Source organism: Lygodium microphyllum, chromosome 12 (genome assembly GCF_053477565.2).
Source record: "Lygodium microphyllum isolate KBCC chromosome 12, Lygodium_microphyllum_v1.1.10, whole genome shotgun sequence".
Classification (NCBI taxonomy): Eukaryota; Viridiplantae; Streptophyta; class Polypodiopsida; order Schizaeales; family Lygodiaceae; genus Lygodium; species Lygodium microphyllum.
In genome coordinates, this window is record NC_141146.1 from 62,437,816 (window position 1) to 62,581,994 (window position 144,179).

Below are 144,179 nucleotides of genomic sequence, written 5' to 3' on the forward strand. Positions count from 1 at the left end.
GCCAAAAAAACTCAAAATACAAAGAAATAGAAGAACCCTATATATGGGTCTCAAACCAAACTCAACTAACTAAGGTGGCATACTAACTGAGCCACGAACTAGACTAGATAAGGATAGCTATCATGTAGCTATTATTCATGGGCGGTGTACCAACCGCATCTGCAACTAACAAGTCAGTGACATAAATGCACAACGGTCACCCTGGCATATCACGAGTGGAGCTCAATATCTCAACACTTCCCCTCGAGCTCAATCCCAATTCCTGCACACCAAGCAGGTCTCTGAACTTGCGCAGCTTCTCTGCACCCAATGCCTTCGTAAATATGTTAGCTACCTGATCCTCTGTGCTGACATAAACTAGATCAATAAGACCTAGTAAAACCCTCTCCCGCACATAGTGATAATGCACCTCAATGTGCTTTGTTCTAGCATGATAGACTGGGTTATTTGCCAAGTGTATACTACTCATGTTGTCACAATAAATGACAACTGGCCCATCTGTAGTCTGATGCATATCATAAAGTAGCTTATGCAACCAAGCTACCTCACATGCAGCCATTGCTGCACCCCTGTACTCAGCTTCTGTGCTCGACAAGGCAACTGTAGGTTGTTTCTTGCTGCTCCAAGTGACTGCAGTACTCCCAAAAGAGAACACATATCCACTGGTAGATCGTCTATCAGAAATGCTACCAGCCCAATCAGCATCAGTGTATCCATGCAACTGTATCTGAACCCCAGTCTCATAAAATAGTCCATACTGCAATGTGGACTTCACATACCTGAGTATGCGTCTAGCCGCATCCAAATGCGATTTCCTTGGAGCCTGCATAAACTGACTTACCAATCCAACAGCATAGCTCAAATCTGGCCTGGTAATAGTCATATAAATCAAACTTCCTACTATGCGTCTGTACATAGTAGGGTCTTCCAAAAGCTCACCTGCATCTGCACTCAGCTTCACATTCTGCTCCAAAGGAACTGAAATAGGCTTATAGCCTGTCATCCCATATTTGGACAGCATGTCCAATCCATACTGCCTCTGCAAGAGCTGTATCTCACTTGGTGATCCAATCACCTCAATGCCCAAGAAATAACGCAGCTCTCCCAAATCCTTCATCTCAAACTTCTGCTTCAATAGCATTTTCACATGAAGGATATCTTCATCACTGTCACCTGTCATAATCAAATCATCAACATAAATGACAAGTAGCATAATACCTTTCTCTATTTTTCTCACATAAAGTGAGAAATCTGCCTTGGAAATCTGAAAGCCAATAGTGACAAGATACTGTCCTATCTTGTCAGACCATGCTCTAGGTGCTTGCTTCAAGCCATACAATGCTTTCTTCAACCTGCAAACAAACTCAGGATGAACAGCATGCACATAACCTGGTGGCTGCTCCATATATACCTCTTCTTGCAAATCACCATGCAAGAAGGCATTCTTTACATCCATCTGATGTAAAGACCATTCCTTTGATGCAGCCATAGCAATGACTACTCTTACGATTGCCATCCTTGCAACCGGACTGAATGTTTCTTCATAATCAATGCCATATGTTTGTGCATACCCCTTGACTACTAATCTTGCCTTGTATCTGTTCACAGAACCATCTGCATTGTGCTTCACCTTATAAACCCACTTACAGCCAATTGCATTCTTACCTTTGGGCAAAGGTACCAATTCCCATGTAGCATTTGCCTCCAAGGCATCCATTTCTTCATCCATGGCTTTCTCCCATTTTTCTTTTCCCATGGCTTGCCCAAAAGAAGTGGGTTCTGGTTCTTGTATCACTTTGATCATATATGCATAGTGAATGGCTGTAAATCCATCATATTTCAGCCTATCCACAGGATACCTAGCTCTGGTAGACCTGTGCAAAGTAGGTTCACTCCCAGGTGCTCTTAAAACATCCCTGGTCTTCCTTACTCCAGGTGTAACAATAGAAGGAATACCCAACTCATCATCAATGCTCTGTTCTGAGCCACTGGATTCACCATCCACATAAGAGTGACCTGCATTCACATCAAACATGGGCTGATCTACCTTCTCTTTTCCTTTTCGTGATACCTGAATACCACTATCTGCATTGCTTTGAGAAGATTCTCCTGATCTCAATCTGCCTGTCCATGGTGAAGAATGTGAACCACTGCTAGAGGACGCTCCAGGTCCACTAATATTTTGTGACTGCTGCTGTGAATTATGTGCAGCATTACCATTTTGTGCATCTACATCATCAATCACATTTACTGGTTTATACCAGCTACTCATCTCATCAAAAACAACATCTCTGCTCACTGTAAACTTACGAGTAGAAGGGTTATAGCATCTATACCCTTTTTGCCTGCAGAGAGTAACCAATAAAGATGCACTTCTCAGCTTTTGGATCCAACTTGGATCTCAACTCATCTGGCACATGTACATAGGCAATGCAACCAAAAATTTTCAAATGAGAAATATCTGGTTTCCTACCAGTATACCTCTCCTCTGGAGTCATCCCATGTATTGCTGCAGTGGGAGTCCTGTTCATTATGTAGACTGCTGTAGCAACTGCTTCAGCCCAATAAAAATCTGGCAGGTCTTTTTCATTAAGCATGGCACGAGATACCTCTCCAATATGCCTGTTTTTCCTTTCTGCAATTCCATTTTTCTGTGGGGTATGACTACATGAATATTGCTGCTTTATGCCATGCTCTTGCAGGAACCTTGCAAACTCATTTGAGAGATACTCTCCCCCTCCATTTGACCTTAGGCATTTTATTTGCAGGCCTGTTTCTTTTTCAACCATAGCTTTAAGAGTTTTGAAATGCCCAAAAACTTCACTTTTCTTTTTCATAAAATACACCCAAACTTTTCTGCTATAGTCATCAATAAAAGTGACAAAATAATGACAACCTCCAAGAGGTGCAGCTTTAGTAGTCCACACATCAGAGTGGATTAATTCCAATGGCTTTTTACTTTCTTGAACATGTCTAGGAAATGGTTTCCTTGCCTGTTTTCCAAACTGACAGGCTTCACATACCTTATGTATTTCTGCAATCTTGAATTTTGGCAATCCTGCAACAATATTTTGGGCCTGCATTGATTTAAGTCGATGTACATTAACCTGACCAATGCATTTATGCCAGATATCAATATCTGCAACTACACCGGTCCCATGTGCAAACATTGCTGCACTCAATTCAGACATGTCTGCATCCAACGTAAACATTCTGCCCTTCTTCTTTCCTTTTGCTATCAAGCGACCTTTATTTTTCATATCCTCAACAAAGCATCCATGAGGATTAAATCTGACCTGCAAGCCCTGCTCAACCATTTGAGCAACAGAAACCAGATTCTTAGTGATATTCGAGACATGAAATACATCGGACAGGTATTTCTTTTTCCCATCCTGCATAGACAAATGAATTTTTCCAATCTGCACAATAGGATGTGCAGTATTATCACCAGTCTCCACAAATCCTGGTTTTTCCATTTTCCTTGCATCCTCCATCCATTCTGCATGACCTGTCATGTGGTTTGATGCACCTAAGTCAACATACCACACATCGTTGCTTTCTTTTGCACTTGTCATAGAATTGTTCATGTGCTGCACCATAAACAAATGCTCATTTCTGTGATCACCCTGTCTACTAGAAGATGCATAATTTCCTTGTTGCAGTTTTCCATTCATGATGTCATTCTGCTTTTTATAGCAGTCTTTAGCCATATGACCCATTTTACCACAGTAGTAGCATTCAACATTACTGTTTGCATTTTGGCCTCTTTGCCATTCACCACGACCTCTTTGGCTCCCCCTGCCTCTAGAGTTACCACGTCCTCCTCCATAAGACTGGTTTTCTTGAGTCTGCTGCATATTCTGATTTGTACCACGGCCTCCAAATTGGCCTCCTCTACCTCTGCCTCTACCTGTTCCAGCATTTGAGTAGAAGACAGTTTCTTTTGAAGTTCCTCCTGAAGAAGATGCACCACCATTTCTTTGCTCCTCAGAAATTAGAAGAGCAATCAACTCCTCAAAATCAGAAAATCTTTCACGAACTGAAATGGATGTCCGAAACTGTGCATAATCCTTTCCTAGACCATTCAAGGTCACAGAAACTAAATCATCATCTTCCACTGGCGACCCAATGGAAGCAAGTGCATCTGCAATCTTCTTCACCTTCATGTGGTAGTCATTGATGCTCATACTTTCTCTTTGCACATTATGCAACTCTTGCTTGAGCTGCATTTTCCTGGCTTGCGTATTTGTGCTATACATTTTTGACAAAGTATCCCATGCCTCCTTTGGCATACTTGCATCCTGAATATGCACAATCATAGAGTCTGAAATGCTGATAGACAGCCAATACATAACTTTCCTAGCTCTCTCATGCCATGCTTTAAATGCCTGCATTTGCTGTTGATTGGGAACATCAGGAAGAACTGGTTCTTCTTCATTTCCTGCAACAAATTCCCAATATCCTTTCCCATAAGGAAATTCATCATTCTAAACTTCCATGCTTGGAAGTTGTTCTTATCAAGCTTTTCAGTGACAATCTGTGAAAGAGAATTAGACACCATTACAGAAAACTGCAAAAAATTATGTCACTGCAAAAAACACAGCTTCAGCCTCACAAGGGCAAATCTGCAAAACTGGTGAAAGTGGTATTTGACCACACAGTCACTTCCTAGTGACGATTTTGCATAAACAGGAACCAAGGATGATTTTGTAACTCCCAATGTCTCTGCACACAAGCATACGATGCAATCTCTGTGGTAACTTTTCACCAACCTGTAGAACAGTGGTCGCACAGCATAAAACAGGGCCCTTTCCTGAGTGCGTGCAGAAAACTTCCGCCTTCAAAACAAGGCCCGAAATGGCCTCAAATAAAAAAAATAGGGTCGCCGAGGGCTAAAGCCCCACCCGCAGCATATACTGCCCTCTTGCTTCACCGCGAAGAGCGTCTCAACCTGAGACAATGCACTCTTGCAATTTCCAGCTGTGCTACCTATAGAGATCTGCTCCCAAAACAGAAAATGAAAGCAACACTGCTCCTCTTACCAGAACACCGCGAGCTTGGCTTGCTTTCTTGAGCTCCTTACCACGAACAAGGCTCTGATACCATGTCAAGATTGTGGGAGAGAAGGAAGGAGTCTCACTTGTAGCTTTCTTGCTTGTACAATGGGGGAATACGCACAAAGGTGGAGGCTGAAAACAGTTTTCATCTTCTTAGTTGTGTAAGCCAAAAAAACTCAAATACAAAGAAATAGAAGAACCCTATATATGGGTCTCAAACCAAACTCAACTAACTAAGGTGGCATACTAACTGAGCCACGAACTAGAGTAGATAAGGATAGCTATCATGTAGCTATTATTCATGGGCGGTGTACCAACCGCATCTGCAACTGACAAGTCGGTGACATAAATGCACAACGGTCACCCTGGCATATCACGAGTGGAGCTCGATATCTCAACATACACACACATATATAATTATGTATAAGATATGTATATAATTATATGTGTGAGTGAATACATTATATCTAATTATATAATAATGCTATATATACTTATATATACATTACATAATCGTGTTATATGTAGCATTATATAATTATGTATATATATGTAATTACATGTATATAAACACACATACATGCATGTATATATAAATATAATTGAAGTTATATAATTATATATATATTATCACACTATATATAAGTATATATTTATATTTAATTATGTTATATTACATAGTTAAATATATAAATAATTGCACTATATATATTGTTGTCTATAATTATATAATTACATATTTGTCATGTTAAATTGTATAATTATGTTTTATATAATAACATTTGTATATGCTTTGTCTCAAGGGCATTTTGTAATAGAAAAGTTTTATTTCCCTTGAAAAGAATGTTTAATTGGTTTTATGAGGAGGTCACACATAGATGTGCATGCATGCACACATGTGGAATTTGTGCTACATTAAAGTTGAATGGAATGTATAATAGGCCTTTTAGCCCATGTGCAAGACCCAAACCCCCATGTGAAAAATGCTTGCGTGGTTTCAAATTCTCTATCTTATCTTTACATCATAAGGATGATTTTAGTGGTTAATATTGATCAAGTGCTATGACTTTTTTTTTCCAAATTGAACTTAGGAATTCAAAGTTTAGTAGGCTCAATAAAATATTTTTGGAAAGAAGAGTCCCACAATTTGAAGCTATTCTAGAAAGTCCACATAGGATTTCTCACATATTCAATGCATGGCTCTAGGTCACATATAGTAAAGATTCTTTAGGTTCCTTCTAAAAGCTATATTTGATAGCTTACAAACTATAAAGTATAGCTCTAGGTCTCATTTTCTAGGTGAGTCCTTTTGTGTAATGGTATCCATTTCTATAACTTTCTTAAATAGGTCAAAGTTCAAAATAGCAAATGTATCTTTCATAACTAACAATCAAATTCAAGGAATATATTTACATAAGAGGCAAAACTTTCATGGCCAACAAATGATATAGGAGGTTGGTAGATTTGTTCCTTTCTCAATGCTTCTTTGTGATACCTTCATGATTTAAGCTACCATGAAGTGGTCTTAAGTTCCTTACTAAGAAAAAAGGGAAAAGAAAACTATAATGCATGGAAAAGAAGTGAGGAAAGTAAAGTTTATTTAAGGGAAAGGGTTAGCATCTTGGGAGAGTAGCTATAGACCTTGGTTTGAGTTTCTTAAGGGCAAGGATTAGCATCAGTTATTAATGTACGGGAGTTATAGCATGGGAGTTATTAATGTACGGGGGTATATGAAACGATGATTCTATAGTCTATAGCACGGGAGTTATTAATGTAAGGATATCATGTGAGTGTGTGTGTGTGTGTCAGTGTATGTGCATGTGTGTGTGTCAGTGTATGTGCATGTGTGTGTGAGTGCAAGTGCGTGCGTGTGTGTTGTGTGCATGCTATTGTGAAGAATGAGAGAGGGGGATGTGTGTAGGCATGTTAATAATTAATGTGCATTATTACATTGCCAATGTTTATGATGCACTTTAATATATTTGACGTTACTCTCTAACATCATTTCCATTTTTCCATGCAGTTTTTGTACTTTTGCTTTCGTCATCAACTCTACTCTTTCATCATCGTCAATACTTCTCAAGTGCATCTCTCTCTCTCTCTCTCTCTCTCTCTCTCTCTCTCTCTCTCTCTCTCTCTCTCTAAACACACACACACACACACACTCTCTCTCTCTCTCTCTCTCTCTAAACACACACACACACACACACACTCTCTCTCTCTCTCTCTCTCTCTCTCTAAACACACACACACATACACACACACACACACACACACACACACACACACACTCTCTCTCTCTCTCTCTCTCTCTCTCTCTCTCTCTCTCTCTCTCTCTCTCTCTCTCTCTCTCTCTCTCTCTCTCTCTCTCTCTCTCTCTCTCTCTCTCTCTCTCTCTCTCTCTCTCTCTCTCTCTCTCTCTCTCTCTCTCTCTCTCTCTCTCTCTCTCTCTCTCTCTCTCTCTCGATAAAGAGCTTCGAACTCCTTCTGTCAAAACTTTGGTGATCGCCTTCAAAGGATCGAAAAAATCCTGGCAGAAAAATATGAAGGAGGCTTGGCTGATGGGATAATGTTGCAAGACGAGATAGATGAAATAAAGGGCTATATAGGAGAAATCTATGAGTTGGTTCGCAAGCACTGGCCAGGGTGTGCTTTGGAAGACCAAGCAAAAAAGTTGCGAGACCTTGCTAAGAGCAATAATCGTATAGAGGATGGAGTGTGTGAATTACTGGCTCAAAAGAATGCAAGCGTGCTTGCACCTGAGAGCATTTGCCTCGATGTGCATGTCACATCTCTAAAATTTTGCCTCGATTTCAATAACTTTTTGTCGGATCCTCCGATAGATATGTCATTCTATTGTTGGGTTTGAGAATTTTCATGTGATTTGGACTTTTGTATGCCCCATGATAATGACATAATATGCTCTTTCAATTTATATTCTTGCACATGTAAGATTATATTGTTGCTTATGTGATGTTATAATCTTCAAATTTTATATTGAAATAGTGTTTAGAACAAATTTATCTTGAGGTATATCTTTGCTAAAGTTTTCCCTAAGAGATAGGAAGAAATTGTAGTACGCCTAGGTCATAAAAGTATGCAATTACTAATATCAAAGTACCTTTTTCTTTTTATCTCAAGTTTTTCTCGACAATGGTACTTCCAACACATTCTGTGCCTAGAGATCGTGTATTACGTGCACGTAGGGAAATGCTCAAATTTACTAGACATAAACGTAGGCACATTGCAAGAGTTAGGACTGAATTACATGTTCGTGACCATGCAAGAGATATGCATGAACAACATCATGCAAATGGAAACTATATGGATGTTCAAATCCCAAATCAGCTATATCAAACCAATCAATTTCGCGCTGCATCTTACTCTGCTACTCATGATTTGGTATCCTTTGAGGTTCAGATGTCTACCACAACTCAACAATACAATCCTAATGGTGGCTTGAGTGTGCGTAGGCAAATGCTTAATGTTACGAGAGCTGAACGTATGCACATGGCAATAGTTAGAACAGAATTGCAACAACTGCATCATGCTACCATAGATAGAGATAGATATAATGGCATCCAAGCTACAAGTGTCCAAATGCCAGCTCCACCATTGTTGCCGTTGGAAGTTCAACCACCTCCTATTCGTCAAGGAGACAATGCAACTATCCACAATATAGATGTTGAGATGTTGGATAACCATGAATTGCTACCCTTCGAAGTGGGGGTACGTAGCACAAGTCGACAAATAAATGGAAGCACAAATAATCCAGATGGTGGATTAAGAAATTGTAGGCAAATGCTTGATGCTACTAGAGCTGAACGTAGACACAAGGCAAGAGCAAGAACGCAATTACAACAATTGCATCGCACTACAACAAATACAATTATATAAGTGCTCAAATGCCTGGTGCACCATTACTATCCTTAGATGTTCAATTGCCTCGCATTATTCAAGAAGAGAATGAAGCTATCCATAATGCAGGTGCAAGTACTGAGATGGTACATGACCAGTACAGTATTCAAGCTCCTATATTTCTACCTCAAAATGGTGGATTTTGTTCAATTCTCCATGACATGCCACCTAATTTGGATATTCATCCATCAGTAACAATTTTGCTCTTCCAAAAACCAAATTTTCATGCAATTGGTACCCTTTGCAAGGTTTGTCACCATTGCATGACTAAGTTGTGGCACGATGAAACTAAAACAATGCATACAACTTCGATTGGAAAGCATTGTTGTAGGGAAGGGAAAGTAATTTTGCCACCTCTACAGCAGCCACCACAACCTCTATGTAATTTGCTTGATGGCACACATCCACAAAGCAGAGAGTTCAAAAAAAATATACGTGCTTATAATAGCGCATTGGCTTTTGTTTCAATGGGTGCAAAAATTGATGAGCTTTTGCCTCAAATGGAAATGGTTATACTTTTCGAGTTCATGGATCAATATATCACCGGATGGGTTCCCTATTGCCAAGTGAGGATGGACAACAAATACCAAAGTTTGCACAACTTTATATTTATGACACTGATCATGAGTTATTGAATCGCATGGGGGTTTTACATGGGCTTTTGCCAGACTTACTACAAGAGCTTCAACAAATGATGCATGATCACAATGCTTACGCATAGGCCTTTATAGCAGTTGGTGCAAGCTTGCAACGCAATCCATCAGTAGAAATAAGAATGTCCATTTTTCAAAATCGATCCACCTCTAGACGATATTCAGTTCCCACTGCAAGTGAGGTTGCTGCAATCATGCCTGGACAAGGTGATGATGATACACTTGATCATCGTAGCATTCAAGTTCGCACACGACAAGGCCATTTGATTTATATTTCTAACTTACACAAGGCATATATGCCACTGTTATATGTTCTTCTTTTTCCAAATGGAGAGGATGGATGGCATACTAAAGTTCCATATGCATTTATGGATGCTCATATTAATGCCAATAATCTTGCAAATAAAGATTGTGTCACTCAAATGCAGTATTATGCTTTTCGACTTCAGTTTCGAGATGATACTAATGCATGTCTTTTGCGTGGTGGTCACTTGCTACAAGAATACATTGTCGATGCTTATTGCAGCATTGAACAATGTAGATTGGCTTGGTGTTGTCGAAATCAAGCAACATTGCGAGTTGAAATGTATAGGGGATTGGCTGATATGGTCAATGGTTCAGATGCAATTGATACTAATATCGCTGGGATTGGTGTGGGCAGGAGAATAGTATTGCCATCTAGCTTTACAGGTGGACCAAGATTCATGTACCAATTATATCAAGATGCTATGGCAATTGTGCGTAGCAAAGGTATCGTTTGCACCCTGATGCTAACATAGTTCTCTATCAAGACTTTCCAATGTTTTGGGTTTGGAATGCATGCAAAAAAATGTGGACAAAGAGAAAGCAAGGAAACACATGTGTTCGAATATACTTTGTTTCACCTACGTGTGGAGAAAAATACTATTTGCGCCTACTACTCACTGTATGCAAGGGGGGCACATCCTTTGAGGCATTGCATACGGTTGATAATGTGGTATATTTAACTTTTAAGGAGGCTTGCATTGCAAAAGGAATGTTGGAAACAGATGATGAATGGCAAATGTGTTTGTGTGAAGCTGCATTGATGCAAACCGGTGCTCAATTAAGAAATTTGTTTGCATCCATCTTGGTATTTCGTTCGCCTACCCTTTCTGGGTCTCTATGGGAATAGTTCTTAGGTCTGCTACAAAGGATATAAAACATCGACTCTCCTTGCAAAATAGGTGAAATGTTGATATGCAAGATGAGGCCAATGATCATGCATTGATGCATATTCAAAAACTTTTAGATCAACATGGACACAATTTGGCAGAGTATCATGGATTGCTTGAGGTGACAATGCAAGAGTACACAAATCCTTTGATCCTTGATGAACAACTATATGATAAGGTAGAACAAGACAAATACCTTCTTAACAATGCAAGCTTTGTTGAATGATGGACAAAGAAATTGTTTTATGGCAATAATGAATGCTATTGATAGTGGTTTGGGTAAACCATTTTTCTTAGATGGCCTAGGCGGTTCTGGAAAAACATTCCTATACAAATGTTTGCTTGCAAAGCTTCGCAGTCAAGGTCGCATTGCAATAGCTACAGCATCCTCTGGTATTGCTGCATTGCTTTTGCCACATGGTCATACTGCCCATTCAAAGTTCAAAATTCCATTGCAGGCAGATAATAATTCTACATGCAATATACCTGTTCAAAGTCACCTTGCAACACTGTTAAAAGAGGCAAGTCTTATTTTGTGGGATGAAGCTCCTACAGTGCTGATTCTATGGATAGAACCGAGGAGAACTCATTCCTCTATTCTGTGGAAAATCTAAATTCCCTTGACCTCAGTGGAGGTATTCCTCCTCATATCTTGCTAGTCAAAGTAAATGCTCCAATAATATTGCTCAGGAACTTGAATCCTTCTAAAGGTTTATGCAATGGTACTAGGCTGGTATGCAAGGCTTTCAATAATAAGGTCATTGATGCAGAGATAATTACGGGGACCAATATTGGTGACAGATTTTTTATCCCGATGATAACTTTCATCCCAACTACACTAGAACGTCCTTTCTCAATGAAACGCTTGCAATTCCCAATCCATTTGGCGTTTGCAATGACAATCAACAAATCTCAAGGCCAAACGTTATCATGTTTGGGGATATATCTAAAAACCCCAGTCTTTACTCATGGTCAACTCTATGTTGCTTTCTCAAGAGTAAAGTATCCGGACACATTGAAAGTCTTGATTAATGAGAAAGAGGACATGGTAAATGGTACCATCAATATTGTATATAATAAAGTTTTACAGAAAGTATTGTAACCTCTATTTTTTCAAAAGAGTAATGTTTGTTTGTAAGAAGTTGGGAATAGTTAAAAATGTTGATAATATGCCATGTCACACTGACATTGGTATATAAGGAGAGAAGTTGTAATTTTTCACATCTTTTGGACAAATTAATACAATTACAGTCTTTCTCTCCCTTCTTGCTCACAGCTTCTATGGCTTCCTCATCTTTCTTGTCTTTCTCTCTCTAAATCTAGTCTTTCTCTCTCCTCGTCACTCTTATTCTCTCTCTTCCTGCAGTCTTTCTCTCTCCTCTGCAGTCTTTCTCTCTCCCTGGTTCTCTCTCTGACAAGTGGTATCAGAGCTTCAATCTTTGATCCATTATTTTCTTCCATTTTCAATCCTATTTTCCTATTTCAAAACCAATTTTAGACAAAAATGGTACAACACAGTGACTAGTGGAGTGCTGCAGGACACCTACAGTTAGCAAGAGACTACATCTGGAGATATCCAAGGTCAGATATAGCAGGTAAAGGCTTAAATGGCTAGACGTCATCAAATTTTATGCAAAATTGAAGGTAACTAGGGTAAATGATGGTTAACCGGGCCTAGTTTGGGAACAAACTGTGGTTACTTTGAAAAGAGGGGTTTCTCTTTCCCCTTTCCTGGAATTTCCTGCAGGTTCCATGGAAGTTCAACACCAAGATTTGTTCATCTCTCTCATATCTCTGATCTTCTTGACCAAAAACTACCTGGAATAGATCCTTCTCTTCAAGAGCTTCAGGTTGAGCACAAGATTGCTCAAGTTTGGCTCAGCATTGAGGCCAGAAACAGCCCCAAAAATTGCGGCGCAATTTTCGGGCTGATTCCAGCCTACACCCTGCTCAGGTTGCTTCCTCTCCAGCCCTTGACACTCTTCCTGATCCTTGGCAAGTAAAATCTTCAGTGAGAAGGGAAGATTCAGCTCCATTCATGGTTCATCAACCTCTTCATAAACCCTAGGCGAACAGTCTATGGGCAGCCATGAAAGCTTCAGCCCAAGCTTTCATTTCTTGACAATTTCTTGAAGATTCTTCATCCTTTTGGCCCGTGGAATTATCTCAGCAAGGATTCTTCAACAAATTGCAAGGATTAAGCACGGGATGGTTAAAGATTGAAGATCAAGAGCTTCTATGGAGCAAAAATTTGGGGGAAACGGGTTTAATGCTTCAATTTCAAGCATTTGAAGCTTCAAGATTGGTCTCAACCACCAGACAAGCAAGCCTTATGGATTATATTACTAACATTGGACAACCGGGGGCCCTATCAAGCATTTGACAAGTCATCTTCAACCATGTCAAGGTATTTCTCTTCAATTTTTAATCTCTCTCATTAATCCAATTGCTGAGCTTAATCCATTTGATTGAGAGATTAAAGAATTAAACATTTTCATCAAATTCTCAGCCAACCTTTGCTTGAATCCATCTATTCATGAATGCAATGCTTGCCTAATGCATATTAGCTCCAATCAGTGAATTAGAGGCTTCAATCTGAGATTTCAGCATAACACTTGAATCTTATTGACTGAATACATTGATTGATGCCTTTGTTTACTCTAATCCAATTGATTGGCTGAATTTCTTTTGCCTAAATTGAAATATTGTAAAAGGGTAAGTACTAGCAATCAGTGAGTCACTGAATTGCAGCGGTAAGACCCTTCTCCTATCCCAAATTTTCTTATCTCAATCAATTGCATCTCATGGAAGGCTGAATGAATATTTCTGAATTGCATATCATGTTGATTGCTTAGCACACTAGCCTCTGCCATATTGATATTCCCACCGAGGAAAAAGGTGGATGGCGGGGGAGATAATGGGACAAAAGAGAGGTGACCCTCCCTCACTATCGAAGATCCCGAAGGGGTGCAACCAACCGACTCGGGGGGAACTTTGCCCACCTCCCAGTGATTCAGAGCCCGTGTAGGGAGCCTGTCATGCCGTTTTATCCCTCACACAGGTACAGCGAGTGGAGGATTGAAGATTGAAGACTTTCCAAGGACTCAAGTACCTACAGGACCAAAACAGGGTAAAACAGAAAATTTACAGGTCACTTACAGGGTATTTACAGGTGGATACAGGTACACCCTTCACTGCTGAAGCACAGGTGCAAGTACTACAGGGTACACACAGGTCCTATATACCCCTTTGCAGGGTTTGGTAGCCATTTGAGGTTATTCTCTTGCATTACAAGGTCAAAACAGGGTACTTACAGGTCTAGACAGGGTGCAGGACTGGACAGTTCAGACTCTGAAATCCAGCTACAGAATTTTTTGTCCTAAACCTATTATAGCATGCTATAGCTCATCTTAAAGAGGGAATTGTTAGCTTCGATTCGCACAAAAAAGTTCAGAAATCGGAGTTTTCTAGCCAAAGTTATAGCTGTTTTACTGACAGGGGGTACTGCAAGACTGCACTAGTATGGCAGGACATAAAGTCAAAAATAAGGTCCAGGAGGATTATGCACAGCAAATCAGGGATTCCATGATGGATAGCACACTTCAAGAGAACCCTGAAGAGCTTCAACAACAAGGAGAAATCAGTATACTCACTGATACTTTGTGTGCCCATGAACTAAGACATAGAGAGTGACATGAGGCCATCTTGTCAAGAATGGATCAGATGGTTCAATCTACTGATCAGACCAAGGCTTCTATTGATAAGTTGGTAATATCCAACGACCTACTCATGGCACAAATATCTAAACTCATACAATTGCAAGCGGCATCAAAAGAAGTTAATGAGAAGGCTTGTTCAAACAGTGACCCTTCAGTCCCACTTCAGCCATCCAACCAAAATGGTCATGGAGATGGGATCATTGGAAGAAGAGGCATTCCAAATAGTCAGTATGAAGTAGGAGAAGCTTCACAAAGGCATGATGACTATTTGGGCAGTTTGAATGGAGCTAATAATCAAGCTTTTGGACTGCATACTCAGAATTTCAGGGGTACTTTACCAATAGGAAGATTACATGGTAATTCTCAGCCACCTGTTGGAAGATTTCAGTCTCAATTTGGAGGTTATGTACTTGGAAATCCTGATCAGCCAATTTTGGGACAGCAACCCTTTCATGATAGAGAATTCAAGGACAAAATTGTTTTAGCCAAATTCAATGGCCAGCCATCTTCACCATCAGAATTAGAGGAATGGACCTCTAAGATGGAGTCCTACTTTGACATATTTCCTAAAACTGATGATATGAAGATACACTTTGCTTCCTTGCACTTAGAAGGACTTGCACACACTTGGTGGAGGTATATCAAGAAAGAGAATGTACTTATTGAGAATTGGGAAGCTTTCAAGGCACTTATGGCTGAAGTCTTTGTTTCGCCTCTTGAAAAAGAGAAGCTAGCACGAAGATGGTATGGTTTGTAACAAAGGGGCCTAAGTGTAAGAGAATATACAAACCAATTCCTTAACTTGACCATGTATGTGGAAAGCATCAGTGAGATGAGGCCAAGTTACACAAGTTTATGTATAGTTTAGAACCATCCTTGTCAGCTGATGTTATGGCGCAAAATCCTACTTCACTTTTCAAGGCTATTGAGCTTGCAGAGCACTATGGAAGAAAGTATAGGAAAGAGTCTTCATTTCAGCCAAGTTATGGACAGCCAAGGACTGTTTTAAAGCAAGGACAAGTTGGTAACATTTATGGCAGCAATCATGTGCCTAGTGGGAGCTTACGGGTACCAACTTATCCTCCATTCAATGCTTCTAGGTTGCAAAGTAATTTCAGGACAGCAAACAGTCCAAAGGTTGAATTTAAACAGGGTGACAACAAGCCTAAGTCCACTTCAGCTAATACAAATCCCAAATCTATTCCCATGGATCTTTATAGGGAAAGGAAGGACAAGGGTTTATGCTTCAAGTGTGGAGAAAAGTATACTCCTGACCATGCTTCAAAGTGTGTATATAAAAATGCTAAGCCAAAGTTTCAGAGTATGCTAGTTCTTGAAGACTTTGAAAATGACATAGATGAAGCTAATGCAGTGACAATCAATGCTGAAAATGAAGATTTTGAGGATGATGGTGGACACGAGTACTTTTATGATCCATCTGACTCTTTTCCTTTTGATCCAGGCGGGGATGTTCCATTTGATCCTGGTGGATTTTGTGATGAGTTACTTGCTGCCACTAATTGTTCTATCTCTATGGATGCTTGGACGGGATCTAAGAGCCCTAATACACTTCGTATGAAGGGAAGCATATGTGGAAAGCCAGTGTTCATCCTAATAGATAGTGGCAATACTCACAGTTTTGTCAATAAGTCCATTATGTACAAGTTGAATTGTGTTCCCACAGATTTACAGCAGCCCATTAGAGTACAAGTGGCTAATGGTGAAGAGGAAATCAGCACACAGATTTGCCCATAGGTTTCTTTGCAGTTGGCTGAAAATTTTGAAGTCAAAGTAAACTTGATCACTTTGGAAATGGGGCCCATAGATATTGTACTTGGTTGTGATTGGTTGATGACACTAGGCAGGATCACTATGGATTTCTCACAGTTATATATGGAGTTTTTCTTCAATGGACAGCTCATCCATTTACAGGGAATTCCTAGTAGATCTGATTTTCAGCTTATCACCATTCAACAACTCAAGAGAGAGTACAAGAAGCGCTCACAGATATTTGTTTTGCATTTGAACAAAGAAACACAAGATCAACCCAATAATTCAGCAAACCATCCAGCCTTGACAGCTCTTCCTGAGGAGTATAGAGATTTGTTTGAAGTACCTACTTCATTGCCTCCTAAGAGAGCGGTGGATCACCCCATTGATTTGGAGCCCAACTCAAAGACAATCAATAAGCCTCCTTACAGACTATCAAAATGTGAACGAGAGGAAGTAGCCAAGCAAATCAAAGAGCTTCTTGAAATGGGATTCATTGAACCAAGTTCTTCACCTTATGCATCTCCAGTCCTGTTAGTCAAAAAGAAAGATGGATCTTTCAGAATGTGCATTGACTACAGGGATCTCAATAAGATAACAGTGAAGAACAGGTATCCTATACCCAGGATTCATGATTTGCTTGATGAGCTTAAGGGGGCTCAATTCTTCACGAAGATTGATTTGAGATCAGGGTATCATCAGATTCGCATGAGAGAGGGTGATGAAGTCAAGACTGCTTTTAGGACTGATCGTGGGCTCTACCATTTCTTGGTGATGCCATTTGGGCTTACAAACGCTCCAGCTACCTTTCAAAGTCTGATGAATAAGATTTTGCAACCTTTCCTCTTTCAGTTTGTCTTGGTGTTCTTTGACGACATTTTGATCTACAGCAAGACTTTACAGGATCATTTGTCACATATGAGGAAGGTTTTTGATGTGTTGAGACATCATAGGCTTTTTGCTAAGGAGAAGAAGTGTTCTTTTATGCAGACTGAACTGGAATACTTGGGGCATATAGTCAGTGAAAAAGGAATACAGGCTGATCCCAAGAAGGTGCAATGCATAAGAGATTGGCCAACACCTACTACTACTACCTCTCTTAGAGGATTTCTTGGTCTATCTTCATTCTATCGCCGATTTATAAAGCATTATGCGGCAATTGCAGCTCCTTTGACTGACAGGTTGAAGAAAGAGGCTTTCTTTTGGGATGCTCTTTGCAGATAGCAGCTTCAACCAGTTAAAGGAATTACTTACTTCTGCTCCTATCCTAGTATGCCCGGATTTCTCCAAAGAGTTTACTATACAGTGTGATGCTAGTGGCCGTGGCATTGGGGCTGTTTTGCTTCAGGAGCATGGAGTAATTGCATTTGAGAGCCGTAAGCTTACAGATAAGGAGATGGCCATGAATGTTTATGACCAGGAAATGTTGGCTATCCTGCATGCAATCAAGAAATGGCACCATTACTTATATGGCAACCGATTTAGAGTACATAGTGATCATCGGGTACTCAAGTATTTCCTTAATCAGTCAAATCTCACTCCAAAGCAACGACGATGGGTAGCTACATTACAGAATTATGACTTTGACATCACTCATACAAGGGGCAAAGATAACATAATGGCTGATTCTCTTTCTCGTATGTGGGCCTGCAAAGTGTCAGCCATGACAGAACTTCATAATGATTGGATTGAAGAGCTACAGGAGGCCTATCTTCTAGATGAGGAATTGAGCCAAATCTTTCAGAAATTACAGCAAGGTCTTATGGAAGAAAACTCACATTACCAACTTAAAAATGGTCTTATTTGGTGGAAAGGCAAGATTGTTATTCCCTCTACTTCTTCTTTCAAGCGGAAAATTATGGAGGAGTTACATTCTTTGCCTTTAGCTGGGCACTTGGGAGTTTTCAAGACTTATGACAGGATCAGCAAGAGCTTTTATTGGAAAGGACTGTGGAAACATGTCAAGGACTTCGTTATGAAGTGTATGCCTTGTCAGCAAAATAAGGATAGCACACATAAGCCAGGGGGTTTGTTACAGCCATTGCCTATTCCTACGGGTAAATGGACTCATATTACTATGGACTTTATCACTGGCTTACCTACTACCAAGAAGGGGTGGAATAGTATTTATGTGGTGGTTGACAGACTCACCAAAGCAGCTCATTTTATCCCAACAAAAATTCAGTTTACTGCTTCTCAAGTGACCAATCAGTTTATGGAGCATATTTTTAGACTACATGGATTACCGCAGGTGATTGTCCATGATAGGGACTCAAAGTTTATGAGTAACTTCTGGCAAGCGGTATTTACATCTATGGGCACTAAGTTAGCTCCATCTACGGCTTATCATCCCCAAACTGATAGACAGACAGAGAGAGTTAATAAATGGTTGGAGACTTATCTTCGCCATTTTTGCTATGATGTCCAAACCTCATGGGATTCTTGGTTACACCTGGCTAAGTTTGCTTATAACAATTCCACTCATGCGAGCATAGGAGTTTCACCCTTTGAGGCTTTGTATGGTTACAAGGTGCCCTTACCCGCAATCATCTTTAATGAAAATATCAATCCTCATGGGAAGGAAGAGTTGGAAAGAATGCAGACCCTTCTTCAGCAATGCAAGGTGAATCTAAGGAAGGCTCAAGATCAAAAGAAGATGTATGCTGATGAGAAGAGGAGGCCTTTAGAGTTTCAAGAAGGAGAGCTGGTTTTATTGAAGGTGCCCAAATCCAAGTACTCTACATTGAAAGATGGATCCAGTAATAAGCTTGCCCACAGATTTTATGGCCCTTACAGGATCCTTAAGCGGATTGGAGATTTGGCATACAAACTAGAGCTTCCCTCTTCTACAAAGATTCATAACGTCTTCCATGTTAGTCAGCTCAAGCCCTATTATGGTGATCCAGTGGATATAGTTGATGAGCTGCCACCTATTGATGAAGATGGTCTTGTTCAGTACATCCCAGAGGCTATTATAGGTCAGCGCGAAAAGAAGCTTCGATCACGTTCTATTGTGGAATATTTGATTAAATGGAGAGGTTTACCCTCTAAAGAGGCTGCTTGGAGACCTGATTCAATATTGGATGAGTATCCATACTTGAGGGAGACATTGGTGGTGGCTGAAGCCTATTGCTTATGGAGCTAGTATTGATGCAGACTGGTTCAGGACAGCACACTGTTTTAGAATAGTTTTTATCGTACCTAATTTTCAGAATTAAGCTATCTACATGGGCTTAAAGTACTCTTCAAGAGCTTCATTTTGATATGTGGTACATCTCATTTGGACTCTTCTATCAAAAGTTATGGCAGATTTGGTCCAGCAGCAGGGACTGTTTATTCAGCAAGCTGTCTACTTTCTTCTGGAACTATTTGTTGAAGACTTTATGGCTCCATTTGCTTCTGAAGTACTTCAAGTCATGTATATAGTTAGGCCTTACTTCCGTTCTTCAAATTCAGCCCTTGTAATGGTCATTCTTCATTCATTTCCCATTTGTAAAGCTGTAAAACAGAGTAGTACTCTGTTTTATCCATCTCCTCTCTAGCTCTTTCTAGGTTTGTTTTTTAGGACAAAAACTTTTGGGAAGGGATGGATTGTAAGAAGTTGGGAATAGTCATGTATAAAGTCCTTTTATACAATATGCATTACAAACTCTTTTTCTCTTCTAAATTGGTCTTCTAATTTCAATATTGTAAAGTCATTTTTTTCCTTTTTTAAAATTTTTATCAATATTACTAATTTTTATGTTTTCTAAATTTTATTGACAGATGGCCCAAACCGTATTTGAATATTATCGTGCCTCTCCTTATCAAATGAGACCTCAAGAAGCATTGCGAACTATTGCTACGGATGATATTATCCATAGAACTTTGGCTAGAGTAATCGAAAGATTACCCAATGATGGATTTACTAATGGAAACACTCCTTTATATGTAGAAATTTTATATTTTGGATGGATCCAATGCTACTATGTTAGACAAACAGATGTTGAGTACTTCACATCTCGGTCCCATACTAGACACATACCAAATGACTGGAGTAAATGGGAGTTTCAAGATTTATCATGTTTTGTAACTTTGCATCAGTTTCATCCAAATTCCGCCGACTGCTCTACTAATGTTAGAGCCAATCATATCACATCCCCAGGTAATACTTACTCACCATTTTCATTAATGTTTTGCTTTATAAATTTAATATTTTTATTTCTAAAGTCTTTTTTTTCCGTTGAATATCTTGCAGCACAATCTGTGGTGGGGCATGTCATAGCTTCGCCCACACGTTCCCCGTGCTAGATCGATTGCAAATAATTCATCTAAGAAGAGAAAGCTTTCTTTTTTATAGTTGATTTTCGACAGTACAACTATCTTTTTGAAAACATTATTTACTTTCTTTTCCATTTACTAGTTGTTATAGTTCGAATTCTTTCAGCGATATTTAAAAATCACTTTTGCTTCAGTTATGTTTTCCAATTATTATGGTTGAGATAATCAATGTTATTGTATTGAATTGTTAGATTTTATAATGAAGTTTAAAAATTGCAAGACTATTTTATTCATTACTAAGTGGAAGAATGTGTGAACAAATTAAAACATTTGTGCTTCACATCCCGGTGCTTCGCGCCGGGAGAAAGCTGGTGCGTAGCGCCGGCCCCGGCACGAAGCGCCGAGCTGAGTCTAGGCGCGGAGCGCCTAGTAAGCTATTATAGAGATTTAACTTCCCTTTTTTCTACCTCCCTAGTGACCAACAAACTTTACATTGTTGACCAATGCATGGGCCACATCAAAGGCCCTTATCTTCAACTTTGACTCTTTTAGTAAAAAAGAAAACATCCTATTACTTGTGAATGCCCTCATCTTGCTATTTGGGAGCAATGAGGACGCCACCAACTTTCTCATGATTACTCTCCAAGTTGGTGACCTTCCAATATTTTGAAGAAATTGAAATATAATTTGCTAGCCTTTTGTTGCAAGGACTCCAAATTATTTGGTTCCTCCTTCACTTTTGGAAGGTATCAATTGTTCCCATGATATTTTTGGGGTAAATGCCAATGGTCAAAGCCACACCTTTATATGAACACACTATACATTCATATACATGTGAAGGTAATGATGAATAAGGGCAATAAAATATCCAAGAAAAACTTTTGATATGCTCTCTCTCTCTCTCTCTCTCTCTCTCTCTCTCTCTCTCTCCATCTTGATCTCTCAAGCTTGTGACTCTACATCCCATCACTTCATCTCAACTTGTATTAACGCATATTTGTTGGGAGCTCTTGTAGTTATAGTGTGGAGTGCAAGGAGTCATGCCTATTGTGAAATCGATGCCCGCTATGCAAATCAAAAAGAGGTACAAATCCTACCATCAAGTTTTCTAATTTAAACAAAATAGGTGCCTCAAGCAGGGGTAACATTGAGTCTTAATTCAAGAGTTTCCATAGCCCAAATTTGAATTTTTTTGGATAGCCATTCGTGTCTCAAATCTAAGGCCAATCAATTTGGTTTTTAGATCGTTTGAGAAGAGATTTGGTTGGCATATTGATATATGCAAACACGGGGGTTGTTTAAGCACAAGGGTAGCTCGTTCTTAGGAAGAAGGGGCCAACTTTCTAAAAAAGCACAAGGGCACTTGCTGATAAGTACAAGGCCTACTTTAGTTTGTTACAAACAAATAGAAAAAGAAGAGACTTAAAGTTTCTTTGTGTGACTCATTGATATATCCTACAAAGGCTCACATCTCATCGTTTGTAGCAACAATATGTTCTTACTCAATTTGAATGCCATGAGTGCCTGATGCAAGCCCACGCTAATTCTTATTGGTTGAAAATGACACTCCTTTCCCCACATTAAGACTTATGTATATGCTTATTAAGCCTTTTTTAGCAAGGATTGAACCTTTGGGAAATTTTGCCATTTTTGCACTTAAGGATCTAAACTAGTTCAAACTAAACTAGCTCAACAAAGTTGGATTCATATAATAGATTCAATTGGATCCACATTACAAACCTACAAACTAGATATTTTAAGATGATTTTCACACCTTGGATGCATTTGAATTGGTATAGAACCTCTTTGGCAAGATAGCTATATTCACACTTTAGGCAATTGAACTGGTTGTGTGCTTAAGCCACATGTAGCAAACTACATTCACATTGTGAAGGATCTAAGTTTATTATTTCAATAAACTGGTATAGTTACTCTTCACACTACGAATACGAAGATCAGTTGTTTAGAAGGCCAAAAAAGATAGTTTTAATGCAAGTTTTTTGTGGCCATCTTTATTGGTTAAAAATTGTTTAAAAATATAGAAAAAATAGCAGGTATGGAGGGGTGCTTTGGCCACTTTTTGGGCATCAAATTGGGACGTTTGAACATTGTGTTTGCCATTGTTGGTTGTTGGTATGAGCACTCAGTTTAAAACCTTATTGGTCTTATTGGTGATGGAATTGATATTATTTTGGTTGCTTCTTGATTTGCATTTATTATAGTAGTTATGGTTTCATCATCTACTTCTAAAAATTACACTATTTAACATTAAGAAGCTTGATGGCACTAATTTCTTCTATTGGAAGGAACATATCTATAATGCTTTAATGTAAAAGAAACAAGTTAATCCCATTAAATGTGAACATGTAAGCCTTGAAGGCATGGATAGAGATGTTTGGGATGGCATGTATGAGCTTGCATGCACTACAATTATGTTGACCCTCTCTAAGTCAATTTACATTAATGTAAATGATACAAACGGTGTTGCGTGTGGCATATGGACAAAACTTGTTAACTTCGATGAAAAACAAAGGTCTATTGGTTGAAAAAGCTCATTGATTTTGTATGGAAGAGGGGACATCCATGTCTAAATACTTAAATGAGTTCAATACTATTTTAAGCTAGTTGTTAGATCAAAATATTGCTTGTAAAGTCTCCATCAAAGCCATGTTTTTGCTTGTGATATTGCTTGAAAGTTGGGATACTTTTAGGTCTACTATTAGAAACTCAACTTTTGTTAGAGCTTGTTGACTAACACAAATGTTAAGAGTGGTTTGGTCATTGAAGAGGTCAATAGAAAGAATAATGCACAAAGGTTCTAGAGGCACTTATTGTGAGAGGGAAGTCTAATGCAAGGGGAAAGCTCACAAAAGAGGAAACTCTAGAAGCAAGTCTCGCACAAGAAAGGATATAGCATGCTTCTACTACCTTAGTAAGGGCCACTTTAAAAGGTTGTATTAGCAATCACTCATGGAATATTTGTGAAGGATCTCTTGTTGTTGCATGAGCATAAAAGTTTGAAACTTTATACTCTTTGCATGTGTATAGTGTAAAAAATCACATTATAGCTGTGATTTGAGCAACTATCTATATCTCTTTTGCATCATTGTTTGCGTCACATGTTTGTGATAATAATGCAAAGTCTTCTTGTTTGCAATATTTCTTTTAACTTTTCTAACTTTGGGATGTGTCTACATTGTATGTATGGGAAGTAGACTAAAGTGTCACGTAAGAAGGATCTTGATACAAAGAGATATGAACAATTGAAATTAGCTTGCATTGATGTGCCTAGGCCTATGTCAATGCCATTGGGGGGAGCATCATACTTTGTCATTGTTATCAATGATGATACCCAAAAAATATGGGTATATCCTATTTACAAAAATAAAAATTCCTTTGATGAATTTTAGAAGTTATTGGCTTATGTAGAGAATCACTCAAGTACAAAACTCAAATGCTTACATAATACTGATAGTAGGAAGTACACTTCTCACTTCTTTTAGAATTTGTATGGAATGTGAGTATAAAAAAGGAGTCTATCACTTATTTTAAAAAATCAAAATGGGGTTTACCAAAAGATGAATAGGACCATAAAGGAAAAAAATTAGAGTGTGATGTATAATGCATGTGTTAGAGCATGGGATCTAATGCATGTCTCACATATTGTTTTTGGGTTAAAGCTTTTAAAATAGTGGTTTACTCAATCAAATATCACCTAACATGCCATTGGATGAAAAAATTCCTAAAGAGGTGTGGTCTGGAAGAAAACCCCTTATGAGCACTTATCTATGTCTAGATGTGGGGCCTATATACATATTTCCAAGGAAAATAAGAAAAATCTTGATGCAAAGCCACAAAAATGCATTATTTTGCATATGATCAATTATGGGATCCAAAGGCTAAAAGGATAATGTGCATCCAGATGTGATATGCCAATGAAAAGATGCATAGCCACCATATGAGTAGCATGGATGACTTGTTATACATGATGCATGGCTAGGATAGCCACGAAATGTTGTGGGTAGATGTACCACAACTGGGTGTATAGCCTTAACATTTAGTTGGATGAGTAGGTATTGAGATGAATTACAATAGTCTCTGGACCTTTATAGAGATATAATCCATCTTTATTATGTCATGGTGACACATTTATAGATAGCCCTCATGTTATGAGGGTTCTATGTCCAAGGATGAGAGTTGTAAGTGGAAAAAGGATATGCAATCAGGGATGTGTTCTTTGATTAAGAATGCAAGTTGAGAGTTGGTTCCATTTCCTAAAGCTTAGCATGTTACCATGCAAATGTATTTATAAGCCCTCAAATGCACTACCTAAGTACAAGAAAAGATTAGCAGCCAAGGGCTATAAGTAAGAAAGAGGTATAGACTTTGATGAGATCTTCTCACCATGTAATCAAGATGACCACTCTTCTATAGTGTTTGCATTACTTTGCCAATCAAGGAAGTCATAGAGCTTGTCCATGTAAAGATATCTCTCTTGCATGGGGACTTTCATGACGAAATCTACATGCAAAAGATAGAGGCATTTATTATTGTGCAAAGCAAGGAAAAATTGGTATATAAGATTCACAAAATTTTGTATAGAATAAAGAAAGCTCTAAGGGAGTGGTTCCATTAATTAAATGTTTTCATGAGGTCTCAAGCATACACAAGAGTGCAATAGATTATTGTCCCTACACATCACAAGCTATGGTGGACGATAGCCTTATGATCTTGATCCTTTATATGGATGATATGATTATTGCTAAGAAGTCTCTATTAGATGTGGATGAATTGAAGAAAAAGTTGCATAAAATCTTCACATGAAGGATTTAGGGAATGGATGATATGACTATTGCTAAGAAGTCTCTATTAGATATAGATTAATTGAAGCAAAAGTTGCATAAAACCTTCACATGAAGGATTTAGGGAATGCACGCCATATTCTTGGCATGAATATTATGAGGAAAAAGACATAGTAAAGTTCTCCATCTATCTCAAATGGAGTACATTAGGAAAGTACTCGAGTGTTTCAATATGGAGAGGGGGAAGGCTATTGCACTGCCACTATGCTTAAAACTCAACCAAGGGGAAAACCCTAAGTTCGATGAGTAAAAGGTTGAATGGAAAAGATACCTTATGTATCTGTAGTTGGTGGCTTTATCTATGCTATGGTAGTACACATCCATACACTACTTATGTAGTGTATTGGTTAGTAGGCTTATGGTAAACCCTAGCTACAAACATTGGGAAGCAATGAAAAGTATCATAAGATACTTGAATGGCACAATAGCTATTTGCATTTGCTTTGAAAGGAAGAATGCACTTGTGCTTGGTTATGTAGATGAATATGTTGTGTTGCAAGAATGTAGACTCTAAAAAGTATATGATAAGGTTTATTTTCACATTCACAAGAAGTGTAGTTTCATGGGGCTTTCAGTTTTACAGCCATGTATGGACTTTTCTACCACTAAAATTGAATGTGTTGCTATCACTAGTATGCAAAGAAGCCATATGTCTTATGTCTAGTGGGAGATTTTGACATTACAAGAGAGGTGCCCATTTTGTATAGTGATAATTAGAGTGCCATCATCTAGTTGGAACATCCACTTGGGATAAAATCCTATATTTTGTGCAAAAATTATGCATATTGTGGTGAAACGTTAGTCCATTAGGGAGGTGATTGAGGGAAAATGGATTGAACTCATCAAGATAGACACAAATGACAACCCTATTGATCTTTTTAAAAGAGTTCATCTTTTGATCACTTTGCACAAAACACGATGCTGAAGGGAATTGACTAGTATCTTCACTATTTATACTTTATCAAAGTCACATTGCCATTTAAGTGGGAGGTTGCTCGGAGCACCAACAAGGCCAAGTGGGCACTCCTTGTATATGTACACATTGTACTCATATATATGTGGAAATAATAAATGATGAGGATGATGATGTACAAAAAAGCTTTTTTGTGTTCTCTCTCTCTCTCTCTCTCTCTCTCTCTCTCTCTCTCTCTCTCTCTCTCTCTCTCTCTCTCTCTCTCTCTCTCTCTCTCTCTCTCTCTCTCTCTCTAAAATGACAACCCTACTAATATTCTTACAAAGAGTTTATATTTTGAGCACATTGCACACAACAGGGTCCTAAAGGACATTGAATTATATCTTCACTGCTTATACTTCATTAAAGGCACAATAGCATTTAACTAGGAGGTTGTCGGGGTAAAGGCTAATGGCCAAAGGCTAACTGGTCACCCCTTGTATATGTACACATTGTATGCATATATATGTGAAGACAACAAATAATGAGGATGATGTACCAAATAAAGCTTTTCACTCACTCACACACACACACACACACACACAAGCTTGTAACTCCATATCCCATCAAATCCTCTTTGAAATTGCATGCCAAAGTCTCGTATCAATAGAGGACCACAATGACCTTCTAAAAAAATTTTCAACTTAACCAATTAGACTTAGTGAATGGAAATCAAGATGTAGAAAAGGTCATCATTGGAGTGAGCATTCCTTTAGTGACCCATTAGGCCCCATTAGATGCTATGCAACTTTCTATTGGAGTCCAACCCTTCACTTTAGTTTTGCTCAAACCACTCATAGTACCATAAATATCTTTGGTGCATGATTACTATAAGATCTATTGGACATCCCATGTATCTAAATAGTGAAGCTTTCTTAATTTCTCTAAAGCCATACCAAAGCACCCATTCTACTACGATCCCCAAACCAATTAAAAGGACCTTAGATTTGTGGGAACTTTTGTTTGAACTTGATAGATAATCAAATATCATAAATTTCCAATAAGCTTTGTGGTGATGCTTGTCCTCAACATCCAATATATTAAAGTTGTCATTTGCAAACATCCAAGCATATAAGACCTTTCTCGATAAGCTTTGTAGTGATGCTTTTCCTCAACACCCAAGGCATTAAAGTTATCATTTGCAAAAATATGAGCATAGAATGCATTTTTTTAAAGAAGAAAGAGTGCATTGGTCAAGCTAATGTACTTTTTTCTCAATCTCACCAATAAAATATTGAGTTACAAGGGCAAAACAACAAGGGTGCCATTTAACACCCTACCTCACATGTCTGCTTTAGCTCAAAGGATTTGTGAAATATACATGAATAAAAATCATTATTAAAGCTTATGAGAAGAATGATGTTATCATTCTGCAAAACAAGGATCCAAACCTAAAGAACTAGAGCACACTAATAATAACTTACCACTCTATCTTATCATAAGCTTGTTTGAGATTTTTATTTCCAAGTAAGTAGTTCTCTCTTATCTCTGATGCATAATACATAGCCAACAAAATATTCAACATAGAAACCTAAATCTTGCTTTTGATAATAACAAATCCACACAATTAGATTAGTTGTGGTCAAATGAGCTTGATCCTCAAGGCAAGTATCTTTGCTAGTACTTTGGTAAGGTATAATTAACATGATAAGAGGATGGCATTGATGATTATGTTTGTTCCTCTCTTGGCTCGTTGGTATTAGTTTGGCACTCAATAAAGAAAGCTAGACATCATGCCACTTTCATGAAAATTATTAAGCATATTACAAAGCATACTCCACTTCTTCTAAATTCAAAGGCATATCCGTGAGTAGAGCTAGATCTTTATCCATGTGCCAAAAATATCTTTTTAGAAATTGCATAATAATAGCATGCTAGCCTTCATGAATTTCAAACTCCTTTCTAAAAATATAGGAGAGATTTTATAAAACATCTTTGAGCATTCCCTCTTTATCACATATTTGGGAAGATCCCCCCCAAATTTGCATGGCCTCTACAACACCAATCCAATTGTGTATCTCTTCATGTGTTATGCATATGATTGCTATGGTAGAGGTACATAACATTATTCCTTTTGCTTGCAAGGTTAGGCACATCAAATAATTGTTGTTGTAGGCTCTCTCTCTCTCTCTCTCTCTCTCTCTCTCTCTCTCTCTCTCTCTCTCTCTCTCTCTCTCTCTCTCTCTCTCTCTCTCTCTCTCTCTCTCTCTCTCTCTCTCTCTCTCTCTCTCTCTCTAAAACCATAAAATCTATCATCTTGATTCTCTATCCTATTCTAGATCCCAATTAGTAGGATAATCCCTAATGGACTTGGGTGTTAAGATAATGCCATTTCTTTTTCCTCTCCTTGAAACATCTAAGGCATATCTTTTCACCACCAACTTCAATCTAAACTCCCAAAATCGAGCTGTAATTATCTTTAAGGGGAAGTGGTGGATATAGAGACTCATTAATTAGAATATAATTTTCACCGCAACCTTTTACCAAAGATTCAAAAAAGCACTTGTATCCTACATAGAAGGCCACTTCATTAGAACTATATTTCTTGTCCTTAAATTTAGTATTTTTCTCCATTTTCTCTTTTGTAACATGTCCGCTTGTAGGACACGTCTTAGCAGCCCATCGAGAGATCAATCTAGAAGACGCTGCCCGACACTCCCAAGGAATGACACAGGGTTTACCAACTAGGGTCTCTCGAGTCTGCCCCGTAATGGAACTTATCTGCCCGTTCCCACTAGGATCGACCTGAAGTCCGGGTTCCTAGCAGTAGAGTCTTCCTAACAGCCTTCTAGTGTCGGTCTACAGCCGCACCACTTTGCGTAGATACAACTGGACCCAAGCAGACTCATACCGCACTTGGTTCAAAGAGAATGGGAAACGAGAGGGATGCATCGCTCGACCTCTCTACCCGTAGGGCATAGTCCCATTCCTGTCCCCTAAAACGGTATGAATCAGGATTCTAACCAACATTGTCTAAGGTCATCATCCGTCCTTCCCTAACATTCCTCGTTAACATTTCCTTTTGAGGAAAGCTCTCGGCTAACCAAGACCACCCTTCCATAGGATAGACCCATTGGTCACATCCACCACGCTTCCCTCGGGGGTTGTTTTAGTTATCTAATTACCTACCACGTTATGTTTGACACATAAAAGCAGCTTCGTTAATTAACATGTTAGTCACAGGTTCCTTTACATAATTTAGGACACTGACACGAAGACAAGATAAAACAAGATCCAACACTTCCTTAACTTATCTTAAGATTTATGTTTGCCTCTTGCCCATACAGGAGAATTAAGTGTTCCTTTCTGCCTCCGCAAAAAAATCCTTCCGTCTCCTGGCAATAAAACCCGAAGGTTTATCCTCCCAAGATTCCGCCTTGTAACTAGTATCAAGGCCTCGAGATCCCATCTCCAATCACGTAGAACACTTGTGTAGGGCCTAGAGGCATTGGGATTTACGGCCAGAGCCCCCACTGGCACCCAAGCATCCTCCTATGCCAAGTAATTTCCACGGAGAGACCTCTCGTGGCGGGTTCGGTCCACATTCCCGGTGCGGAATCACAACCCCCTTGGTTAGGGTTTGGCGGTTCGCAGGGGGGTAGCTAGCACCATCTTTCCTTAATTATTCCTTTAGGGAATCAATCACAGTTGAAGCACCCAACTTACAAACAATTACTAAGGAAACATCCCGTTCATTTCCAAGCAAGAAAATATCATTTTCTACATCAAGCAATCACTTTGCTTATTATAAACTACTTGTCCTTAGTAGGATCTCCTCTTACCAAGGCAACCAATCAATTCATTTAGAAATATCCTTTTCAAAACAACCAAGCATAAGCCTTGATCAACATTCCATTTAGAGTCAGCTTACTAGCCTAGCTTAAACCTGGAGGATATCCACTTCCAATAATCTAAGACAAGATCCTTAAAAACAACCAACAAGCACGTGTGTTCTTTTGCATCCCTCTTCCCCTTGGGTTTTATCCTAGGGTTCCAAGTTGTGAATTCTCGATTCCTTGCACATCTTTTAACATACTTGGTAATCTTTAAAACACATTAAATATATTGTAAGACTTGTCATACATTTTTTTCATCCTTTCTTAGTGCAATGCTATGCAGAATTTTGCCATCAAACTCATCTTCCACACACAAGGGTCGTTTAATAAACTGACACAATCTACGATCCTTAACTCCCTTCACATTTAGTCGATGACTTTTTTTAATCTTAATATGCACATATTTGTGTGGCTTAAGTACATGAAGCCTAAATTTCCATGCATTTGTGCATTTGCATGCTACGAACGGGAGCTATCATTTCATGTGTTTATTGTAATCGCAGGCATGAACCATGAATCCTAGATAACTGTTCATGTACTAGATTGGGTGGAAGCCTATTATTTTATGTGAAATATTGAAAAAAAACTATCATTTCATGTATGTAAACCTGGCCTTGATTCGTGTGCGCTGCGTTGGTCATTCCACTCGTCCCACCAGCATTATCGGTGGCCTGGATGCACGCTTCCTGCAACTTTCTTCTTGGGAGCCATTCGCCTCGTGGAGATTGGGTAGTCTGCCTTGACGGGTTTCGGGTAGATATGTTTGGTTGGGAAAGACCGCTAGATGGGGTTCGTTGGGTGACTTGTGGCGGTTACTCTCTTTCTCTCTCTTCTTCTTCTTTTTCTCCTCTCCTTCTTTCTTTCTCTCTCTCTTCTTCTTCTTCTTCTCCTGCTCTCTTCTTCTTCTTCTCCTACTCCCCTATTCTCTCTCCTTCTCCTTCTCTTCTTCTCCTTTCCTCTACTCTCTCTCTCCCCTTCTCTTATTCTACTACTCTCTCTTTCCCACTTCTCTCCCTTCTTTCTCTTCTCTCTCTTCTCTCTCTCTCCTTCCTCTCCTCTCTCTTCCCTCTTCTCTTCTCTCTCACCCTTCTTTTCCTTCTCTTCTCCTCCTCTTCTCTCTCTTCTCTCTCTCCCTTCTTCTTCTCCTTCTCTCCTTCTCCTTCTCTCACTCTTCTTCCCTTCTCTTCCTTCTCTTCTCCTCCTCTTGTCTCTCTTCTCTCTCTCCCTTCCTCTTCCCTTCTCTTCCTTCTCTTCTCCTCCTCTTCTCTCTTCTCTCTCACCCTTTTTCTTCTCCTCTTCTCCCTCCTCTTCTCCCTCTTCTTTTCCTCTCTCTTCCTACCTTCTCTTCTCACGGGCAGTTGCCTAGCGGAATGGGGGGGGGGGGGGGGGGGGGGGGGCGGTGTTTCCCTGCTAGGCTTCCACGTGGGCAGTCGTTTTGCTGCCACCAGGGGGTGTTTTGCCGTAGAGCCATAGGGGGGGGGAACGCTTCGTAGCAACAGGGGGGGCACTACTACGCTAGTCAGAGGAGGCCGTGACCTGCAACGGGGGGGAAAGGTTTATAGGTGGAGGGGGGAGGTGGCACGGCGGTGCCACCCGCCACCTGGGGGGCTGCATGCCCCCCATCTCCCACACATCACACACACACTCTCTCTCTCTCTCTCTCTCTCCCCACCATGCACACGGTAGGGGGGAGAGAGAGGGAGAGATTAAAAAAATTGTCAAAAATTAAAAAGGGGGGGTTCCTATGGGGAGCACAGGGACATTACATCTTTCTTAAATTTCTTATGTGATTCCTTGGACAAATGGCCCAACTCTTGATGCTAATAGAATCCATCGACAAATGGTGAAAAACATACCTCACAATTATGTAATTATCATTGCTATATAGAATCTCTAGGTTTTTGGAGGCTCCATCCTCTTATTGTAATGTCCCTATTACTTAGTTTATTTTAATAAACAATTTGCGTATACATTCCAAAAAATTGATTTATGTTGAAAACAAAATTGCACATATTTAAAGCTAGCTCTAACTATGAAGATAATTGTTATTATTAATGAGGTATTATATGCCAGTTCATGGGAGAAAGGCTTGGGAAACCCTCCCAAGATAAGCTTATTAAAACTATGTTTGTAGTATAGAACAACAAAAAGAACTAGCCTAGTAGATAGTCTCTTGGCAATTAAGTGCACTTGGGTGACGACACTGTCGGGATGGGTGACCTCCCAGGAAGATTTTCTACAAGCTAGTGGGAGCTTGTCAAGCGCAGCCAACTGTGCCAATGAAGCCTTCATGGCTCGTTGCCAAGTATGCCAAGGACAAGATGCCAAGGTCTATGCCTTGGTCATTACCTTATTGGCCACCTTAGTCGTGAGCCTTGGAGTGACGCCCGCTCGATGACACAATGTGGGATGCTCACCCATTTATTCATAAGTTTTTATCTTTGCACTCCAAAAACAAAGCCCCCTCTCTAACGTCATCGATGATGTCATCGAAGAAGCTAAAAGAAAGCATTCTCTCTTTAACATCGATGACATCATCAAAAACGCTAAAAAGCAAGCATTCTCTCTTTGCCTCCCCTCCCCTCCCCCCCAAATTACTATATGAACAGGGGAGTCTCACATCAAAAACACAACAACATATGTAGAAGTCTCTCTGCTATTGATGCGATGGAACTCTGTTGTAATCAGTCAAGGCTTTCTCTTTCCACACCTATGCGGAAGCACTGCTCAATTACATCAATCTTCTTCCATGGCTCCCAAGAGACGTCAAGATGCTGAGGGAGGTCATGCTTGGAGAGCTTCCCAATGCGAGGAAGTAGCTGCTGCTGTGGAACTCAACACAAAACTGAAGTGCAAGTAGAAGTTACCCTTGAATCCGGAAGGACCAGTTATTCCACAATAAACCAAGGTTGCGGCCATAAACCGTAATCACGATGGATGGTCGAACGGAGATAATCAGGCTTAGTATATAAGAAAAGAATTACTTTTAAGCTCTTAACTCTACAACTTCCTAATGAGGGATAAGTTAGTTCGTTACATAGATTATGATAAGTTAGAACACACTTAAACGTACAAAAAATATGTTAGTATTATCAATTGCTTTGTAGGAAGGAACATGGGAATTGATGGAGGGGATAGATTCTATGCATCCCATACATTGATAAGTGTGTTAAAAATATCTTATGGTTATGACTGCTTTTGGATTTGTGAATGATAAATTATGGCTCTTATGATATTGTGCTTACACAAACAGACAAGTTGTGGATTGTGGTGTTCGGGATGTTGGGGTCCCCAACCCAATGCTCCCTAGCACTCTGCAGAGTGTGGAAAAACTCACCTGTGGGTGGGGGTCCTATGCTCCTGAGGGAGGTAGGTGTTTTTGGTTTTTGATCACTCGAGCACCTGAGAGGGAAAAGGGCCAAGTGATAAGTGCCCCTATTATGTAGGACGGCTCTTGAGGCTACCCAGGGAAGCTTAGAGTGGCTCTGAGCCAGTAAATTCCCTATTGACGGTAGGCGGAGTGTGATCACATGCAGCCCACCAATCCCAAGGGATTGGAAGGTCATATCCTAGGCTAGACAGTGTCTTTTTGTAGAAAGACGGATTTTGTACTACTCTGCGGAGTGATGGTTCTGGAATGTTACTATGAAATAAAGTATTTGATTTTCGAATTGTTTGTTATGTGCTAAAGATTGAGTTTAATAAACCCAATTTAACGGAGTAATACAAGGAAGATGATTTTATATATCCAAATAGCATGGTAGTATGCTTTCCTAATTAGAAAACTAAGCAAACCCAATAGAGGAAAGTGGGAGGCTTCGATCCTGACAATCGAACGCCTATGGCTGGGTGGACCCGACAAGTCAAGAGCTGATTAAATCATGACCCTCCCAATATTGGTAGGATTAGTCACAAGGTTTAACACCATTTTAGGGGGCCAGAGTTGAGATTTTACCTTATGGGTAGGGGGATCAAGTTACACTCTCCCTCGTCTCTTACTCTCTTTGAACCAAGTGCGGTGTTAACCTCACTCTTGCCTTTGATTGATTACAAAGTGGTCTTTCTTAGGTGGGTGTTAGATTGCTGTTAGGGGTAACTTGTCCATGCTTCCCCTGTGAAGTAGAACCAAGATTCCCATGTTCGACTAAGTCCTAGGTTTCCCATGGGGAGACTGGATGGTGATGTGCATGGATATGAATTTCAGTCAATTACTAAGAGGACTCATACGGGTCTGTTGGAGGAGGCACCTCACACATATCACATAATACATAGGCTCTTTAGTCCCCCTTGGGGTTAAAGGGAAGAAGAGATATGTACAAAACCTTGTAAAGTGCACTAGCCAAAAATTTGCCTTAAAAATGGAATGAAGGTTTAGAAAAGATACCCAAATTGGGCACTCACACTACAAAACCTTGTTGGGGCTAGAGCTTACTTTGCATGACAACACTATATTTTTTTAAAAAATTCTAGTCTAGTATGCATGATAGGATTCATTTTCTTTCAATATTTGATCCCACCAATGCTTAGTTTAGTATGAGCCTTTTCTAATAAAATTATAATGTTTGTAAGTTTTAGTGTGGCTTTCCAAGAACCATTTCAAAAACTCCTCATGTGTAGATGCTCACTCCATAAAGAACAATAAGTCTCTAGAGGTTATAATGCCGTAATACCTATTACACAAAGGCTCAGTGAGGAGACCTGTAAAAACTTTGTGAATCCTCTTGCTACCTTTTTCCATCATTAACCATGAGTCTCTACGCATAGCATGGCTTGGAAGATAGCTCACAAATTAAACTTACTGCATTTCACATGGTCTTTATAGGTGTCTAAGTCCATGTTCGTGTTAGACCTCTACACATTGCAATTGTTACTTCCCTTTACACCTTGTACCTTTCTTTGCCTCTTCCTTGGGTGCATGAAAGAGGGGTAGGATGCAAGATAGGAGGTGTTCACACTAACATGTTGAGCCTTCCAATGGGATTGTAATATTTCCTATGCTTCCAAAATATTTAGGTCTAATGAAATCTCATACATGAGCTTTTCTTTAAGGGGAAAAATGTATACTTGAGGGAAAATGCAGTCCAAGGAATTGAACATGGCCAATTCTTTATCTACCATGCTCTACCTAGTATGCTATCATCATGGCAAACAAACAAGGTGGGACCTTTTATCATATTCACTTGTGCCATATCATGTCCTAGCATTTTTTCTCTCAAATTGGAACCCAGAGAAAGGCATTGGGACTTGAGACTATTGCTTATTAAAAATAAGACATCCTCCAATAAATGTGGTGATCTCATTCTCATTTACTATGATAACCCCAATGCCATCTATTAGGCAATAATATCCCTTTGTCAATAATAAAGGACATGAAGAGTCTAATTGAAAAGCTTATTATGTGGAGGAAGTCATAAAAAATCAACCTTGCCATAGCATATCAATGATCCATGGCCTTCTTGGAGATGTCTATATGAAGTTGTTCCTTCAATAAGTATCCCTCCCTTTTACATCAATACATATTTGAACCTCCTAATGGTATTTTACATTTTAACCCACCTAAGGGTGCTTTACAATGTACTTCTTTTTATGTCATCCATGCAAGCTCATCATTGTCATGCAAAGATATGCTCTAGTTATTATAACAACCAAAATCCCAATAGCTTCTACTCAAAAAAATGGAATCAAGTTAATTGAAAATAAGAAAACTTTTGCTTTTAGTATAATGTGTTGAAAATGTTTGAGATTTAGATTGCATTGGTTGTGTGCTTTGCAGGAAACCATAACGATGATGTCAAAATAGCATGTTTACACATCTGCACACTACACAAGTTTGATATATGAACAAGCTACACTAGTCAATGCACTATGAATTACTAGACTAAGATGTTGAGTGCCTAAGAAGAAAGGAGTTTTCATGTCATATGGGTGCTAAATGAGACTACCCATCATTGTAAAAACTTTGATAGACTTATACAAGATCTCATAAAGGAAACTAATTAGTGGTATTTCAGCTAGGGGGAACTTGGACTGATAATGGTTTTCATAAGAGAAACATTAATTTAGTGGTATCTGAGTTAAGGGCTTCAACCAAATTCATTGTGGATTATGAGAGGAGGGTCTAAGGAAAAAGGGGACCCTTTTCCCCCAATATTCCCTTCCTTTTACATTTTTGGATGGTGATTATTGTGGTAGGTGAATGGCCAAAACTAACACTGTTGTTATGAATTTTCAAAATGGAAGATCCCATATTATTGACTTTTTGAGTTTTCAAAATTCATTGACTTTCATATTTTCCTCCAGTTTAACTCTCCAAAATTGTATCATCATAAGATACACTTTAAATCTTAATTTTTGACTATAGCCTAAAGTTTCAATTTGCCCTCTTTAGACACCATCATTCACCATTGTTGCTTCTTACCTTGATGACTCCATTGATGAAACTACCAACACCTTGAATAAGAATGTGTACCTACACAATCATATACTTGACAAGAGTAAGGATTTATCAAAGAAATCATGATGGAGCTATTGGTTCTTTGACTTTCCAACAACCATGCCAAGAGGGAAGAAGATTCACTTAGCTTGTAGAAGACAACATACTCTTTAACATGATCCCCCCTTGTTTTTCACAATATGTTAATATTTATGTTGTGCTTTTAAGATGGCTTCTAAATTCACTCTTGAAAACATCAATTTGAAGGATTTAATGGATCCTTCATGCATGTGATATGGTGGGAGGAAGCTGAGAAGCATGTGAAAACATATTTTGACTTGTTCAATCAATGTGCTTGAAGGAAAAATGCATAACCATGCCCATTCTTTCTAGGCCAAAAGATAAGTAGGTCAGCAAAATATGAAAATAATGAAGATGTGAAGGCATTAGTTGGGGAATGCACCTATGATAGAAGAAAATATGCTTTACCCAACAACCAAGGACATTTTTTAAAAAGTGATTTGTTATCACCTTTGTTGATTTAGTTCATTTCTAGGTGCATTTCCCATTTGATGTATCACTTGAACTTAGTATATAGCTCCTTCAAGTTGCAATGATGTATAGCTATACAATAGCTAAGGTCTATAATAGTTTGAAGATGCTTATACACTACCAACTTCATATACTAAACCTTGATGAGTGTGGGGTAGTTAAAGGTCAAAAGCTAGAATGGGTGTGCTTAGGTTGGGTATCACCATTATCTTCAATGGGATAGTAGAATATATGGAGGATCCAATCATTAGGGAAACCTTTAATTCCACTTGAAGAAGGAAATATAATGGTTAGATGTATTTGAGATCACCATCAAAATCCATGATACTCTAAAGTGGGTACTTGATAATACATAAATTCAAATAGTGATAGAAGAGAGGCAATTACGTAGGAATCTAAAGACAATTAAATGTCATTTTGGTTGTAGGCATTATTTAAATCCCTTACTACTTGTGAGCTCCTTGTCCAATGTGCAAAAGGGAGAAAGAATCCTTGACATTCTTATTCCAATTGTAGTAATGATACTAAACTAAAGTATTAGTGCCAACAAAGGAAAAATCTCCCAATCCACCTATGTGGGATCAAGAAAGAAGGCACTAGGCATTGCTACATAAGTGAATAATCAAGACTAGCAATGCTTTCGCAAAAGCTTCACTACCATGAAACGACAAGTGAAGTTGTTGTGTTACCACATGGCAACTTTGCTCAACAATCCATTTCTCCTCTTTCTCTCTCCTCTTTTCCATCTTTGTTTCAACTTTTTTGCTCTCTCTCTCTTTCTCTCCCCTCAATTCCTATGTCTAATTTTTTTCTCTCTATCTCTTTCTCTCTCTATATTTTATTTTAGTTTATTTTCTCTCATCTCTTGGTTCTCTATCTCTCTCATCAAATGTAAAATTCTCTCTCTACTTTTCTTCTCTCCCCTCTCTCTTTTCGCTTTTTCTCTCTCCCTCTCCTCTTTTTTCATTTTTTTCTTCATCTTCTCTCTCTCTCTCTTCATTCTCTCTTTAAATTTTTTTATTCTCTCTCTCTCCCTCTCTCTCTCTCTCTCTCTCTCTCTCATTTTATCTATTCTCTCTCTATAAATCTCTCTGTTCATATTCTCTCTTCTTGTTCTTGTTCTTCTTCCCTCTCTCCTCTCTTCTTCTCCCCCTCTCTCCTCTCTTTTCCTTCTCTCTCCTCTTTTTTCCTTTTTCTTCTCTCTCTCTGTCTTTTCAATTTTATCTTTCCTCTCTCTATAATTCTCTCTATGTTCCCTCTCTCTCTCTCTCTCTCTCTCTCTCTCTTTGTGTGTCTTCCTTCTTCTTCTTCTTCTTCTTCTTCTTCTTTCTCTCCCTTCCCTCTCTCTCTCTCTCTCTCTCTCTCTCTCTCTCTCTCTCTCTCTCTCTCTCTCTCTTCTTTTTTCCTTTTTTGTTTACTCTCTCTCTCTTTTAAATTTGATCTTTCATCTCTCTATAATTCTCTCTCTATGTTCCCCCCTTTTCTTCTTCTTCTTCTTATCTCTCTCTAAAGACTTTTCTCTTTCCTCTTTCTCTCTCCCTCTTTTCCTCTTTCTTCTTCTTCTTCTTCTCTCTCACTTTCTCTCTTTGTCTCTCCTTTTCTTCTCTTCCCTCCCTCTCCCTGCTCTCTCTCTCTCTCTCTCTCTCTCTCTCTCTCTCTCTCTCTCTCTCTCTCTCTCTCTCTCTCTCTCTCTCCCCTTTTTCTTCTTCTTCTCATATTTTTCCCTTTTTCTTCTTCTTCTTCTCTCTCCCTCTCTCTCTTCATTCTCTCTTTAAATTTTTTTATTCTCTCTCTCTCTCTCTCTCTCTCTCTCTCTCTCTCTCTCTCTCTCTCTCTCTCTCTCTCTCTCTCTCTCTCTCTCTCTCCTTTTTCTTTTTCTTCTTCTCATATTTTTCCCTTTTTCTTCTTCTTCTCTCTCCCTCTCTCTCTTCATTCTCTCTTTAAATTTGTTATTCTCTCTCTCTCTCTCTCTTCTTTTTCTTCTTCTTCTTCTCATATTTTTTCCTTTTCCTTCTTCTTATTCTCTCTCCCTCTCTCTCTTCATTCTCTCTTTAAATTCTCTCTCTCTCTCTCTCTCTCTCTCTCTCTCTCTCTCTCTCTCTCTCTCTCTCTCTCTCTCTCTCTCTCTCTTCTTTTTCTTCTTCTTCTTCTCATATTTTTTCCTTTTTCTTCTTCTTCTTCTCTCTCCCTCTCTCTCTTCATTCTCTCTTTAAATTCTCTCTCTCTCTCTCTCTCTCTCTCTCTCTCTCTCTCTCTCTCTCTCTCTCTCTCTCTCTCTCTCTCTCTCTCTCTCTCTCTCTCTCTCTCTCTCTCTCTCTCTCTCTCTCTCTCTCTCTCTAAGTACGCAAAAAACTATGTCAAAAAAATTTAAATTATAAAAGATTTAAAATTTTTAATTAAAATATAAAATTTTAAAAAATATTTAAGGAGGAAAAAGAGAAAAAAAGAGGTAAGTTTAAATTAAAAAGTTTAATCTAACTATGAGAGAGAGAGAGAGAGAGAGAGAGAGTTAAAAAGAAGACGTCCCCAATGAGATTGCTTGCCCCTTACAACTTTACTTCTTTCCTTCCCTCAACTAATGGGATATGCCTTGAAGACTAGCCCTCATCCCCTCTACAACAAAGATAAGCTAGGGTGCAATATCATTTCCCCTAACCACTCCACTCCATACTCCAATATGATCGACCAAGCACAATGCTACTAACTAGATTTTAGAGTGCCATGGGATTGGCACTCACATAGGGTTGGGGTAATGTTAACCTATCTTTGGAAATGCAAGAAAAAATCAATAAGATAGGAAAATAAGAGCATAAATATTTTTAAGGCATAATAATTTTTTTGCCATGCTAAGATTTGTTTAAAAGTTCAAGATTTTCCAAAAATAGTATTTATTATATACTTGTAATTTTCCAAAGAATAGTGCATTGAGATTATATTTTTAAAGAGAGTTGGCTTGCTCTTGTACAAATTGTATACTATTTTGGAGATAGGGAAATCAACTATAGTGGAAATGAGGTATTGTGGCCATGGAACTTTGATCCTTTTTAGATTGAAAATTTCTAATTAAACAAAGGAAGCATGTATGCATCAAAGGAGGTGTGGGTTTAGGGCAAAAAGAGAAGAAACATGCTCAATCCACCCTATATATAAAAGCCAAAAAGTAAATGGATAAGCTCATTCGTCTTGTTCTATCTTCTTGCTTGTGTGGAGAGTGTGGGGAAAAGGTAAAGGAGAGTGGGGGATTAGTGTGTTAAGCTCTTCTCCTTTCTTGTTCTCTTCTTCCACTTTATCTTCTTTAGGAGCAAGCTAGGAGTGATTAGGGCTATGAAGATGGAGCATGCTTTAGGAGCATAAGTTAAATCATGGAGCCATCAAGGAGCCTTTCAAATAGACTAAAATGAGGAGTTAAATCGGTGAGTTTTCTATGGCATTCATGAGAGTGTGCAATGGTTATGTGAGAGGTAGCCATAACCACATCAATCAAAGCTCTTGAAACAATAAGCATTTCATTAATTTTGACATCCAACTCAAGGAAGATCTAATACTCAAGGATTTCTAAGATGTATTTGTCTAGAACTACACTAATCTTGAGGGAGTCCCACCTCATGTGTTGCTGTACAATTTCAACGAACTTGGAAGCTAAGCCCCTTAGACAATGACCTTATATAATAAATATGTGATATGAACATCACGTTCAAGAAGAGCTACATAGGTTTAAACCCATGCTATGTTGGACCTAAACAAAGTGATGCATATTGATTCATGTACTCTCACATATCCAATGCCTTTAAGTCTCTCATCTTGCAAAGAATCCTCACCATGGCATCTCTCTAATCTTGCCTAATCGAAAATATTATTCTAAGACCGAGCTTAGCTATTGAGACAACCAAAAAGAAGATAGATGTGGCAATGGAAACTTACATTGTAGTTTAGAAGCTATCGATGAGCTCCAAAGCTCTACCGCTATTGATGAGCTCCAAAGCTCTACCAATCCTAGTGATCACTCCTCTTCATGGATCCAGAATTTTTTATTCCATGTCCCTTTGCACACAAGACAATGAGCTCCTTCCCTTTTTCTTCCAAGACAAAGTAAGTTGTGTACGTGTGCGTGTGCATGTGCATGTGCCTCTCTCTCTCTCTCTCTCTCTCTCTCTCTCTCTCTCTCTCTCTCTCTCTCTCTCTCTCTCTCTCTCTCTCTCTCTCTCTCTCTCTCTCTCTCTCTCTCTCTCTCTCTCTCTCTCTCTCTCTCTCTCTCTCTCTCTCTCTCTCTCTCTACTCACACATTGGGATAGATAAGAGAATGTGAGATGAAGAGGTGAACAACTAAGTAGAGAAAGGACCACTCTCCTTCTTTCACAAGTTTCTCTTTTTTCACAAGCAATGGTATTTAGATTATTTAACATAGAAATAAGGAGTAAAAGAGATAGATAAAAGCTATGTTCAAGTTTGGATCCACACCAGATTGATTTTGTTTTGTTTTTTTCCTATTTAAAGTTGGATTGTTTTGTGTGTGGGTCAACATCTTACTCTAGGGCACCATGCCTAGATATTTCATTACTTGCAACCTTCAAGGTTTTAGCCCATCAAGCATGTCCCTTTTAATTCCACTAACTCACCCACACACTTCGTATTTGTATTTGTATAGTTTTAAATTATAAATTGTATGGATGTGAGCCTAACATTGAGTGAGAGTAAATATTTAAGGTTCCTATTGGGATTTTCTCTCAAAATTAGGACTTGGAAGGAACTCTAATTGCTTCAAGAGCATCAATCATATTGGCTACATTCTCTCGCCTAGTTCCTTACACTTCTCAATCCAAGCATGCACTCCTCTCCATCTAAGAAAGAAAAATTCAAGAGAAGATTTGAGACTCTCTCACCTAGTTCCTTGCACTCAATCCAACCATGCACTCTTCTCTCCATCCAAGAAAGAAAAATGAAAGACTAGATTTGAGACGTAGTGAGCTCATCTACATACCTACCCTATTATGGTTGTTGCTTAATGAATTCACAAGTGTCTCCATGATCTAAGTGGTGCTCTTAAATATTCTCCCACTACTCCATTAAAACTTATCCAATTTGCAAGTACTCCATCGTAGAGAGAAAATGCAAAGAAGAAAATTGCTACCCTCAACCTCACCCTTTACCTCTCACCCTCCAAGGTATGGAATAAGAAATGGAAGAAGAAAGGAAACTTAATAAGAGACAAAAGCCTCACCATGTAAGCTTCTTACTTGCACTCTTACTCACACACACACACACCACACACACACACACTCTCTCTCTCTCTCTCTCTCTCTCTCTCTCTCTCTCTCTCTCTCTCTCTCTCTCTCTCTCTCTCTCTCTCTCTCTCTCTCTCTCTCTCTCTCTCTCTCTCTCTCTCTCTCTCTCTCTCTCTCTCTCTCTCTCTCTCTCTCTCTCTCTCTCTCTCTCTCTCTCTCTCTCTCTCTCTCTCTCTCTCTCTCTCTCTCTCTCTCTCTCTCTCTCCCTCTCTCCCTCTCTCCCTCTCTCTCTCTCTCTCTCTATATATATATATATATATGTATATATGTATATATATATATATATATATATATGTATATATATATATATATATATATATATATATATATGTATATATATATATATATATGTATGTATATATATATAAGGTGCTCAAACGGACATGGAAGTAAGAGAAGATAGTTCTCAAAGTTTACATATATATAAAATGAGGTTTTTAAATTCACTTTTTAGTTCTTATACATAGGGTTTTTAGTTTAGTGTTCCCTCCATAATTTGGATACTCTAACCTTCTTTTTTGTATTTGACTAGTCCTCTTTTGATTTATGCATATACCTTAGTTTAATTGGAGTAATCCTCTCAAAATTGAAAAGAAACATCCTCTCAAAATTGAAAAGAAACTTAGTGCCCACAACCTCATCTATTGTGGGTATCTAACACTAGGGTATTTTAAATGATTTGCATAGCAGTGAGCCCAACTCTCAAATTATAAATTGAACAATCAATTGAATCTGCTTGTGCATTAAATATTCAATTAAATCTACTTACACACTATAGTTAATAGTTCCTAAAATAAATTAATGATATCTAAAAGGATTAACTCCTTTAGAATTTTTTTGGGTACACTACCCCTTCACTAGACTTGTATTTTTATTTACATTGATGGTTAATATTATCCCCTCCTAGGCAGTCCCATGGCAATCACCATTGTAGGTGGCATGCTTTAGCTTGTACCATAGACATAGATGATAGACATAGATGCTAGGCATAACAAAGTATTATTCTTGAATGAGTTCTATAATTGTCAATGATAGATGGTTCTTGGTGCTCAATAATTGGTGGTTGGAGTGGTGGTGGGTGAAAAGGTTAACTAAAGATTATGATATCCTTATGGTATCCTTGTTTGGTAATTTTCAACAGTGGACTATCATTGAAGGACAAGAAGTACTATGGTGGAAGCAAGAAGAGTCTGAATATGAATCTTATTTGTACATATATTGTGTCATGCTCTCTCTTTTCTCTCCATGCACATATTCTTTCATATATATGCACACATAATGAGCACTCTAAGGTACCATCCTCCATGCCTAACCTCTCAAGCTCATGAACATGTGTGGACCCAAAAATCCAACAAAATATTTGAGACCATATAATGAGGCTTTCAACTTGTGAAAATGGTTGGAAAGTATTAGAGATTGAGAGTAAATATGAGATTGATTCTAGCTCTTTGCATTTTGCTACTAAAGCTTGCATAGCAAACCATAATTTCTTTATCATACTTGCTTTTTCCTTATTCTTAAGCTTGAATGTATGTAATTCCTCCATGACATTTTGGAAATTCTCAATGTGGTACAAAGAAATTCTTTTGTCTTCATTTTAGATGTATGTTGCATGAGCATAGAAGCTTTTTATAGGTAGCACACACAAACTTGTTCTTGCTCATTCCTTGCGATGGTATATGTATTCTTGATACTCATCAACCACATTCCTGGGTCCATGTGAACAAAGATGTATGCAAATAATTTTACCCTATTATTGACTTCTTTGAGGAACTCCATCATCATTGATTGATTTTTGCACCTTGGGGATGTGGGGATCGGGTTCTCACCTTTGATTTGGAAGTAGTAGAAAATAAACAAGAGGGAAGAGAAGTGAAGGACCTAAGAGCACACACACATAAGAACAATGGAGACTTGAGAACACAGAGAGTTAGGGATGACATCTTCTTATTCTTCTTTCTTGTCTTCTTCCACACAAAGAACTAAGTCTACAATATGATAAAAGACTAATATGAAAACACCACAACATATATACACACGATCGTTAAGTGTATACCTACTAAGGAAAGAAGAGGTGGCAGAATAAGTGTGCTATAACCAAGGGGTGGACTATGTGGATATAGTCTAGTTGTAGAATCATTGGTGTATCCTCATGTCATCACCTAATATGTGAGTGAGTAATATCCTACCACATCACCAACGTCAAATGAGAAGACATCCAAATCCAAGAGCCAATAATGTGCATGCATAGACTGAGCCAGCCTGAGAGGCATCACATGAAGAGGTTGCTAAGATGTAGTCACCATCGGACTCCTCAAGCTGCATGACATTTATCTCCTTAATCTTTACGCCGGACTTTGCAAGTATAATGCTGCGATCATTGGATTTCTCCTTCACTTTTTCTTTCCCCTTTTCTTTGCGCACTTTTGTCATCACGCATCTTATGACACTGTGGTTGTATGTGTTGTCCTACTTTCCCACAATAATGGCATGTAAGATCAAACTTACATCCACGGGACTTGCTACGTCCACATGACTTAGACTGACGAGACTTCTGAGAGTCCTTCCCATGACGATCATTATTTTTCTTGCCACTTCTACCACCTCTAATGGATAAAGCATGTGAACTACGTGAAGCATCATTGTTTTTCATGTTAATTTCGTCAATCAAAAGACCACTCTCTACATCTTTCAATTTCAGCCCATCAAGTTTGTTGGTACAGTGTGAAATACATCCCAAGACTCGGGTAAAGTGCCAAGCAAAAACAAATGATGCAGATTATCCTGAAACTCAATACCATGTTGAAGCAGATTCTTATGATAGAATGAAACTTGCTAAAGTGGTCAGACAATGGGGTCCCCTCCTTCATGCAAAGATCCATCAATTGTTTAAGCCAATACATCTATGAAGTAGGGCTTTGCTTTGGATAAAGTTCCTGAATCTTTTCCCATAGATTTCATGCACTTTGATCTTCATCTTCAACAAAATTATTGTGTGGACCTCTTCAGAGAGTGATAAAATGATAGTGGACTTGCATAATGCATCTAAATCATCCCAGTCATCATCATCCATGTTCTCCGATTTAATTTAATGCCTTTGTTTCTTAGTGGCTTAATTTGCAATTTCTACACCAAACCTGCCATATTTGAGACTTCCAGTAGCCATAGTTGGTGCCATCCAACTTGGCAATGTTGAACAAAGTCGTATATTTGAGATGACCACCCATAATGAATCAAAGAGAGGCAAACTATGTAAAAAACAACCTATTGTAATTAGTTGTAAACATGCCAAAACCACTGCCAAAACAAGCTAAAAATATGAGAAACTACTAAAATGACCAACTATCCACCAAATAGTACCAAAAGTACATCAAAATGACATGATTAAGCTAAGTAAATACATCACAGTAGTCCGCATAAAACAACTTGTTGTAATAAATCACAACAATGAGAAAAAGAGAGCAAACAATGAGCTAACAGTGATCCAAAGTCAAGTATGACTACTAGGTCAGATCCTGCATGAAGCGAGCATGTAACAAACACTATAGTAGCCAAGAACCATGAGCCCAACACCCAAATGTGTCAGAGCAATCGATGTCAGTAGTAGAAGGATACAAGCCCTGGAACTCAAAGAGTAAGCCAAGCTAGGTGTATGCCTAACTAATAGGACCTGACAAAGGTAAGTGTATGCTCAAAGAGAAGATGGATCAAACTAGCCCAAAAGCATCCAATGCAAACAAGTATCTATCAAGAGCAAGGACATGTAAGAGATCCCAGTCTCATCTACTCAAGAAGTTCAATTGCATAAACCACAAGCTCTGCAATATCCAGAGATAGCATGAAGCTTCCATTGGCAAAAAGATCAATGTCAATCAAGCAACCAAGCTCAAAGATAGCATGTGAATACATAATGCAGCATGGAGCCAAGGCCGTATATCAACAGAGCATCCGGAGCAAGGGATCAATCAAGCATCACCTATAACATCTAGTGCATCATCTAACAGTCAATGTCAAATCTCTGACAACCCTAATAAGCATCCAAGAGCTCCAAAGGATGCAAATGAATGCCCAACTGAAACTCTAAGTGGCAATCAATTATAGACAATGTAAGGAGCATGTATTTCTGACATATGTGTCAAAGCATGTACCAAAGAGTCAACAAGCATAGACCATAGGCATAACGATTGTCACAAAGCATGCCACTGTAGAGACCAATGTCAATCAAATGCCAACCAAGACGGAGCTTAATTGAAGCTCAAAAGGCATTCCGGAGCAATACAAGACATGCCAACCTCCATATACATCCATGTAGTCATATGAGTCACCCGGGAAGCACCCATGACCAATAGGTGGAGCATACACTGACCAAATAGGCTTCAGCCTTGGTTATTACATCAGTAAATCCACTATCAAAACTGAGTAAATCAGTCCTAAAATTAAGCTCAAAGCCATCTCAAATCATGGGCATATGATATACCAATGTACTAGCATCAATGATACACATCAATAGTGCATATAGAACACCCGAATCATGGCCAGGAGCAATAGGCATATAAAACCCTTGTTAAAAGAGGTTCAATCCTACTGTATATAGCAGTGAATACACTGTTAAGCCAAGCTATTGGGAGGGAGAAAACGAAAAATTAAAAATCCATCAAAAAAAGAAGAACAAGAGTACGAGGATATAGATACTCAAAATTTGTGCACTACTCATTTTCCCTTTTTATGAACCCCCTCTAATCCTTTTTTTAATCAAAACTACCCAAGATTTGAAGGGACAAGATTAACCCTCCATGGATGTTAACATCCAAGTTACCTTCCTACTAGAGAATCCAAAAGAGCCACCTCTTAAACTATAATATTTTTAAGGGCCCGATTTTGAGTTTTTTTGTTTTCCTAATGGAAGTTGCAAAGCTGAGCAATTCTAGGAAGTGACCTATTAATGGATGTATTGGTGGTCTGGGACCTAATCCAATGAATATGAAATGGTGGTGTGTGGTCAAGGTACTTATCATGAGCAGTTCTAGGAAGTGAGCTACTAATGAATGTATTGGTGGACTAGGAGCCTACTAATTCAACGACTATGGAATGGTGGTTTATGGTCAAGGTACTTAGCAGTAGCCCCAAGAGCGCTTGCAATATTGGAGGGACCATAGTGGGAGCCCTCTATTCGTAGAGAAAGCTATTTGGCCTCTCTATGTACACTATCGAAGGCCTCTCCTTCAAGCCTATGAAGCCCATATCATTCTACCCTAGTCCTACTAAAGGAGAACAAGAGTGATTTATTTGGTGTATTGCACAAATTTGTTCATAACTAAAGGAGAATCAATCTATAACCAGCATGAATTTGCTCCTAAATTGGGCAAACATCATACTATATAAATTCACTCTTGGGTGCACTCAATGGACTAGATATTATATCATGCATGTTTGGTGATTGCCATCTCTAGTTGAGATTATTGTATGAATATATAGATGGATCAAAATAGTTGGGAATATGATAAGAAGTTTTGGAAATAGTTTTCTTGAATGGATAAAGTGAATTGAATTAATATGGTGAAGATATTTACAGCATAATGATGATGCAATAGAGGCAAAAAATTATCATGCTTTGATATAGAAACTTACGAAATTAATTTTTCCCTACAAGCTAGATTGGAAAGAGTTAAAAGTTCAATCCCCACAAAGTTTTCTAGTTTTGGATAGGTAGTTGGGTATACAAATGAATGAACATAAAATACTTTTCATATGTACACTTTAGTGTAGAATTTGACTCATTTATGTTTGCCTTGAAATATGTAGTCTTGAAATGAATATCACAAAGTGTGATTATGAGCCTCATCATTTAGGCCATATTTGACACACGATTGATCATTAAGTAATTACATGCATTTGTAAGAACTCAATCTTGTGTAAGTATATAATGTCAGCATTTGGTTGTTCTTAAAATCCCTCATGCCCATTTAGATGGAGTGTAGGTTGACTTATTGGTGCTCATATAGTCTTTTACCACTTGAATAAAACTCTTAAATGCTTTTGTGTTTTTAGGAATGGATGCAAGATATACACCAAAATTATTAATGATATGGTTAAGTTTCCTTAAGACAAAGCTTTAACGTGAAGAATATATTCTACAGAATTAGATTGTGATATTATCTAAATGATTTCATTATTTACAAAACATGTAATTCACAAAACATGCTTCCATTATGTGTGTGCTTCCTTTGAAATACTATGACAATGGTATATAATTGAATAAATGGGTATTAGGTGAGCAAGATTGTGTTGCATGTGGACATTAACAAAAGCAAACTATCCATCTATATTTTTTTATATTTGAGTGCATGTATGGGTGTTTACATGATCTACCCATATAAGGGGGGAGGAGAAAGAAAGAAAAGAAGCTATATTACCATCTACAAAAGCCCAAATCAACCTATGAGACCAAAATGTTACATTGGAAAGAAATGAAATTTTCCTAGTCTCGAGATAGCTATCATCTAATGCTATGACAAAATGGAAAATGAAAAATAAAGAATACATGGTTGATGAACACAAAATGATGTCAGGTAGATACAATGTGGAACTCCTTAGAAAGCGCTCTCATCCCGAGATCTCTCTTATGTGTTCGTCTACCATAGAGAAACTAAAGCGGCAAGGCATGGTCCCGTGATGATGGTGTAGGATCCTCTATATCTGCAAATGATGCCTCTTGCAAGAGCACAGACAATAGGCTCTACATCTCTCTTTGGCTATGTCTAAGGTGGTTCCCCATGGTAAGGCCACCAATCGGTCCAATGAAGGCTCTATACTAGAGGGAGTAGTCAATGTTTGGTATAACTCTGTGAGTGTACACTAGTGAGCAGCCCCCTATCTCTACTCCTGGGTCTGGGCATATATGGTTTATTGTTGTGGAGAAGAGTTCACATGCTAGTATTTTGAGATAATGCTCAAGGACAATTGTAAAATTCTATAGTGTAGTTCCAAAGTCAAACCAAAAGTGCAGTTTTGCATTTTAAGTTTGTAGGCATGTTTACTAGATTGATAGCATGAAGCAATTATCATAGCTTCATAGGTACTCTTGTAATTTGTTCTATCTCATTGAAAGAGTAGTACATAGACCCAATGTCATTTTTATTAATTCGAAAATTTAGTCCTATTCGTAAAACTGTACACCCATGTTCAATAATAGGAGATAATAAATTTTTCATCCAAACCTATTTCTTTACAAGTATCTATGAATGTTTACAAGGCTTTGCAACGTGTGGTGTGAGACATCATTATTCAATGGCAAATATAAGCATATCAGACCTTCCTTGTAGGGCATCATACACCCCTTTTTAAGCAGCAAAAGTGTCTTGCACCAAACACCCTAGCAAATGTGTGTGCATGAGCCAATTGCAATCGTTTTCTTTCCTTAAGCTCAATGACCCTACTCTCAATTACATGCACTTAAGAGAACATATTGCATGATTTAGTTAAGAAGAATGACAATTTTAGTTGAGAGAACTTGACTCGTTAGTTAGTTTAAGAGATCTGACCACAGAGCCTACTTGGGGCAACCATGGCATCACTCCATAAACAGGTTTCAACGGGACACTCAATTTTTCTCACTCGTTAGACCTTGTAACATCTATCCATATATAAAGACCTCAAACCATCTAATTACTCTATCAGTACCAATCAAGTTGAACCAGTTAGACTTGCACAGAATTTTGTTAATTCTTTGTTACCAATGTGTTAAAATGTCAGATGATGTGTAAATGCTGTGCAAAATATAGGCTCATGCACCTCCAATAATACTCCCTCAATCCAATGATATCCGTTGCCTTCAAATATGTAAACAAAATGGCAACACAAAGTGATCAAAATGGATATGCAGAAGTCCCCTTTTATACCATGAGAATTTCTATGGTCAATCCTACAGAAGCTGACGAAGCTCTCCTGTGAGCAGAGCGTATTTACGATGTCCAGATAAAATAGAGGCATGGAATGCAGCCTCCATGTCACAGCCTTTCTTTGTATTAGATACTTCTGCATGAACTATGGTTTGAAATATTTGGAGTGGATCCCCATGGCTCACAATCAATACCACACATCTGTGAAACGAGAGAGATCAAACAAGTTAGTTGGCAACCTCCACTGTGAATTGCACACTTGGTTCAACTAGGTACAGAACACGTGTGATAAACCAACAGTGAAAAAAACTATCAGTTCTTGCAAAAAACAGCCTGGATCTTTAACTTGACAATTCTTCATTGGGATGATTGAGTCTCTTGCAGAATGTCCTCCTCTATGTGATTAACAAACATTTATCGGTATACATCACATACAGTTGCAGATCCTGAGTCTTGCTATGCCAGGCTCAACTGTGATGAAGCCATTGGCAGGGATTCCTGGAGTTTATTCAAGGTCCTCTGGGGTATAGATGCTTGAGCACCTCAAAGCTGACAGTACAACTGAGAATGAAAGACTGGAGGTGCAGAATCGATGCCTAAGACATTTGGGCACACTGCATCCTTCGGAGTCAACTGCAGTAGCATGCCCCTTGGAGCATCAAAACTTGCAACAATTTTCCACAGAAAACTAATTTGTAAAGCTTAAGGGAAAGAGGTGCCATATCCAAGCCCAGCCCTCACATGTAAGAGTGGTACTCTGTGTGTAGCATTTGATTGGGTAAATAAATCAAAATAATTTGCAGTTCATGCATCACCCTAAGGCCTCCATGAATACATAGCCTCCATGAATGTAGTAAAGCATCTGTTTAATGAAATATTGTTTCCACAAAAGAACTTTCAAAACTTTCCAAATACTCACTCGGGATTTCACAAGGTGCAGGATCTGAATTGACATATTTTTTGCTTAACCAGACTCCCCTTTTACTTTGGAAAAGAACTTTAAGGTTGTAAAGATCAGCCAGGTAGAAAACCAGCTGATTATGAGAGCTTCACTAATCCAGACAGCTGGTCATGGATTGAGGGGATTCGTAGAACAGACCACATTTGGGAACCCAGAGTCAGAGATGAGGAGGGTCAGATGCTCAGACAGATTGCATGTCGCTTGGAGCAGGTTCACAATGTGGGTCATTTGCAGCAAGATTGTCCAGGATATTAGGTCGGAAACAGGGTCATCAGAGGATTGGTGTGGATACTTTGGCATCAGCAGTTCTTAACTACATGGGCATAGACAGAGTAGGTGATTTGCGCTCCAAACCCACTCCCCCACAAACCCAAAAAAAACCAAATGAAAAAAAACTTGGACAACCACACAGGCAGTAGACAGGATGGCTGCTGAGGGATTATTAGCATGACAGACATGTTCAGGCTTCAAAGTGATTAGCCCTTAAGCTCACAGGATATTGCTCATCAAACACGAGGCTCTTGCAGTTGAGAAGCTGGCAGTGGTGGCTTTGCTTTTCCAAGGGTAGACTGCTCTCAGAAGTGGAGCTTGATTCATGAGAGGCAATGGCAGGGCACAGGGCTAAAATCCCCTCAATTACAGTTCTGAACTGTTTACTATTTAGCTATGACTTGGTTAGTGAGTGCACTCACAACAAGATCAACACTCTTTTAAGACCTGAGTCAGAGACAGCAAAAAGAAGTGGCAGGAAACATTTCTCCAACTCTAGAAGTCTAAGGTTCCTTATCAAGGTAAAGTGTTCATGTGGAGGTTGCTTATAGGGGGTCTTCCAACTGGGGATGTGTTGTATGCTCGCAAGATCTCCCGTGGTCGATGTGTATTTTGCACTACATGCGATGAGACATTGCTTCATCTCTTCATCTCTTGCCCTATTGCTCGACAATTTTGGAGTTTTGTTTCCCATGTGGTGTCCTCAGTGACTCAGCATCGGATATCAGCTTGTTCGTGGATTATGGGAAGGATGCCTTCTATGTCCACTTTGCAATTAGATTATTCCTGCCTTTTTCATTTCCTTCGATGGACAGCTGTGGCATATTTGGCGTACTCGGAATGCCTTCATTTTTTATTCTGCCTCGTGTATGTTCTGTTTTTCTTAGCTGACTTGATGGTCTGATGTAAATATTGCTGCTTAATTCAATTATCTTCACAAAAAAAAGAAGGCATGGCAAGGAGCTTCTGCAGCTGCTGCTAGAGTTTTGTCCTATGCATAGCCCTGGGACTAGCCCTGGGACGACTGTCCCCTGCCCCTAAATTGCTACCATGTGCTTCTGCAGATATTGCTAGGGTTCTACCTTGTGCGCAACCCTGGGACAACTATCCCCTGCCCCTAAATTTCTGCAACCTATCTGACAGCTGCTTTTGCCTACCCTGGAATGCCCACCCTGCCTCTTCGTCCACTTTGGAGCCCTGTGCTGCCTATGTCAGGGCCTACGCATGCCCTGGGTCGCCTCCTGCAACCTGTTGCAAACCCTAGCCCAACCCTTTTTATCCTACCCCAGGCTTAGTTTTGTGCCATGCCACCCTCAGCCTATGTGCTGACAAAATCCCCCTGCAAGACAGCACACGTTTTGCTCTGCGTGCAAAAAATCCCTTCTATAGGACAACACAGCTTGTCCTGCCCAGAGTGTACTCGAAGCCAGACAGAATGCAGGACAGCAAGCATCTCACAATCATGGCCACCCTGTAATAGCTCTACTATTTACCCCATTTTTCAGGCTTGTCTATCCAAGGCATGCTTCTGCAACAATTCTATTGATGCCTCCTAATGGACTGCATTGATTCACCCCCGACAGTCGGAGATCTGGCCATGGATATCGAAGATGATGCAATGGAGGAGTCTATGCATGCCATTTAGGGCTGGGCACATTGTCATTATTTTAGGCATTTTTATTGTGAATTATTTATAGCATTTTAGGCATTGTATGCCAGTTGGCCAGCATTTAATTGTGGCTGACCAGTTGCTTTTTTTGGCCTATTGTATGTCTATATATAGTGGGGCTCCTCCTCTATCATCATCATTCACCAAGTGGACTTCCTATTTGAGAGAGGAGTTGGTGCCAATGCCCAGGCAGCCAATGACTCACTGTTGTACACGATTGTCTTATGTTTGGTATATGGATTCCATTTCCTGAGCACATCTCTAAGTTCTCTTCTTTTGAATTGTTCTTCTTTCCCATCTGTCTTGTTTTCAGCAATCTATTTCAACATTCGTCCACGCTTCCATCGTTGCATCCACCTCTGACATGGTAGCAGATTCCACGATCTAGGTTCCTGCTGCTGATTTTTATGCTGATTACAAGTCTTTCTTCCCTTTGCTGATCAGGCAACCTGTTGCTGATTGTTTTCAGCCGGTGTGAGGTCAACTGCTGCCTGCGTTTTCTGCCCAGCACCCTGCGTTTTCAGCCTGTGCCAGTATTCTAGACTGTAATAGTCAATTTGCTGCATTAATTGCTCAATCAACCTGCATTTTGCATTTTCTGCCCCTAACCGTGGCTGGATGACTGTTGCTATAGGCCGTTTTTTCTGTTTCTGGCAATTTTTGACTGAGTTTTCATCAATTTACAGCGGTCACCCATCTATTCTGCTTAGATTTTTTATTACACTACATGTGAACTCTCATTTTGTGAAGTTTTTGCTGTTGGTTTGGCTATATTCTCTCTTTATATACCTTCTATTCTCTATGTTCTCTTCTTATACTCTCCATATAGCTCCCCCGTGCAATTCTACAGATGATAAGTTACATGGACTTGACTATCTAACTTGAGTGTTATCATGAAAGCCTAGTTTGTGCAGAAGCAATTATGGTACATTGTTTATGGCACTATTCTTCCTCCTCAACATCCTTTTCCACTTCTTGAAGATTTTGATGAAGACCACTATGAGGAAGTTGTGCTTACATGGGATGCAGATGATGTGTGTGCTTATTTTGCTCTTCTTCATGTATTTCTAAAGAAGTTTTCCCGACGGTTGCCTCTTGCAACACATCTCCCAAGTATGGTCGAAGCTTCAGATGTTGTATGAGGCACCTTCCACCATACGTACAATGACCCTTTATGGCTAACTTCAGCAAATGAAGTTTGAGCCCAAGGACACCATTCAATCATTTTTGCTCCGCGTTACACAAGTACAAGACCTGCTTTGACACTTGTAGTCTGCCCTTCCAGAGGCACATCTCATGGATACGGTACTCTACAAGCTCCCCCTACAATTTGATGGAGTGGCGAATGCTTTGAGGGTAGAGACATCATGTACGCCTGTGAGCTTTACAAATATGTGCTCGATACTGCTTAAACATGAGGCATCTATGCGTCTACAAGGAAGATTTCCATCTCATTATGGAGATTCCAATGAGGCCTTTACTGCTTCAGAGAGGGGCAACAACAAGAAATGATGCGCTGAAGTGCTTGCTGGAATGCCAACTTGGAATGAGCAAAGATAGAGCTGAGAGTTGAGAGCATCGAGTAAGAGTGTACCAGTGTGTTGCACGGTACACAAAGAATAAAAATGTATTTATATGTTAGGGTACAAGTAAAGGGTGTGTTCACACCCGTAAGTTTATACACGCGGGATAAATGGGAGTTTACACCCAAAGGGGCTTTACACCCAACAACCTCCCACTTAAAGGCCCGAAGTGATACCTGTAAGCTATCCAACCCCCACTAGTTGAATGCAATGCTCATGCTGAGAGCCTTTGCAAGGCTTTTAATGAGAACATCTACAAGGTTATCTTGGGTTTTGACCTTCGTCAATGTGACAAGGCCATCATCCAAGACCTGGCAAACGAAATGATACCGAACGTCTATGTGTTTGGTACAGGCATGAAACATGGCATTTTTAGCCAAACATACTGTACTCTGGCTATCACAACCAAGCATTGGAGTATGGGAAGAAAGACCAAAATCCTTGACCAAACGGCAAAGCCAAATAGCTTCCTTAGAAGCTTCTCTGGCTGAAATATATTCAACCTCTATAGTACTCAGTGCTACAAGTTTCTGCAACCTTGAACACCAAGAAATAGCTCCACCGGCCAAAGTAAAGGCATACCCACTGGTAGACTTTCAAGTGTCAAGATCTCCTGCAATGTCCGAATCACAAAACAGAAACCCCTTACAGCTCTAGTGTACCCTTTCCATAGTATATACATTTGTCTTGTGTACCTTTTAAGTATCTAAAGATACATTTCACTGCTTCCCAATGTGGTTTGCCAGGTTTAGACATGAATCTACTAACAACTCCCACTACATGGGCAATGTCTGGACGAGTTGCATACATCAAAGAACCACAAGCCGATGCATAAGATATGCCTTTCATCGCAGTAGCAATTGCATCATCTTTTGGGCAATTAGCTTTGCTAAGCTTTGTATGTGGTGGTAAAGACACACCAAGAGACTTAGCATCAGCCATATTAAATCCGTCAAGTACTTTGCTGATGTACTTGTCTTGTGAGCGAAACAACAAGTGTTGCTCTCTATCTCTTTTAATGTGCATGCCCAAAATATGTTCAGTTGCTCCCAAATCTTTCATTGAGAAGGCTGAACTCAGCCGCCTTTTAAGAGTATGTAAGGTACTCTTATGATTTCCTGCAATCAACATGTCATTGTTAGAGATCACAGCCAGGTAGGAGGCAGAGTGCAGTCGGACAAGTGTGCAGTCGGACTGCACAGTCGGACTGCCACATGGCAGTCCAACCTGTACAGTCAGTCGGCTGCATTTAATGCAGCCAACAAGGTACTTCTGGCGCCCTATTTTCTGGCAGATCTCAGCTATTTATACCCGACGTTCCCAGCAGTCTTACACACTTCTCTGACGCAGATTATATACCGGTGACGCGCAGATTCTGTCTCTGTTCACAGATTTCAAACAACAGACAGTGCAGACTGCAGCGGACTTCGAGGTGGACAGCAGGTTGCATCGTCGAGGTGGAGACATGCAGTCCAGCGCACTGCGCCCATGTATATCTTTGTATTCAGCATTCTTTATACAGCAGATCTTTCATCGTCCATTGTCTCTTTCTCTCCCTTCTCTCTCTGCGTTCTCTCTCTCTCAGTCCTACGCTTCCGCACCGCTGCACTCTGACATGGTATCAGAGCAGTGTTTGAGGGCTGACTGAGCGCAGAATCAACCTGAAGAGGAGTTTCCATCGCGACACAAATTTGTGTTTTTTGCGTTTAAGGGCAGACAGGAGGGCTGCGCCTTGGAACAAGGCTAAAACGAGTGTGGGCGCACAGGAAAGGAATACACGTGGTGGATTTGCTGCTGTTTACTACTGTTTGACGCGGAGGAAGTTTGAGTTTTTAGCCTACAAGTGCAGGTTTTGCTTTTTCATCGCCTCCGGCGGGTGAAGAAGCTTCAAGACGCGGAAGAGCCTTAGCAGGCTGAGTTTTCCCAGTCAGAGGGGGCTGCTTTTGCGTTTGTGAAGGCATTGCAGGTGAAGATGTCTACAGAGATGGACTTGGAGTTCCAGGCGATTATGGACCGGAAGGTGCCTGTCTTACCGGCTCTTCCTACAGATCAGAAGCTCGACGGCGACAACTACCGCATTTGGCGCGTCATGATGTTGGCCATCCTTGAGTCCTATGATTTGGCGGAGTTGGTACAGGAGGAGATTGACCGGCCCTCGGTAAGAGATGAGTCCAAACTCTCTTCCGATGCTCGTGCGGAGTTGGCCAAGGCCCAGTCTCATTGGGACAAACTGAATGCCAAGATTCGATCCTTTCTCTTTCTATCATGCACTACAGCCGTGATCGCTCACATCGAGCACTTGACGGTGGCTCGTGAGATATGGCTGGAGCTTGATCAAATGTACAATCGGATGACCCTAATGAAGAGGGTTTCTTTGGAGGTACAGATGCAGACCTTGTCCGTAAATAAGTCTTCTTCGCTACGGGAACACATTAACAAGCTAAGGCAGCTACAGATGCAGGTTCAGAATGCGAGGAAGCCAATTTCCTCCGAAGACATGGCGATCACACTATTGTCCCAGTTGCCGCCACGATTCGGTACATTTTACTCTGCCCTTATTGCTTCGGGGCGAGAGTCTACTCTTCGGTGGGAAGAGTTGGTTCCAATGGTCTTGGACCAAGAGGAACAGTTAAAGGGACAGAATGCTTCCAAGTCGGAGGCGCTGACAGGTCAAGCCTCTCAGAAGAAGGGGAAGGACCAAAAGAAGAAGGGGGATAACAAGTCCAAGAAGGACAAGGACAAAGACTCCACATGCCATATTTGTGGAAAGACTGGCCATTGGAAGAAGGATTGCCCTGACAAAGACACGAAAAACACCAAGAAGAAGGATACCAAGGATTCTGGAGCGGTGGCTGCACCCTCATCAGCTGCATTTCTTCATCTAGCTGTCATTGAGGACGCTTCACCGAATGCTTCTGATGCTGCGATGACGGCTCCCCAAGCTCGAGAGTGGATTGTTGATAGTGGTGCCTCACGGCACATGACTCCTTCATCAGATGGTGTTGCCCAGCTGCGACCCTCACGTGGGCAGATTCTCATTGGAGACAGCTCTTCAGTTTCTGTTGCAGGTCGGGGTAAGATGCAGCTTATTCCCGATGGACGAGGTGGTACCCATACCTCAGAGGTTTTGCATGTACCAGGATTAGGGTACCATCTCCTTTCAGTTCATAAGATTTGCTCCCTTGGTCTTTTGGTGGAGTTTGACAGTTCTACGGTGCGAGTCCTTGATCGTGGATCGAGGAAGGTTCTCTCATCTGGATATGAGGAGAACGGCATTTACAAACTGAAGTCTTCCACTGCCCTCTCTACTCTTCTTCTTACCTCACAGTCACAATCTGAGTTATGGCATGCTCGGTTTGGTCACCTGAACTATGACTATCTTCGGAGGGCGTCACGTGGACAGCTTGTTCGAGGGTTGCCGGATATAGTGGTGAGCCAGCAGCCATGTGTCTCCTGCATTCGAGGGAAGCAGCATAGAGATGCCATTCCCCACACAGCTTCGCGGCAGTCTACTTCACCAATGGAGCTAGTATCTACGGATCTATGTGGCCCTATGAGGAATGAGTCCCTTCGTGGGAGCTCGTACTTCATGCTGATCGTGGATGACTATAGCAGGATGACATGGGCCTATTTTTTGGTATTAAAGTCAAAAGCTTTCTCGCACTTCAAGGATTGGCTTCTCTTTGAGGAGAACCGATCAGGCCGGAAGTTGAAGACCTTGCGATCCGACAAGGGAGGTGAATTTGTGTCTAATGAGTTTGCTCGGTTTTGTGCAGATAGAGGAATTCACCAAGAGTTTGCCAATACCAATACTCCTCAAGAAAATGGTATTCTTGAACGGAAGAACCGCAGTGTGATTGAGATGGCGCGCACCATGATGGAGCACCGACAGACCCCTCAGGTTCTGTGGGCCGAGGCTGTGGCTACTGCAATCCACATCCTTAATCGATCCCCTACTTCGGCCGTGGAAGGGATGACTCCATTTGAGGCTTATTTTGGGACGAAGCCAGATGTTTCTTACTTTCGGGTCTTTGGTTGTGATGCCTATGTTCACATTTCCAAGGCTCACCGTGATAAATTTGAAGCGGCTTCCCGAAAACAGGTATTTGTTGGCTACAGCTCCCAGTCCCAAGGCTACCGACTGTATGATCCCGTCAAGCGGGATGTGTACACTAGCCGTGATGTGCGGTTTGTGGAGGTTCCGGCTACTTCAACGGGTGAGGAGCATCCCGTTCTTGGAGATCCCGGGGAGAGTTGGGCTCCTTCTACAGTTCCACTGGAGCCCGTGACTTTTGATTATGATTCTGTTTCTGATACAGAGTCTACACTTCCACCGGACACCTCTGAGGAGTTACCACCGGTGGATATTCCAGACTCTTCTGCTAATGGAAAACGACGAGGGGAGGTTCGGCCTCCTCCTCGCTGGGCCCGTGACACACTCCGTGATTCAGGGATCGAGGGGGTTCCTGAGGAGTGGGGACCACAGGATGGTCCGCGGCGGTCACGGAGGCACCAGGCACATTCTACGGAGCTGGTTTACTCCAACTATTGTTTGATGACCCGTGTTATGCAGGATCGAGAGCCCACCTCCATAAAGGAGGCTTTACAGTCCGCCCCATGGAAGAAAGCTATGGAAGCCGAGTTGGAGGCTATTGAGAGGAATGGCACTTGGTCACTCGTGCCCCGCCCCCCGAAGAAGAAGGTGATTGGAGTCAAGTGGGTCTTCAAGACCAAATATCTCAGTGATGGTACTTTGGATAAGCACAAGGCTCGCCTTGTTGCTAAAGGTTTTGCACAGTGCCCAGGTATTGACTGTCATGACACTTTTGCCCCCACAGCTCGTATGGCGACCATTAGAGCTGTTCTTGCTTTGGCTCGCCATAGGAGATGGCCTGTTTATCAGTTGGATGTGAAGTCGGCCTTCCTGAATGGTGATTTGAAGGAGGAGATCTATGTTGAGCAGCCTCCGGGCTTTGGTTCTTCAAATGGGAAAGTCTACAGGTTGAAGAAGGCCTTGTATGGCCTCAAGCAGGCCCCTCGTGCATGGAACGAGAAGATTGATTCGTTCCTCCAGTCTCAATTGGGATATCGGCGGTCCAAGGCCGATCCGCAGCTGTATGTTCACACTTCCGAGGATGGTTGTGTACTGTTTGTATTATATGTTGATGATTTGATTGTCACACGTGATGCTGCACAGCAGGTCCAGGAGACAAAGTCAGCTTTACATCGGACGTTCGAGATGACAGATTTGGGTCTACTCCATTTCTTTTTGGGCCATGAGATTTATCAGTCTCAGAGGGGGATCTTTATCTCTCAACAGAGATATGTACAGGAGCTCTTGGTGTCTTTTGAGATGGAGAATTGTCGCGCCCTCTCTACTCCTATGGATCCGAACTGGAAGGCCACTTCCCATTCAGCTTCTCCTTTGGCGGATGCGTCCCGCTATCGACAGTTGATTGGGTCCTTGATTTGGCTTCTCAACACCAGGGTTGATCTATGTTTTGCTGTTGGGCTCTTGGCAGGGTTCATGAGTGAACCTAAGACGGTGCATTGGCAGGCTGCTCAGAGGATACTTCGGTACCTGAGGGGGACGTCTGATTTAGGGATTCATTACCCCGCAGGGACAGATGGGTCAGATCTTGTACTTGCAGGTTGGAGCGACTCGGATTGGGCCGGTGACGTGGACCACAGGCGGTCTACTACAGGTTACTGTTTTACTTTGGGTGCAAGTGTTATTTCATGGAGTAGCAAGAAGCAGCCCACGGTAGCCCTTTCGTCTACTGAGGCAGAGTATCAGGCCGCGTCTTCCACCACATGCGAGGTTGTGTGGCTTCGGAGATTATTGGAGGAGCTTGGGTGCCCCCAGACTCGTCCTACATTGCTGCGATATGACAATGAGAGTTGCATTGCCTTGGCAAGGAACCCTGTTTTTCATGCTCGGACGAAGCACATTGAGATCCAGTACCACTTCATCCGAGAAAAGCTTCTGGATGAGACCATCACTATGGAGTATTGCAAGACGGAGGACAATCTTGCAGATTTGTTTACAAAGGCGCTTCCTCAGACTCTACTTCGGAGACATTCCAGATCCCTCAGGCTTCTGCCCTGCCCCGGCTCTGAGAGGGGGTGTTAGAGATCACAGCCAGGCAGGAGGCAGAGTGCAGTCGGACAGGTGTGCAGTCGGACTGCCACGTGGCAGTCCGACCTGTACAATCAGTCGGCTGCATTTAATGCAGCCGACAGGGTATTTCTCACGCCCTATTTTCTGGCAGATCTCGGCTAATTATACCCGACGTTCCCAGCAGTCTTACACACTTCTCTGATGCAGATTACAGACCGGTGACGCGCAGATTCTGTCTCTGTTCACAGATTTCAGACAGCAGACAGTGCAGACTGCAGTGGACTTCGAGGTGGACAGCAAGTTACATCGTCGAGGTGGAGACACGCAGTCCAGCGCACTACGCCCGTGTATATCTTTGTATTCAGCATTCTTTATACAGCAGATCTTCATCGTCCATTGTCTCTTTCTCTCCCTTCTCTCTCTGCATTCTCTCTTTCTCAGTCCTACGCTTCCGCACCGCTGCACTCTGACAGTCATCCACATGTAAAGCCAATACAACAAGGCTGTTGGGGGTAAAGGCACCTCCGCCTAGCCGCCCGTGTATTACTACACTGACAGTACCCACCACTGCACACTCCAGGTGGCGGGCGCCCGTCACAGTCACTTATTCTTTATTCTTTTAGTGACAGTTTGAATAAAGAAAGACCCGGCCACACATTGTGATCGTTGGAGTTCCCATTTGTATCTCTCTCTCTTCTTGCTCTTACTCTCCACCATAGCTCATTTCCAAGCAAGCTTCGATCATTCTCACCTTTCAATTGGTATCAGAGTGAGGCTTCCCAACTTCCCAAGCTTGGTTCATGGCATTCTTAGCTTCCATTCAAATACCTACAACATTGGGTCTCCTTCCCGGCAGCCATAGCCAACCTTCCCGAGCTCCCGTCACTCCCCAGCTTCCCGAGCACCTTCCTGGCCTATTGAGGCACCCTCAAGGCATTGCTACAGAGGTTTTGAAGTGTTCTTTTAGTGTTTTTCTTCAATTCTCAGGTTGCAGTCAAACAGGGCAGCCATAGCTCAAACCCTTGAAGCTTGGATCTTGCTCCCTTTTGCATTTGGGCACTTGAGGCTTGTTGTGGGCCTCCCTGGGCACCCCCCGGAGCCTCCAACCACTACCATTGAGGCCACGTGGATACACAGGAGCAGAAGAAGGGATCAGCAAATTTGCGCCATTTTTTTGGCTGTTCCAAACAGCACACTACAGCAGCTCACCTACTCCTCATTGATGGCTATGTCATGCTTCTTCAAGCTTGGCAATGCACTTGGCAATGGCCTCTAACTTCGGTTGAAGCCTCCTTGATCATTGACATCAGTTTTGGGTCTGATCTGTGCATTCCCAAGACAGTTTACAACAGTCCCACAGTCATGTTATGCAGAAGTAACATTGGCATCTAATGCTTTGCTTGTTTGGGCACTTCTACTTAACCGGTTTGGTACCTATTAATGCCCGATTGTTTGGGGGATGCAAGGCACATGTTATGCCATCATTTTGGACTGATTTTCTTGCTGAAAACACTCAGTTTTGAACAATAAATCACTGCTGTACCACAATGGGCTGAAGCCTATTATCTCATGTTTGGTTATGCCTATTGGTTTCGGGCTATGTCTTTGGGATATGCAATGAAGTATTGACCTTCAAGGTACGACATCAAGCTTGTCTTTGGTTCCTAAATGCTTTTGAGCTTGTATTAAGCTCCGACTTGGTTGTTCTTCACTGGCGTTTGGCTTCGGTTGGCATGCTTTGGACCAGTCTATGCCTATTGTCACCGCTTGACATTTAGGCCTCTTGCATTTATGCTTTGGTCAGATATGGATGCCACTTGGATTGCCTATGCTTGAAGTTACTTGGAGCTTCATCTTCAAATGTATTTGCGCATTTTGGATCTATTGGGCATGACATTTGGTTGTCAGTTACATGCTCTTTGAATGCTTTCAGGCTTATGCTTTACGGGACTAAGATAGCTTAGGATTTATGCTCCGGATATACCCTATTGGGATTTGGCATGTCTGATGCTATGTATTTGATATATTAGAGCGTTGCTTGCTCTCTTTGCATCTGACTTCACTTCTAGTGGGAGCCTCTTGGTATATTCGGATATACACAGAGTCTTATTTACAAATGAGCTTGAGCTTGTGGGACAGTTACGTTCATTTACTCTCTTGAGAGCTTTATGTCTGCAGTTTGTCTGTAGTGGGCTAATTTGATACAACTATTGAGGCAAGCACCTATCTCTGTCACAGGTTTGTCAATTTTGTATGCATCTTGGATGGTTATGTATTGAGCTTCTTGCTCTATCAGTTGTGCTTGTGCTTGGTCTCTTCTCTTACCCCGAGACCTATTACATGCATGACTTCTGGACCTATGAGAAGTCTCTTGCCTGACAGATTATTGGTTTGACAGTTCTTGGTACCTTCTTGCCCCTGGAAACTCACTGTTGGATGTATCTTGTTACCTGGCAATTGCAGTGACATATGTATCAGTGATTGCTTCATTTTGGGACAGTTTTACATAATGCTGTCATTTATTACAGCAAACTGAAATCTGCAGATTTTGAGCACTTCTATGAGGGTAATGCTTACTATTTGATGTTATCTTGGTCATATTTGGTGGACAGGTGCTTCTCTTGGTGAAATCCACCCTTTCAACCAGTTTTAGCAATGGTTTTAGTGCATTTTCTGCTAATTACAGCAACTTGCAATTTTACTTTTTTGCTTTGATTTGGGACAGTATGGCTGGTCATTTGAAAGGCACAGCTCTCTTTAACATTGCCAAGTTGGATGGTACCAACTATGGGTATTGGAAGTCCAAAATATGGCAAATTTTGATGCAGAAGTTGCAGATTAAACCCTTGCGTTTCAAGGGTATCAAACCTGAGAATATGGATGATGATGTTTGGATGAAAGTTGATGAGCTATGCAAGTCTATCATTATTTTGTCACTCTCAGAAGAGGTCCATCATAATGTTGTTGAAAATGAGAATCAAAGTGCATGGGATTTATGGGAGAAGATTCAAGAGCTCTATGCGCAGCAAAGTCCTGCGTCACAGATGTATTGGCTGAAGCAGTTAATGGACCTTCGCATGAAGGAGGAGACCTCCCTTTCATCTCATTTCAGTCAGTTTCATGCTATCATGAAAAGTATGTTGTCACACGGTATTGAGTTCAAAGACAACTTGCACCCGTTGTTTCTACTTGGCACCTTGCCTGAATTATGGGATGTCTTCGGTACTGCCATATGCACGAACAAGCTTGATGGGCTGAAAATCAAAGATGCTGAGAGTGCTTTATTGACTGAGGAAATCAACAAGAGAAACAATGATACTTCCCGCTCTTCACATGCATTGACCGTTAGAGGTGGCAGAAATGGCAAGCATGATAATGATCATAAGGGCAGGGACTCTCAGAAGTCCAAGTCCAAGTCACGTGGTCGCACTAAGTCCTGTGGACGAAAGTCTGATCTTACATGTCATTATTGTGGAAAAGCAGGACATATGAGGCCGCAATGCCATAAAATACGCGATGATAAGCGCAAGGGAAAAGAAAAAGTGCAAGACAAGTCTTCTAAGCGCAGTATTGTACCTGCAAAGTCCAGTGTGAAGATAGAAGAGATTAATGTCATGCACGCCACTGATTCAGATGATGATTACATACTTGCAACTTCTTCATGCAATGCATTACAGGCTTCTGAGAACATTCTATGTATGTGCAGTGCTGGCTCTTGGATTCGGGTGCGTCCTTTCATGCGACACCCTATCGAGATTGATTTTATACCTATCGTACCATGTCTGGTTCTGTGCATCTTGGTGATGATAGATCTCTTGACATTGTGGGCATTGGAGATGTTAGGTTGCAGTTTCCTTCTGGCAGTTCTTTTGTTTTGCATGATGTATGCCATATACTTGCGTTGACTTGCAGTCTTATGTTAACTAGACAGCTTGATGATGTAGGGTATTTTGTGTCTTTTGGAGACTCTGCAAGGAAGACTACTCATGGCAAGCTTGTACTTGCAAGAGGTGCCAAGTCTGGCAATCTCTATCCCTTACTTGTATCAGGAGCTACATTGGATCATGTTTTGTCTGTGGATTCTATTCCCCATATATCTCTTTGGCATTCTCGTTTGGGGCATATGTCTCTTAAAGGAATGAAAATGCTCCGTGCTTTGTAGTATCTTCCACCTTTTGACTCTTCGCATTTTGATTCTTGTGATCATTGTTTGTATGGCAAGCAGACTAGAAATACGCATAAAAAGTCTCGTAAGAAACGCACGGGTGAGCCCTTGGCTCTTGTGCACTCACATGTATGTGGGTCCATGCCCTATCAATCACTTGGTGGGGCAAAGTACTTTGTTACTTTCATAGATGATTACTCACGTAAGGTTTGGGCTTATCCCATAAAGAGAAAATCTAATGTCTTAGACACATTTCAGCGTTGGCTTACATTGGCAGAGAATCAATCTGGGAAAAGGCTCGAATGTCTAAGGTCAGATAATGGGGGTGAGTATGTATCACGTGCTTTTGAGCAGTTTTGTGATGAGTGGGGTATTAAGCGTCAGCTGACCGCCCCTTACACCCCACCCCAGAATGGTATGGCTGAACGCATGAATAGAACCATTCAGGAAAGGGTCCGTAGCATGCTTAGCCAAGCTGACTTACCGCAGCAACTTAGGCTGAGGCAGTTACTACTACAGTGCCTCTCATTAACAGATCGCCTAGCAGTGGCATTGACTTTCAGGTTGCAGAGGAGATATGGGCAGGCAAACCCCCCTCTTATGATCATTTTCATGTCTTTGGATATGAGGCATTCTGCCATGTGCCCAAGGACAAACGCAATAAGCTAGATCCTAAAAGTGTCAAATGCATTTTCATTGGCTATGAAGATGTAGGAGAGATGGGTTACCATCTATGAGATCCACAGGTGCGGAAAGTGATCCACAGCCATGATGTCATCTTTCATGAGGACAAAATACATATGCAGCCTGAGAAAGTAGTTGAGGTACACAAAATTATCTTTCAAAAGAAGCCACTTGCTCCCGTTCAGCCCGCTCCACGGCCAGCTAGACAGCGCGCAGCATCACCTAATGCTCATGGCCCAGATGCTAGATATGCTGATATTAGACAAGATGTCGGTCAGGCAGCAAAGCCTGGGTTGAGGCGTTCTACTAAAGATAGACGACCTCCTGACCGTTTTGCACCGTCTATGGATTATGTACTGGTTACAGATATAGAAGAGCCTCTTACTTATGATGAGGCTATGCGCAGGGGTGATTGTCACTCTTGGGAGAGAGCTATGCAGTTTAAGCTTGACTCATTGCATAAGAATAAAACTTGGGATTTGGTTTCCTTGCTTCACGGTAAGAAGGCTTTGCCATGCAAGTGGGTGTACAAGCTGAAAAGTACCCTTGGACACTCCAAGCTGGCATACAAGGCTCAATTGGTTGCTAAGGGCTTTAAGCAAGAGCATGGTCTTGACTTTAATGAAGTCTTTTCTCATGTGGTCAAAATGACCACCCTACGCTTAGTCTTGGCCTTGGTTGCACAGCTTGACCTGGACTTGTACCAGATGGATGTCAAGACGGCTTTTTTACATGGGGACTTACATAATGAGATTTACATGGAGCAGCCTAAGGACTTTGCAGACCTTGGCAGGGAACACCTAGTATGCAAGCTAAAAAATAGTCTATATGACTTGAAGCAGGTACCTAGGGAATGGTACCATAAGTTTGATGCATTCATGCAGTCACAGGGCTACAGCCGCAGTCCTATGGATCCGTACTTGTACATGAAGAAAGCCCGTGACAGTTCTTTACTGATTTTAGTACTCTATGTGGATGACATACTTTTAGCAAGGACAGCTCATGAGGAGCTAGATATTCTTAAGGCTCAGCTCAAGAAAAGCTATGAGATTAAAGATCTGGGACAGGCCTCTCATATACTTGGTATGCGCATTACGCGATCGATCTCAGGGACTACTCTATCTGTCACAGAGGGAGTACATTCATAAAGTCCTTGAGCGCTTCCGCATGCAAGATGTTAAGCCTATTGGTTGTCCATTACCTTCTCATGTGAAGGTTTCACAAGCTGATTGTCCGCAAACGGATGAGCAGAGGGCCGAGATGGCCAAGATTCCCTATGCATCAGCCGTGGGCAGTCTTATGTATGCCATGATAGCCACTTGTCCAAATATATCTTTTGCAGTTGGGGTTGTGGCACGTTATATGGTTACACCTGGCAAGAAACATTGGGATGCCGTAAAGGGTATCATGAGATACCTGAATGGCACAGCAGATATGTGTCTTTGTTATGGCAACCAAGATACAAGAGTCGAGGAGTTCCACTGACTCTGATTATGCAGGACATGCAGATAGTAGAAAGTCCACTTCTGGCTATGTGTTCACCTATGCTGGAGGGGTATCTCTTAGATGTCCAGGGCGCAGAAGTGTACGGCCCTTTCTACTACAAAGGCCGAGTATATTACAGCCATAGAGGCTTGTAAGGAGGCTATCTGGTTAGGCCGTTTGATTGCAGACCTTGGTATACTAAATGCTATGCCTACACTGCATTCGGATTCTATGAGTGTCATTTAGTTGGCCAAGAATCCGCCAAGAATCCGGTCTTCCATGCAAAGACGAAACATATTGAGATGAGGTATCACTTCATTCACAAATCGTTGAGGACAAATCTGTTGACCTTGTTAAGATTCCGACTGAGTAGAATCCTACAGACTTGCTCACGAAGAGCCTCACTACTGAGCACTTTGCCTTCCTCGGGAGATTGATGGGCATTGGATGAGATTACGTCTTTTTCCTCATCCTATTGTACATGTTATACTGTCTTTTCTTTTTTCTCTCTCTCACTAGGGTAGATTCGCCTTTAAGTGGGAGGTTGTCGAGGGTAAAGACACCTTCGCCTAGCCGCCCATGTATTACTACACTGACAGTACCCGCCACTACACACTGCAGGTGGCGGGCGCCCGTCACAGTCACTTATTCTTTATTCTTTTAATGACAGTTTGAATAAAGGAAGGCCCGGCCACACATTGTGATCATTGCAGTTCCCATTTGTGTCTCTCTCTCTTTTTGCTCTTGCTCTCCACCATAGCTCATTTCCAAGTAAGCTTCGACCCTTCTCACCTTTCAAAGACTTCTATCATCAGTCTTCTTAGTGTATAAGCAGTAATCTGCATGGCTGCATTTGAATCCATGGCTGAGCATAAAGATATTAAATTTTTTATACCACTGTCTAGGGACCTGTTTCAGCCCATATAAGCTACATTTTAGCTTACAAACTAAATTCTATTTCCCTGGAATAGCAAAACCTTCGGGTTGTTTCATGTACAGCTCTTCATCCAGGTCACCATGAAGAAAAGCAGTCTTCACATCCATCTGATCCAACTCTAAATCCAAGGATGCAATAAGAGTAAACAAAACACGGAGCATAGTCATCTTCACCACCGGTGAAAAAACCTCCTAGAAGTCTATGCCTTCCTTCTGTGTATAGCCCTTAGCAACCAAACGTGTCTTGTATTTAGGCTTCCCATCAATACATTTCACCTTATAAACCCATTTGTTAGGAGTAGCCTTCCTATCCTTGGGCAAAGGTACAAGCTCCCATGTGTTCTTCGCATATAGAGATTTCATCTCTTCTTGCATAGCAAGCTCCCACTTTCTCTTGTTTTCACATGACTATACCTCTTGAAATGTCAAAGGCTCACCTTCATCAGTCAATAAAATGCAATCAAAGATGGCTGAAACCTCTATGGCTGCCTTCTGACCCGTGTAGACCTTCTTACCCAATGATCTATGCTAATAAGCAATGGGCCTACATCCTCAGGTATAAGCACACCATCACCTGGTGGCTGATTTTCAGCATTTTCTTGCTGTTGTAACCTATTTTCAGCATGTTCTTCTTGCTATCCTATTCCATCATGTGCATCAATTTGCTGTCCATTATCTTCTAGCTGTAGCACAATAGGTGCTGCCCATTTTCAGCATCAAAAGGGACAGAATCTTCAGCTAATGGTTGCTGAATGGCTGGCTGTTCATGCTGAAACTTGACCTTCTTCTTGTCAAGATCACCATGTGTAGCATTTTTTAGCAACTTTGCCTCATTAAATACTACGTCTCGGCTGCGTACTATCTTCCTATCCTGAGGAAGCCAAACACTATATCCCATATCTCCCTCATCTCCATATCCCATGAAAATGCCCTTGATGGATTTCATGTCTAGCTTAGTCCTCTAATTTACAAGAATATGCACAAAAGCATCACAACCAAAGACACGCAAATGGTCATATGAAGCAGGTTTGCCAAACCAAACCTATTCAGGAATGCCATTTTCCAATGCACGATTGGGAGAACAATTGCACACATGAACTAAGTTTAAAGAGCCTCTCCCCAAAATTGTTATGGGAGATTAGCTATGGACAACATGCATCTGACTCTCTCACAAAGTGTGCGATTATATCTTTCAGCCATGCCATTTGATGCAGGGTTGTAAGGGGCTGTCAACTCTCTCTTAATGCCATGCATCTCACAAAATCTTTTAAACTCATTAGAGGTATACTCACCCCCATTATATGTTCTTATAGCTTTTAACTTAAGCCCTTTCTATGTTGTAGCAAAGGCATGAAGCCTTTTAAAACCATCAAACGCTTCATTTTTGCTCTTTAATACATACACCCATGACTTTCTACTGAAATCATCAATAAAAGTGACAAAGTACCGTGCACCTCCATGTGAATTAACAGGCATAATGCACACATCTGAATGTACTAACTCAAGAGCATTGAACTTCTTAACAACACCAGAGTAATAAGGAGACTTCACATGTTTTCCATATATGCAATCATTACAAAAGTCGAGACCACAGCCTTTTACATCAAATCTCCCTAAGCAGGAGAGAACCTGAAGGCCATTCTGGCTCATATGACCAAGTCTTTTGTGCCAAAGTTCCATCTTTGAATGAACTTTAGCCACAGCCAAAAAACTTGCCAAGTGATGCTTTACAATGCAAATAATACAAAGTCCCCTTTTTGTTGCCTTTAACAATCAACATAGAGTCCTTGTGGACCTTCCAAGATCCACCACCAAAGGTAGTAAAATACCCTCTTGCATCAAGTTGCCCAACTGATAGTAGACTTTTCTTTATGCCAAGTACATATCTGATATCATGCAAAATCATCTCTTGACCATTTTCAAGGGCCAAGTGAATGGTAACTACACCCTCTATTTCACATGCATAATTGTTACCCAAGTAAACTTTGCCTAGGCAACCTGAAGTGTATTCAGAAAATGGATGTAAGGCATCAACCACCACCTTTTTAGTGACGTGCATATCACCTGCTGCTGCCATAATATCTGCATCATTACATGAGGCTGCAACAAGAATCTCTACAGTATCAGAGAGCTCTTCAATAACCACACTAGACACAACATTTGCTTTTGCAACTTCTTTTGAGGGAGAGCTGTCATTATCTTTCTTATCGTCCTTTTTCTTTCCTTGCTGTTTCTTTCTTCCTTGCTTTTTCTTGTAGTAGCGACAATCGAGCTTTTTATGCCCTTTACGTCCACATTGATAGCAAGTGACATCCTGTTGTTTGCCCTTGCTTTTACTCCTGCTTTTGCCTTTATTTCTTGCATTACCCCTCTTTTCTGACCTACCTCTAAGATGATAAGCTGAAACACTTTTTCCACTGGACTTTCTTCTAATCTCCTCATTGAGAATAGAGCCCCTAACACCATCAAAGATCAGAGCAAGGTTGTTGCTCAATGAAACAACCAAAGACTCCCAGCTATCAAGCAAAGTCATCAACAAGAAAATAGTCTTTAATTTATCATTGAAGGGTTGCAAACCAGAGTCCTATAACTGGCTCAAAATCCATGTGAAAGCACTCAAATGCTCCGATGTGGGCTTAGACTCATCCAACTCCATGTTTACAAGCTTGCGCATAAGATGAACTTGATTTACTGGAGTTGTATTCTCATAAGTATCCATCAACTTTTTCCATATGGCATAAGCTGTATCAAGACGCTTAATGTCCGTAAGTACATCATCAGATACGGTCATTTTAATGTATGCAATGGCCTTCTTGTTGAGTCTAGCCCAATCCTCATCTGTCATAGCTGCAAGTTTGGCTTCTATCACAACTCTATAGAAACAGAATTTGTATCCTTTTTCATCAATTTGTCTATATAATGATTTATTAAATTTGTTTCCTTTGCACTAATTAGATATAAAGAAAAGTGCATTGGAGCTGGCCACTGATGAGCGATCACAGGTTATGGTGGACCCACACGGTGGGTTAGAGAAAAGATGGTTCACACTTCCACCTATATGGCCCGATTGGGCACCTGTGACCAGAACTCACACATATCAGGGTTAGACTCGCACACAGAAAGGATTGATGCCTTGAAGTGTGGGCTAGATCCGCCAGAACAGACAATTACAATCAACAAGATGGCATGATCATGAAAAGCTTGTACAATGTGCATGTGTGGGCTGAAAGCTTGAAATACACATTTCTTTGCATAGGAAAGTCACATAAAGATTCTGATACCGTTTTTGCAATGTACACGGAAAAAGCTTTCATATGACACCCATATTGGGGGGTCCCTAAATTTTAGAAGTCTCGAATTAGCCTAAAAATGCTAGTCCTAAAAAATAGGGATGTCATTCTAAAAATAGTAAATTCTGTACTCTGACTGTGCTTACTAAATTTGATTGTTTCTATTATTGACAATATTCAGCCCAAAAATAAAGGCCATAGAGAAAAGACAAGTGTCAAGACACTTGTCACACAAGTTTCCAAGTGTCCCACCACTTGTCACTTCTCATGACATGTGGCTAGACACTTGTCTTGTGCTACTCCACTTTCCCTTTTTGTACTAGCTCTTCCCTCTTCTATAAATAAGAGCTCGTTTTTCTTCATTCAGCATCATTTTTCTTTGCTGTAAACTCGTGTACAGCACCCACAAATAGCCAAAAACTGGCCCCATCCATCCCTATCATCATCCCCCACTTCTCCATTATAAAATTCCTCCATATTCCCTCTTCTATCATTGCTGTTTTACAGGACAGCAAGCCTGTAAATTCATTACAGCACCTCCTTCTCGAGCTCTTTCTTCCATTTTAGCAACAAGAAGCAAGCCCTATCCATGTACTGCTGATCAACGATGAAGAAAGGCTGATTTCCCCTCTTTCTTCTCTCATACTATAAAGAAATCTGTTCTTATCATTGCATAATAGATAATGCATGTGTGTTTGTACATCTTTGCATGATCTTGTGAGAGTGAGAATTACTTATCCTCACTCTCAGGTTGATTGTAACTGAGCTCTTCCCTAAGGTACTTGGGTTGAGCAGAAATACATTCCTTCGGGGGGGGGGGGGGGGGGGTTTTGCCCGTCTTCAACCCTCAATCTTGTCTCCATTACTTTTACATTTTCATGGCTGTAATTTTGTGAGTAATTTTCATTTTCAGCTTTAAGTGTTCATTCTCTTTTATATTAAATCTCGAAAACAAGCGAATATCATAATTGTTAAGCATACTACGTTGTTCGGGGCGTTTACAATGGTATCAGAGCTTTGGCTCGGTCCTCACCCCAACACTGGTAGTACTTACAATTATAAGTTTGTTTGTTTTCAGCCCTTGCATTGAGTGCTTGAGAATATTTTTCTTAGAGTCTCAATGGATCAGTCAAGTGCTATCCTTCAAGCCATTCAAAGTCTTAGAGAGGAGAATCAGCAAATTCGTAAGCAACTTCTCAAACTAGAAAAAGTTGAGAATCCCAAAGAATTCAAGGAAAGAAGCCCATCTGCTTCAAGGAGACAAAGCCATACCAATGAAAGGAGCCGATCAAGAAGTCCAACTACTTCTAAGAGGCAATCCCATTCTACTTCAAGACAAAGAAAGAGATCGCGTCGAAGCTCATCCTCTTCGTCAAAGTCATCTGGCGCCTACTCTGATGGACCCTCTTCTAGTGACAAAGAGTCACACCCTTCTCGTGGAAGACCTCATCGTCGTCAAAGGCGTCCACATTCTTCACCCTCATCCCCATCAAGCACTTCATCACCTTCAACCTCAAGATCCGGGCATGGACGAAGACATAAGAAGAAGAAGAAGACTAAGTCACTATCTCAACTTGAAAAGAAGATCAAGTTCAGTATGTATGATGGTTCTCGAAATCCTGATCTTCTAGTGAAGTTTATTCGTCAATTTCAAATTTTGTATGGTCCTGACAAGTATAAAGAAAAAGAAAAGATTAAGTTTGCAGCTTTACATTTGATCGACTTAGCCCATACTTGGTAGACGGGGTTGGAATATGATCATGCTGCCCCAAAATCATGGCGGTCCTTTGTTCGCATGATACAAAGCCAATTTCTTCCTGTACATTTCAAAAGAGATGTAAAAATGGAATGGGATCGAAAGGAAAAAATGAGTCACTTGGTGACTATACCAAGAGATTTTGGGAGCTACTTTTGAAGGTCCAACATTTCAAAAAGATCAACAGTTCGAAAAAGCTTAGGAAGTTTCAAGGAGGTTTGCATTTTAAACTTCGTACTGCTCTTAATCATTATCATTGTTCTAGTCTCAAGGAACTCATGGACCATGTTGAGACATGGGAAATGGAGCACAATGGCAACAAATCATTCCAAAAGAATGATAAGAAGAGAGTAGCTAATGATGAGGAGTATTCAGCTCCAAATGAAGGACAAAAACAGCAGCAAAAGCAGCCATCAAATCAAAAGAAGATGAAGCCCTATGCACCTCCTAATGCTTCTCAATTTCGCTCCAATCTATACCCACAAGCAAAGCAACTTTCCGAAGAAGAAAAGCAACGCTTCATGAAACAAGGGAAGTGCTTTAAATGTGGACAAACAGACCACATAGCGAAGCAATGTCCAAACAAAGGACAAAGCAAGGTTTCTGACAACAAGCCTAAGTCGCCAGTGAAAATCAATGCTATCAGTGATGTAGTTGCAAACACAACTCACACTCCAGAGATGCGCAAATTATTAAAAGCTTGGGGACAGTTGCAAGGTAAGCAAGCACTATTCTTGATAGATCTTGGGGCGAATGAAAATGTCATTTTCTTGCAATTAGCTAAAGAGCTTGGATTAAAGAATGAAGAGATGGACACTCCGGCAGAAGTTCGCCAAGCTTTAAATATCGATGAAGGTGATACAGTGAAGACTGTGACACCCTACATTGGCAAGCTCAAGTTTCAAATTCAAGGCTACAGTGACGAAGATACCTTCTGTATCGGAGACCTCGATGGTTGCGATGTGATTCTTGGCATGCCCTGGAATCATAGAGTAGATTCAATTATCTTCTCTCAGAAAAAGAAGGTAGAACTCACCAACAAAGGCAAGAAATACGAAATCCAAGCTGGAGTTTCTAGAGACACCATACCTATGGTAAGCCATATGCAAGTCTCTAGAGCAATTAAGAATTGTGTTCAATGTTGTTTGCTTTATGTCACTGATGTAAAAGATAATATGAATGCTGACAACCAAGAGCGACTTCAGCTCTTGGAAAAGTATAAAGATTGTTTTTCGGAAGATCTTCCTTATCAGCTTCCCCCAAAAAGGCCAGAAGACCATCATATTGATATTATTCCGGGCAGTTCTCCTCCTAATATAGCACCATACCACGTGAGCCGTCCTCAACAAGAAGAAATCAGAAAGCAAGTCGAAGACCTACTCAACCGTGGGCTAATTAGGCCAAGTAGCTCACCATTTTGTTCACCGGTTCTTCTTGTTCAAAAGAAAGATGGCACATTCAGGATGTGCATTGATTATCGAGCCCTCAACAAAATCCCTATGAAGAATCGGTTTCCTATTCCCAGAATTGATGACATTTTGGATCGTCTAGGAGGCTCAAAGATTTTCAGCCGCATTAATCTAAAGAGTGGTTATCATCAAATTAGGGTAATACCACAAGATGTACACAAAACTGCTTTCCGCACTTCATACGGTCTTTATGAATTCTTGGTGGTTCCTTTCGGATTAACCAATGCACCAGCCACCTTTAATCGAATGATGGAGCCTATCTTTAGAGAGCATCGACAATATGTCGGTACTTTCTTTGATGATATTCTTGTCTTTAGCAAGAATGAAGAGGAGCATCATCAACACTTGGAGATTGTTCTACAATTACTTCAACAAAATCAACTCTTGGTAAATGGTAAAAAGAGTGAATTTTTCATGCATAAAATGAATTACCTTGGGCATGTCATCTCTTCTGAAGGGATTCAGATGGATCCTGAAAAGATCAAGATAATCCAAGAATGGCCTCATCTTCATGATGTACATGAGGTGCGATCGTTTCTTGGCTTATGCTCTTATTACCGCCGCTTCATCAAGTATTTTGCACATATGACTTCTCCACTTCATGACCTTACAAAGAATAAGACCTCTTTCCAATGGAAGGAAAAAAAGAAAGCAGCCTTCACAAAGCTGAAAACAGCTCTTACTTCTGGACCTGTTCTTATCATTCCAGATTTGGTAAAACCATTTGTGATGGAAGCAGATGCTTGTGGTGATTGTATTGGTGCAGTGCTAAATCAAGAAGGCCATGCCGTAGCCTTTGAAAGCCGCCGTCTAAATGATGTGGAGAAAAGGTATGACATTTATGAAAAGGAGCTCTTAGCAGTGGTTCATGCTTTGAAGATATGAAAACATTATCTTTTAGGCAATGAATTCCTTATTAAAACTGATCATCAGAGCTTGAAGTATTTCAAGACTCAAAAGCATTTGCAAGAGAAACATGCAAGATGGAAAAATTTCTTGTCTATGTTTCATTTTCAAATTATATACACTCCAGAGAAACAAAATGTAGTTGCTGATGCACTTTCTAGAGTGTCTCGCATTGCAACTATTACAGTGGCTCATCATGAAGATTTTCAAACGATGAAGAATACTTATGATGAAGATACTAATTTTGCAGCGATTTGGTCAAATTTACAACAAGGAGGTTCTCGTCCAGATTATTCCATCAAAGACAGTTACCTTCTCATGAACAATCACCTTTGTGTCACTCTTCCTGTTCGACAAAAGGTGCTTAAAGAAATTCATGAACCCCCTTATGCAGGGCATAGAAGGAGGGCAGCCACTCTAAGTGCAATTGAGCGCTACTTTTATTGGCCAACATTACAAAGAGATACACATAACTTCATTGAGGCTTGTCTAGTATGCCAAAAATCCAAGTATGATAGGTAGAAGACTCCAGGATTGTTACAACCTCTTCCAGTGCCCAAAGATCCATGGAAATCTATCACAATGGATTTCATCTCAGGTATTCCAAGAACACCTAAAGGTCATGATATGATTTGGGTCATAATTGATCGATTCAGCAAGCAATTACATTTTATTCCATGTCATAAAACATTAAAATCCGCACAAGCTGCAAGACTTTTCATTCAACATATCTTCAGATTATATGGTATGTCTTCTAAGATCATTTCAGATAGAGACTCCAAATTCACAAGTAACTTTTGGCGTGCTTTATTTGAGAATTTGGGAACCACTTTAAAATTCTCCTCAGCTTTTCATCCTCAAACTGACGGCCAAACAAAGGTAATGAATCTCACTCTTTTGGATATATTGAAAGCTTATATTAGTGAATATAAGTCACAATGGGAGAAATATCTTCCATTATTGGAGTTTGCTTACATCCACAGGGAAAGCTCCAAATGAAATAGTACAGGGTAAAGTGATTCCTCCTCCAATTATTCGCACTAAAGATAAGATTTTTGCTGCTGATGAGTTTGCTTCAGATTTAAAAACAGCAATGAATCAAGTTCGAGCCACTATCAAAGTTGCCCAAGAGCAACAAAAGAAGCAAGCAGATAAACGAAGAATATCTTTGGCTTTTGAAAAAGATCAATATGTCTTACTAAAGTTTGATAAAAGCAGGCTCAAACAAGGTTCCAGTCAAAATTCATCTTTTCCAAAGCTCTCCAGTAGATACTTTGAACCCTTCAAAGTGATTGAGAAAATAAATGAAGTTTCTTATCGACTTGAGCTTCCTACTCATTGGAAAATACACAATGTTTTTCATGTAAGTTTGCTAAAACCTTACATAGGACCAGAACCAAAGGAACCCATTACTGAAGATCCCCCAAAAGTTGAAGAAACATAACAACTCTTAGAACCTGAACAGATTTTGTTTCACAAGGATCGAACCACGAGAAGTGGCCTTGTGACACGAAAATTCTTACTAAAATTCAAGAATCTACCCACAATAGATGCACAGTGGATAGATGAAAAATACATGAAGGATTACCCCGACATTCTTCAGCCATATCAAGAAGCTTTTCAGCTAAGGACAGCTGAATAAAAGCCAGAGGGCTATCACAACTCTATAGAAACAGAATTTGTATCATTTTTCATCAATTTGTCTATATAATGATTTATTAAATTTGTTTCCTTTGCACTAATTAGATATAAAGAAAAGTCCATTGGAGCTGGCCACTGATGAGTGGTCACAGGTTATGGTGGACCCACACGGTGGGTTAGAGAAAAGATAGTTCACACTTCCACCTATATGGCCCGATTGGGCACCTGTGACCAGAATTCACACATATCAGGGTTAGACTCGCACATAGAAAGGATTGATGCCTTGAAGTGTGGGCTAGATCCGCCAGAACAGACAGTTACAATCAACAAGATGGCATGATCATGAAAAGCTTGTACAATGTGCATGTGTGGGCTGAAAGCTTGAAATGCACATTTCTTTGCATAGGAAAGTCACATAAAGATTCTGATACCGTTTTTGCAAAGTACACGGAAAAAGCTTTCATATGACACCCATATTGGGGGGTCTCTAAATTTTAGGAGGTCCCTAAATTTTAGGAGCCTCGAATTAGACTAAAAATGCTAGTCCTAAAAAATAGGGATGTCATTCTAAAAATAGTAAATTCTGTACTCTGACTGTGCTTACTAAATTTGGTTGTTTCTATTCTCGACAGTATTCAACCCAAAAAAAAAGGCCATAGAGAAGAGACAAGTGTCAAGACACTTGTCACACAAGTTTCCAAGTGTCCCACCACTTGTCACATCTCATGACATGTGGCTGGACACTTGTCTTGTGCTACTCCACTTTCCCTTTTTGTACTAGCTCTTCCCTCTCCTATAAATAAGTGTCCAGTCACACATGCACATTATACAAGCTTTTCATGATCATGCCATCTTGTTGATTGTAACTGTCTGTTCTGGCGGATCTAGCCCACACTTCAAGGCATCAATCCTTTCTATGTGCGAGTCTAACCCTGATATGCGTGAGTTCTGGTCACAAGCGCTCAATCGGGACATATAGGTAGAAGTGTGAACTATCTTTTCTCTAACCCACCATGTGGGTCCACCATAACCTGTGACCACTCATCAGTGGCCAGCTCCAATGCACTTTTTTTTATATCTAATTAGTGCAAAGGAAACAAATTTAATAAATCATTATATAGACAAATTGATGAAAAAGGATACAAATTCTATTTCTATAGAGTTGTGACAACTTCCAAGAGAGCATCATCACAATTGTGGTTGGTTGGTAGCCTCATCTACTTGTGTAACACCAAGCCAAATATCAATTTTATTATTGGTGTTTTGAGCAGGTTCTCAAACAAACCACAAGAAAGTCATTGAAAAGCTAAAATGTGGGTGCTCAACTACTTGAAGGGAACTCTTGACTGTGGTATCATATACAGTTTCAAAGGTGCTCTTATGGGGACTGTAACTCAAATTGGGCGAGTGATAGTGATTCCAATAAATCAATTTTTGGATATTGTTTCTCTTTAGGTTTAGTAATCTTCTCTTAGATCGGTAAGCAGCAACCAACTATGGCATTGTCCTCTACCAAGGCATAGTACAAGGCACCTTGCTTTGTTGTATGTAAAGCAATATCATTAAGGAGAATCCTATGGCATATGGAAGCACCGGATGAAGATCCAACAGTGCTAAGATGTAACAGTTAGAGTTGCATCGCCATTGCCAAAAATCTAGTTTTTCATGCACGCACCAAACACATTGAGATCCAGTATCACTATGTGCGTGACTTGATCGAGGATAGGATAGTAGAGTTGGGTCCAACAGAGGAGAATGAAGCAAATATCTTCACCAAAGCTCTTACGAAGGATCTACTTCAAGTTCATCTTCAAAGACTCAGCGTTCAACTAAGGATGTAGTTCACCTGCGAGTGGATGTTGAGGAGGGATGTTAGATATGCTTGATGCCCTACCCTTGTAAGGTGCCAACAATGATCCATGGTGCTCTAAATTGTAAGCCCCCCATTATAAGGAGAAGCCATCTATGAGCACGAATATTAGTTGGGTGCTTACTTATATATTAGATAAGGTCTATGTAACCAAATGGCAAAAAGGTGATCGTTGTGGATCTAGCCTTTTGGTTAGATAGAGTAGTTATGCTAACAGCAACTCAAGGCACAATGCATCGAGTTGCGGAGTATGGAAGTTATCAAGGACCCCTATTTTGAATCCAAGGGCCGTGGAAGTGGCCCCTGGTTAGCAAGTCTTAGAGGGGCTAGCAGTTCCCTGATAGGGTTCATAACATGGTCGGACATGCCGACTAGACTACTTTCCTAGGCTATAAAAGAAAGACTCCTCCAAAGCCATCCCCAATCTATCTTTCACCCAAGCAGAGTTCTTCCAATTACCTTAAGCTCTTCGCCTATCATCTGTCTGAAGCACCATCTAAGCTTCACAATGGAAGAGCACAAGTGGACAAAGACATCTTTGTATCAGTTCGTTTGAAATTAAAGCAATTTCTATTCTTCTTATATTTGTTGTGTATTCTCTACTCCTTGCTCAAATTTTGTCTGCTATACCGTGTAATTTTCACACTCCCAAGATTTAGTTAGTTGGTGCACTGGCAACAGGATCAACACTTGAGATCCTCAAGAGAGGAAATTGAAGTTTCAAAGTTGATAATTCATAGGAGGTTTGGCATTGGAGTGGGTGGAGGTCACTAGATCCCTCTTGATTCATGGTGGGTGTTCCAATTGACAGTTGGCTTGCTCAGGTGGATAACAATGGCAGCTTCACAATTGCAATTAGACAGTCATAAAGTCCAATCAGTATTCTTGACAGCTCATAGAATTTGGCATGCTGCTTTACACGCTTTTTGAAAAGTTAGCTCCATAAAATGAGAAGTCACAAGGGGGTCAGCTTGCAGGCTCCTCGTAGGTCCTGGCTTGCCAGGATTATGAGATGTAAAAATAGTTACCAGTGCACCAAATCATCAGAGAACATGCAACAGCTTTCTTTTGAAAATCGTGTCTCCTACAAGTTCAGGGGAACTGCTTGAAGAATGAGATTGAGGTTTGAGTACATACTGGCCAGCATCATCACCAAGCATATTGGTGTGCGACAAGTAAGCAGATCCTAGGAGGGGATCAGTCCTTTACTCACTCCCTTCTTGCTCCTATTCATACTTTAGGTGGACAAGTTGTACCGTACCCACAAAATGGGATCAGTATCAGCTCTTTTAATAGAGGGAGTCCTGAAAAGGTATTATACCTTGTCATAATGGCTAGTTATGTTATCTACTGCTGGTAGGTTTGTCATTTTACAGGCCTCCGAGACTGATTTTGGTTTGTTTTTTAAATAGATACGTACATGAACCTTTCTTTGCAAAAAGTACCATGCTATGAACTGGTCGTCATGTCGCCATCCACCTAAAGACTAGAAGATACATGTGCAGCGATAGGTAAAATCCCGCTAGAAATAGAAAAAAAATGTCCTGGCAAATCTAATTTGTATAATCAAGGGCCCAACAAGCCAATACTTTTGAAGAGAAGTCCAAACTGAGAAAACCATGCCAGACGTGCAGTAAGAGGGCCAAACAGTTGCACTTAGGTTTACAACTTTAACCAGATGCTAACTTTCCTTGACATGTCGTACTACATGAAGCTATGACATGATTTTCCTAATTGCAGAGGGGTACAGAGGACCCATGTGTGATATGTGAAGCTATAAATGACTTCACCCTTACTAGTTCAAAGGTGTTTGTATGTAAAGGACACCATTTCTGATATATGAGGTATTCTACTCTTGCTATTGCTCTTTGGAGTTGATTCCAATATGCTCATGGGCATCTGTATATAAAGGATCCATTTGTGATATATGTCATTTTTTATGTTTGTTCCTTCTATTTGATTTATGTGAGTTAATTCCAGTATGCTAACAACATTGCTCTCAAACATCATTAATATTTGTAATATCCCTACTCTAAGTACAGCATAATTGTATATTGCCACAATTTTGCATCTAGCATATTAAGCTCGGGGAATGAAGAATTAGACTTCAAATGACTGTTTAAATTCTACCTATAACATGCTGAGAAGGTATGTACACTCACTCATGACATTCTGACTCTATGGTTGACAAGACTTCTAACAGTCGCTTAGCAACATCTGCTACACTTTCCCCTCCAACCGGTCCGGTGAAAGGATCGCATTCATCAAGTGCCCATATTTCTGGATACTGATGCATTAGAGCCCAATGTTAGAGTTGTAGATAGAATCAAGTGGAGAGAACCACCAACCGACACAAACCCTGTAGTCAAAGAAGAAAGGTGAATGATGACAAGCAGAATGGAAGAGAACAACTTGAAAAGTTAATTCCCTTAGATTTAAGAAAATTTGAACTTCAGCACCCTAAAATCAATACCAGCTCACGAACATATTGAAGAAACTTAATGTTGTGAGCCAAAATAATAACATATCAAACCACATTATGCATGTACTGCCATTGCTTTACCAATTTTACAAAACATGCCCATCATAGCTACCCATGCTAAAACAACATTTTTATCCTCTAAAAAGATTGTTTTGAGTTCACTGACGTGAGCAGCCGACATGATACCTGTTATCATCATACATATCAAAAATTGTACTTGATGGATCTTGTCAAGTATGAAGCATAGCCAAGCTCGTGTGTGGGTCAAGAGTGGCAACAAAAACCCATATTTGGGACTGCTCAAAAGAATGGGTTCGACAATCTAAAAGGCGGAAAAAAGCAAGGCTAAAGAGGGAGGGAGGAGGCCAAATAAGGCCCGTATGGATCATCGTTTTTTTTGTCACAAGAGAGTGATTTTTAGGATGATGATGTGGAAGCCCCACTTCAGAAAATAAACATGTTTTTGAAGGGCTGCATATAAGAGCTTGCAGGGCTAATATTCCAGTCATCTCCTTCATGCTTTGAGTGTGAATTGACTGCAGCAAGGGAGAAAACATATAATGATGAGGCGCCATATACAAAGCTGTTCTGGGCAGTTTAAGCCTGCCGTATCCAGCCCGTCTTCCCTACTAAGATGTGGATTTTTTGAAGCAAAAGATGAGAAAAACAACAGGAAAGAGAGTTCACCAAGATGAAGATTTCGGGCATTCACTTCATGTTGTGCCTTTCTCTGTGCATTCTTGACTTCATGTGCGTGTGAACTGTTGAACTCTTGATTAGTTAAAGGAGCCCCTTGGCAGCATCTTCTGGACCCTACTGACTAGGAGCAGAGTTGTGCTCCTAAAGTAGAAGGATGTCAATGTGCCAACAAGTGCTGGCTACAGCTCTTGCCAAACAATCAACTTCCTAGATCATGTGCTCACTGAAATGAAGGCTAATCAGTTTCTAGAATATCGTAGAGACTAGCTGTGTACTGCTCCCATGTACCGGGGGATGTGATGGGTGTTGCTGGACAATGCTCTCTAAAAAGCCACCATGCCTCACTAGAATCCCGACTCAAGAAAAGCTAGTATAAGTCTCTCTCCAATTGAGATAGGAATGCCCTCTTCTTCCGCTATATGAGGTGCCTGATGACTAATTGTGCCCGTCTGTGGGTAGTGGATCCCAATGCTACCACTCTCTACATAGCCAAGCTTTAGTCTCAAACTCTCATGGCACTCATCATCATATTAACTATTTCAAGGTATCATCCCGAAGAAGGCTCTCAGTGTGGAAAGATTGCCCCTCCTCCTATGTGTAGAGCCTCACTAAACAGTTGGGTGAGCTCTTGTAGTGGAATGTCGGTGTCTACATCCTGTAATAGTTTGAAAAGCTCTGCCTTGTAGATATCCTCTGTCTCTCTAAAGAAGTACCTGGGGTGTCAGTGGGTTGTATGTTGGGTCTACACATCAATAACCAAAGATCCACTGTGAAAGATAGATAAGCATGAACTACTACTAGTCTAAGGAGACGTGAGACTAAAAGATCCTGAATAAAGGATATAAGCATCGGTAGAGCAAGTACATAATCTACCGTGCTAGCGCCATGCCGATGGGGGGTAACATGTGGAGGAGCTTGATAAGGGATATCTATCTAGGCCATTAAGGATGGCTAGACTATGTGTCGTGCCCATCTCTACAAGATATCACCCATACTTTGTGACTTCTCCCATGTCCTAAGAGGTCCTCTCCATCTGTAACTCTGCCACATCTTGCTCCTATAATATCTTCTCGGATGTATCAAAGAAAGCCACTTGACAAAAGGCTGTCCTGGCACTAAAGTCTCCTAGTAGGATGACATCTCCCTCCCTCGAAAACTCCCAAATATCCCCATCCAAATCTATGTATAGTGATTGCCTCTTAGGTGGGGGGGAGTAATGAGAAGTCGTAAGGGGGAAATAGCAACAAGCGATGTACAGAGTGTGCTCCTCACCCCGTACTCTCACCCACATATAGCTAGCCTGCTCATGTCTACAAACCACCTAGATCATCTGCTAGAGTTCCTCTCTGAAGAGCACTGCTACTCCTATGACCCCTTGCAAAGGATAAAGGAAAGAAAGTAAAAAGTAAGAAAAAGCACACGCATGCTTTTTAGGATTCCTATGGATACTATTGTCAAAAGTGGATGCAACAATGGAAGCATAAACAAATGCTGAAATAAACTGCTGAACACAAGACAAAAGAGGAAAAAAAAGCACAAAAGAACACTGCATAGAAGGGAAATCAGGAGGATGATTGGGAAATGGAACCCATATACCAAACACGAGACAATTGCATGCAACAGTGAGTCCCTCGCTGCATGGGCACTAGCACCGACTCCCTCTCTCCAGCAGAACCTCAAGTGATGAATGAATAAGATTGAGGAGGGAGCCCATAATATATAGGCCAAAATAATGCCATAAATGGCAGCACATTGGACAGCATTTAATGCTGGTTGACCAGCAATAAATGCTAAAATGAGCATCATATTAACCACTAAAAAATGCTTAAATACCTTAGTAATGCCCGTCAGAGCCCAACAAACTCACACGTGAGCTGACTATACTGCTAACACCCTCTCTAAAATCATGGGTGAGCTAATACAACACAATGAAACAAAGATAAGGACTTATCCTAGTCCATACAACAAAGGCTACCAAAATAGGTCCATGGATACCCAAGCAATGGGTGATCAAGCCACCACCAAGGTGCCATGGAGAGAACCTCAGTGTCAATGTCAATCATACCACAACTTGAAAATAGAGAAGAATCATAACGGATCTCTGTGTCTATCAACAATGTCTCGTATAAGCATACAAGACCATCCTGTCAAAAATGCCTCTGAACCTATGTGACCATGGATTCCTTGCCTTTGCCTAAGACCGCCAAAGTGTCCCCTCATGTGACCTCGAACTAGGAGCCAATCCCACTCTTTATCAAGTAACAACCCATCGCGAACCTGAAAGTCAATCTCAACTCCAAGATTTCAAAACCTAACAAACTTCATCAATGCATCAAGAAAGTCCCTCTCTGGAACCTATATACCTATAAACCTATGTAGATGAGGCTCACCTACCCCACCTCACCAACCTCTCACACTCCCTCTCTGGCAGTGGAGAGTCGTGAGGGATGACTACATCACTTGCACTAGAAAACAAAGGAAGGAGGGGCTGCCAAGCCCTTCTTGTGATCCTGTTGCTGCTTCTTCTTCTTCTTTCTCCTCGAAGCCTCCAACTATTTGTAATCCTTGCACAAATGTCCCTTCTTACCTCAATGATAACATTGGGTCTTCAACTTCTTGTCACCTCTCTCTAAAGCTCTAAAGGCCTCACTAGAGCCACCAAACTACGATGGAGGCCTCCCCTGTAACCATAAAGACGTCTCATACTCAAGCAGCCTCGAGGACATATATAGAAAACTTATGGGTGTCGATGATGTCTAAGCCCTCAAAGCAATTGCTACTCCATCAAACTCCAAAGGGAGCTTGTAGAGTACAGTTCCCACAAGATGAGCCTCTGGAAGGGCGGACTGCATGTATCGAAGCCAATCTTGTACCTGCGTGACACAAAGTTAGAATGACTAAATAGTATCCTTCAAATCAAACTTCATCTACTAGAGCCATCCATAAAGAGTAACGGTACACATAGGAGGAGGAGCTCCTCGAATGAAAGTGTAGAGCACCACTACAATGCATTTTCCTTCAAGAATGTGTCTGCCTTGCGTATCTTAGATGCCTCTGTAAAGTTGACTCCAGAATAGGCTGCATCAAACTATTGAGTAAAAGTACGTGCTTTCAACCTATCTTGTGCACCACTGAAAGGCTCAAACTTCACAATTTTGCCACCTTCATCATAGTCCTTTGGCGGTCCTATGGGTGTCACATTATTATAAATAGGCTGCTGCAAAAAGGGTGCATTTGCTGTATTTGCATGAAAACCAGCAATATTAGATGCACTCACATGACCAGCACCAAATCCTTGTGGTCCAATAGTCCTTAGGGATGCAAATACATGTCCATATGGCCCACTTTGTGCCCCAAAAATCATGTCTATGCTACCATACATGGGATTATGCATTCCTCTTGCATTACCCAAATACATTGGGTGTTGTGAGCCATGCATTGGATGTTGCATACCATAGGGACTTTAGCCATTACATTCCCATATACGCTGCATGTCCAACCATAGCATGAAAAAATAGTACCTCCACCAAAGTATCCTTGCTGCCCCATGCTTACATTTGCATGAATACCTTGCTAACCATACGCCCATGGATTGGCACTACCAAGCTGGACATGCATTAACACTTGTTGTCCCACGGGTAACAACTATCTATTCTCATCAAGCTTTTTGGGCTCTTCCAAAGAAGGCTTCGGAATCTCCTTCAATTCTTCCAACTGTCCCAAAGCTTTAGAAGAGGTCTTCTTCTCTTTGCCTTTATTGTCCTTCCTTGGGGCACACAAGAATCAAGTAAATTGTGGATCCTTTATTGATTCAACAAAGAGTTTTGTTGTTATTCGCATCTAATCCTAGACGTGAGATCTTTGAAGCAAGGCTGTAAAATGGCTAGAGAATGAGAGAGAATGTTGAGGAGAGAGAAAATTCAAAGTTTTGTTGCAGGAAATGATTGAAAAATCAATCAAATGCAGCTACCGCCCTGACCCAACAGGAATAAATGTTGTCGTCCACAACTGGAGACCCAAAATCTGCTGATGTCTTTAGCCCAAGACTATTGCCCAACTGCCTAGGATCTCCTGCAAGCTGTCAGCTACTCCAAATCTACAAAAGCCTGCTGGTAATGGCTGAAACTCAACTCACAATGGCTGATCCAGCTCCTCACAATGTGTTTCCAGCAAGAATGAATGAATCTCTCTCTCTCTCTCTAAGCCTTTGTTTTTGCTCTCCTAGCCTTCCCCACGTTTTTCCCAGCCTCACTTTGGAAAATTTAACAAGTGGCAACCTTTCCCAATGAATTTCCAGCATTATCCACATTATTGTATTTATTTTCATTCTAAAATGACTGAGTTTTAATATAATAATTATTTCAATACCCATAAAAATAGTCTGACCAGTCAATAATTAAATTGGATAGATCACTTCATCTTTGGAGTGTCCCCATGCCATTTTTCACCATGAGATCGACATTGAGTATCATTAAATGCCACATCTCTAGTGTAATAATTGGCACCAAATACCACCTAGTATAAAGATGGAGGGATGGTGGGGTGGTCGGAGGTACGTAGCGGGTGTTGGGGGGGGGGGGGGGGGGGGGGGGGGGGAGAGGAGGGGGGGTTTGTTTTGTGGGATCTCAAATGAGGTAGTCTATGGGTGTGGGTGGTGGATGTGGGGGATTGCGGTCCTATCGGGTGGGGCGGACAAAGGGGGGCTGCAGAGTGCTCTACCGGGGGGCCCTTGCTCGCCCTCCTACTCCCTGCTGTCGTAGCTGTGTCTGAGAAGCTAGTTGTGGCTCCTCCTACCGTCTCCCTCTCTGTCGTCTTTGGACCCGTGTAAAGCCGTCAGTGTCCACCTACCGGCGTGTCGGTGGAGCTGCCTTGGCTCCGAAATGCGCGCAATCTACTGCCTGATGCCCAAAGTCGTGGCAGCGTAGACACTGCCCTGGTTGCCCAATCACAATGACTTGTTGCCTAAAGGAGTGACCTCCTACCTCAATCTCCAAGAACTTTGGTATACTCTTTGTGTCTTTCCCGGCCACTCGTACCTTTGGGACTCTTGCAACTATCACTACATCCGCAAAGGAGACAGGAAGAACTGTGCCGAAGAGCCATCCAAAGTTCGTACTCTACTGCCAGTCCGGAAAAACGTAAAGTGACTGGATGTCTGAGAAATCTGTTATGGAGCGCAAATGTCTCCACTGTGAAGCCGCTATACCACGAAACCATGTAAATGACCCCCTTCGTGGAGGCATAGGGTGAGCTCTCCACTAACTCACAAGCTACGTCCATAGAGGTGAGTCGAACCATGAAGATCCCTTGGCCCATGAGGACTGTCTCTGCGATCCTACGTTATATCATTGCGCAGCGTGGAGTGGAGCCAATTCCGCATCTGGGCCCTCGATGGGGAGTGTCCAACGACCTGACCAAAGATCGTTGTTTTTTCCAACTCCAGCTCTGTGGCACAGACAGCTAAGAGCTGTTCCTCGCAGAGGATGATGCGCAAGGTGTTTGACAAGGGGGCACAAGCAAAATGCGTCGGCGTACCACAAGTTTCCATTGCGTATCCCTGCTAAGGACCTATCCATCGCATTGCTTTGCTACCAATGTGGGGGGATGTTGTTGCAGAGAAAGGGAGAGCAACTGGGGGGGGGGGGGGGGGGGGGGTTTTGGAAAAGGGGGGGCAGGACCGTGTCCTACAGGGCGGAGGCAACAGGGGCAGCGCAGGGGGTTCTTTAAAGCCTCCTTCAATATCTCAGCTTTGCGATCAGCAAAGCCATGGCATCTTGGTTCTTTAAGCCTCTTTCTTCCTTCATCCAAGGTCCACTATGGCAAGGCAAGCACGCCACTAATCCGCAAACAGGGGAAAGCAGGTCGGGTACTGCTGCAAACAGGGGCGCAGGCAGGGGCGGACGGCGGGCAGTTGTCAGACAAGCGGAAGTGCATGCAAGGGGGGTGACAGGGCAAGCAACAGATGGCGAGGATAGGGGGGCGATGGCCAGGGCAAGCAGCAGATGGGCACGCGAAGACCAAGGCAAGGTAAAGGCGGCGATTGATCGGGCGATGGTGACATGGCGAGACAGTCGAGGCAGGAGTAGCACGCAACGCGACGGGCGGAGTTTTGATCTTTCATATGGTAGTGACTGAAATTTTTATCCTACCTCTAACATTCCAAGAATAGATTAACACCACTAACATAGAATTGGGATGTGATTGGTTAAGATAATTAAATAAGATTATCATGGCTTTTCCTTAGCTCTACATGGAGTTTTCTTGAAATGGAACTCTTATATATCTTGATGGAATATAAAAGAGGATAGATTTTCAACTTATCACTCCCAAGCAATTGAAAAAAGAGTTTAAAAAGAGGTCTCCACTATTTGTACTACATCTCAAGAAGGAAACTTAAGATCGGCCTACTAATTCACCAAAAGACTCAACCCTCAAAACTCTACTTGAAGAGTATAATGACATTTTCCAAGTACCTATAGCCCTACCTCCCAAGACAAGTATTAATCACCCTATAGAGTTGAAACCTCACTCTAACCAATCAACAAGCCTCCCTATGTTGTGAAGCAAACCAAAGAATTATCAACTATGGGATTCATTGAGCCTAGCTCTTTACCCTATGCTTCAGCGGTCATACTAGTGAATAAGAAAGATGAAACTTTATGGCATCTGCATATACATAGATTATTGTGATCTTAACAAGATAGCCATAAAAAATCGCTATCATATACCAAGAGTTGATGAGCTTAAGGATCAACACACTAAACAAAGATTGACTTGAGGTCGGATTACCATAAAATAAGGATGAGAGAGGATAAGGATGAGAGAGGATAATGAAGTCAAAACAAACTTTAGGACTAATCGTGGCCTTTGTCATTTCTTCATAATGCCTTTTGGATTTAACCAATGCCCTCGCTACATTCCAAAGTCTCGTGAAAAAATATGTTGCAAGCTTTCCTTTTCAAGTTTGTGTTGGTTTTCTTTGATGATATTCTTATTTACAAAAAGTCTATGGAAAAGCATCCCTTGCATATAAGGTATTTGATATCCTTCACAAGCACCAACTCTTTGCCCAAGAAAGTAAATGTTCTTTCATGTAAACAAAAGTGGAATATTTGGGATATATTGTAACGAAAGAAGGAAACAAGGCTAATCCAAAGAAGGTCAAGTGCATTAAGGAATGGCCTACACAAACACAACTTCTCTAAGAGGTTTGCTTAGGATATCCTCATTCTATAGACGGTTTATTCAATACTATGCTACAATTGCAGCACCACTTACTAATAGGCTGAATAAGTATTCTTTTGGAATGCTATTGTGGATAAGAGCTCCAACGAGCTCAAGGATTTAGTTACTCCAGCCCCTTTATTGGCCTACTTTGACTTCTCCAAGGAGTTCATTATGGAGTTCACTATCCAATGTGATGCAAGTGGATGAGATATTGGTACAATCCTACTACAAGATCATGGTGTTATAGCCTTTGAGAGCTACAAGTTGAGTAACAAAGAGATACAAATGAATGTTTATGATCAAGAAATGCTGGCCATTGTTCATATTATCTAAAAGTGACATCATTATATTTATGGCAGTTGTTTTAGAGTCAACAGTGATCAAAGCGTCTTCAAATATTTTCTCTCCCAAACAAAACTACTCAAAAGCAAAGAATATGATTGGCTACACTACGAAATTATGACTTTGAAATGTCTCATACAAGAGACAAAGACAATGTGGTTGCAAATTCTCTTTCAAGAATGTGGGCATGTAAAATCTCTTCTATCATGGACCTGCATAGTAATTGGATTGAGAAGTTACAAGAGGCTTATCTCTTGGATGTAGAATATACTCACATAGTTTAGATATTACAATATGGTTTTCTTGAAGTTAACTCCGATTATCAACTCAAAGCATGGTCTCATATGCCTACATGGCAAGGTGGTTATACCTCATATTTCATCTTGTTAGCAGACGTGCGTCTTCTACCATATCTCTTGCTTGTGAGCCCCGATCTAAGTCAAACAAGGACATTAGTAGCTCTAACATTGTCTTTGTCTGTCATTTTATGTGCTTTATGCACTTTAGATGGAGGCCACTTGATTACCACTTGCAACCCCAATTTGCTTGTTTATAGGTGTCCTATTCTATCATTCATTCATGACATTCATTGTGATCAGCCAATCCTCATTCTCTCTCATCCCTCTACTCAATGTTGGGTGTTGGGGCTAACTGTTGTTGCAACCTTGTCTCTTTCAATCATTGCAGTCAATTTGTTTCTTCTCTCCTAAGTTGATTTAATCTCCTACTCTTCGTGATCATTTTCCTTTTTGCTACACACTCTTACATGGTATCAAAGCCGCATGTGGAAGCCAAAGATCATTGAATAGAAGCAAATATTCACTTTTGCAACTAGATAGGCAACGTTTTCAAGTGTGAAGACCTTGAATTTCATCATCAACCAATGCAAAGTGGCCTGTGCTTAAACCCCTAACTGCTACAATTTTATAGGGATAACTTGTCCTGAGGACGTTAAATTTTATTGCTTTGCTTAACATTTGATTAAAAGTTAATCAAATATGATAATGTGACTTACACATGTGAGGTCCAAGTTAATTATTTCACAATGTGGAACCCAAGATCTTGAAATAGCAGTTAATGCCAAAGGTAAAAGTTGTAATAAGTTATGTCTAATAGGTACTAGGTGGTACCCAGGGCCAAAATTTCAGCCTAGACCAATTTATTGGCCACAATTATTTGTGGTAATATTAAAGACTAGGCATTAATTAATTAATTAATGCCAGTCTAAGGGCTAATAATTGCTTGAGGATACTTCGAAGATAAATAAACCTACCTAATTTAATTATTGGCTGGTGAAATTATTTTTGCAAGTAACAAAATAATTATTAAATTAATTTTTACAATTAATATTTTTAAAATGAATATAATAAGCTAGATAATGCTAGAAAATGGGATTAGAAGGCTGCAACTTGGCAAAACTTGCCCATGCAAGTGAGATAAGCATTTTTTGCGGCTAGGAAGCCGAGTCCAACCATTGTGAGAGACGAGAAGACTATTAGAGAGCAAGGAGATGTTGCTGATGTGATTTGCAACCAGCCAGAACCAGTCCTACAGCAAGTGACAGCAATTTGGAGCCCTCCAAGTGCAGATGACAACCCCCCAAGGTCCTTCTGGTGTAGATAACAATATATAGGAGAGGGCAACAACCTTTCTGGTGGTCTAAGCTGTAGGTGACAACTTCCATGGATGTTTGAGCAAGGCAACTGTAGTTTTTCAGCCTTTTTGGCGTTGAAACTCTGATATTTCTCTCTCAATAGCATTCTCTCTCATCCCCAGCCATCTCTTAAGTTATCTCAGCAAAATCTAATCATTTGAGTCATTAGATGTGGAGACATTGAAAAATCTCCACTATAAACCCTAATTTACAACAGAAATTAGAATTTGATGGCCACTTAAGGATGCGTACTCAAAATTGAGGGCCTAGAGCTTGAATTCTAGCAGCTGAAATTAAAGAATTTCCAAGAGATTCAAAAGGCTACCAGCCTGTATCAAATTTGGCACTTAATTTGTCTTTAAGGCGCAAGGTAAAGACCAATCTCCAGGCAAACCAAGGGAAAAATAGGTTTGAAGGTTTGTTGTTCAGTTTTGACAGCAAGAGGCACTTGGATTAGCGTAGGAGATGAAAGAACCTCAGTTGTACTCCATCCATTTGCAATAAAAGCTAAAGAAATACTTCAAGAGGCCCCAGTTTTAGGGCAAACATGTTAGCCATTGTCCAAAATTAAAGTGGTAAAAGTGTGCATTTGCAATTTACATGAATTTTGTTCTTGCTATAATTATTGATTAATCTGGTTATTACCACCCTCTTTGACGAAGAAGGCTGGTTTCACAACCCCTATCTAGCCTGCATTTTGTGCAGTTCATACCTCCAAGAGCTATATTTTGTTGTTTGGACCCTCCAACTAACCTAAGCAGCAAGTATCCACACCTAGGGAGCATCCTACTGACCTAAGTGACATTCTTTCTAACTTATTCAGCTGGGCAACCATTCAGAACTATTGGGCGGCCTATTACAAGTGTTGATGTCATCTTTCATGGATAGGAACATTGCATTTTGTGGAAGATTGAATGCTTTCGGGCCCTCCCCTCCATCTACAGCATTTACTAGGCCCTGTTTGCAACTCGTAGCCCTTAACATTCTACTTTGGAAGTCCAACCCGCTCCCCAATCTCGTGTGCTACCTTCGGCATCGGATACTATCTATCCCTCTTACTGACATCACTGTATCTATTGTACAGTAAACTAATGGACCCCAATTTCATGATGAATCACTTATCAGTTGCTTTTCATCCCAATTGCAGCATCTTCTTTTATTTCCTTGCAAGTACTTTTGAAGGACATATATGGCCAACACATATACTTCGGGGGATCATGTGGATTGGGACCATTCAAATTAAATACCATCCTATCATTCTCCACCTCGACATTCATCCAGGGCTACAAGCCCCTGATTGAGAGGTACCCCTTGTGCACGTGCATGTTTTACCTTCTCTACCCACATCTGAGAAGCTAGATGGGATTAATTACCCTCTATGATCATGCAAAGTCAATCGATACCTACAACCTTTAGAATCTTGTTGTAATCTCTTTACCCTGATCTACCATGGATCCATGTGTTAGTACAACCTCAAACTTGGTAGCTTTATGGGATCAATTGAATGCCAAATCCCACTCTATTCTCTTTTTGAGTTGTACAGATTCTATGCTCATGCATGTAACACATATTTGCACCCACACAAATATTTGAAAAAGATTGGCAACTCCCTACTAGATCCAAACATTTAGGCATTATCTATCTCTTAAGTTGAAGCTACGACAACTCTCTCTCATCACAAATGCCCCTACGATTTGTATCACATCAATAAAATGGAGAATATTCAGGATGAGCTTATATCCCTTGGTAAGGACATTTTGTAGGCCATCTTATAGGCTACACATTGATGCCCTTTGATCCATGATCTGGGCTCCCTAGGCATTTAAATTGTCATTAAATGCAATTGTTGCCCTTAATGTCCTAGGCACTAAGTGACACTAGGGTTAGGGTTTATTTTAGGGCTTTCTATAATTGTTAAGCAGTTAGGGCTTCATTTTTTATTATAAAAACACATTGTGCCTCATTAGCACATAAGTGTGGCATTATTCAATGTGATAGCCTTGAGTGTTGTACTCTCTCTCTCTCATTAATACACTACTTCTCATTCATGATCAAGTATCATTGTGCATCGATTAACTTTCATTTGCATTCATTTTCCATTAAATTGATCGCACAATTGCTCCACGCCTAGGCCAATAGTGGTATTAGAACCAGTTACCTCCTTTGCCCTCACAATCACTTGCAATCATTCACTACTAGCCCTTGCCATTGAGCTCCTTGAACTTGGCCACATGTCGCACAAGACATTGCCCCTACGCTGGCTCTATATTTTCCATCAGTGATTGCACTCTATGCCGCCATCTTCGCCCATTCACCCTTCAATGTCCAATCTTCTGCAGAGCAGCAATCTTGCCTTGTGTTGTACCCCACCTATTATCTGCAATGCCACCTAAAGCTGACCATCTGCAGTTGCACCCTACTGCTTGTGAGTCTAATGTTTGTTATCAATCCCCTATCTATGACATGTCACCAGTCACGATCTAACGTTGACCTATGCTTCAGCCTTCGCTTTCCGCACAGCCACATCAAGCTTTCCTGCATGCTGACACACTACCTCAACAACTACTGCCTTTTTGCGACTTGTTATACACTGCCTACAGCTGTCAAATATCGCCACCAAACCATCGTGAGTTGTCATTGGCCTGTTGCTGCCTCAACGCTTGGGCCAACTGACCTGCCGTCTCACGTCAAAGTCCCACTTGTCCATCTCTTCACTAACTGCCATTTGTTGTGTCATCGCTTTTTTCCATATTGACTGGCCAGTCGACCATCACGCATGTTACCCGCGGCCATTTCTGTCGCATCAATCACTTGCCACACCTGCATGTGTCCCTTTTTGCCATCGACAACCTTGACAGTAAAATCCATTCAAAAACATTAAATCTATCATCTCTTATTCCGCAATAGGCCCTTGTTTCTACACAAGTCCCCTTATAAGCACAATACCAAATTTGGCAGTTTTTACCAAACTCACCCAATTTGGTCCAACTTTCAACAAAATTCAAGGATTCTCCATCTATTTCACCAAATTATTCATCAAATCGAACAAATTAACTATCAGTCTTCAACAATTTTGGGGCTTTTTAGGGACTTTTCAACATTTGAGCTCAATTTCACCCCAATTTCTTTGGAAATTTTGGGGCTTTTCTGAAACTCATCAAACTCCATCAATATCATGTCTCAATTCACCTTGTGGCATGGCATTCAACAACATTTGGGTAAAAATTTTATCCAATTTCTTCAATTTCCCTTCAATTTTCGGGTCAAGTTTAGGGCTTTGACCCAATTCCACCTCCGAGACACCCGAAATTTGGGGCTTTTGCCTCGATTCATTTCCTTTGGCCTCAACGTTCTCAAAGATCATAATATTTAGCTGCTGTCCCTGGTTTTTTTCGGACATTGAAGACAAATTTTATTATTTCAGCACATTATTGAGTAAATTTTCATTATATTTATTTGTTGTTCACATTATCGGAGCACTTTCAAGTTTATTATCTGATTTCAGCATACTGCTGATTGCCGCTTTGATCAAGTAATATTTTATTTCTGAAAATAATTATTTTGTGCATATTTCTCTCAATAGGAAAACAGCAAGAAAAAATTATTTTTCGTCGTATTATTGGACTTTGTTGAGGTGGGCAACATCTCATTTATCAATGGCTTATTATTATTCGGGCATCTATTTTCTCTCTCTTCACTCAAAAAATATTATTTTATTGCTAATTTCCACTCATGGCCAGCAATAATAATAATAATTTATAGGGCATGCTTGGCACCCATGACAAGCTTGACGGCACCAATTACCCAATGCAGCCATACATGATGCAACATGTTCTCATTGCAAAGAATCTATAGCATATTGTCCATGCCACCAAGCAAGGGCCGGCTTCTCTACATTGCATGGTGGCTCTCATGATGTTGAACCATCTTTTTCTTCTTCAACGACTCCCACTCAAGACCAAATTTGATGGGATGGCCGTGACCCCCCTCAAGCACATGCCCTAGTTGCTTTATTGGTGAAGAGAGGTATCATTCGACACATCCGATCATGCAAGACAGCCAAGGATGCATGGCAAAAACTTGCATCATTATATCAAGTGCGCAGTGAGGTATGGTTGCTTACCTATGTAAGCAACTAGAAGATGTTCACATGGAAGGAGAAGGTAATATGAGGGTAATATGAATGCCTATCTCACCCGCATCAAAGATCTTATTGAACAATTATTAAATATTGATGAAAAAGTTCCAAATAATCTACTTGTTTCCATCACTCTTAATGGTCTACCAAAGTCATATCAAGATTTTGCTACCACCTTGCAGTTGGTAACTATGGGTACCCAAGTTACCTATGGTTTCGATCAGCTTGTGTCTCTTTTGTTGCATGAAGAACAAAGCTGACTCAATCGCAATGCTACCAGGGCGACCAAACTGGCCTTTTCCACCCATCATCGTGAAAAACCCAAACCGAAGGTAAAAAACAAGGTTACTGGTCAAAAATCAGCAAACTTTCATATTGGTCATCCTTCTACCTCCACCCCTTTTCCATTGAAGACCACCTTCCATGCTAGTACACCCTCTTCCAACCCTTCAAAGGATATAGTCAACAAACCTAAAAGGTGTAATTATTGCCAAGAGACAGGACACAACATCACTAAATATTACAAGCACATTGCATCAAAGAAGAAGAAAAAAGAGTCCAATCTTGCTCTCACACATGAGACTACCAACTTTTCTCAATTTAAGGAGTATACTTTTTTCATTCAATGTCAATATCATGAGAATATGTATTTTTGAAACCTCACTTAACATGAGAATTAATTTTTAATCACATGGTTAAGTAAATGTTGCACATGTGAGATGTAACTAAGGTAAGAGTAAATTTATGAGTCCATGACCCGAGGAAATCACAAGATGTCAAAGGCAAAAGTTACTATAAGTTATGTTGCACAAGTACTTGGTGGTATCTGGTGCCAGTTGTTAGCCTAGGTCATTCATTTGGCCATAAGTGTCAATTTTGGTGACACTAGAAAAGTGGCATTTAATGGTACCTCACGCCAATCGGATAGTCAAAGATGACACAAAGACACTCCGGAATGGAAGTTGCCTAGCCAATTTAATTATTTGCTAGCTAGATTATTTTTCTAAGCACCAAAATAATTATTAGATTAATTTTCAATATTTAAAGACAAAAAATTAATATTTAATAGACCTGATAATGCTGATAATGGAATTAGAAGGCTGCAAGGAGACTGTCAAAGAGCAAGGAGAGATTGCTGATGTGATTCGTAGCCACCAAGAATCAATCCTACAATATGTGACAACAGTTTGGAGCCCTCCAGAAACAAGTGACAACAACCCAAGATCCTTCTAGTGTAGATGACAGCATATAAAAGGGGGCAGCACTCTTTCTGGTAGTCCTAAGCTGTAGGTGACATCTTCCATGGTTGTTTGACGGGGCAGCAGCAATAAATGACTGATTTTCTTTAGTTCTTCGCAAAGAAAGTCTGAATTTTGTCTCTCCTCAGCATTCTCTCTCATCTCCCAACCTTTCTATAGCCTTTCTTCGAAGATTATAACATTGAGATCACTAGAGGCTAAGTAATTTCAAATTTCTCTGCCATAAACTCTAATCAGTAAAAATTAGGGTTTAGCAGCAACCTCAAGAAGCGTACTAGAAATTGGAAGATCCAAGTCTTAGATTCGACAAGGCTAAAGTTATTTTCAGTTAAATTCACGTGGAGGGACCAGCAAATCAATGAATTTGGGACATTTTCCATCTCCATCAAAGCGGGTGAATGCCAATTGACTACCTGAATCAAGGGGCAAATCAGATTGAAGTCTTACTGGTCATTTTGGATAACAAAGGGGAGTTGGAATGCTGAAAGGCATTGGGAAAATCCCATTGTACATGAACTTCTACTTCAATTAAGTTAAAGAAATACTGAAAGGAGCACCAATTTTGGGGCCAATACGGTGTCCATTGTCCAAGATTGTTAGTTAATTTGCATTTCTCAGTTTTGTAATAAACGTTGCTACTATAACTAAGTTATAATCAAGGAATTACCACCCATCCATGGAAGGGAGGCTGGTTGCATGGTTCCATTGCCAAGATACCATCAAATCCTTTGAATTGGTAGGCCCATTGCACTTGATTGTAGCTGGGGACTATTGCATTAGTGTTGAAATTGCTCTCAGCAGTCAATTACAACAAGCATGTCTTCACATGGTGATATGGGATCAAGTGGAGAGGATACATCACTCCTTGGTCAATCACGTGGTAAAGGGGGAAATGCACGACCGATGTTGGGCATGGTTCTCACTTGGACAGCAAGTAGAAAATGTGGGAAATGACCCAAATGTTGGCACTTCAATGCATAAAGAGGTTGATGACCAACAAGGGGCTGAACAATTCGAAAGAATTTGATGATAGCTTCAAGGATCGAATGCATACAGTAGCAAATCTTTTTGTTGAATTGCCAAAGGATCCCGAGTTTTCTCAATTCGTGAATGCCCCGAGGAAGGACAGCAAAGGCAAAGAGAAAAAGACACCTTCTATAGCTTCGGGACAGCCACAAGAACCTAAGGAAATGCCTGAGCCTTCTTTGGAAGAGCCCAAAATGCCTGATCAGCACAAATAGTTGGTACTCGTGGGGCAGCAAGTGCAAATCCATGGGCAACTTGGTAGTACCAATCCGTGGAAACATGGGCAACAAGATAATTATGCACATGCAAGCATGGGACGGCAAGAATACTTTGGTGGTGGTATCATTTTCATGCTATGGTTGGACATGCACCGCATATGGGAATGTATAGCTCAAATCCCTATGAAATGCAACAACCAGTAAACGGCTCATAACACCCAATGTATCTGGGTAACGCAAGTGGAATGCTAATCCCATGCATGGGAGCATAGGCATGATGCCTCCGCACAAAATAGGCCATGTGGATATGTATCTACACCCCCAGGGACTATTGGAGCACAAGGATTTGGTGTTGGTCATGTAGGAGCATCTGATAGTGCCGGTTATCATGTGAAGACAGCAAATGCACCCTTTTTTGCAACAACCTATTTATGATAACTTGACTCCCATAGGTCCATTGAAGGTGGCAAAAGTGTTTTTATTCAACAGTTCATGGTACACAAGATAGGCTAAAAGCACTTGTTTTTATTTAACAATTTGATGCAACCTACTCTAGAGGCAACTTCATAGAGGCATCTAAGATACGAAAGGCAGCCACATTTTTTGAAGGGAAATGCATTGCAGTGGTGGTCTACACTTCTTATTCAAGGGCTTAGGGAAGTCACCTACCACTTGAGTCCAATTCAAGCAAATCTTTGCTTCAAATTGGTTGACTAGTACCTTTGAAGTAGACATTATGACAGCCTAGAATAAATTAAATTCCAAAGATTGCAAGAACATGGATCAGTATAATAAGAAGTTTTGGGATGCATTGCTACCAGTCACACAATACCCCTCCATGAGAACAAGTGGAGAAGTATATTTGTGGTTTGCCAAAGGGTATTCAGGATTTTTGCATTAAGTCCATTGTTTCCAGCATGTCTCAACTTATAGAAATTGCTACTACAGCCGACACATTGCTGCGTGGAAAGAATACAGGATTCCAAGATAGTGATGCTAGGCCACATATCACTAAGGCCAAGGATGAGAAAAAGGGTAAATCTGAAAATAAAGATGAAAATCAGGGCAGGTGATCATCATAGGCGTGCTTTGCACTTTGCAGAGGGCGATTATGTATTGCTGGATTTTGAAAAGGCACAGTTGAAAAAGATGAAGAACAAAGAGCAAATATATCCAAAGCTGCTGTCTATGAGATACTATGGACCATTTCAAGTGTTGGAGAGGATCACCAATGCATGCTATAGGCTGAAATTGCCTTCACATTGGCAGATACACAATGCCTTTCATGCAAGCTTGCTTAGGCCTTTTCATGGTGATGCACCAAAGAATGTGTCTACTGAAATTCAGCTTGAGATTGAAGAGCTAGATAAAATACTAGTACCAAAGTAGATTTTGGCACACAAAGAGCAAAAGATTAAGGGTAAGGGGTAAGGTTTCCAGAAGGTACTTGGTGAAGTTTCACAATTATTCACCAATGGATGCCAAATGGATGGAGGAGGATGACTTGGCAAACCATGGCGAGGATGACTTGGCAAACCATCCTCACTTGTTGCAGCTTTACCTTGATGCTTTCCAGTTAGAGACAACTTTAGTTCGGGCTCAATCAAGTTCAACAAAGCAAGGGTTCCAAGTATTACCTAATGGCATTAGGTAATACTGAACAATCATCCCAAGGCCCCAGAACGCAGAAACGCCGTCCCGAACGGATGGGCTGAATGGGGATGCCAAAATGGGATGGGGACGTCCCTTGTCTCCTCCCCAACAGCCGTCCCCCAATCCTGGCCGTCCCCTACCGCGTCCCCTTGTCACGTCCCTTGTTAGGGGACGTTTTTAACATGGGATTTTTTTATTTTTTATTTTTTTATGGATGGAGTGGGTGTCTTTTAGGGGGTGGTTTTTTTGTATGTTCTTTGGTAGTATACATTCACCCACACACACAGTAACATGAAACCGGTTTTGGGGATAGGGATGGGAATAGGGACGGGGACAAGAATAATGAATTGCCATCCCCTGTTACCATGAGAGGGGGCTCTAACATGGGGATGGGACTAGGATGGAAAGCTACAAAATGGGCATCCCCTATTACTATGCCCACACATCCATCCACCACATCACATGCATATTTATGTATGTCGTTCCCTCCCATGTCCCACCCCATGTCCTCATTCCTTGCTTTTAGTCGTCCCCCATCCCCATCTCCATTCCCGTTCCTCGTTCCATGTTACTATGCCTACTACTCATGAGGGAGCTAGCACCTCCACTCCTCAATGATGGACAGCTTTAAATACAGTGGATCTCGGATGCATTCAGCATACATTCAGGGTACTATAGCTAACAGTATGTTTGCCAGGAGATTACTATTCCATGTACTAGTCACTATGTTTGGCATGCAGATGGATATGGTTTTCACTGCAGCTTTGAAACTGTACACTTGCATTGATTAATGAAATCAAGGACTGATTAATGAATGCTGGTTTTCAATGTATGATCATTAATATTCAGTGGTATTCAGTTGGTTTTGTGGATAACAGCATATGTTATGATGCCATTGATATCCTAGCCATGGTTTATATGGTTTGGTTTTGCCAAATGACTTGAGCTCATGAGAAATAGACATGTCATATGATAATCTAGAAATGTTTTGAGATTCTTTGTGAGCCTTATGTTATATTATGTTGGCTGGTAATTTTCTGTTGGAGCTCAGCTAGGGATGTGCAGCAGTTCGAGAAGAGTGAGAGAGTGACGGTGAGTGTCAATGAGGGAGAGTGAAAGTACGATTAGATTTGAGTGTACCAACAATGTATTCGTACATAAAGAATAAAATGCATTTACACTTAGGACATATTAAGGGTGCATTCACATGTACAACTAAATAGTGTGTGTGTACTATACACGGAGGTCAAACGGGCCTTTATCCCAACAACCTCCCACTTAAAGGTCCGAAGTGAACCTCTAACCAACTCCCACTAGTCGTATGCAATGCTCATGCTAAGCTCTGCTTAGACTTTTAGTGAGAACATTTCTAGGATTGTCCTCTGTTTTGATATTGCTCAATGTGATTAAACCGTCTTCCAGAATCTGTCTGATAAAGTGATATCACACATCTATATGCTTTGTGCATGAATGATACATGGCATTCTTAGCCAAATACACAGCACTCTGGCTATCACATCCCCAAACTGCAGTACCCATAGACATGCCAAGATCCTCTGCAAGTCTGCTCAACCATACAGCTTCCTTAGAAGCTTCAGTAGTTGATATATATTCAGCTTCAGTAGTACTTAGTGTGATAATATTTTGCAACTTGGAACACCAAGAAATAGAACCACCAGCAACTGTAAAGACATACCTACTAGTGGACCTACGAGTGTCCAATTCACCTGCCATGTCTGCATCATAATAAACCTGCAAACTAAATGCACTTTGCCCATAGCAAATACCCTTTCTTTGTGTACCCTTTAGGTATCAAAGAATACACTTAACAACCTCCTAATGTGTTTTGCCAGGATTTGACATAAACCTGCTAACAACTCCCATAGCATGAGCAATCTCTGGACAAGTGGCAACCATAGCATACATAAGAGAGCCACAAGCTAATGCATAAGGGACTTCCTTCATAGCATTTTCTTCCACGTCATCTTTTAGGCTGTTGGCTTTACTAAGCTTAAGATAAGGAGGTAAGGGTACCCCAAAAGACTTAACTTCAGCCATGTTAAATCTGTCCAATAAATTTTCAAGGTATTTTTCTTAAGATAAAAACAGCAATTGCATTCTATCTCTACGATTCCTCATGCCCAAAATATGCTCTGCATTCCCCAAATCTTTCATGGAGAAGGCTGATTTCAGCTGATTTTTTAGAGCATCCAAGCTAGTCTTTCTTTTCCCAGCTAGCAACATATCATCCACATACAAAACAAGTATGATGGGGCTGCCATCTGTGTCCTTTTTCATGTACAAACAATGATCTACATGGCTGCGTGTAAACCCATGAGATAGCATAAAAGTGTCAAAATTTTTGTACCACTGCCGTGGTGCTTGCTTCAGCCCATACAAACTGCATTTTAGTTTACACACCATCTGTTCTTTTCCAGGAACTACAAAGCCCTCTGGTTGTTTCATGTAAATTTCCTCATCAATGTCACCGTGCAAGAAAGTTATTTTTACATCCATTTAGTACAACTCTAAGTCCAATACAGCAATGAGAACAAAAAGCACACTTAGAGTGGTTATCTTCACAACAGGTGGAAAAGACCTCTTGGAAGTCAATCCCTTCCTTCTGTGCATACTCTTTAGCAACCAGTCTTGCCTTGTACTTGGGTTACCCATCAACTGTCTTTACTTTGTAAACCCATTTGTTTGGAAGAGGCTTTCTTCCTTTGGGCAACGACACAAGATCCCAAGTATCATTTGCATATAGAGATTTAACCTCTTCTTGCATAGCTAGCTCCCACTTATTGCTGAATTCGCATGACTTGGCCTCTTTGAATGTAAGAGGCTCACCCTCATCTATAAGCATCACATAATACAAGGAGGGGTCAAACCTATGTGGTTGCCTTCTTACGCGTGTAGACCTGCGTACCAAATGATCAACATTTTCAAGAATTGGGTCTACATCTAGAGGTATGTTATTTTCAGCATTTATTGGCTGCTGTAAGCCATTTTCAACATGCAATTCATGTTGTACAGTACCTTCATTTTCATTACCAACACCTGCACTTTCATAATCAGCAAGTCTATCTTGCTGTCCATGACCTCCTTGTGCTCCTATTTGCTGTCCATCATCATCTGGCTCAAAAATAACCGGCTGATCATGAGTTTCAGCCTGTGGTACAGCAAACCATGAGGCTCATTTTTTGAAGTAATATTTTACATTTTTCATATCTTCATTAGAGGCTAAAGTATCTTTCAGCAATTTTGCCTCATTAAACACAACATTACAGCTGCGAATAATTTTCTTGGACTAAGGTAACCATACTCTGTAGCCAAATTCACCCTCATCACCATAGCCCATGAAAATGCCTTTGTGGATTTTGGGTCAAGTTTGTTCCTCAACTCATCTCTAACATGCACAAAAGCATCACAACCAAATATGTGTAAATGGTCATATGAGGCCAATTTGCTAGACCAAACCTCCTCAGGGATGCCATTATTTAAGAAACTGTTTGGAGAGCGGTTGCAAATGTGTTTGGTTTTGAGTGCCTCTCCCCAAAATTCATGAGGGAGATTAGCAATGGACAACAGGCACGGCACTCTTTCACATAAAGTCCTATTATATCTTTCAACCGCCCCATTTGAAGAAGGGCTGTAAGGAGCTGTAAGCCCCTTCTTAATACCATGCAAGTCACGAAATGACTTGAATTCAGTAGATGTGAACTCACCCCCATTATCAATTCTCAAGCATTTCAGCTTTCTACCTGTCTGAGTGGTCACAAATGCATGAAAAGTTTTAAAAACAGCAAACACTTCACTTTTCTTTTTCAACAAGTATACCCAAATCTTTTTGGAACAATCATCAATAAAGGAGACAAGTTGTGCAACACCACCCAACGATTTCACGGGCATACTACATACATTAGAATGCACTAAGTCCAAGACATTGAACTTGCGAGAGACACCAAAGTAAAAGGAATTTTTATTTGCTTTCCAAACTGACACTCATTACAAAAGTCAAGTTTAGAGCCTTTTCCATCAACCCTCTTCAAAGAGATAAGGACATCAAGTCCTTTTTGGCTCATATGGCCTAATATCTTATGCCATAACTCCAAATGACATCCAATTTCAGTAACTACAAGAAACTTGCCATTCAAGGCTTTACAGTGCAAACAATACAAAGTGCCCTTCTTGGTTCCTTTTGCAATCAGCATGGAATCCTTTTTCACTTTCCACAAACCACCACCAAACAGTGTAGTGTAACCATGCAAGTCAAGCTGACCAACAGATAGTAAACTCTTTTTAATGCCAGGCACATATCTGACATCTTTCAACACAAGCTCTTGCCCATTATCTAAAGACAAGTATACGGTGCCAATTCCATCAATGCTGCAAGCATGGTTATTTCCAAGATACACCTTTCCATAACTGCCTGTATTGAGCATAGCAAAACACTCCAAGCAAGGAGTTACATGGAAAGAGGCACCGAAGTCTACAATCCAAGTCTGAGTGGCACCATCATCAACTGAAAAAAGTGCATCAATCACATCAGCCTTGGTAATCTGCATATCTTGCATGTAATATACAAGGGCATCATAATCAATTGCACATAGTACATAAACCTCTGTATCCGAAAGCTCGTCTTTGACCACACTGGAGACCACATTGGCCTTTTCCTTGCCTTTGGCTGCCTCAGATGCATTTGTCTTATCCTCCTTTTTCTCTCCTACATTATTCTTTCTCTCTTGTTCCTTCTTGTAATACCTACAATCAAGTTTCTTGTGGCCCTTCCGACCATAGTGATAGCAAGTAATGTCACTCTTTTCCTTACCTTTGCTTTTGCTTCTGTTTCTCTGTCCTGCATCTGCTAAGAAGGCTGCTAGGGTTTGCATTGAGGACACACAAAGTCTATGACCACGACAGAAACACAAAGACACAGACACAGACACAGAGAGCAAAACTCAAACCCTAAATGCAAAACTCAAAACTCAAACACAAACAAAAGAAGGGAGAGAGAGAACACAACTCTGAAGTGAATGAATGATGTAAATGAATGTAAGAGTGTACAGTGTGCTCAAGGGCAGAGCAATGTCAGAGTGTGACGTCCACCGAAGACGGATCCCAAGTCTGTGACCACTAGTCGGAGTGTAGGAGTGCTAAATAGTAAATGGCAGCAGGCTAGTCACCAAAACGCAGCACTCTGGAGGCTAGAAATTGGTAAACGCAGTAGTGTACCACCGATCGGGGGCTGGAAATTGTGCACAGTCTGCTGTAAACAGCAACCTGAAACAGTGTTTGAGAGTGTCAGGGCCTGCAATGCTGAAAACGCAGGCTGGCTGACCTTGGAAATGATGGACAGCAGGCTGAACAGCAGTCTGGGACAGTCTGGAGCAGTCGCCAACAGCTGAGAGCTGTCGCCCACAACAATGGACAGACTGAAGATGATGTGGCTGCAGTCGATGATGGTTGGACAGCAGATGGAGGCGGGCTGCAGGCTGGAAACTGGGCGCCAACAACAACAGAGGGTGTGTGGGCTGGTGTAACCTGCAAAACAAGGATGATGGCTGAATGGGGGCAACTTGTCTATTTATAGATGTGGAAGGGCGCCCCAAATATAAGGGTTTTCACTAAACTTTCTCGAACCGCTCTCCGTTTTAGGGTTTCCACTGAACTCTCTCGAACCGCTCCCCGTTTTAGGGTTTCACTCTAAAAGAGCATTTTTAGTGTGTTTTGGGACTGTTTAAGAGGCTTATCAACAAGTAATGCATATTTTAGCTCAACACCCCATCTTAGGCCCAAAACTGAGCCGAAAGGTTAGGCCAGCTATTGTGATGTTGATGTACCCCAAGGCGTCCCACCCCAAAGCAGCCAAGGGATCGAACAAAGGGTGCACGTTGGCTGCCCAATGGCCTACCAAGACTACAGAGGAGATGGTTATCTTACCAAGGGAATCCAAGAAGTCATCCCAGAGAGGAGAGGGCATCGGACAAAGGGTGCACGACAACTGCCCATTGGTCTACCAAGCCCTACAAAGACGGATGGAACTACATGGAACTTTTGTGTATGTGTGTGTGTGTTTTTTTTTTTTGAATCAGTGTGGTAAATTTTATGGGATGCGGTTGATTGAGGAATAGTGACCCAGAAAACGGGAGCAAGAAGGGTACACCCAACACATCACAAAACAGTACAAGCTAATACATCCACTCAGGATGTCAATGACGAGGAAAAATAGGTGATGAGGTATCCATGTAATGAAGAAGGATGGTGGTGTGGTAACAGCAGCCGCCGGTAGAAACAGCTTAGAATCCGCGCAAGTGGTGCTCTGCACAATGAGATGCAAAGTATGCTACATACTGAAGAATGCTCATGCAGCAGGTGCCACTTGAACGGTGTCCCTCGTGGAAAAATCCTTCACTTCCCAAGCGCCCTAGTACAAAGATGATGAAATCATGCAATGCAAAGGGTAAGGTACAACAGGGGGAAGAAGCCGATGTCAAAGACAAAGTGCTGAAGCCTATAGAATACCAAGAAGGGTAGAAATCCCCTCTCAACCTGGATGTAGATACCGAAGAAGGAAGAGGAGCCTGATGTCGCTATTCATGTGGTGCCGAGAACCATAAGGAATGAAGAGGAGGAGGAAGCATCCCAGCTAGAAGAGCTAGATAGAAGTCACCGCCATGATAGCATCAAGAGAGATGCTGCACGATCCGCCTCGAGAGGGGAAGCCTCCATGCTGGTAGAAGAGCAAAACTTCAAGGATGATAAAACCATGAAGGAACGGCACACATCCCAAGTCTCTAGCCCATGTAGGACTGGGCAAACCTGCATGTTAGCCCTACACTGAAAACAAAACCTGCAAAGGAGATCAAAGTCTGCAATCACAAAGGTCAGTAGTGAGATGCTCCAAAAACAAAACTAAACTAAAATGAAAAGCTAACTGAAGGAACAAGTGCAAAGATGCAAATGTGTATGTGTGTGTGAGTAAATACAGCGGAAGACTTAAAATGTAGAGACAAAAATCCTATGGGCCCAACTCTGAGAGTACCAAACATGAATGTTAGACTGACCTAGGGTATCCGAAAGAACCTAGAGACATGCTAGTCTAAGAAGGTGGCCACCATCGTGTACGTCCAGTAGCAGGGCTCTGCCAAGGGAACGTCTGACAAGGTGGGAAGGAAGGTGAGATAGATGCATGAAGTGCAACAGGAACGGAACCTGCAGACCAATCAACCAATCCTTCACAAGTAGAGAAGGATGGCCACTGAGGCTGTCCGGGTGCCATATGTCCAGCAGTCGTTGTGGGGGCTGGAGAAGCAGATGGAGCAGCAGCGGAAGGCGTAGCCCCACTGAATTGTGAAGTCACAGCGGTCTGCTGAGGCTTTTTAGATAAAAGACCTTGGGCCTTGGAGCGACACTCCTCGTCCACATAGCCTGCTCTCTGGCAGTGTGTGCAAAATCGATTTTTCTTAGGAAGTTGCTGCCAGATAGGTCATGATTCTTTGGTTCCATCAGAGGAAGAGTAGTCACCCTTTCATTGGCTTGCCTTCGCATCTAGAGAGTTCTTGCCATTGGTGGTTTTCCCGCCCGAAGAAGAAGCCACTAACCCCCTCTACTCTGAATAAGGCTGTGATGAGGATTTCTTGTGGACTTGATCATGCAACCTTGCGTAACGCAAAAACTGGCACTCAAACTCGTAGAAGATTGGCCATTGAGGTTGGGAGATGATATGTTGAATGAAAAACCACCTATAGTCAGTCAGCTTGACTTTCAGATTATCCCCTTCCTTAAGAGAGAACTCTTGCAGCTCAAAGTCGAGATTGATGCGCCGAGTACGATCACGAGAGGCATAGCGGTCGAGAAGGTGACTCCCAACGCTCTGACGCGAGTGGGAAGTGCTGCAACTGAGAGTGAAACTCAAGAAGTAATCCCTGCAGCAGCTCAACATTGGCTGTAGCATTGCGGACTCTCCATTGACGGATGTAGTCAAGGGTCAAGGTGACCTAGTCGAGGGTCCGGCATAGGCTTTAGACCAATAACGAGGTCCCAATGACCCTGAGACTCAAGCACTTGTTGCATGAAATTCGACCAAGTAGTGAAATTTGACCTGTCAAAACATGTCTTATCCGTAAGGCATTCTTGGCCGTTGCAACAGGAGTGGTAGTGCTCGGAGATGGATAGTGTGAAAAAGTGTAGTGGGGGTAGGATGGGGGAGTGGAGTACACTTGGAAATGGGCCCCAGAGTGCCCACCAAGCATTTGGGTAGTATGCAAGGTGGATCCATAGGTAGGGATGGGCTGACTAGGCATGGGCATAGTAGCCACATGAGGAAACCAAGGAGGTGGGATGGGAACACGGGGAGCAAATGAAAATCCCTACGTAGGTGTAACGCAAGGAGAGTGTGAAGACGCACCATAAGCTGAGGATGGAAACCCTTGCGTACGAGTGGTCATGGGAGATGTGAAGCTGGGGATAGTGAGGGGGATGACCATCACAGTCGACCCAGGAGTGATGGGTATGCTCATTTGCTAAAAGGTGAGAGGCACTGTGTTAAAGGGTAGCATTCTCCCTAACGAAGTACCATGGTGCAAAGAGGTAGAGAATGGGGTGGAGAAGGAAAAGGTGCTAGGAGCGGAGATGGTAGATCCAACCCCTAGGGTGTGTGATGCAGATGTGGAGTGTAATCCAAGGTTTTGGAAACTCAAACCCTAAACGCAAAACTCAAAACTCAAACACAAACAAAAGAAGGGAGAGAGAGAACATAACTCTAAAGTGAATGAATGCTGTAAATGAATGTAAGAGTGTACCTACATCTTCCAAGAAAAACTCTTCTCTCAAAGCTTTCTTAAAAGTTGCCCAATCAGCATCTCTTCTATGTAACAAACGGGAGAAATACCGACTCCATGCATACTACGGTACCCCATGAAACAACATATTTTCTTCATACAACCGGATGAAGACCGAAACATTTTGACCCTTAAACTGCTTCAATTCCTATCCCACTGCTTGCAATGCATTCACAGCTAAAGAATTAATTTTTTCCGCTTCCTACCGAGTTTGCATCTACTATTGTAACAACTGTTGTTGTTGCTGCAACAAAGCAATCATCTGTTACAAAGCATCACCATCACTTGAACTAGCAAAATTCTCCATCTTTACACACCTTCTGCCGACTTTCACGTCGGGTTCACCACTGTCGGAGCGTTTGGGGTCGAAAGTCTACCACGAGGGTAAGAGACAGTAGAGTGAAGGGAGATTCAAGGAGAGGAGTAGACGGAAGAGAAGGGGTTTAAAGAAATAAAAGATGTAGAAGAACACTAGAGATAAAACCTGTCAATTTATTTTTGCATCCTAAGAACACTAGAGATAAAGCCTGTCAATTTATTTTTGCATCCTAAGAAGATAAATCTCTTGTACACCAAAAACGTGTATAAAATAATAGCTTCCTCTCTGCTGCTCAGACCACCAATCTGATACTTCCGTTGGCTCCAAAAGAGGGGTAAAATACTAGGATGCCTGGTCAAAATTCTCCCAAATCACTCCTTCTCTCAATTCGAAGTGTTGTTCACTGCCTAAAAACTACGATCGCGCGTCTCGCGATTTCGCCAATCCTTCTTTTTGTATAAAATCCCCCAAAAATGGCTGAAAGCCACTTGCTTTTTTTTTTTTACATGTCATCCTATTCTAGAAGTTATCTACAGTTTTTGGATGTTTACAAGAGATAATATCTAAAATATCAAAAATTGGCTAAACTTGTCCAAAAATCTAGTATTTTTAAACCATCCACGCTAAGGACACTGACATTAATGAATAATATAGCATTGGCTCTCTAAATTAATAAAAAAAACCGAATGACGATGCACTCTAGAGTTTTTCACACTGTGTCCGCGTAGCGGTATGACAACGCAAGCAAGTGCCAAGCAAGCCAGCCAATTGGGTGGCAGCAAGCAAGCAGTAGGCAATGTCGAGTGGCAAGTAAGTAGGCTAGCGGCAACCAAGTGAACCAAGCATAGCAGGTGCCAAGCAATGTGCAAAGGGAGAGGCAGAAGGTGGTAGGAGGCGTAGGGGCTATAAGGACGGTAGAGGTAACAACAGTTGTATAAGAGGTGGGGTTCACATCATAGGGATCATGTACTTTCAAATTAATATGCAAAGTTGAAACTTTGGACTTTCTTCCATTATCTTTTGACTTGATACATTCCGCATTTTCTTTGAATATTGATTATTAAATAATGGATCTTTGCATTAGTTGATAATCCAATAAAGGCGTCTTGAAAGTGAAAAACAAATTGCTCAAGAGCATATTTGCACCACATAAAAATGTATTTGAGCAACCAAGAAGTAGTTGCATAGATGCTTGCAAACAAGATGAAGGAGAGGGAAAGCTTGTCATGTGATTCACTTTGTTTATCCTTTCAATTGCATGCATACACCCACACAACCACAACATCCATGGAAAAGCAAGTAAACCTACATGATCATGAGATTGAAGCTCTAACGAAGGTCCAAAGTACCTTTCTCGTAAATCCTCCACAAACTACATCATGCACCCAAAAGAATAGTATGCATCATTAGACACAAATCATCTACAACATTTTAAAAACTCAAATCATGTACCATGATGTGATATGGTTAATAGAAATTGGTTATACTATCAGATATTTCAAATTCGGCATGTCAAACATACAAAACCCTGATTTTCAAAAGAATTTCAAAAAAGAATGCAAGAAGATTATATTACATCTTTCTTGATCACATTGCCTCTGCCAAAGAGAGTTGGAAAATCCACAAATGATATCCATGTCATTGGGTGGCCTTAAGGCTGAGATATGAGGGTGTCAGTCTAAGCATGCAGGCCTAGAAGAGCAATCCATGCACTTCATAATCCTGTTAGGATGTCAGCCAGTTGACATGTCAATGCATAAACAAGGACCATGAGACTTTACAAAATTCCAATAAAACAAAGCCCCAAGCATTTTAGAAGCTGGATGGCAGAAAAAACAACTGTAAAACTTCAAATGAGTGTATGTGGTGCAGACAGTCCTAAAAACCCTGCAGAAAGAGAAAATCACCCTAATTTTCAACAAAGGTGTCAGTGCTAGAAAGGACTGCAAAAGGCGACTGTGGAAACTATCAATTAAGTTCATATGGTGCTCACAGATTATGAACAAGAACCGAGACAATGCAGGGACTGTTGCTTCATTTCAAATAATGCATCAGAGCTGGAGAGGATTGTAAATGATCAATGGCGACTGATGAAAATCAATAGAGACACAATGTGTATGCTACTTGGAATTATGTTTCAGAACCATCCAATGCTAATTGCAAATGGGAGGAATAATTATGTGTTAGTGGCAAGAGTAATTGGCCATGTTATCTGGGAGTGTTGGTAAGTGATCACACCCCTCAACTTCTGCAAGCAGAGGATGCTCCATTTTAAAACATTCCAATCATGTCTTTGGGGAGAATGCCAAAACCCCAAAAACAACAAAGAAAATTTGGCAATGTCTTAAATAATAGAGAGCAAGAGCAGAGAACACTGTACTTGCACATTGCAAGGATCAATCTTCAAGACATCCACGACTTCTTTTGCTGTGTCTCTCGTTCTGCTGAAGGGGGAGCAAAATATCCGCACTTTTTCCAAGGAGATGCTTTCTCCTTCAATTGCCTGACAAATGGTTGAAATGATGTTAAGACTCCAGCAGCACTATCAAACTTTTCTTACCATCTCTTTAAGGCTTCCTCATAGCAATCAGAATATTACTTTCATCATTCTCACTTGGCACACCTCAGACTTTGCAAAAATTAAAAGACGATTGGAAGCAATAAGGTGATATTTTGCTTTGTAAATATATACTCAACAATTAATATTGGAAGTATATTCACAAAATCAGAATTCCATGATCTAATGCTATAACCTGAAAAGCACTGAAAAATCAAACATCACATCTGTACCATGATGTGATTAAGGTCCCTTGGTGTTTATATAGTTAGCCTAAATAGGCAAGTTTGTACCACTAGTTTTGCCCCTTGTGTACACAAGCAATAGGCACTTTGGCTAATTCCTAGCATCGGACCATTGCCACTGAGGAGCCACAAGCAATAGAAACTTTATCCAATTCCTTGAATGGGACAACTATCCAATCATATGTCATGAAGTAGGGCAAGTGGAGGAACACTTGGAAACTTGAATAACAAGAAACTTGGCACTTGTCCTCTCTTTAAGGCTTTCCTTCTTTGGCTAAAAATTATCTAGAATAGGAACATCAAAGATTACAAAAAACTGTTAGGATTCAAAGTGCTACTTTTACAGCCTCTCTCTTTTCTAGGGTTAGCATTTTTAGACCAATCCGAGGTTCCTAAAATCTAGGGGACCCCCAATATGAGTATCACATGAAAGCTTTTTCTGAGCACATGAAAAAAATAGTCCTAGGATTCTAAAAGGAGATTTCTATGGAAACGTTTTTGCATTCTAAAGTTCACCTTACATGTGCACATTGCACAAACTTTTCATGATTATAACACCTTGCCCATTGTAACTCACTACATTGAGGAATCTAGAACACACTCCAAGGTGTTAATCCTTTCTATGTGTGAGATTAGCCCTTGATATGGTTGAGTTTCGGTCAGAGTCACCCAATCAGGTCATGAAGATGGAAGTGTGTACTATGTTTGTTCTAACCTACTACATTGGTCAATCATGACATATGACCACTCATCCATGGCCACCTCTAGCACACTATTCTGGATATCTTTCAATCACATAGAAAAACGAATGTAGTAACTAATTCAGCATCTAAATTTCATAAAAATAATCCAACTTCTTTTAATATTGAGTTGAGACAAGGACTCTTATGCAACAGTTTGGGTTTCGTTTCTTTCTAGGCCCACCAGAATGAAAAGGAACCTAGAAGTCCACAGGGGTTACGGCATCAGGATGGACAGCAACGAAAAGAAACTATAACCTCCCTGGTACCAGGTAGCACAGAGGGTAATCCTGGTAAGGGATAATAGATGAACTGACATAAGAGGGCCATCCTAACAGTAGATAGTAGAGAATGCTTGTATGCAAATAGATAACTAAAACCGGAAAATTACTTGTTTAAAGAGTTGTCCTGCTGCTCGAGCTTGTTCCACACCCTGGGGAGCGAGCCCATGCTCTTCCAGGATACCGTTTCTCTGCAGATTTCGAAGACAAATGAATGATAAACATCAAAAGTAAGAGCATTCTGGATGTGGCATTGATCAGAAAGATGTGTTCTGCAGTCCTTACCAGGTGTGACACAATCAGGCCCTTCTGATTGGGAATGCTGCGACCGTGGCGAAGCACCCAATACTTGTTTTTAAGGTCCATTCAGGTCTGTCGAGTATTTTTCCTAGGGCGATTCTTCTAATGCAGAGAACAGATGTGTCGCAAAATTCTGTTGATGCAGCATTGCAGAGAGAAGATATCCTGCATAATGTTTGGATTTTGCATCATTTGGGATGGACACCCAAAGTGTCCTTTTTTATATATAAATTTATAGCAGCTTTTCAGGCCCAAAAAAGTGTCTTAAAAGCTACTAACACCTGGGCTTGAGCCTTGGGCTGATGAAAAAGACCAAGCCCATGAAAAAGATATGACCTTTGGGTTAAGGTTAGCCCTAAAGAAGTGTGGGCATTTGCTAGGCAAGTCCAAATGAAAAAGTTAGACCTTTGAGGTGTTTTGGAATTGGCAACACACCCGTGTCAATTAACTTGGCGAGTCAACATAATCGAGCTCAGAATGCGTGTGTCCCATTGGCGTTAACTTGCACTCCCAAAAAAAGAGAACACTTCAAGGTTGATGTAGTATTGCTAAAAATGATTGTCCTCCATCAACCAAGGTTACTTTGGACACATTACTTTACACACACACACACACACACACACACTCTCTCTCTCTCTCTCTCTCTCTCTCTCTCTCTCTCTCTCTCTCATATATATATATATATATATATATATATATATATATATATATATATTATATTGCATTTATATAGTTGTATTATGTAAAGATACATTCCATACATTGTCGAGAGACTTAGTGTTTGGCCAAAAGACACCAAGTCTTGGATAGAGAGAGTTTAGCTTAGGGAGATTTGGTTTTTGGACAAGAAGAAGAGAAGAGTAGAGAAATTGGTTAGAAGGAAACAAATAGGTTCAAAATATAGCTATGACATGTCTATATTTCAAAAAGGCTTGAAACCAATGTTCGCATAAACATAAGTTTTTGGGAGTTTTGAATAGCATAGACTTGACAATGATCAACCTTAAATGCAATAAGCAACCATACACAAATATGGATAGCAAACAATAATTTTATGAAGCAAAATATATCCCTACATGTATGGGAACAGCTCTTGACCTATTCAGCCCATAAATTCATGAAATTACCTTGCAATAGACCAAGAACAAACTCCTTGATCAGCCCAACATCTCAATCTTTGCTTTGAGTATAGTAGTGAGTCAAGATTGCTTCATCACAATCCATAGCTCCCTTGTTTCAAGACAGTGGTGAGTACGTGACAATAAGAGTTTCATAATAGCAATGGCTTGCGTCAAAACCCTTGTTTGCATCAATTTATAATAGTAATTATTAGAGTAGAACAACACACAGACAATAACCCATAAGTATGAAGCAAGCAAACCATATCTGCCTCTTGCTATGCACTATTATTCCTTTCATTTAGTGATTGACAACAATGACTACATAAAAGCAGATTTAGAACAACAATAGACATGCATGAGAGCTCTTATTTGCCTCAGTTTAGAGATATAAAATTGGCATGAAGATCCCCTCCAAATGCAAGATATTCACTACCAAGAACCCTTGCTTTTTCCCATTGTTATCCTCCCCATACAATAGTGCCTTGTGCCCTTTGCTATCCACACAATCTGAAGACCTCACTTTTTGCATTGCAAATTGCCCTATCCTCATCCACAACTTACTGGCCCTCTCAATCATGGATAACACATTCTAAATTTAACTATGTTGTACCCCTTTTGAACTTAAAGGTTCCACCTTACATCATAATACCCAATCCTTGAAGTGTCTTCACATTACAAATAGTCTAATACATATCCTTTTACCCTCAATGGTTCTAATATTGCCTAATTCACTTTACATATTTCCATAGAGTACGTGCAATCATCAAGTAGATAGGGAAAGTACAATCCCATATGCATATGGCTAGGATACCCATTTATGTTCATCCTTAGAGTTTTCAAATACTACTCCACAAACCATACAACAGCATTCAACACCCATGTATAATCTATATAATATCCTAATCACAATAAAATCACTAATTTTCCATACAATAGAATTATTTCATACAAAAAATATATTTTAAATGTTCTATACCCATTATAGTTTGCATAATACCCTAATCACCATATAATCACTAATCTTCCATACAAAGGAATTATTAGCATTGCCCTTAGGGCATATGCTTATACAATAGTGTGGTGACAAGGTGGTGCAAGTTGTGAAAAAATTCCCCATTGCTATTAACTTTAGTTAAGGGATCCACTTAGCCTTGAAATGTGTGGATATCTTGCTTTTTGAGAAAGAAGAGTTTATTGTCAAAAAATTAAAGAAAAAGAGCTCTCTCTCTCTCTCTCTCTCTCTCTCTCTCTCTCTCTCTCTCTCTCTCTCTCTCTCTCTCTCTCTCTCTCTCTCTCTCTCTCTCTCTCTCTCTCTCTCTCTCTCTCTCTCTCTCTCTCTCTCTCTCTCAGCCTTGAAATGTGTGGATATCTTGCTTTTCGAGAAAGAAGAGTTTATTGTCAAAAAATTAAAGAAAAAGAGCGCTCTCTCTCTCTCTCTCTCTCTCTCTCTCTCTCTCTCTCTCTCTCTCTCTCTCTCTCTCTCTCTCTCTCTCTCTCTCTCTCTCTCTCTCTCTCTCTCTCTCTCTCTCTCTCTCTCTCTCTCTCTCTCTCTCTCATGAAGAAATAAAGGGCAATTCCTTGCACATGATAGTGCACCCTTGTTTCACATGAATTGTTATTTGGTGCAAATGATATTTTGTATGAAAGTATTATCCATACAAAGTCTTTTTTTGTAAGAAATAGTTATTTTGAACAAAAAAACTTATTTCATACGAAACAATATTATGTATGAAATATGAACTTTTCTATATTAACTTAAAAAATCATACAAACAAAAGAATCAACGTAATCATAATTTGAGCTTGCAACACTACAACCTTTAGTAACATTAATAAACCCATATTTACATAGTAAAAAATATTCCTTAAAGATTTTAACAATAACAAAAATAATAATAAGTAATGAATTAATTAAAATGAAATTTATACATATTTAATTAGTTTGTAAACTAATAAAGAGAACTATTAACTCACCCTTATTGAAGGTACCCTCGACTTTGAATAACAATAGCTTTCCTTGGTTACACAGTGTGGCTATCTTACTTTTCTCTCACTTCACACTTTATTTGTAAGTCTACTTCACATTTGTCATCTTGGTAGTAGCCATTGATCAAGGGTCCCAAGTACTACACTCGAGACCTTTAATTAATGGGCTACTACAATTGAGAAATGTGAAGTGGAAAGACCAATGCATAGTGGAATACGAGAGAAGCAAGGAAGCCACATCTCAATCATGCAATCAGGGAGAGAGAGTGTTATTTGAGTCGATAGTATCTTGATTAAACGAAGTGTTATTCAAAGTTGAGGGTACCTTGATTAAGGGCGAGTTAATAGTTCTTTGCATTAGTCCACTAGCAAATCTCATTCGCCTAGAATATATTTCAAATATCTTACTTCATATACATTAACTTAAAGTTTATTTTACTTAAATACAATTTTAATTTAATTTAATGTATTTAAATAAACTTTAAATTTTTGTGTAATTATTTAGCTTAATTGTTATATATTTTTAAATATATTTATTATTAATCATCTATATGATTGATTTATTATATTAAATTATTTATTAACATAAAATTCAATAATTTTAATTAATTATCATATAATTTTCAACTCATTAATCCCAAAAGAGACCTTTGAGCTAAAGTTCATATTGAAAAAAAAAATTGCCTTTTCCATTATAAAGATTGATCAAAATTGATAGATATGCCATACAATCCCCATTTTCATAGGGGAGTATTCTTTCATATGAAAGAATCCTCCATTTTATTTCATACAAAATATATTTTCAGCAGCCATTTTCTTAATTCAATACAATAATCACCATATGCACAGCCACACTTATGTATTATATGACGTACTTTTAGGTGTCATTGTATAGTAATCCTATATTTTCCATGTTATATAAATCTCGTATTCATACTAATGCAACCTAGCTCTCTCTCTCTCTCTCTCTCTCTCTCTCTCTCTCTCTCTCTCTCTCTCTCTCTCTCTCTCTCTCTCTCTCTCTCTCTCTCTCTCTCTCTCTCTCTCTCTCTCTCTCTCTCTCTCTCTCTCTCTCTCTCTCTCTCTCTCTCTCTACTATTTTTAGTATGAAAGATGTATACATATAAGAGAGTGGGAAAATAATAATGGGAAATAATACTAGCTACATTGGCTAGTATTTAAAGTGCAAGAGACTTTTACTTTTTAGGATTCAATAATATAGAAGTCTCATCTTACATCTTCTCTCCTAGTTTTCATGGCTTCTCTCTCTTCCTGTCTTTCTCTTTCAAATTCTAGTATTTCTCTCTCCTCGACTAGAATTTCTCTCTCCTTTACATTCTTCTTCTTCTTCTCTCTCTCCTAGTTTCCTTCATTATAAGTGGTATCAAAGCCCTAGGCTTTTTATCCACTCTAGCCATTTTTCTCTATCCGTTTCTTCAAATTTCCTTTCAAAAAATTATATTTCAGACAAGTACAACAAGTATAAGACATGGAACTATAACTAGCAATGACTTGCAGGACACCTATAGTTGGAAGAAGATAAGTTGTAGATCTTTAAAGCAAGAAGGGATATACATGGCAGTGGATAGCCAAAATAGCAACTCATCATCAAATTCCATGCAATTTTTGAAGGTATTTGGTCAAAAGTAGGGCTATAAGGATTAGAGACTGGTAAAAGTCCTATTACTTTTGAATAATAGTCTCTTGCCTCTTCTTTCTTAAGCTTTCAACAAGGTTCCATGGAGAAAATCACTCCTATCTCATGAGATCTTGCACAAGGACTTGAATGGCAACCACAAGAACCTTCTCCACCTCAAAAGCTTCTTATCCCTCACCCTTTTGACATTAAACGCACTAGCGTGGATAGCAAACCAACCAACACATTTGGAGCTAAAAATGCAGTTGTGGTAGTGCAGTGAAAACCAAGAACTTGAAGATAATAGGATAATGTGCACAATAAGAGATAGAGATAGAGACCATATAGAAAAGGTAGTGAACTCCAGTTGAGCATTTCATTGCTAGTTGTTGTATATATACAAGGTACATTAAATGAGGTAGGCAAGCTTTATCTCTAAATATCGGAGATATTTACAAAGTGGATATCTATGAGATCCTTTTGTCCACATACTGACTTGTCCTTATCTTATCCAAACTTTTATCCTTATCCACAACTTTATCTTAGCATCCCCCCTCAAAAGGATTCCATAGGTATCTGTAGAGAAATAAAAAGATTACATTCAATTCATCAATTCAGCTAGATGTTTTCCCCTCCTGATCAGATCATGCAAAGGATTTGCATGGCAATTTTGTGCTTCAAGTGAGGAACTAATTTGGTGAGGAAATCAGCAACATTGTCACATGATGGTACATATTGAAGGATGATATGGGAACTTTCAACTAATTCACATACAAAATGATATCTCATATCAATATGGTGGAGTTTAATGCTTAATTTTGGTCCTTGAATGACAGAAATTGATGCTTTATTGCTGGTGAAGATTGGAATTTGTTGAGGCTGATACCCAAAATTGATGTCTTCCAAGAGTTTCTTTAGAGAAATTATTTCCGGGGCGGCCATGCTACATGCCACATATTCAGCTTCAGTAGTAGAAAGTGCAACGGAGTGTTGCTGCTTGGTACTCCAAGAGATGGGACCTCTTGCTAAAGTAATGATAAAACTAGTGAGAGATCTTCGAATAGCAAGATCACCACCCCAATCTGGATCAGAATAGGCTCATAAGAGAAAATCATTGCTGTCTTTTGGAAAACAAATTCCCACATTTGATGTTGCTTTTAGATATCGCAAGACCTGTTTGAGCTGCTTCCAATGTTCATAAGTGGGTTGATGCATGGCCTTGGAGAGAATGTGCCCTGCATAAGATAAATCTGGATGGGCACAAGTAATTAGATATCAAAGATATCCAAGTGCTTCCATATAAGGAATAGTCTCCATTTCACGAGCTTGGTCAGTTGAAAGAGAATGGGATGAGGATGGATTCAATTGGAGGTTTTGGGCAAGTGGAGTGACCATAGGATTACATTTTAGCATTGAATAATGGGAGAGAATAGACATAATGTAGGTATGTTGATGCATTTTGATGGATGTTGGTGACTGCTCAATTTCAATGCCAAGACAGTAATGCATAGGACCATAGTCTGTTATAGCAAATTGTGAAGATATGATAGATTTGGCTTTGGACATTGCATGAGGAGTGTTGGCAAGAATAGGAATGTCATCAACATAGAGACCTAAGATAATGACAATGTTGCCCTAAAGAAGAGTATAAATGTTGGATCTATTTCTAGCCTCCGAAAGCCATGGTGTAGTAAGTGAGAATGAATATGAGTGTACCACTGCCTTGGTGCATGTTTTAGGCCATAAAGAGCTTTATGTAGTAGGCAAACGTGTGTAGGAAATTTGGGATCAACAAAGTTTGGTGGTTGAGACATATAGATTTTTTCTTCTAAGTAATCATGCAAGAAAGCAGTCTTGGCATCAATGTGTTGAACAATTAATTTAAAATGAGCTGCCATGGAGAGTAATACCCATAAAGAGGACAAAGAAAGTACAGGAGAGAATGTACTTCTGTAATGGAGGCCTTCAATTTCTTTGAAACCACGAGCCACAAGTTGAGCTATTGTGAAGTACCCATTTGCAACTTATTGCAGATTCTCCAAGAGGAAGGGGTACCAATTTCCAAGTGTTATTGTGAAGTAGAGCTTTGTATTCATCAAGCATTGCAGCTTGCCATTGAGAGGCTTCAGTACTTTGAAGTGCTTGAGTAACAGTAGGGAAAATTGGAGCTTTGGGAATAGTGATTGGAGGTGAATCTCAAGGTTGGCCAACATCAATGTTGGCTTGAAGATGAAGATGATGTAAGTTTTTGAAGCACGGAGTTGATTGTGATTGTACCTCTTTAGTGTCGGAGTCGGATGTATTGAATAGAGTAATCAGCATTGATGGAGAAGCTGGAAATGAAGGCTGTAGAGTCGTAACAATGAGAGCCATAGGAGAAGTATTGCTTGATGTTGAAGACATTGTGGCTATGCGAGCAGACCTTCGAGGTTTTTGTTCATCAGTGGGTGGTGGATGGAGCTAAGTTGGGAATAGAGGTATGGAGAGGAGCCTAGTTTTCATGAGGAAATGAAGCTTGTGGAATTGAAAGATAGGAAACTTGATCTTTATATAGATTTTCTACAGTATGTTGGGAACTTTGAAATTATGAAGATAAGTAAGTATTTGTCCGAGTGTTAAATTATTGTGTACAATTTGTGACAGGCTGGTATTTAGGATAGGCAGCAACAGTCGAGCTTTGGTGCGCCAATTGTTGGCTAATGCATTGCCTGTTGTTGCTGATTTTCATGGATTGGAGCAGCTGGCGATTTTGGACTGAGTGAAGAGTCCATGTGCTGTGAAACGTGGACCTACTGCATGGTGTTCAATGAGCAAGTTGCTGCCTGACGGCGGTCAACGTCGTTTGAAGGGGCAATAGGCATGATTATCGCGCCGTTTTGATGGACAATAGGCATGATTTTTGTTGGTTGACGGGTTGGAGCTTTAATAGCTTCTGAAAATTTTAATAAGGCTTGATATTCATTAAGCTTTTAAGTCTTTTGAGATGAGGGTTGTTCACATGATTTAAGGGAGTTCGAACTTCTATAAGAAGATAAGGATGATGAAAAAGGTGAAGAGCTAGAGTGGCTAGAACTGGAAGGAGAGGATTCTATCGAATATATGTTTGGATTTGTATGAGGCCTGTCTAATGTCGGAGATTTGTTGACGAGAAAAAGTGTGAGAGATGGACATTTTGTGGTGTTGGATGGAAGAAGATTAACTTCATGAAAGATCGCACTTCGGCCATAAATAAAGACCTTATCAGTTGGATCATAGAAGCGATAGGCCTTGTGCCCATGTGGCTCTCCATATCTTGTAAAAATTAGTTCTGTGGCTCTAGGAGAAAACTTGGATTTGTGATCTTGATTGACAAGAAATGCAGTGCATCTAAAGACTTTAAGATGTGATAAGTCAGGAGGGTGACCAAACCACAACTCGTAAGGAGTGTTATTTTATAGGGAGTCGAAATACAACCTATTTTGAAGATATGTTGTAGTAGCAATTGCTTCCTCCCAGTAGTCTTTTCCCAGATGAGCTAGTGATATCATAGCTCTTGCAGCATTGAGTAGCGTACGATTCTTTCTTTTGCCAACTCCATTTTGTTGTGGGTGATGTGGTATGGTAAGCTCATGTTGAATGCCAAAGGCCTTGCAATAATCTTCGAATTCATTTGAGGTATATTCTCCTCCATTGTCGGTACGAAGAGCTTTGAGTCGTAACTCATGCTTATTTTCAACTACTTCCTTATATTCTTGGAACTTGGAGAAGACTTGTGACTTCTTCGTGAGAAATTATACTATAGTATCTCTTGAATAATCATCAATAAGCACCATAAAGTATTTTGCTCCAGTGAGAGAAACAGGATTTATTGGACCACAAATGTCAGAGTGTACTAATTGAAGTGATTGAGTCGTAATGGAGTAAGATTTGGGATAAGGAAGATTTGTGGCCTTATTGAGAGCACAAGCTTGACAAAATGGAAGTTGAGAGAGAGAAGGTGGAATGCCCTGGATAAGCTTCTTGTGAATAAGTTGTTGGAGAACATTTTGAGAGGCATGACCAAGCCTAGAATGCCATAGGAGTGCGTTCTATGGTAGACTTGTGAGTGAAGTGGAGTTAGTTGAAGCATTTGAAGAAGGTTTTAGTAGTGAATACCCAAGTGTATAAAGCTGACCTTCTTTGGGGCAGGCAAGTTTGAAAGAAGGTGAGAGTAGCTGTAAGATGCAGTGGTCTTTATAGAAGTGAGCAGTGAGAGATGATTGAGAAGTGAGTTCACTGATACTTAATAGATTTTTCTTGAGATTGGGAACATAATAGACTCTATGTATCTTGATGATGTGATTGGAGGGAAGCTCTACGTAAATTGTGCCGTAGCCTTGAGCTTGTTGAATGCCGTTGTCCCCCATGGCAACACCGAGTGGAGTAGAGATCTCTTTGAAGCCGACTAGCCATTCCTTGTGAAAAGTCATATGATGAGCAGCTCAATAATCTAGAAACCATGTATATTCTTCTTTGGAGTTTGATGAAGGTGCCCAAACACTTGTGGCTAGGCTGATGATTGTTTCTGGTTCTTCTTCTATGTCATAATTGCCGATACTAACAAAGTGAGCCTAACCTTTTGATTGATATTTGTCGAATCTATTTTTTTGACAACAATCCTTTTCAATATGACCTTGCCTTTTGCAAGCATTACATATGAGATGATAATGAGGGTTTCTTGTTAAGGATAGGGATTGAAAAGATTGGTAAGAGTTGGGCTTATGTTGAGGATTACCAAGAATCCCTTTGAAGTTAGACTGAGAAGGAAACTTGGGCTTTTGATGAAACTGTTGAGTTCTTTTGTGAAGATGTTTTGGGTTGTAAGCAGTTACAGCTAGAGCCTTGGATTCTTGATTTGAAAAAGTAGAAAGGGTATCTCTCATTACTTGCTCTTGCTTGATTCTATTAATCAGTGATGAAGCTTGAGTTTATCAGTGGAAGTTTGAGTAGTAATAAAAGCTCTCCAAGATACAGGTGGGGAAGAGAGTAGAAACATGGCTTGTAATTCTTCTGAGATGACTAAACCAAATATTATGGTTTCATCTAGCAAAGATTGCCACTGTTTTAAGAACTTAGTGGCATATTGTTCTTCATGCATAGTGGTAGTAGTAGATAGTTTTCTAAACATGGTCATTTGATAAACAATATCTGTGTGTTCATATGTATTGTTGAAGAATTCCCAAATACCTTTTGCAGTGGGTATTGTTCTTACTAGTTGTACTTGGCAATCTCCACAATGGACAAGTATTTCCATTCTCGCAGCTGCATCTCTTTGCATCCAATCTTCCTTGTTTGCTCCTTCTTGTTCAGGGCAATCTTCCTTGCCATTGATAATATTCCATAGATTTGCTTGAGATAGGTAAAGTTCCATCCTTAGCTTTCACACTTGATAGTTGCTGCCATTGAGTTTGTTGATCTTGATGTGCCGGTTGTAGGAGGTGGTGGCATTAACGAGAGCCATTGGAAGAATGAGAGTAAAGGAGGACGAATAGTTTGTGAATTTGAGGAGAATATGATAAGTTAGAAAGATAGGACCTCGTGCTTTGATACCATGTAGTGAAAACCAAGAACTTGAAGATAAGAGGATAATGTGCACAATAAGAGATAGAGATAGAGACAATATAGAAAAGGTAGTGAACTGTAGTTGAGCATTTCATTGCTAGTGGTTGTATATATACAAGGTACATTAAATGAGGTAGGTGAGGTTTATCTCTAAATATTTGAGATATTTACAAAGTGGATATCTATGAGATCCTTTTGTCCGCATATTGACTTGTCCTTATTTTATCCAAGATTTCATCCTTATCCACAACTTGATCTTAACAGGTAGTAGTAGGACAACCCTTTTGCTTCACGATATTAACAATATCAAGCTCTTGATGCTACTTCTTGCTTATCAAGAAACATCTAAGGCTTTGTTTTGGCAAAAGGGATCTCCTATTTTCTCTCCTTCAAGCTATTTGTTCTCTTCATAAAGTAGGATAGCATATACAACAATTATACACCATTTCCAGCTATCAATGACCTTCAACCCTTGAAGAACCATGACTATTGCATCATAAGCTACCTGTCAAGTACCATGTTGAAGAGGTTCGATGTATCACGTGGGCAAATCTACCCAATGTAATTTGTGTTGATCTATGGGGCTTCAAACAACATCACCGACTATTATCAATTCACTATTTGAAGCTTTCTTATGCTTTATTTCTCTCAAACGCTTGATGCTTAACAAGAATCTATACGTGCCTTGGTTGCACCACATCTAATGCATAGGCTATACTATGCATAATCTCAAGGGCATTTGGAGCATACATTGATGCTACAATAACTTTATCATATTCGAAATTGACAATATGCTTCACTAGTCTTTTCCCTTCTTTATAGTGACTCCATGGAAGATTCAAGCTTTGGTTGTGGGGGCCAAAGTCCAAACACTAGTGTGAATAGCAGGCTTGGGAGTGGTACAGTTTTATAGTAGATCCATCTTCATATTTTCCCATTCAATTTTGGCAAATCTAGCAAGTGACATAGAGAAGGGGCAAGGGGTATGAAATGTAGGATAAATCCTTGCAATGAATGTTGAATTTTAGAAAGGATCTTTCATCACAATGGGAATAGGGGGCATTTACTTGATCATTGCCACTAGCCTCAGTTATGTGAATGCACACATAGGTTCAAACAATGCATCATGACGATCATCATTTAGAGTTAGGCAGGAATTCTTCAAAAGTTACATTTGAGCACCATTGGCAAATCGAGGAAGGTCATTCTCCCTTGCAACTAGAAATGGAGCCAAAAATGCAAAACAGGTAGAACAGAATGCAAAGTTCTCTAGATGGGTATAAGGTCTGTATTTTCATGGGTAGACTCCATGAAAATAGAGAAATCGATTAATGGTGAAGGGAAGGGAGCATTTTTCTAATCAAGTAGTACACATATCCGTAACTAATCATGCCTTGTATGTCTTATAATCTAATTCCTCCAATGCTCCACCAAATTTGGGGGGACCAAAATAAGAGTTGCTCTAGAGAGATACAACCTTACTACATTCGATGGCTTGTTGAGGAAAGGCAGTGTCACCTTCATTCACATTGATGAGAAATGCTAGTCTACATGTTGATCTAATCTTTGGAGATTATCCTCATCATCAACATTAGCAGATACACATCCCAAGCAAGGATCAATGGCAAGTTCTTTCTAATTGTGGCTACTTGAATGCAATCTTGCATTGCCTTAGTTACACAGCCAACTTCTTTTAGAGTATTACCTCTATTTACAAAACAATTAGTAGTGATTGTTCATATTAATAGGGAGGCATAATCTTTGGGTATGCACTACTTAAGAGATTGAGAGTGGAGCACATTGGAAATGAAGAGGCACTCTGCAAAATGAATGATCCAAGTCGAGCATGGGTGATAGTCACAAGGTGCTATGCATCTGTATCAATGTGTGGCACAAGCCAAAAGTCTAGAAAATAATGCAATAATGACGTTGTTTAATTGCATATGGATTGAACACATGCAGTGACGAGGCCACAAAAACACTTGTCTTAGAAAGTTGAGCTAGTTTTTCAGGGCTCAAATTTGCAAGCCATGTTAAAACTACATCTATTTCACCATCCCTTAAAGATGCACAATCCTTGAGTAGGTTTGTAAAGTGTAGCACATTTGATCCTAAATATCATGCACCTCTAGCCTTGTGAAAACCTATTAAAGATGAGATGGGTCTAGATTTCCATCTTTAGGCCATTGAGATCCATTGAAGTGATATGCAGAGCAATTGTAACTTCAGATGAGAAGTCAACATTGCTAGGGGATTCAACCAAATTCATTGAGATGCATCCCCTTGCACATAGGAGCAAGACCATGAGCTATTTGTTGGAATAATTGTGATCTCATATGCACATTGATGCATAGATTGATCAACGCATTCATACAGAGATTGATTGACACACTGATGCAAAGAACCAGAGACAACAACCTACTTGGCAAATTCAAGTTATCTATTGCTTAGCTTTGTAACAATGGTGCAATTGATACTCCCAATTATACTTTCTTTTTAAATTGTCAAAGTAATTAGATGAAACAAGCAAATATAACCTATTCCAATTCATCTAAGAATCTACTCACAAAATGTTGAGAATTTGATTCTTAATCTCTACACAACATGAGTTTATTTAGTCTGAGATTGACAATGATTCAGCAGTGATATCTGAAGGGATAGATTTCTCATTGAATTAACAACCCCTCCAAAAACTCCTCCTAGCATGGAAGTATCGTGGAAGAGCTCCATTGCAATTAGGGCCATTTGTTTCCTCCTTGATAACACCTGCTCGTACAAGATACATGGGGTTGTGACTGATTTCTTTATTGGTGAGATGCTTAGCATTGTAGATGGAGGGTTTACCTTAGCCCCATAGACCTGGTATCAGAATTGGAAACATATCACTCCCAAACTGTCTCATAAGATCACATTGATCTTGTAGTAGCCTCTCACGAGTAGAGACATATGAGGTATCTCATCAACTTTGGCATGGGAGCTAGCATACTACTTTCGGGAAGCACTTTGTGGCAAAATGACACCAATTGCTAGGACAACTAATTATGGCATTGGCTCATCCTAATGTTGTGACAAAGACCCTCCCTCAAGCATAGTTGGCACCTAAATTATGTATGGTCATGTGCATTCTCAAGAAATGCCATTACAGCTCTGGTTGTTGATTGATTGGATTGGCCACACAGAGTAGTTGACAGACTCCTCTCAATTTCCTTTTGGGTCTTCAAATTATTCCAAGTTAGAAGGAGATTAAATTTTCTTGCAAAGTGCTCCCAACATATTTTAATAGGATCCACACATTGCTACCCTTATGATATCCAACAATCCATAAGAATGTAGCTACTTCAATATTGTGTCAACAAGTGCTTCGTTAACTTTACTAGTAAAGTTGGGACAAACACATTACATCTACTAAGTCATGCAAAGCCCAAGCTACCAAGCTGACACCTTCATACCTGACCCTAATATCTAGCATACTTCATGAAAGCAGCAAACTTTGAGCCCTTACATTTGCACTTTAAACATAGTGCATTCTTGGAAAAAGAAAGAAATCTAAAATAACATTTGTATTATGACCTAGGGCTTGTGAAGAAGTAATATGATTACAAAAGCATATTGAAAAGCTTCATTCCTTATAGTCATGGTGCATTAGATTATCTATGACTAACATTAGCTTGCTTAAAAGAACCATTGTTTGAATACATGTTAGATGAACAAGCTTTTTAGGCTACAATCGAGCTAGATAGCGTTACCTCCTCTACATCAAACTCTAGAAGTTCGCTCCTATCATGGTGATCTTAAAGAATTTCCAATCTTTGGTCAGAAAGAAATGGTTGTTGGGGCATTGAAATAGGATGAAATGGTGTAGCCTCAATCTCATTTACATTTGGGTAAACAATTGTAGACAAATCATCTTCCTTGTTAGGGACATTGGCCCTACAAAGACTAGTGCTTCCTGAATAATTTCCAAGTCTCTACTGTTGTGATCTTTCAGCCTTTTAACGTGGACTTGTCTGTAAATACTCCCATAGGTCTAATCTAAAGTTTTTGTATCATATACTTCAAGAGAATTTGGTGAATTGATAGCTAAGATAAAAAGCCAATACACCTGGTGCAAAGAGTGTTATCATATCAACTCATTGTTAGAACGATCTTGGACTTGCAACTACAAATACTTTTGCTGGTATGGCCAATGGTGCAAGACTTGACAAATTTATAACTCCAATGGATAGACTAGCAATTGGTTACCAGCTTCTCATAACCTTTTCCTTATAGAATACATACAACCATATCTAACAAGTAGATCTCTTCAATGATTAGATAAATGAAGTGACAAAAGGCTAGCTTAGCACAAAGGTGTGAAGCTCCATTATGTTGCGGCAAGGGTACTCTGGGCAATAGAGTAGTATTGGACAAATAAGGGCTAGGAGCAATGGTTGTTCCTACAACAATAACAATAATTCGTAATAGTATTTTTACTATTTTTGCCACTCCCATTTCTTCCATAAGCAATATGTTGATAATAAGCAGTAGTAGCAGCACTAGTTTGACTAGCATTGGCAACAGATTTCAGTATAGCAGCAACAAACGTGTTGACTAACGAAGTGTCTTCCTAGCTAAATTGATAGAGCTTCCGGGAGTTGACCATGAGATTGAGCTTCTCCTAGGAGTTGAACCTACCACTTGCTTGGCAATAAGTTTACCTTATAAACACATCACAAATATCTCAAATGGATCTTTACCTAGCGTGATCTAACCATGAGCCAATGAAGACAGATCTAAGTCTTACAGGAGTATGACTTGAAAATAAAATATAGGCCAGGCAAGGAGAATGTAGTTGCAAATGCTTTAAGCCGCAAGGCGTTCCTTCAAATCCTCATGAAAAAGTAACCCTTAAGAGGAGAATCATTAGTTGATGTAGTATCAATGTTGAGTAACCTAGGGCTTGTGAAGAAGTAATATGATTACAAAAGCATATTGAAAAGCTTCATTCCTTATAGTCATGGTGCATTAGATATTTATGACTAACATCAGCTTGCTTAAAAGAACCATTGTTTGAATACATGTTAGATGAACAAGTTATTAAGGCTACAATTGAGCTAGATAGCATTACCTCCTCTACATCAAACTCTAGAAGTTCGCTCCTATCATGGTGCTCTTAAAACATTTCCAATCTTTGGTAAAAAAGGAAGTGTTGTTGGGGCATTGAAATAGGATGAAATGATGTAGGCTCAATCTCATTTACATTTGGGTAAACAATTGTAGACAAATCACATTCCTTGTTAGGGACATTGGCCCTACAAAGACTAGTGGTTCCTGAATAATTTCCAAGTCTCTATTGTTGTGGCCTTTCAACATCTTAAGGTGGACTTGTCTGTAAATGCTCCCATAGGTCTAATCTAAAGTTTTTGTATCATATACTTCAAGAGAATTTTGTCAATTGATAGCTAAGATAAAAGCCAATTCACTTGGTGCAAAGAGTGTTATCATATCAACTCATTGTTAGAATGATCTTGGACTTGCAACTAATAAACACTTTTACTGGTACGGCCAATGGTGCAAGACTTGACAAATTTATACACTAGCAATTGGTTTTCATCTTCTCATAACCTTTTCCTTAGTCAACACATACAACCATATCTGACAAGTAGATCTCTTCAATGATCAGATAAGTGAAGTGACAATAGGCTAGCTTAGCACAAAGGTGTGAAGCTTGATTATGTTGCGGCAAGCGTACTCTAGACACTAGAGCAGTATTGGACAAATAAGGGCTAGGAGCAATGGTTGTTGCTAGAACAATAACGATAATTAATAATAGTATTTTTACAATTTTTGCCACTCCCATTTCTTCCCTAAGAAATATGTTGATAATAAGCAGTAGTAGCAACAACAGTTTGACTGCCATTGGCAGCAGATTTCAATAGCATCAACAAACATGTTGACTAACAAAGTGTCTTCCTAGCTGAATTGATAGAGCTTTGTCCTAAATGGGGAGTTGACCATGAGATTGAGCTTCTCCTAGGAGTTGGACCTACCACTTGTTTGGCAAGAAGTTTACCTTAGAAACACATCACAAATGTCTCAAATGGATCTTTACGTAGCGTGAACTAAACATGAGGCAATGAAGACGGATCTAAGTCTAACAAGAGTATGACTTGAAAATAAAATATAGGCCAGGCAAGGAGAATGTAGTTGCAAATGCTTTAAGCCACAAGGCATTCCTTCAAATTCTCATGAAAAAGTAACCCTTAAGAGGAGAATCATTAGTTAATGTAGTATCAATGTTGAGTAACCTAGGGCTTGTGAAGAAGTAATATGATTACAAAAGCATATTGAAAAGCTTCATTCCTTATAGTCATGGTGCATTAGATTATTTATTACTAACATTAGCTTGCTTAAAAGAACCATTGTTTGAATACATGTTAGATGAATAAGCTTTTTAGGCTACAATCGAGCTAGATAGCATTACCTCCTCGACATCAAACTCTAGAAGTTCACTGCTATCATGGTGCTCTTAAAGCATTTCCAATCTTTGGTCAGAAAGAAACGGTTGTTGGGGCATTGAAATAGGATGAAATGGTGTAGCCTCAATCTCATTTACATTTGGGTAAACAATTGTAGACAAATCATCTTCCTTGTTAGGGACATTGGCCCTACAAAGACTAGTGCTTCCTGAATAATTTCCAAGTCTCTACTGTTGTGCTCTTTCAGCCTTTTAACGTGGACTTGTCTGTAAATACTCCCATAGGTCTAATCTAAAGTTTTTGTATCATATACTTCAAGAGAATTTGGTGAATTGATAGCTAAGATAAAAAGCCAATACACCTGGTGCAAAGAGTGTTATCATATCAACTCATTGTTAGAATGATCTTGGACTTGCAACTACAAATACTTTTGTTGGTATGGCCAATGGTGCAAGACTTGACAAATTTATAACTCCAATGGATACACTAGCAATTGGTTGTTAGCTTCTCATAACCTTTTCCTTATAGAATACAGACAACCATATCTGACAAGCAGATATCTTCAATGATTATATAAATGAAGTGACAATAGGCTAGCGTAGCACAAAGGTGTGAAGCTTGATTATGTTACAACAAGGGTACTCTGGGCAGTAGAGTAGTATTGGACAAATAAGGGCTAAGAGCAATGGTTGTTGCTGCGACAATAACGATAATTAGTAATAGTATTTTTACTATTTTTTCCACTCCCATTTCTTCCATAAGCAATATGTTGATAATAAGCAGTAGTAGCAGCAATAGTTTGACTACCATTGGCAACATATTTCAGTAGCAGCAACAAACATGTTGACTAACGAAGTGTCTTCCTAACTAAATTGATAGAGCTTCCTCCTAAAAGGGGAGTTGACCGTGAGATTGAGATTCTCTTAGGAGTTGAACCTACCGCTTGCTTAGCAAGAAGTTTACCTTAGAAACACATCACAAATGTCTCAAATGGATCTTTACGTAGCGTGATTTAAACATGAAGCAATGAAGACGGATCTAAGTCTTACAGGAGTATGACTTGAAAATAAAATATAGGCTAGGCAAGGAGAATGTAGTTACAAAAGCTTTAATTCGCAAGGTGTTCCTTCAAATTCTCATGAAAAAGTAACCCTTAAGAGGAGAATCATTAGTCGATGTAGTATCAATGTTGAGTAACCTAGGGCTTGTGAAGAAGTAATATGATTACAAAAGCATATTGAAAAGCTTCATTCCTTATAGTCATGGTGCATCAGATTATTTATGACTAACATAATCTTGCTTAAAAGAACCATTGTTTGAATACATGTTAGATGAACAAGTTTTTAAGGCTACAATCGAGCTAGATAGCATTACCTCCTCAACATCAAACTCTAGAAGTTTACTCCTATCATGGTGCTCTTAAAACATTTCCAATCTTTGGTCAGAAAGAAATGGTTGTTGGGGCATTGAAATAGGATGAAATTGTGTAGCCTCAATCTCATTTACATTTGGGTAAACAATTGTAGACAAATCATCTTCCTTGTTAGGGACATTGGCCCTACAAAGACTAGTGCTTCCTGAATAATTTCCAAGTCTCTACTATTGTGCTCTTTCAGCCTTTTAACGTGGACTTGTCTGTAAATACTCCCATAGGTCTAATCTAAAGTTTTTGTATCAAATACTTCAAGAGAATTTGGTCAATTGATAGTTAAGATAAAAGCCAATACACCTGGTGCAAAGAGTCTTATCATATCAACTCATTGTTAGAATGATCTTGGACTTGCAACTACAAATACTTTTGCTGGTATGGCCAATGGTGCAAGACTTGACAAATTTATAACTCGAATGGATAGACTAGCAATTGGTTGCCAGCTTCTCATAACCTTTTCCTTATAGAATACATACAACCATATCTGACAAGAAGATCTCTTCAATGATTAGATGAATGAAGTGACAATAGGCTAGCGTAGCACAAAGGTGTGAAGCTTGATTATGTTACGACAAGGGTACTCTGGGAAATAGAGCAGTATTGGACAAATAAGGGCCAAGAGCAATGGTTGTTGCTGCAACAATAACGATAATTAGTAATAGTATTTTTACTATTTTTTCCACTCCCATTTCTTCCATAAGCAATATGTTGATAATAAGCAGTAGTAGCAGCAACAGTTTGACTACCATTGGCAACAGATTTCAGTAGCAGCAACAAACATGTTGACTAACGAAGTGTCTTCCTAGCTAAATTGATAGAGCTTCCTCCTAAAAGGGGAGTTGACCGTGAGATTGAGATTCTCTTAGGAGTTGAACCTACCTCTTGCTTAGCAAGAAGTTTACCTTAGAAACACATCACAAATGTCCCATTGTTTGAATACATGTTAGATGAACAAGTTATTAAGGCTACAATTGAGCTAGATAGCATTACCTCCTCAACATCAAACTCTAGAAGTTTACTCCTATCATGGTGCTCTTAAAACATTTCCAATCTTTGGTCAGAAAGAAATGGTTGTTGGGGAATTGAAATAGGATGAAATGGTGTAGCCTCAATCTCATTTACATTTGGGTAAACAATTGTAGACAAATCATCTTCCTTGTTAGGGACATTGGCCCTACAAAGACTAGTGCTTCCTGAATAATTTCCAAGACTCTACTATTGTGTTATTTCAGCCTTTTAATGTGGACTCGTCTGTAAATACCTACATAGGTCTAATCTAAAGTTTTTGTATCATATACTTCAATAGAAATTGGTCAATTGATAGCTAAGATAAAAGCCAATACACCTGGTGCAAAGAGTGTTATCATATCAACTCATTGTTAGAATGATCTTGGACTTGCAACTACAAATACTTTTTTCCTAATATGGCCACTGGTGCAAGACTTGACAAATTTATAACTCCAATGGATACACTAGCAATTGGTTGTCAGCTTCTCATAACGTTTTCCTTACTGAATACATACAACCATATCTGACAAGCAGATCTCTTCAATGATCAGATAAATGAAGTGACAATAGTCTAACTTAACACAAAGGTGTGAAGCTTGATTATGTTGTGGCAAGGGTACTGTGGGCAGTAGAGTAGTATTGGACAAATAAGGGCTAGGATGCCACTCTCATTTCTTCCATAATCAATATGTTGATAATAAGCAGTAGTAGGAGCAATAGTTTTACTACCATTGGCAATAGATTTCAGTGGGCAACAACAAACATGTTGACTACGAAGTGTCCTCCTGACTGAATTGATAGAGCTTCCTCCTAAAAGGGGAGTTGACCTTGAGATTGAGCTTCTCCTAGGAGTTGGACCTACCACTTGCTTGGCGAGAAGTTTATCTTAGAAACACATCACAAATGTCTCAAATGGATCTTTACCTAGCGTGATCTAAAGATGAGGCAATGAAGACGGATCTAAGTCTTACAAGAGTATGACTTGAAAATAAAATATAGGCAAGGCAAGGAGAATGTAGTTACAAATGCTTTAAGCCGCAAGGCATTACTTCAAATTCTCATGAAAAAGTAACCCTTAAGAGGAGAATCATTAGTTGATGTAGTATCGATGTTGAGTAACCTAGGGCTTGTGAAGAAGTAATATGATTACAAAAGCATATTGAAAAGCTACATTCCTTATAGTCATGGTGCATTGGATTATTTATGACGAACATAATCTTGCTTAAAAGAACCATTGTTTGAATACATGTTAGATGAACAAGCTTTTTAGGCTACAATCGAGCTAGATAGCGTTACCTTCTCTCTATCAAACTCTAGAAGTTCCCTCCTATCATGGTGCTGTTGAAGCATTTCCAATCTTTGGTCAGAAAGAAATGGTTGTTTGGGCATCGAAATAGGATGAAATGGTGTAGGCTCAATCTCATTTACATTTGGGTAAACAATTGTAGACAAATCATCTTACTTGTTAGGGACATTGGCCCTACAAAGACTAGTGCTTCCTGAATAATTTCCAAGTCTCTACTATTGTGTTGTTTCAGCCTTTTAACGTGGACTTGTCTGTAAATACTCCCATAGGTCTAATCTAAAGTTTTTGTATCATAAACTTCAAGAGAATTTGGTCAAATAATAGCTAAGATAAAAGCCAATACACTTGGTGCAAAAAGTGTTATCATATTAACTCATTGTTAGAATGATCTTGGACTTTCAACTACAAATACTTTTTTTGGTATGGCCAATGGTGCAAGACTTAACAAATTTATAACTCCAATGGATACACTAGCACTTGGTTGCTAGCTTCTCATAACCTTTTCCTTACAGAATACATACAACCATATCTGACAAGCAGATCTCTTCAATGATTAGATAAATGAAGTGACAATAGGCTAGCTTAGCACAAAGGTGTGAAGCTTGATTATGTTGTGGCAAGGGTACTTTAGGCAGTAGAGTAGTATTGGACAAATAAGGGCCAAGAGCAGTGGTTGTTGCTGCAACAATAACAATAATTACTAATAGTATTTTTACAATTTTTGCCACTCCCATTTCTTCCATAAGTAACATGTTGATAATAAGTAGTAGTAGCAGCAACAGTTTGACTACCATTGGCAATGGATTTCAGTATAGCAGCAACAAACATGTTGACTAACGAAGTGTCTTCCTCGCTGAATTGATCAAGCTTCCTCCTAAAAGGGGAGTTGACCATGGGAGTGAGTTTCTCCTAGGAATTGGACCTACCGCTTGCTTGGCAAGAAGTTTACCTTAGAAACACATCACAAATGTCTCAAATGGATCTTTACCTAGCAAGATCTAAACATGAGGCAATGAAGATGGATCTAAGTCTTACAAGAGTATGAATTGAAAATAAAATATAGGCCATGTAAGGAGAATGTGTGCATTGATTCATGCTTGTGCTCATAGTTTAGAGATCCCCATCCTATCGAATTACCTTGCCATTCTCTTCACCCCCATCCATACTCCAAAGCAAAACCATTTACCCATACCACTTCCTATTTGTTCCTTATCATCATCACCTTGCTCTTATTATATTCTTTATCCATGGAATATGTTTGAAACCCTTCCAAAGGTTCTGTTGTAATCTCATTGTTAAGCCTACACTTCTAAGACAAATTTCTTGCTACCTAAACCCTACTTATACTTCCTTCGTACTTATTCTCCTACTTCATTGGCCCCCAAATTTGAGGCTCAAGTCCAACAAATAGAGAAGAAGGAGGCTAAGAATATGCTGAAAAAGATGGCCCCTAAGTGGAGAAGTTCAAGAGCTAGATGTGAGGTAGCACGTGTGAGCAATGCCCCCATTCAACAAACCCAAGTCTAGGCTATTTCTTGTTTTTCAAAGTGGTCTTGCTAAAAATATGGTTAGAGAAAAATATCGTTAAGTAATGTAAACTACTAGGTAGTTTGATCCTTTGGATACCTAGGACGCCGAGTAAAAGGATAAAACATTAGGTGCTTAGGAGGATATTGGATTAGAATTATCCTCTCGTGATGGCACCTTAGTCCTCACATCTAATCTTGAAATAAATTAGATATTTTCTTACTTGGAAGGAATTATGATTTTAGATAATTTATTTATTTATTTATTAGTGATGGGATACATGATATTTAATTTATAATGTAGCCACTTCCAAAAGAAATTAAGAAAGATATTAAGCTGACATTATCTGGATAGACATTAATAAGTACTAGTTAGAGTTAAAAACATAGGGATTGATCCTCTAGGAATAAACCTTGATATTCAAACCAAGACATCACTATTGCCTAGATGCGTCTAACTTGATTAAGAGACCCAAAATTCATGACTCGGGATTATGGAATATATATTTGTAAACTCAAGACCTATACACAATAGCATTTGCTTGTTGCATCAAAAGACTATTTCAAAATGTTGGGGGTACTAACTGGCAGTACTCATACACATGTACACTGCAAGTGGCAGGTGCCCATCATTGTCACTTCATTCCTTATTCTTTTAGTAACATTTGAATAAAGGGAAGGTCAGTTACACATTGTAACTGTTGGAGTTTCCACATCTTATATATATATCTCTCTTGCTCTTACTTCTTCCACCATAGTTCTTGCTTCCACCCGTGTGCTTCCACTCTAGGCTCACTTTCTTCACAAAAAGTTATTTGTGATTTTTTAGAAAGAAAATATGTAAATACAGGCTAAACCTATGATTGAGTGCACTTGGTCTTCCCCAAGGATATTTGTGTTAGCTCTAGACCAAGGGAGCCAGATTTACCACACTAAGTTGCTGTGAGCAGAACCAAATGCGAGAGGCCTCTCCATAAGAACTTGTCATAGGTTAAGAGGCACCAAGGAGCATCGTTTGTCAACCATGTTGATATCAGAGCAGTGGATAATATGGATGGAACTCATTCAAGCAATGATGGTGAGGCTAAGGTTGGATTAGCTACTTAGGAAAGGGTAAGGCCTACATGACCTTATTCTTCACATATATGGATCCAGGAAAGCTAGTTTAGAATGTGGATTCTTGTCAGAGATCTCAAAAAAAAGTGCATGGCATACACTACATCAATGTTACAAAACACCTTGATACAAACACCATGGTTGATATCTCCCTATCCAAATGAAGATAGTCTAGGGTTCCTAATACCTTGTATGGGGGGTGATTATAAGATTAGGAGAGGTAGTTAGTTTTAAAAACATCTCTCTATCCATCATCGTCATCTTCCATTCATGATCAACCTCATACTCTCCATCATCATTCTCATCTTCTTGGTCATTCATTTCCTCTATCATCATCATGTTCTCTCCATTCTTCAAAGAAAATGACACTCTATCATGTGTTCTCGACAATCATGTTGATTAGATGATTCGAGAGAAGAAGACATTACTCTCTTTCTTTTAAATCTCATAACTAAGGTTAATTAGAAGAATTTCCATTTCAAAAGCTAGTTCATATATAGGGATAAAAGTCCTTTCTATTGAGCGCAAGAATCAAGAGTGGGCTTGAGAATCAAGAATATTGCTATGTGAGATTGGGTAGATTGACATCCATTGCTAGACTACAAAAGACATGGACTTCAAAGACACAACTAAGACCTGTGGAATTCCAAGCAAGCATTCGACCATAGTTAATAAGTATGACATGATGGTTAAATTTTCTAAATTTATAATTCTTTTGCAATACACTAAAGGTTATTTTCTCACTCTAATTTGTTGTTAGCGCTTATTGATTTTTTACTTAATTTATTAAAACATGAAAATATTAAAAATACTTTAAAACTATCTTAAAATTACATTTGAATTTTTTAATAGAAATGCAATATGAATATTTATAAAATATGATTTTAAAATGAAAATTTTCTATGAAAAGTCTACTCAATATTTCTAAGATTTTTTAGAGAAGGCTAATTATGTTTATAAATTTAAAGATTGATTATTTCTATTAAAAATTATGGATTTTTATTTATGAAAATTAGATTCCCTTAGTAAAAAATCATGAAATTTTATAAAAATAAAAATAATATCATTTTTTAATTGTCATAATCTTTTTAATACTTAATAGAGAGAAAAAATAATTTAAAAAGTTTCAAAATAAATCTTAATTGAAAACCTTCACGTTTTTAACTACATATTGAATAAAAATATATTAATTATTGTGACTTCTCACACATAAAGATGGGGGGGGGGGGACTACAAGAAAATATTTTATATTGTTGTTATTGATATAACTTTATTTATTTTCTAAGCAAAGGAAACAATTATGCTTACAAATTAAACGTAACATTTTATAAACAAAGCGCGATCTTACAGTTAACCATGTGGTGGCATGAGAATAAGCCTCATCATCAATGTAAACAATGTATAGTTAATTTATTTATATAAGCATCACTTGGTTTTTAAAGTAAAATAAAGAGAGGAGGGCCAGTAGATTAAGTTCTTAATTTAGGGAGAACTTCGAATTTTAAGAATGAAATTTGTTTATATAAGCATGAGTACAAGGAAGGAGATTGTTTTATAATGTTTTCCATCTAGTTAAATGAAGGGAGAGAAAGGATATTTCCATCAAAACTTAAAATAAATAAATTATTTAAGTATTAAATGTATAATGATGAGCTATCATTTACAGAGTGGGGTAATGTTTTCAAAAGGGGATAAAGACTTTGGGTTTTACAAACATTATCTTGATTTTATTTGAATGTTTGCTTTTAATTAAATTAAAAGAATCAATTTATAAGAGGAGGAGACAAAAATATTTAAAAAGAAACATAAATGGCGAACTTATAGATCGAATAGATCCATAATTTGAAACAGTATTTCCAAAAGTCAGCTTGATTTCCTTTGAATGCTTGGTATTAATTAAAATAAATAAATTAATAAGAGGATGAGATAGAAATATTTAAAAAGAAACTTAAACAATGAACTTCTAGATCAAATAGATCTATGCTTTGAAACAATCTTTCCAAGAGTCAAACAAACAAAAATCTTGGATAAATCATTGCAAAGCAACATGAGAAAAATTATGAACTACCCCTACAAGATGGGGGGAAGCCACAATTAGCTTAGGGTTACAATTCTAGTACATATTTGAGGCCCTTATTGTGAAAAGTGACGTAAATGGAATTGAGTAGGTTTACTTAGTTCATAGATATTATGCAATGTTGGTTAGACTACTATGAAAGAGTGTATGAAATGCTTGAAAGGTTTGTCAAGATAATTGAACTTGCGCTAAATCCCACCTATCTAGTGCAACAACTCTTAAGAGTTGGCTTTAAAACTAGGTTAAAAGTGGCTTGTCCTTTGGCTAGTCATTGCAATGTACTTATCCTCGATATAGATGAGGCAATGCATTTTTGCACCCCCAAAATCCAAGGCAAAGCATCTCCAACATAGGTAAAGATATACCCAAAAGTGGACTTCCTACTATCTACATGTCTTGCATAATCTGAGTTGATGCAACTCACAACTCTTGTATCCTAGCTACCATAAAAAATGGACATATCTGTAGTACCTTTAAGGCATCTCACGATACCCTTCATGATATCCCAATGTCACCTACTAGGTGTAGCCATATAATGTGCCACAACTCCCATTGCAAATGCTATATGAGGACGAGTGGCTATCATGGCATATATCAAACTACCCACTATAGATGCATAGGGAACCTTGGCCATCTCAACCCTCTGATCATCTGACTGTGGATAATTGGCATGACCAACCTTCACATGATAAGGTAAATGACAACTAATAGGCTTACCATCATGTACATGGAATCGGTCAATTACTCTGTATATGTACTCCTTTTGGGACAAGTAGAGAAGTCTCTTAGAGTGATTGGGTGTAATGTGTATACCAAGTGTGTGTGAGGCTTGTCCCATGTCCTTCATCTCAAAGCTCTTATTGAGGTGAGTCTTTCAAGCATCCAGCTTAGCATGAGCACTCCAAGCTCTATATGCATATCATCAACATAAAGCACTAAGATAATAAGGCTACTATCATGGGCCTTCTTCGTGTATAAACGTAGATCCATATCACTGGCGAAATATCTTTGTGAATGGATGAAAGTATCAGACATATGGTACTACTTCCTAGGTTTCTGCTTAAGCCCATAAAGACTCTTCTTCAATTTGCACACTAGGTGTTCCCTGCCACTTTTCACAAAGCCCTTAAGTTGTTGTATCTAAATGTCCTCATGCAAGTCTCTATGTAAGAAAGGTGTCTTAACATCCATCTTATAAAAATCCAAATCCAATTCAGGAGTGAAGGCCAAGACTAAGCATAGGGTAGTCATCTTGACCATAGGAAGAAGATCTCATCAAAATCAACTCCCATTTCTTGGTTAATGCCCTTAGCAACAATAATTTGGTCTTTTATGCTGGCTTAGGGGGACCAAAGGTACTCTTCAACTTATACATCCACTTGCATGGTAATACATGTTTTCCATCAGGTAAGGGAACTAAGTCCCATTTATAGTTCTTTTGTAGAAAATCAAACTCAAACTACAATAGCTCTCTCCCAAGAATGAGAATCACCTCTACACATAGCCTCCTCATAGGTAAGTAACTCAGCAAACTCTGTCACCACCATGACATAATCCAAAGAGGGCTCATAGTGATCAAGACAACGTGAAGCTCTAGCGGAGTGTCTCAAAACTAGATGTGGGGCATATACAACACGTCCTCTCAATCCAACATCATGATTCTATAAAACAGGTGGATTGTCAACTACTACATCATCAACAACTATAGCAAGCTATCTCAATGGGGCTAGTTGTACTGTAACATGAGGCTCCTCCTAAAAGTTCACCCTATATATTTCAATCACCTGCTTTGGTCTCATATGCATTTTATCCTCATGGAAGATAACATCATGGCTATGAATAATCTTTTGAGCCTACGGATCCCAAAGAAGATAGCCCAACTCACCTACATTCCCATATCCAAGAAAGATGCATTTGACAGACTTTAGATATATGGCAGAAAGCCTCACTTCCAAAGACTCAAAAGTGTGCATATGAGGGAGGTCTACCAAACCATACCTCCTCTATAACTCTACCACCAAGAGTAATTCATGGCAATCTATTAATGAGACGCACGGTAGTAGTAACTACCTTAGCCTAAAAGTACTATAGCAGTAAGCCTATCTGATTAAGCATATTATGGACTCTTTCCTAAATATTCATGTTCATATGCTCTACAATATTATTTTGCGGTGGGCTATATGGGATGGTCAACTAAATCTTAATATCCCTCTCATAACATAACTCCTCAAAAGCCTTAGAGACATACTCACCCCCATTGTTAAACCACAAGCATTTTAGCATATACCCAAATTGGTTCTCAAGCATGGCAAGAAAGCACTAGAACATGACAAAACATCCGATTTTTGCTTAATAGGATAAGACCAAACCTTATGTGAATAATTATCTATGAATGTAACAAAATAATTCGTGACATATAGGGACTGAGAGGGTATGGAGCCACAAATATCTAAATGCACACGAGCCAAAGGCTCCCCCACACATATAGAACCAAACTTCTAATGTGAGTTACAAGTCTGCTTGCCATACAAACAATGATCACATGAATCAAAACAAGAATAATCCAAGGTAGGAGATACTACAAATGGGTCACTACTTTCAATCCTTTCAAAGACATGTGCCCAAGGTGATGATGCCATAAAGATACATATGGAAGATTGGCCAGCCAAAACATGGTCAACAAATCTAGAAACATGCAAAGGATAGAGGATTCCAACCTTGACACCTCTAGCAAAAACAAGAGTACCACGGGTGATCTTCCATGAAGAATTACCAAAAGATACATGGTATCTATCACCATCTATTTGTTTGGCTAAAATAAGGCTTTTCGTCAAAACCTAAACATGATGTACATTGTGAAGCACAAATAAAGCACCAATGCTAAATTTTAGTCTAATATCACCTATGCCAATTATATCCAATGCAGTGTCATCTTCCAGTCTAGCTGAACCATAACTATATAGTAGCTATGAAACCAATGGCAATGTGGGTAACATGGAAGGAAGCCCCCGAATCAAGAAGCCAATATTGGGAGTAAGTGAATGGTGCATTGATCAACTAAGTGATATCAAGAGATGAAGCTTCAAGAATGTAGTCATCAGAACTATACTCCAATGCATTTATCTTCTTTATCTTCACACAAGACTTAGACACAACCTTGGTAGACTTTGTATTTTCTTGTACTTTTCCCTTACCGTTCTCATTACACCTATCATTGTGCATGAGAATAAAAGAATAAAGAATAAATAATAAAGTGACAGTGATAGGCACCCACCACTTGCAATGTACAAGTATGCGAGTACCATATATAAGTAAATGTAGGTAGCTAGGCACATGTGACCTTTAACCCCCAATATTCAGTGCCTAAATTACACGAAGGAAAATTATTTTAAAGGGCTAATTAATGAAGCAGGGATTTTTTGACTGCAACTGTCATGGGTTCTATAGTATTTGTCGCTCAGGTTTTTTGGGTGCTCATTGCCTTAGCAGGAGTGGAGCTTCTTGGAGATGGGTTGGCAAGTGATGGTTGTGGTCGGGCTATGCTTCTAGGATCTCTCTTCTTGGGCACCCATATCCACATGTTGCCTTCATAGTATCCTTGGGCTTGCAGCAGATCTTTGAGGATCCATCGCAGCTTGATTGTGTGTCTATGTCGATAGCGTCGATTCAGTCGCTTAAGTTTTGAATGACAGTTGTGAGCCTTGTGGGGCTATGTTTGCTGCTTACGAGTAGGTCGTTTTTAGTGCTTTGGCACCCATTTAAGCATGGGCTCTGTGGCTTTGGGGATAGCCTTAGTTGGTGGTGGTTTTGTAGTCTGGGCGAGTTGCGATGACTCATGACCCCCCTCCCTAGGCTTCATCCTAGGTAGCTCTATCAGTGGCATGGCAGGCTTGGGTGGAGCCTTGCTGCCCTTGTTGAAAGTTGTCATGATTTGAACGTTGCCAATCGCAAGGTGAATATGCTACAGATCGTAATCTATGTTGCATTGTGCTTGTTTCATGAAAGTGCTTCCTAATAATGATTCTTAACCTACATTCTTTGTATTTTGTAATACATAGAAGATGACTGATAGGCTCTTAGACTCGATAGAAACTTTGATCTTGCACTTCCCTAGGAGTGCAGATGACTTGTCCCCATATGGGTTAACTTTAGCATTGGTGGGTTGTAGCTGTGGCTTACCAATGAGGGTCCAATGAGCATAAGTCAAGACATTGAAGTCAGCTCCCTCGTCAATCAAGGCATCAAATGCGTGCACGCATTGGGCGATGGCTGTGATGCGCAGGTATACTGGTACTCCTACCTCCTCATCCTCGTCCTCTAATTCGGTAATGGTGGCTACACGGGCATTCACACGGCTTTCCAATAGAGGGGGCTCATGCAGTGGATGTGTGGGAGGGTAGTACTTCTTCATGTGACTACATTTGAAGAAGCCTATGCCCTCACCTTCAAGGGTTTCAAGTTCTACCTTCAAGGGTTTCAAGTTCTATGTTGCCCGTCCTTTTAATAGTGCACACTCGAAAAGGTCCCAATCCGTGGCCCTTTACCGAGTAGAGCAAACCAAGGTTTCCCTGCTCAAGGTTGCATTGTTTGACATGCTTATCGAACCACATCTTCCGTCATGCTTTCTCACGAATTCGGGCATGGCAGTCCTCGTACTCATCATCGAAATCAACTCCTCCTGACTACTTGTCATCCCCTAGACTCTCATCTCCAATCTAGTGGCTAAGGCCCAAATTGTACATTAAGTTTAGATCGTGCACCTTAGTCCATTTCCACTTAGGCTCATCCAACAGATCTCTGAGGACTTGAGATTAGCAACAAGGTTGCCAGTCAATTTGCCAGTCAGATACTCAAGGATCTTGTAAAGTTCTAGCCTGTTGCTAGGGATATAGAACGAGATTGGCCTTAGTTGGCTGCTTGAGCTCCTGGCCATCACGCAGAGTGGCAGTGTGGGCTCCTTCTTTAACGCATTCACAGTTTTTGCAGCCTATTTATATGTCTCCTCGTCGTCTGAGAATGGGAGATCGATGGTCACTAGGACGTGCATCCAATCTTGCTCATCCTCAAGACAAAGGAGGTACTTAGTTAATGGCCCGTACGATTTCTTTACTAGCACATCACCCTTGAGCATGGCATACACGGCCTCTAGGTCAATGGGGGTCTCTTCCAAGTGTCCATCTCGACCTTCACTGCTTCCGTTTTATTTCCTAGGAAGATTAGACCATTGCCCCAATCTTCAATGACTCGAGCATTCCTCATCCAGGGTCGGCCTAGCAGAATGTCATAGTCCACTCCCTTCATGACGATGAAGTTCATAGAGAACTGGACACCCACCATCTTCAATGGCCAACTCTTTAAGACTCCAAATGGCCTTACTTTCATCCCATTAGCTAGAGTGACGTTAAACCTAGCTATTTTGACATGCGGATTTCCCCAAGCCTAGAGCACAGTATGGCTCAACACACTCACTCCTGCCCAGTATCTACAATTCCCTTCCGCGTTATGTCTCCTAGGGCTAGGATAGGTAACATGTAGTGAATTTGGCTCTGAGTGCAGTGTCAAGCTAGGTATCTATGTCACTGCATCATGATCCTACAAGTCAGCGGCAACATGCTCCATCGGTTTTTCTACCCAATGTTTCAACTCCTGCCATAGCGCGGGGTGTTGTCTGAGCACATCTCCTAAACTCAAAGTCACTCGGATGATCACTAATGTCGCGAGGAGATTGCTGGTTTGCTTGCCTCTCTCCTAGGTTTGTGCTTCTTG

General features: G+C 40.1%; 1 protein-coding gene across 2 annotated transcripts; it reads right to left on the reverse strand.

Annotated features, from left to right (window-relative positions):
• Positions 1–50,179: 50,179 nt before the first annotated feature.
• LOC148027832 (Phosphoglycerate mutase family protein) lies at positions 50,180–113,383 on the reverse strand. Of its 2 annotated transcripts, XM_087689544.1 has the most exons (6): positions 113,157–113,382; positions 112,982–113,062; positions 111,429–111,551; positions 110,358–110,420; positions 81,354–81,478; positions 50,181–50,586 (listed from the first exon to the last, which is right to left on the reverse strand). In XM_087689544.1, exons 1-6 carry the CDS (start codon positions 113,235–113,237, stop codon positions 50,409–50,411), a joined length of 651 nt encoding a protein of 216 aa, XP_087545670.1. In that variant the 5' UTR covers positions 113,238–113,382; the 3' UTR covers positions 50,181–50,408. The 2 variants fall into 2 exon arrangements, with proteins under 2 accessions (XP_087545671.1, XP_087545670.1); XM_087689545.1 differs by lacking the exon at positions 110,358–110,420 and having other exon boundaries at positions 50,180–50,586; positions 113,157–113,383.
• Between the last annotated feature and the right edge of the window lie 30,796 nt (positions 113,384–144,179).

What these genes read in the sequence shown, in the direction of transcription:
- LOC148027832 (XM_087689544.1), bottom strand. Translation starts at nt 113,237, where the DNA reads ATGGACCTTAAAAACAAGTATTGGGTGCTTCGCCACGGTCGCAGCATT. An exon ending in AGCTTCAATCTCATGATCAT is followed by an intron (nt 81,479 to 110,357) that starts GTAGGTTTACTT and finishes CTAATGCATCAG; the next exon opens with TATCCAGAAATATGGGCACT. An exon ending in ATAGAGTCAGAATGTCATGA is followed by an intron (nt 50,587 to 81,353) that starts GTGAGTGTACAT and finishes CTCGTTTCACAG; the next exon opens with ATGTGTGGTATTGATTGTGA.